This window comes from Pelobates fuscus, chromosome 8, assembly GCF_036172605.1.
Source record: "Pelobates fuscus isolate aPelFus1 chromosome 8, aPelFus1.pri, whole genome shotgun sequence".
Lineage (NCBI taxonomy): Eukaryota > Metazoa > Chordata > Amphibia > Anura > Pelobatidae > Pelobates > Pelobates fuscus.
In genome coordinates this window covers 125,150,936-125,295,114 of record NC_086324.1, presented here as the reverse complement: position 1 = coordinate 125,295,114, position 144,179 = coordinate 125,150,936, and positions in this window count along the sequence as shown.

The following is a 144,179-nucleotide window of genomic DNA, read 5'->3' as shown; positions in this document are numbered from 1 at the left end:
TCCTAATTGCGGGTGCCTCAGACGACACCCCTCCGTCCACTAAGGGCGATCTGAAAATTCTTCTAGCCGATATACACAAACTGCTGGAGGCGGACTCAGCAAAGCTTAAAACCGAACTCAAAGAGGTTAGAGAGAAGGTGGGAGCGGTAGAAGATGGGGTAACGGAGGCACACAACAAGATACACGCGGTGCAGGACACGGTCCTCCAGCTGCAACATAACCAAAGAATCCTGATGGGACGGCTCGCAGTCATGGAGGACCGACACCGCCGACTAAACATAAAAATCAGGGGAATCCCGACCACAGTGTCCGCGGAGGAATTGCCCCACTATACAAGACGCCTCCTCGCAACTTTATTGCCCCCAGCAGCAGCCCGCAAACTGACCCCGGACGGGGTATATCGCCTCCCCTCGATGACCCACACGAAACCTAACCTGATCCGAGATGTCATCCTGAGATGCCGCACCGTCCAGGAAAAGATTCAGATCATGCAAGCCGTGAGAGACAAAACGCCACTCACCTTTGAGGATTCCGCACTGCTGTTCTTTCAGGATCTGTCCAGGGCCACACTGCTATGGAGAAAATCCTGCAGCCCCGTCACTACCCAACTACGAGCAGCTGGCCTAACATACAGGTGGGGAGCAGACAACTGTATCCAAGTTATGTGAGCTGGGACCACGCACGTCCTACAAGCCATGGAAGAAGCTACATCGTTCCTTCGAAAACTGGGACTGCCTGATAAGACAACAACTCCTGGCCTACCTACAAGCACCTGGGACCCGACCGCAGTGACACCCTTTGTGCCGCGTTCCAGAGCCACACCGCCACCAGACCCGTAGGTTACTGTGCTGAGCACTGACACCTGGCCATGTTGACGGGACACAGATACCCACACCGTATAGACACTGTTGGAACTCTTGATAAACACTCCCTGGACTAGTTCGAGCTACCATCACTATAAATGATACTTATTTTTTTAACTCATGTTTTTTATATTTTTTAGGCTTATATACCTCTACTGCTAAAATAACACCCTCCCCTTCCCCCCACACACAGGGGCACCTACATTACATGCCCATGGAGGAGGAACAGGAGGAACACACACAAACACAAACCCCAAGGGATGACGACTGAACAACCACCCTCACAAGGGTTTTACCTGGGCCCGTACACCATATGGCGTCAACACTTTCCCCCCCCTACCCCCCACCGTACTAGCCCGCATTAGTAACGTCAGGTTAGCCCAAACACAATAACTACACTAAACCTCAACCTAAACCCGGCTTTAGAGAAAAACAACAGAGTTAACCGTCAAATACTATATAGCACGTAGTACCCTAGGTTTATAAGTGTACCCTTATAAACACTCAAGAAACAATTGTGACAAGAAAAAAGAAAAACCAAAGGTACGAAATAATGTGAATCACCAAAGTGATAATATGTAAATAAATATAATACCAACTGTAAATATGTAGAAATATAAGAGCTCAGAATGGTATCTGCAAAAAATATGAACAATACATAGGGTAATATTGTAAAGGACCTCTAAGAGATATGGGTGGTGGAAAACTCACAAAAGTTAGATGACTTCAGGCATATCTCCCTCTGTAATTAGGGAACTGGACAGTATAGGAAACCTCCAGCGATGGCTCTCAGTATAAGTGGATGACAAAATCTTCTAATGCACTCCAAACAGAGAAAAGACAATGGATAGTGCAGATTGTATTAAAAATAACAATTGTATTGCATATATTGCACTTACAGTGCAGCAGAGTAAAAACAGCATGTCTCCACACTGGGTGGTATTCAAAAGCAGCAACTGGACCGATCAGGATACAGAATCAGGAACAGTAGTAGCAGCACCAAACAAAATACAAATAAAAGTTCGGTATAAAAACAAAATAAACAGATCCAACGCGTTTCGTCCTTCTCTGGACTTCCTCAGGAATGTGTAGTGGTGATGGGGATGGGAGTCCTCTTAAATATCCGTCTGGTAATGCTTCAAATGATCGCCGGTGTTGGCGTGCGTTCCACTGTGGAACGCATGTTACTTCCGCATGACGTCACTTCCGGTTTGACGAGTATAACGAAAAAACAATTTCCATTGAAAATGACAACTAGAATAGCAGTAGTAATGATCATATCGAAACATGGAACCAGTTAAGTTCCTATTAATTTACCAAAAAGCCTCATATACAAGAATGAACAAAATAGATTATTGGACATTGAGCATAATTAGATGCTATATGGTTATGTAAAAAAGCATATTGCATAATACTATCTATCCTTAGTTTGGGGCTCATCCAGTAATAATTATACTGGAGGAAAAATAAAAGTTTGAAAAATAAAATTAAAATATTAATATGAAGATGTGGAAAGATATTTTATTTGAAGATATAATATTTAAAGATATACAGCGATCAATATTTAAAGGTATATGCACTAGATATTTAAAGATGTGCATAATCAGCTGCAAATCCTCATCATATAGAATGGCTGATAGAAATTTAGAAATATAGAAATTTCAATATGAAAAAGTTAATATTTAAAGATATATACAAATGTTATAGATCACCCAAAAATGCTCAAAGTCTTACAAATTTGAATCACATATTGTATGGCCTCTTCCAATAGATAAGGAATATCTCTGTAATGAGAAACCACAGTTAATCGTCAAATATAGACAATATATAGATAGAACGGTGGTAAGGAACATGGGTAATAGGAATAAAAAAAGAATAAAGAATAGAAGAATAGAAGAAAGAGGTTCCAAGACACTAAGAATATTTTTATCAAATTAATCCTGCTAGATCTATTTCTTGGTTTAAACCAAATTTTAAAGTTTTTAGATTGAAGATCCATTGAGCCTCCTTAGTATTTAATAAAGTTTCAATATTGCCTCCCCTCCAATGTTTTTCTACTTTATCTATCCCAATAACTATCAATGTGAAACTGAGGACAATGGACACAATGTCTAGATACACTATGTTCTAATTTTTTATTCCTAATATTTTTAAAGTGTTCCAATAACCTTACATGTAGCTTTCTTATCGTTCGACTGATATATTGAGCTCCACAGCCACATTGTAGTAAATAGACTACATGGGTGGTGGAGCATTGAATAACTTTATTGATCTGATAGGTTTGTTGAGTATAAGTTCCCAAAAATGTGTCTGTGCTCTTTTTTTGAAAGAAACATGTAGAGCATTTCCCACATTTGAAAAAGCCTTTTAGTATTTGGTTAGAAAAAATTTGTGTAGATTGGGAGGAGATACTTTTATTGATGGGAAGGATGCTAGGAGCTAGTTTGTTTTTTAGATTATCTGCTTTTTTGTAAATTATAGTCGGATTATTTGGTAGAATATTATTAAGAAAAATATCTTTCTTTAAAATGTGCCAATGACGATTAATAATATTTTTAATCTCACGGGCCTGAGAATGGTATCTAGTAATAAAAGCAAAATTAAATTTATTTGAATCATCTGTCTTTTTGTTTTTATTTTTGTTTGATGAAAGTAGTTGATTGCGATCACTGTTAATTAGAGAAGATTCTGCGTCTTCAATCGTTTTCAAATCATATCCCTTTTCTATGCACCTTTGTTTGATAATTTTGGATTGAGTTTTAAAAGTTTCTATATCTGAACAATTGCGTCTTAATCGTGTTAATTGCCCCTTTGGGACATTTTATAACCACATGGGGTGATGCAGACTAGTGTGGTCTATAGCAGTATTACAGTCAGTGTTTTTAAAGTAAGTTTTTGTCTGTAGAATTTTATTTTCTATATAAATTGTTAAATCTAGAAAATCAATCTGTGTGGAGTGACAAGTAGAAGTGAAAATAAGATTATAGTCATTATTGTTGATATATGAAATGAAGCTGTCTAGACTGGCTTGATCACCGTCCCATATAATAAGGACGTCATCTATGTAGCGTCGCCACAGAACGAGGTTCCCCCCCAGCGTCTGGCCCAAAGAAATACATCTGGATTCCCAATGGGAGACATATAAATTGGCGAAGCTGGGGGCGAACCTCGTCCCCATGGCGACACCACATAGCTGTAAGAAATACTGGTCATTAAACCAGAACATTTTTTTGGTAAGAACGAAGAGCATGCATTTGATTAAAAAATCAATCTGTTTTTTGGCAATAGAAGAATGTTGAAGTAAACATTCCTCTACCGCCAATAGGCCTTTTTGGTGAGGGATACTGGTGTAAAGGGAAGACACATCTACTGAGGCTAAGATGTAACTAGATTTCCATGTTATAGATTGTAGATGATTTAATAAATGTTTGGTGTCCTTGATGTATGAAGGAATTTTGGATACATATGGTTGTAGAAAAAAGTCTATATAGGCCGAGAGATTACAGGAAAGTGAATCAATACCACTTATAATGGGACGACCTGGAGGATGTGAAATAGACTTATGTATCTTGGGTAAGAAGTAGAAACATGCAATTTTGCAATGGGGATTGTATAAGAAATTGTATTACTCCTTAGTAATTATATCATTTTCTAATCCAGATTTTAAAAGGATGTCAAGTTCCTTAAGAAATAGTAAAGTTGGATCTTTATCCAAACATTTATAAATAACCTCATCATTTAGAATTTTATAAGCTTCTTCCATGTAATATGATTTAGACAAAACAACAACCCCACCCCCTTTGTCTGCTTCTTTTATAACCAACTCATGATTTTTTTGTAATAATTGTAATGCCTGTTTTTCGGCCCTGGTAAGATTGCATGACAAATATTTATGTTTTTTATGAGTTTTTTCTATTAGTTTATCAAAATCCTCCTGAACGGATTCATTAAACACTTCTAAATATTTACTGCGATCTGACCATGGATAGAAGTTTGATTTTAATTTCAAATTAGAATGTTGTATAGACTCATTAGAATCAGTCAAAATATCTGAGTCTCGTTCCAAATGTGAATGGTTAGTATTATTTATTTTTAAAGAATTTTCATATTTGATTCTTTCAAAAAATCTCTTTCTCGTTAATTTTTTCAGAAAAATTTGATTATCCAGAAACAACTGGAACGGATTGGGTTTATTAGAAGGGGCGAATTTCAGGCCTTTTTTTTAACAATGATAATTGGCTATTATTTAAAGGGATGCCGGACAAGTTAAAAATTCCTTCAGTATTATTGATATTTAGTGTTGTCTGTGGAGTGGGACTTGATATGATGTTTCCCCCTGGTCTTCCACCTCTATGTGTGGTCGTTTCTTTATGGGTGATCTTAGACTCGTGAAACGGTTTTGTGTAGGGATAGTGTACATTGGCCGTTGTTCTTTTTGGTCTGGCTCCCTGTCTAAAAAATCTTCCTGTTGTTTATGTGTATAACCATAATTTCGTGAGGAAGGTTTTCGTGAAAAAGATTTTTGCCCATATGGGGAACTTTTTTGATGGTGATCATAAGAGGTGATACGTTTTCTATATGGTGTTTTAGAAAAATGAGTATTAGTGTCTTTATATTGTCTTGTGTAAAAAGACTTTCTTATAGGGGAGTGTTTAGAGTAACTCTTAATATGTTTATCTGATTTTGACCAATCTCTCTGACAACCTGTTCGGTAGTCTTCCTGGTCTCTTCTATATTTGGAAGATTTAGTGTTTGAAACTTGTTCATCTAATGCTTTTATATTGTCCCTTAGTTGTTTATATTTTTCTTCTAAAGCCCTTTTATCTTCCTGGTTGTTTTCTATTTCAACTTCAATAGCATTTATATCTTCTTCGATTTTTTTAAGGGATCTTCTTTGAAAATCTATTAAGCTTCTCATATATTTAAAGGAACATTCATCGCTAGCTGAGTTCCATTCATCTAATAATATTTGGTCTCCTGTTCCAAAAGCAGGGACTTTAAGAATTCTGAGACCTCTGGGTACAATTTTAGCAATTAAATATTGTTCAAGTGATGTGATTTCCCACCATTTCTTAGTTTCTTTTTCTAATAATCGTTCTAATCTAGTGAACAAAAAATTAATGTTTTGATTTTCAGTGCTTCTATTGTTAAACAGAGTACCGTATATACTCGAGTATAAGCCGACCCGAATATAAGCCGAGGCCCCTAATTTTACCCCAAAAAACTGGGAAAACTTATTGACTCGAGTATAAGACTAGGGTGGGAAATGCAGCAGCTGCTGGTAAATTTCTAAATAAAATTAGATCCTTAAAAAATTATATTAATTGAATATTTATTTAGTGTGTGTATATAATGAATGCAGTGTGTGTGTATGAGAATGCTGTGTGTATGAGTGCAGTGTGTGTGTATGAGAATGGTGTGTATGAGTGCAGTGTGTGTATGAGTGCAGTGTGTGTGTATGAATGCTGTGTGTATGAGTGCAGTGTGTGTGTATGAGAATGCTGTGTGTATGAATGCAGTGTGTGTGTGTATGAGTGCAGTGTGTGTATGAATGCAGTGTGTGTATGAATGCAGTGTGTGTGTATGAATGCTGTGTGTATGAGTGCAGTGTGTGTGTATGAATGCAGTGTGTGTGTATGAGTGCAGTGTGTTTGTATGAGTGCAGTGTGTGTATGAATGCAGTGTGTGTATGAATGCAGTGTGTGTGTATGAATGCTGTGTGTATGAGTGTAGTGTGTGTGTATGAATGCAGTGTGTGTGTATGAATGCTGTGTGTATGAGTGCAGTGTGTGTGTATGAATGCAGTGTGTGTGTGTATGAGTGCAGTGTGTGTATGAATGCAGTGTGTGTATGAATGCAGTGTGTGTGTATGAATGCTGTGTGTATGAGTGCAGTGTGTGTATGAGAATGCTGTGTGTATGAGTGCTGTGTGTGTGTATGAATGCAGTGTGTGTGTATGAATGCAGTGTGTGTGTATGAATGCAGTGTGTGTGCATGAATGCAGTGTGTGTGCATGAATGCAGTGTGTGTGCATGAATGCAGTGTGTGTGCATGAATGCAGTGTGTGTGTGTATGAATGCAGTGTGTGTGTGTATGAATGCAGTGTGTGTGTGTGTGTGTGTGTGTGTGTAATGCAAAGTGTGATGCAGAGCCTTGGTGGGGGGTGGGCATTTTTATTTTTTAATTATTTTAATATTATTTTTGCTTCATTACATTTTTTTATTATTATTTTTTTTATTTTATTATTATTTTTTATTTTATTATTATTTTTATTTTATTATTTTTTTATTTTTATTTTTTTTATTATTATTAATATATATACATTTTTTTCGTCCCCCCTCCCTGCTTGCTAGCTGGCCAGGGAGGGGGGCTCTCCTTCCCTGGTGGTCCAGTGGATGGGCACTGTGTAGGAGGGGGCTGTGGGGGCTGTGGGGGCTGCAGAGAGATGTTACTTACCTTTCCTGCAGCTCCTGTCAGCTCTCTCCTCCTCCGCCGGTCCGTTCAGCACCTCGGTCAGCTCCCAGTGTAAATCTCGCGAGAGCCGTGGCTCTCGCGAGATTTACACTGTGAGCTGACAGAAGAGCTGAACGGACCGGCGGAGAAGGAGAGAGCTGACAGGAGCTGCAGGAAAGGTAAGTAACATCTCTCTGCAGCCCCCACAGCCCCTGTCTGTATTATGGCAATGCAAATTGCCATAATACAGACAATTGACTCGAGTATAAGCCGAGTTGGGGTTTTTCAGCACAAAAAATGTGCTGAAAAACTCGGCTTATACTCGAGTATATACGGTATTTAATCTAATTTTTCTATCTTTTCTAAATTCTAGATATATGTTATTAGAAGTCATAGTGTTATAAATGCAATGTGCTAGAAAAAACAGTTAACAAATAAGGGAAAATTACAAAGAGAAAAACAACAGAGTTAACCGTCAAATACTATATAGCACGTAGTACCCTAGGTTTATAAGTGTACCCTTATAAACACTCAAGAAACAATTGTGACAAGAAAAAAGAAAAACCAAAGGTACGAAATAATGTGAATCACCAAAGTGATAATATGTAAATAAATATAATACCAACTGTAAATATGTAGAAATGTAAGAGCTCAGAATGGTATCTGCAAAAAATATGAACAATACATAGGGTAATATTGTAAAGGACCTCTAAGAGATATGGGTGGTGGAAAACTCACAAAAGTTAGATGACTTCAGGCATATCTCCCTCTGTAATTAGGGAACTGGACAGTATAGGAAACCTCCAGCGATGGCTCTCAGTATAAGTGGATGACAAAATCTTCGAATGCACTCCAAACAGAGAAAAGACAATGGATAGTGCAGATTGTATTAAAAACCCGGCTTTAACCTGTCGAAAAGTACCCAGCGGCTACTAAGCTTCAGAAACATCATTAATATAGCATGTTACAAACAGTTTCTCCCATGTTGCAATTATTGTCAGCCTATATGCTAGGTCTCTAATATACCTGTTTCCATCTCATTGTCTGACATAACATGTTCCTACTTGTTTGCTACCTTTTCAACAAAAAAAAAAGTGCAGTTTTTCCTATATGCCACAATGCTATACCGTGTGAAGTGCTTGTATTCTATACTATGTAATGGCATAATAATAAGTATGCTTGTCAATGTAAATAACAGTCAGCATAATTATCATGTTATCAACTATTAAGAGTACAATTCAAATTGTATTGAGCAAACCTCCTAATGATAACAGTATTTTTTTAAACATAAAAAACTTATAATGCACTGTTCCAAATTATTAGGCACAGTAAGTTTCAAAACACTTTATAGGTTGTAAAGAACTGAAAATTGTCATTTGTTGTGTTTGCAGCAAATTTACTGAAATCAAAAGCTATTTCAATCAAACTTAAAACAACATTTTAACTTTTTAAACATTTTAACAGGTCACGTTACATTTTAACATAGGACCCTTTATTTGATAGCAGCTTCACAAGTCTCGCATCCATTGAACTTGTGAGTTTTTGGACAGTTTCTGCTTAAATTTGTTTGCAAGATGTCAGAATAGCCTCCCAGAGCTGCTGTTTGGATGTAAACTGCCTCCCACCCTCATAGATCATTTGCTTGAACATGTTCTCAATAGGATTAAGGTCAGGGGAGAATGGAGGCAACACCATGACCTTCTCTCCTTTTATCCCCTTAGCAGCCATTGATGCAGAGGTATTCTTTGCAGCATGAGATGGTGCATTGTCATGCATGAAGATGATTTTATTACGGAAAGCATAGTTCTTCCTTCTGTACCAGGGAAGAAAGTGGTTAGTCAGAAACTCCACATACTTTGCAGAGAGCATCTTTACACCTTCGGGGACCCTGAAGGGGCCAACCAGCTCTCTTCCCATGATTCCGGCCCAAAACATGACTCCACCACCGGCTTGCTGACGTCGCAGCCTTGTTGGAACAGGGTGGCCGTCCACCAACCATCCACTACTTCATCCATCTGGACCATCCAGGGTTGCACGGCACTCATCAGTGAACAGGACTGTTTGAAAATTAGTCTTCATGTATTTTTCTGCCCAATGCAGCCGTTTCTGCTTGTGAGCATTGGTTAGTGGTGGCCGAATAGAAGGTTTATGCACAGTTGCAAGACTCTGGAGGACTCTACACCTTGATGTCCATGGAACTCCAGAGGCACCAGTAGCTTCAAATATCTGTTTGCTGCTATGTAATGGTATTTTAGCAGCTGCTCTCTTGATCCGATGCATGGATCTGCCAGAAATCTTCCTCAATGTGCCTTTATCTGCACGAACCCGTCTGTGCTCTGAATCAGCCACAAATCTGCGATGATCACGCTTAAGTTTTCGTGAAATATCTAATGTTTTCATACCTCGTCCAAGGCATTGAACTATTTCACTCTTTTTTCCCCATATTGCATGAAAATGGTGCTCTGCTTAACAATGTGGAATACCCTCCTTTAGTAGTTTTTCCTTAAATTGGGCTCACCTGGCAATTTAATTATCACAGGTGTCCGAGATTGTTTTCAGTGATCAAAAGAGTCCTGAGACACAATGCCATCCATGAGTTAAAATGAAAAACAAAATATTTAATCTTTGTGACACAAATAGAATTTGCATAATAATTTGGAACAGGGTATAAAATAAGAGAGATGACCCCTCCAAAAATGTCTCACTAACAGAGATTCTTTTACGTTTATTGAAATATCTAAATTATGTTCTCTGACTCAATCTCTTAATTCTCTATTTGTTTTACCAACATAGTGTATCTGACATTTTAGGCATATGAGATTAATTATATATTTGTTCTAAAATTAATTAACTGTTCAATATGATATCATATCAGTTTTTTTTTTGTTTTGTTGTTTTTTTTTTTTTACTGTACAGCATAACATAGTACCTTTCAAGACAAAGGGCAACTCTTACAATTGCGTCTGCATTTATACGTACTGCTGACTTGTAGCCAAGATTATTTTTTTTGTTTTGTAATAAAATTGATTTGACTAGGAGCAACAAAAGAACATAAAGTGAGCACTCCACAGACTGTAAACTTGTGCTCAAGCAGGAAAGGCCCGTATAGAAAACCTTCTACATGTGCCAAAAGTAATTCTAACAATAAAAAAAAAATCCTATCCAAATTTAAACAAGACACTATAGGCATTTAAAATATAAATCAATTTTCTTGTGCAAGTATAAAGTAGATATTCTAACCATATATAAAAATATCTCTCTCTGTGTCAATACATATATTTTATATATCTATATATATATAAAAAACACTGGATGTTGACAAAGTGCCTTTCAGCACAATATGTGTTGATCATTGTGGGGGAGTTTGCTGTGAGCTATACCCCACTATATGGCGCTGATGATTATATGAAGTCTACTATAAAAGAACTAATTTTGCATTTTCAAACATGCAACTGTGGATTTGTGATTCTGGTTGCCATCTTTAATTGCTTTTTTTTTCTTTCTTTAATTGCTTTTTATTTAAACATAGACCATCTTTCATACTACTGGGAGGTGGGGGCTACCAACCATTACATCAAAAATGATGTGCTGGCAAGTACTTTTGAAACATTTGACTCTAGGTTGACTTTAAATTAAGGTACTCAGTCACAAATATAGAATATACAAATACTCTCTTAAACACAATAATGTATAAAGATAAAAACTACTTAACTTAAATAGACAGCTTCCCAAGATCACTTCCCTGATGGTGACCTCTTACAAATGATATGATACAAAATATTAGGGATACAGCTGGATATCTATGGCAAAAGATACAAAAAGAAATTGAAAAGCAGTGCCCCTGCCACACTAATGCACTCACAGACTCCAAATGGTAAAAGCGCCTTGTATATAAATCTGGACTCTCCAGGAACCACAGGTCCCTCCAGGGTATACAAAATCAGGAATTAGATGGGTAGGTATAAACAAAATGTATTTCATGAAAATAAATAAAAATAGTAAAACTCCCAGTCCTATGCGTTTCGTTTCCAGAAATAGAAACTTCCTCAGGGACTGATAATTACAATAAAAACAAATTCATGACAATACAGTAAAAATACAGCCTACCCTTTCCTCTAAAGTTCTCCCTTAAATAGGGCTTGTCCTGATTGTCTCCTGGTGTTCAGCGATTAAAACAATCTTCTCAGTTGTGTCCTGTTAGAGGCTTGCGGTTCAAAATACGATCCAGCATAACACTTCCATGTTGCGTTCCAGAATGCGTTTCAGTGGTACTTCCATGCGTCTCACGATCTTCTTAACTTTATTGTTCAAACAAATGCACATTGGATAATGTCAATGTGCGGCGCTTGTATCTACATGGTAACAAAATTAGCTAAGTGTTTCACATGTAATACCAATTTGTGTTAAAAAAATTTCTATAAGAAAAAAAAAAGGGACTATTAGCATTCTTCTCAATATACATCTCAAAATAATGGACAAATTATAATCTATATTAGACATGTGCAATTCGTTTCGGTCCGAATATGAATTTGGACGAATTTCGGGAAATTCGGACATTCAAGTACTTCCGAATGTCCGAAGTGCTGAAGTGCCGAAGTTGCTGAAGTTCCGAAGTGCCAAAGTGCCGAAGTGCCGAAGTTCCGATGCACAGTATTGCCTAAGTACTAATATACTTACCCAGTGAAAGAAGAAGAATGTTACATTGTATACAATTTTAAATAAAAAGTATACAAACATAGCCAGGATTCAGCTGTAAGCATTTGCAACACTTACAACAATCAAGTAACATACATTCATATAAAATGTAAGTTACTTAGCCAGTCAATGTAATGACAGGAATGAATAAGTAGATAACTCCCTAATTCCCACGGTATTAGGGAGCTATCTACTAAAAGGCTGAAAGACCTAAATTGGTCTTTCAGCCAAATTTACTAATACTAAGTAAAGATTACTTAAGTAAAGATTACTTAGTATTAGTAAATTATGCCCCTACTCGTTATACCGCGAGTAGGGGCATGTCTATTAAACAGTGAGCAGCCACATAAAAAAAAATGGTCCCCCGTCCCGAGCCCCCACCGGCGACGCGCGAGTGTGGGCTTTTAAACTTAAGGGGGTCCTATTGCCCCCTCCGCCCTCACCCCTGAGCGGCGGGTGGGGGCCGTAATGTAAAATAATGGGGGGGGATCTAATGTCCTCCACCCTGGCACCCACCCCTGAGTGGTGGGTGGGTGCCCTACAGTAAAATAAGGTGGGACCTAACGTCCTCCCTCCTGGCCCCCACCCCTGAGCAGTGGGTGGGGGCCCTAAATACTAATAAGGGGGGACCTAATGTCCTCCCCCCTGGCCCCCACCCCTGAGCGGTGGGTGGGGGCCCTAAATACTAATAAGGGGGGACGCGCAAGTGGGGGCTTTTAAACTAAAGGGGGTCCTATTGCCCCCTCCGCCCCCAGCCCTGAGAGGCGGGTGGGGGCCCTATATCAGAATAAGGGGGGGACCTAATGTCCTCCCCTCTGGCCCCCACACCTGAGCGGTGGGTGGGGGCCCTAAATAATAATAAGGGGGGACCTAATGTCCTCCCCTCTGGCCCCCACACCTGAGCGGTGGGTGGGCGCCCTAAATACTAATTAGCCCCCTGCCTACCCACCTCAAATAGGGGACCCTATTTTTAGTTTTTTTTAACAGTGAGCAGCCACACCCTGCTCACTGTTTACTAGACATGCCCCTACTTGCGGTATAGCGAGTAGGGGCAAAATTTACTAATACTAAGTCATTTTTACTTAGTATTAGTAAATTTGGCTGAAAGACCAATTTAGGTCTTTCAGCCTTTTGGTAGATAACTCCCTAATACCGTGGGAATTAGGGAGTTATCTACTAAGCGGCTGCAAAAGAAGTCCCGAAGTCCCGAAATTCTGAAATGTCAAAGTTCCAAAGTTCCGAAGTACTGAAGTGCCAAAGTTCCGAAGTTGCCGAAGTTCCAAAGTATTGAAGTGCCGAATTGCTGAAGTTCCAAATTGCGAAAGTCCTGAATTTCGGAATGCCGAACCGAACCGAAAATTTTCCCCATGCACATGCCTAGTCTATATAAATCAAACAACGTCACAATAATACAAGACTTCATGAATGACAAGGGATCACGTTTTCCCCAAAGATCATAAAAAACATACCAAATCTATATCCACATTAAGGCCCTGAGGTTCCAATGTTTTTAATTTATGAATCCGAAAGGTTTCTCTTTGTGATAATAATTTTAATCTGTACCCCCCTCTCCAATGTGGATAGACTCTTTCAATACCTATACAAGAAAAACGCTTAATATCAAAATTTTGGCATCTGTTACAGTGTAAAGGGATTGAGTGGTTCTTCCTAATATTATTGGCATGCTCCAAAAACCTAATCTTCAGGGCTCTCTTGGTGCGTCCCACATATTGTCTGCCGCATGGACACTGCAGTAAGTAAACCACCTAGGCAGCCCACATGTGTTTTAATGGGAAACACTTCTTCTGTAGCTGTACTTTTGAAGAAATTGGTAGGTTTCAAACACATTGTGGTGCACGCTTTGCAAATACCACACCCCCTAAAGCCTGCATTACTCGCAAGATTGGATCTTGTAGGAGTATAGACCAATATTTGGCTAAACCCCTCTTAACTTTCCAATGGTCTTTATTATATTTTGTTACAAAGGCTCCTTGGAATTGAGTGCTTGCAGACTGGTCCCATTTGTCCATAAGTTGAGTATTCCTATTTTTCTCCCTAGCTAATCGTATCTCCTTATCGATAGAGTTCTTATTATAGCCTTTTTGTAGTAGTTTTTTCCTCACATGTTCTGCCTGTCTCTCATAATCCTGAATGTTGGTGGTGGCAAATCTTGCGATGAACATAACTGTTACCTTCTGTTTGTTTGAAGAAACACTTTGATTTTATCATTTTACCCTCATTAAATAAAGTCACATCCAAAAAATGTATAGTTTTTTGTTCCATTCTGGGGTAAACTTTAAATTAAATGGGTTCTGATTAATCAAAGGATTGAGATTAACCACTCCAGATGATCAACACATCATCTATAAAACGCCGCCATAGGACAAGCTCGCCCTCCAGTCATGATCCGACCACACGAAGAGGTCCTCCCACCTCCTCATGTAAATGTTGGCATAACAGGGGGCGAACTTGGTTCCCATGGCGGTGCCTGTGGTCTGCAAATAAAAATAGCCGTCAAAAAAGAAATAGTTTTGCTCCAATATGAACTTGACCGAAAATATAATAAAATCCTTTTACCTGGTTCCATGTTTTATCCCTATTTAGAAAAAAAATAATAGCCTTTAAACGCAATGTGTGGCTGATTACAGTATATAGGGATGTGACATCCAAAGTCGCCCAACTATATTGCTCCTCGCACTCTATATTCTCTAGTTCTTGTAGAGTGGATTGTGTATCCTTTGGATGTGATTTAGCCGCCTGTGCATACGGTTGTAGAAATGCATATACAAATGCTGATAAATTGTCAGTAATAGAATTTATCCCACTAATGATGGGACGTCCTGGTGGGGAGCAAAGACATTTATGTAATTTGGGCAAATAATAAAATATAGGTATCACTGGGTGTTTCTGATATAAAAATTCAAAATTGGGTTGCGTGATGATATTATTGTCTAAAGCATTCATGAGGAGTTGTTACAATAATACGTTGAAGTTGTTGGTAGGATCGATTTGTAACATGTTGTATGTATTAGTGTCACCTAAAATCTTTTGTGACTCCAGCAAATAGTTTTCCTTTAGCAGAACTACTATCCCCCCTCCCTTATCTGCCTCTCTGATATCTTGCCGTTCCATCAGATTTTTTAAGCAAAGCTCTTCCTCTTTGGTCACATTTGGATAGCCAAATTTATGTCTCCCAATTTTTCTAGTTCCTCCTTAGTTAGTTTTTCAAATATGTCCAAAAAAGGACCTTTGTCATATGCTGGGTAGAATTTTGATTTACATTTAAATTTATCATATTTCCGTTGATTTAAATTTTCCATGGAGGAATCTCCTCCCTGGATTTTTTGGAAATGTCTTTTGGTGGATAAAGATCTGATATTTTTTTAAATATGTATTTTCAATTCTCACAGACAGGCATAATGTTTCAGACATCACTCTGTATTTCTCCAGCTACTCTTAGCAATAGACACTGTTTTAAACACAGCTTTTTAAAACCAAAGCATGGGTAATGATTAATATGGACTAGTGGTCAATAACCAGTCAAGGACTGTACAGTTTCGAGCTTTTTGGCATTGTACATTGTAGCTTTATATAATACTGTCTACCAAGTTTAAATAAACTAGTCATGTGGCATTATAAAATAATTAAAGAGTGCCAAGGTAAAGGACCTACACATCAATAGTCAGAGAATACCACTAGCTGTAAAACAATAATACAATCTGTGAGCTTTGAAGTTGCTGTTTAGCTGGGTCTTGTGTATTGTGATATGTACACGCTGGGTCTTTTCACATCTGTTTTTTTTACACAACAATTGCGTTAACCTATTTACAGTCTGTTGCCAAAGTTAGTCTTCCCCTCTCTTTTCTGTCTTTTCTGACCTCAGTCCCTATCGGACTTATCTAGTCTGTTTCCTTTGTACCATGTATCCCTCACACACACACACACAAAAAAAAAAGTAGTATAGCCGGGTGTAAAACCAATATAAATACATGCATTATGCATACATTTGGAAAGAGCCTTCTTAGAAACCTCCAAAATTGAACTTATATGTAAATAAAAACATTCAAAAAATAAAAGTCAAAACTATAGGGCATATATATGGACTAAAAAGACCGGTATAAAATCTAAGAAGCACCCACTCATGTATTAATAAGCTAAAGCAATTTCAAGTATGTGTGGGAAGTAAAATTCTACCTAGGGATACACTGCAGTTCTCCAAATGCCTCTAATGTATAGCAGGATATCATCCCAGGGGTTTATATAATTAAAGGGAGAACGAACAGTGCAGATTGTAAAACACAATGTTTAAATTAAAGAGTCCACACCAACTGCTACCAAACTGCAGGAAAACGTCACCAGAAATAGAAGCAACTTCCGCAGCAACAGATATGAATAATATGCGTTTATTAATAAAAAACAAAAAGATATCAAGACACTGACACATTTCACCTGTGCACCGGCTGTATATATCCCTCCCTCTATATATCACTTCTATATTTATTCAACTAACTTTTCGGCCCTCAACAACTACTAACAACCACTAACTTTTTCTTTCTGTTGCCTTTCTTCCATCTAATTTGTCTAGTCTTTTTTTCTCACTTTTCTCTTTCCTTTCTTTCACTCCTTTCCCCTCTATTCTCCCCCATCTTTTCACCATCCCCAGTGATCTCTTGCCTCCTTTTCTACTTTTCAAATCAGCACATCTTTTAGCACCAAATAACTTGCACATTACACAATATTATATTACATTACAATACACTTGGGTATTTCTGCACATAACCTTCACAGATTCTGGCAGAACATGATCATCAAATCACCACACATTTTTACACTTTATATAGGTATAAGGGGAGCAGTGATAAACAGATCCAGGTTTCAGAAGAATAGATTTCTTTCTCCTTGCAGCTCAGCACAGAAGAGATATTGCAGGACTTTGTTGGCCTAGTAAATACTGTCTAGTTATCCAATGGGACAATAAGCACTTAAGAATATCAATATAAACTATGCACTGCACAGAAAGCACTAATGATATACAGTTCGCTTCACACACAGCTCGGATTTAAGATTAATTTATATTTTAAAATTCAATTTTATGAATCTCCGTCTTATATTTGACTGCTTCTATTTTCCTGGTTATATTTCATCCAAGAATGGAAAGTATCAGTACAGTATATGGTACCATTGTATAGCAAGTTTAAATATGAATTGTATACAACATTTCCAGCTATGAATTCCAGAACCCGTGCCAATGTTATTTCTGTGAAATAGAATGAGCGTTGAACTTTTAAACTTAACATCTGCAGGATTTCTGATTATTTATGAAGAATCATTTATAAGAGTTCTGAAGGCTTCTCTTTTTCAAGAGCCATAGAGGAGAAGGAGAAAATATTAGACCCACTTAGTAATGTGCCTTGTGATAAATGTACACTTTTTATGTTGCATCATCCTCTTTGTCTCGGAGTAGCTTTGTACAGCTAGTGTGAATATTGCACTTCCATGCTAAATCTCTATAGTCTTTGATGGCTATTTATGTAAATCTAAAGTGGAAAATACTTCTTTGGAAACGAGAGCTAAAGCAAACTTCATAACTTTTATAAGCATAAGGATTATTCTTCAGGAAATACACCTATCAGATTTCAAAAAGTATTTCCTGGAGCTTATGTGCTAAAATGTGAAGATACTTCAGCTCTCATAAACACATTCCTTAATTTAAAGTGAGTGGACCCAACATGCAGTTCACAGACATCTGCAGGACCTCAGGTTTAGCCCAGGGGTTGACAACTGATAGAGAGTTGCATAGGATCAAGGACCAATGGGGAGAGATCAAATCTGATTTGAAAGATCTGCTGTGCTCAGTGAAGCATCTTTGAGCATTCTGTATTGGTACAAAAAGTTGTCAGTGCTTCATTGTAGTGATGGTTCTGTATCATGGACTTTTTTTCTTACTTCAGAGCTAATTATATCAATCAGTTTTTTGCTGGAAACAGCAAATATGAATCTCTATGTCCATCTTGTTCACACTTGGAATAATATATGTCCTCCCTTGTCCAAAAACAAAGCAATACAAAGTAGGTTTAAAATATCTTTTAGATATCTTAAATACCAAGGAAGAGAGAATAAGAGTGTCAGCGTAAGATTTAGGGTTGCAGGAGTAGAAAACCTGGAGGAAATGGTAAGATACATCACAGAGAAAGAGGCCTACGCAAAGTAAAAAGGAACTATGGAAATAAGCCTGAGGAAGGACAAGAGAAAAAGATGGAGGTAAGGAGAAGACAAAGTGAGAGATTAAATCAAGGCTCAGGGGTAAAGTAAAGGGCTGTGGGTTAAAAACAAAATAAGCTCCACCTAAAAAATTGGCCATTGAGAATTTCTACTCAGTGGCCAACTAAAGGCTAGTGGTGAAACATAGAATGTGACAGCAGATAACATTCATTCGACCCATCTAGTCTGACCAATCTCTAGGATAGCCTTATGCCTATCCCATGCATGCATAAATTGTTTCGGTGAGAACTTGTATTGGAAGTCTAGTTCCCATTGTTGGGCTGGTTTAGATGTCGGGAAAGGTATGTGGTCAGATAGCAGTTTATAACACATGGAGATTGGCTTACAAGATGGTGGAGCTTTACCATTTATGCACATTTGTTCCCATACCCTCAAACCCGGCGTTACAGCCCCATGTGGCACATTCGAAGTGTAATGCTGTGTGAGAAATGATTTAAGTTGCACGTAGGAGTAGTGTTCGGTTTCAGGAAGGGCATATTTGGCCACTACAGTTGGGAAGTCCATAAGAGTTGTTTGTCGGAAGAGGTGATATAAGTGAATTGCACCGTGGTCATACCATGGCTTGGCGTTAAAAGTCAGTATACAATATGGCAAAGCCAAAATTGGAGTAGCTAGTGACAGGCCTGTGGTACTGCAGAGTTTATGCCTAAATCTGTCCCATGTTTGTAGGAATAGTCAAACAGTGGAGGGCATGGAACACACTTCTGGTCTGTGCTGTTTGGGAGTCCATAGGATATTGGGCAATGTATGTAGCTTCAAGAACCCTGACTCCGGCGTTACCCACTGAGGGGTAGTTTGGCTTAGAAGATGGGCAGTTGTATCTGCCAGCACAGTAGCCTGGTAGTATGTTTGGACATTTGGTACTGCAAGACCCCCGGACCACACAGGCACCTGAATCAGCCTCCTCGCTACGCTAGGCTTTCCACCAGCCCAAACAAATCTTGCCAGGTCGGAGTGTATTGATTTAAAATAGGGGGGCAGTGTTATAGGGAGAGTGCAAAAGAGGTACTTCAGTTTGGGTAGTATCATCATTTTAAAGGAGAGTATGTGATCCATCCAGGAGAGGAACAGCGGTGCCCACCTCTGTAGCTGTGCTTTTCAACTATTCCACGTTTTAATGTAATTAGCAGAGTTCAAATCTGCTGTTTTTTTGTGACAGGTAAACCTAAGTATTTGATATTCTCATTCCTCCATTTGAAATGGTAGTCTCTGTGGAGGGAGGTCATAAGCTTATAATGGAGCACCACACCAAGAGCCTGTGTTTGTCTAGGATTAAGGGAGTAGTAGGACACTAGCCCATAGTTGTCTATTAGGCGCATTAGAGATGCCAATGATAGTTGTGGCTCGGTAAGGTACAGGGGGATATCATCTGCAAATGTACTAACTGTGAGTTCTGTTCCCAGTACTGGTACCCCATGTATTTCAGTGTGGTCTCTAATAAAACACAGTAATGGTTCTAAGGCAAGCACATAGAGAAGTTTTTATATGTGTATAGTTTTTGGGGCTCTCACCATTTTAGCAACATTTAGAAGTGAGGTCCCCTTTTTATAGAAACATCTCAATTTGATCTGCTCCATGCTGCTTCACTATATTTTCATACTGTAGCAGCTACACTTGGGATGTTTATTTGACACTATATGTGGTTATTATTATAGGTGGTTTGATACAACTTTATCTGTATATTAATATATGTTTTACTAGCTTTTGAGTGAAATCCTGTCTCTGGTCATTTGTGCCTTAGGCTGTATACCTATTCTTGAGCTTATCTACATTAAGTTTACTGTAATATTTTTAAACCATCGTATTTGTTTATTTTATAATTATTTAGTTTTGTCTTTTGTTAGTTCACACACAGAAAAAAATAATAATATTGAGCAACCTATTTACTGATTTTCCATGCATGTCTCTTTATGTGCTCAAGTGAAATGCAGTATATCAGGAGAACAGGTCGTAAGATAAAAAGATTCTTGGATTCTTGGAACATCTCAATAATATCAAAAGCACTCTGTCCTCTTGTATTGTAATACATGTCCTTAATATACTGACCATTTTTCCTGTATTGGTATATAAAAGGTAATATTGGTTAAGGGGGTGGGTGATCTTATGTTGAGGAGAAAGAAGGAATATTGGATCCACAAACTGTAGACAATGCAGGTACAACATGCCTTGTTTTTTGTAATGTTTATGCTTTGTGGTAGTTACTTTTTAACAGAATTTTATTGTAATTGTATAATAATCATATTATTTAAATTATTTGTAATTTAAGACAGTTATTTATTATATTTTTTTCATTTTATTTTTATTCACTATTTTTTTAAAAACTATATTTGGTCCTTTATACTAATGTTTAATTAATATACATACCTTATCCCTAGGTTTTATTGCCCCTGACTTTTGTTTTCTGTTTTCATTGTGATTTTGTATTTTCAGGCTTCACTTTCTATGTATACAATGACGAAAGCATCCTACAAAGGAGATTCCGGGATGGTGGAACACAATAGGTATTGGCACTGGAAATTTAAAACTAGAATGAGGCATGGCACAGTGATCTAGAATTCAAGGTGGAGAGCATGTAGCGAAAATCAAAAGCGAGGAGTGGCACTGGTTCATGATTGGAGGAAACACTGGAGCAAAAGAAGATTGAGTAATGACTCCATACTGACTCAAATGTTGCATTTAAAAGGACGTGGGTCAGAGGTACTGCATTTGTATTGTATTTTAATAGTGTTACATGGCACAATGATTTTCTTGCCAACGTGCCAAAATCCATGAAGAAGTCTGAGCATTTCAGACGAAAAGTATTGTTTTACTTTTTATATTGATTCCTGTTACTCTGGCTTGTCTTTGCCTATTTACAACTTCAAGGATATCAGGGTTTGTAGATAATAGAAGATTACTCCAGCTATAGTGACATGCCAGACTAGATGTGTAGGGGAGCTTTGTTCTTGTCAGGGTGGAAGGGGTGAGTGAGTGGTCAATTGCCCACTGACTTCTTCCTTTTATTTAAAATTAATTCCTTTTTATTTATCCTAATATTACATCTGCTCCCAAACTTTCATTAATGCAAGATAGCAAAAGGAAAAAGAATACAATCATAATAAAAGCAAATTCTCTCATTTTCTATTTTTTTTTTAAATCCAGATATATAATAATTTAATGCTGTCAATTCAGAACTGGCATTGTAGGGGGAGGAGAGCCAGCTCATCAAGTTAGCATGCAGTCATCCACTGCAGCTCCAGCTGAGCCTTTACAAAATGTTAAATCTCGCCTATTAGTCCCCAGTGGCTGAGTGACAGGCAACAGAGGGTTGTAGTCAATGGAGTATATTCGAAGCTTGGGCTTGTCACCAGTGGGGTACCTCAGGGATCTGTACTTGGACCCATTCTCTTTAATATTTTTATTAGTGATATTGCAGAAGGTCTTGATGGTAAGGTGTGTCTTTTTGCGGATGATACTAAGATATGTAACAGGGTTGATGTTCCAGGAGGGATAAGCCAAATGGAAAATGATTTAGGTAAACTAGAAAAATGGTCAGAGTTGTGGCAACTGACATTTAATGTGGATAAGTGCAAGATAATGCATCTTGGACGTAAAAACCCAAGGGTAGAGTACAAAATATTTGATAGAGTCCTAACCTCAACATCTGAGGAAAGGGATTTAGGGGTGATTATTTCTGATGACTTAAAGGTAGGCAGACAATGTAATAGAGCAGCAGGAAATGCTAGCAGAATGCTTGGTTGTATAGGGAGAGGTATTAGCAGTAGAAAGAGGGAAGTGCTCATGCCATTGTACAGAACACTGGTGAGACCTCACTTGGAGTACTGTACACAGTACTGGAGACCCTATCTTCAGAAGGATATTGATACCTTAGAGAGAGTTCAAAGAAGGGCTACTAAACTGGTTCATGGATTGCAGGATAAAACTTACCAGGAAAGGTTAAAGGATCTTAACATGTATAGCTTGGAGGAAAGACGAGACAGGGGGGATATGATAGAAACATTTAAATACATAAAGGGAATCAACACAGTAAAGGAGGAGACTATATTTAAAAGAAGAAAAACTACCACAACAAGAGGACATAGTCTTAAATTAGAGGGACAAATGTTTAAAAATAATATCAGGAAGTATTACTTTACTGAGAGGGTAGTGGATGCATGGAATAGCCTTCCAGCTGAAGTGGTAGAGGTTAACACAGTAAAGGAGTTTAAGCATGCGTGGGATAGGCATAAGGCTATCCTAACTATAAGATAAGGCCAGGGACTAATGAAAGTATTTAGAAAACTGGGCAGACTAGATGGGCCGAATGGTTCTTATCTGCCGTCACATTCTATGTTTCTATGTTTCTATGTTTCAATAAGCTTGATTGCCAACTGGAAGTTGCTCCCTGATCTTTTTCTTCTTTTACCATACATCATTAACCATATATGAGAGATTTTGGTTTGAGTTGTTCAAGCTGCCTTTATATTGCAGAACAAGTGCTAGAAACCTACCTACCTCTGTTTGTGTATTCATTTGGCCTTTGTCAATAATGATGCCTAAACATCCGCAACTTGCATTGTTTGGTCTACATGAATTGGTGTGGCATATGACACAGGCCTCTGGGTGTTTTAATAGAGTGCAATGGGGAGCCTACAGACTCCCATATGAAAAAAAAATTACCTATCTTATAAGGTTTTAGGTGGAGCAATGTTTTCAGCTGCCAAAACCTTATTTTGGAGATGTGATGTCACAATGGTTCTGGTTAGTGCAATTATTTTTTTCTGAGGGAACTATTGGCCTAATATCCTCTTCCTTTCTGTCAATAGCCTTAAACTGCCTATATAAGGAGTCTACTTTAGTACGGTGGATTCCTAGTCGATGTGTTTTTACATAACTGCAAGTGGAAGAGTGACCAACGGGCTTGTCTGAAAGGGAGCCTTTTGGTGTCAATTATATTGCATAGAATATTGTGAACCGTTTTGTTCATAATGAGAACAGCAGAACCTTCCAATAAGTGATGCCATTCCTTTAAGGCCAAAATGATGGGCAATAGTTCCCTGTTCCCAATATCATAATTCCTTTTGTCTGGATTTAAATGATGCGAGAAGAACCCACAAGGATGCAAAGGAGCACCAGGCGATGCTCTTGGAGAGAATACTGCCCCAATACTGGTTTCTGAGGCATTCACCTCCATGATAAAGGGTCCAGAATGATCAGGATGTACCAAAATAGGAGAAGACATAAACCTTGAGAACATCAAATGCTTACCAAGATTCTGCAGACCAAACAGTTTGGTTAGCGTTATTGGTTATGACTGTTATGGTCACTATGTTCTAAAAATAAAAAAATCTAATTAAACATCTATCATAGTTGACTTACCCCAACAAAGCATTGAATGGAGTTCAAGCCTAGGAACAAAGGCCAGTCAAGAATGGCATTTAGTTTGTTAGGGTGCATTTAAAACCCCTCTGCAGAAATGATGTACTCCAAAAAAATGCACTTGCTTTTGATCAAACACTTCTACAGTATGACGGTACACCCATTGTTCAGAAGTGTCTGATGTGTTTGCGGTGTACCTGAATGTATAGCAGTATATCAGTATATCAAGACAGACAATAGCAAAGGATTGTAAATAGTCCCTTGATGCATCATTAATCAGGCCTTGGAAGACAGCAGCGGTATTAACCTGAAGTGCACTCACTCATGTCCACTTCAGTTGTGGATAGCTGTCTTTCACTCATCTCTCCCCTTAATACAAACCAGATTGTGTGCCCCAATTACATCTAATTTAGATTCAAAGATATTGAAACCCTTTTATAAAGCTCTGTTATAAGTGGAATGGCGCATACACATTCTAAATGGCAATCTTGTTCAGCAATCTTGTTCCCTATTGTCGATACTGGGCATAGACCACACTCATTTTTGTATACAAGAAAGAATCCTGCTCATGCAGGAGAGGAGGAACACCTTATAAACCCTTATTTTAGTGATTACCAGCATCTGATTTTATTTTTGGGACAAATGATATACTCTTCCTTTGCCTAGTAACATAGTACATCTCAGGGGTTCAGTATAGTTAGGAAAATTAAAAATAGAATCTGTCTATCTTTCAAGACAGACAGGAAGACAGATTGATAGGTGATATATAGAAAATGAAACAGCCTACATTATTGCTATTATTCTTTAAATACCAACACCTGCACATAGACATATTGTTTACTTGGAGATACCAGCACAATAAAATGCATTGTTTTCATTGTTAAAAAAAAAATAATAATAAAGAAAATTATTTAATACATAACTTTTAAATTAAAAAAATATATAGTTTTGTATCCATTAGCATTGATAGCGACACTTTTATATGCAATGAAAAACAGAGAAGGAACTTAGACAGACACTAAAGCATTCCAAATGTCACCTTGTTCTTTTAGTGAACTGATTTAGAACGCAAGTAGGAAAGTAAAAATATGTTGAGGGAAAAAAATGAGGAATTATACTGAAATAATGGGAGTAAATGTTTTCTGTGCGTCATTCATCTGTAACCGAAATACAATAATTTGTGTCGCACATTAAATGCTAGTTCCTAAGTGGCAAATATGCATTTCATGCAAAATTCTAATAAATATAAAAAGAGAAAACTGTTACCAGGAGACAAACATGTGATTTTGAAAAACCAACATTAAACAAGAGGAAATGACACTTTGCCAGCTTTAATCTTAGAATTTAATATGTATAAGGTAACAGGCTCCACTGCCAAAAAGGCCTAAAAACAGATTAAACATTTTTATGACAATCAATGATTTGTTTTGTAAAATGGTCAGGGGTTAGACTTACTTTTTTCCAAAGAATTACATAGGAATGTTATATATGGTGACTCTAACTTTAAGCTCATAGGTTCCACTTAACGAGGTACACACACACACACATTGCCAGAATAAAAGATGAATTGATATTTATATAATTCCAAACTGACAAACTGTGTTGTTGTGATTTTAATATTCCCACACATTATACATCTGAATTTTTACACATCTTCACAAACCCATAGTCTACATTGGCAACAGTGAACAGACCATAGAATGGCAAGCAAGCTGTGTCACCATATAAGAACACCAGTCATAGGCTAGATCAAGCATACCAGGATGTCGTCTATTTAGAGGGGTGAAGTGAGCAATAGACAGCCACAATGTGTTGCCCTAAAAAAGGTTTTGTTATGAGCACCACCAGTCCCAGGCAGGTATGCGTCTTGTTTCAGTGGGTGGAAGTGTGAAAAATCACTATATGTCTGCACTAGAATTAAAATAATGATAAAAAATAAATCTTAAAAATGCCACACCTATAAAATTGCTACCACCTCGGTAAACCAATGTGGTGGCCTCATCTGAGAGGTTGAAGGCGGTACTGATTGACAACAAGCTGTCAGATTTGGGCTCCAAGGAATGGGCCCACAGGTGCAGGGCATGCTGTTTGATAAGGCATTCATAGGAGTATAAACTCCTCACGTCTCAGTCACTTGTGACGTAGGAAGTTTATACACCATCATCTCGCACCTTTTTGGCTGTGAGGTGGTGGAACACTTTCTTAGAAAACATAGTTATCCAGAGGTACAAATTAATTTTATTCTAGAGGGCATAAAGTTTATTCTTAATAACAACTATTTCTGGTTCGAGGGCTCCTACTTTTTACAGATGGTCGGTAATGCGATGGGGACAATGTTCGCGCCTAGTTACGCCAACCTTTCCATGTCCCACTAGGAGGAATCTTTCCTCTCAGGGAAAAATGGCTGAGGCACAAACCTGGTCCACTATCACAGATATATTGACAATATATTTTTTATCTGGAAGGGAGATAGTGATTCCCTTGAACATTTTTTATCTTTTTTAAATAACAACCATAAAAATATTGTTTTAACTAGTGAATATAGCAAAGTAAGGATCCATTTTTTTAGATCTGGAAATCTATGTTCAGAACTTTATTATTAAAACAAAAACCTTTTTTTTAAAAAATGTCACACTACCAGTTGTCATTATGGACCCTGGTTGAAAAATGTATACAAGGGACAGTTTATGGGAATTTTAAAGAATTGTGGTGATAATAAGGAATTCATTATACAATCCAAATTTTTAAAAGAAGATTTTTTAGGAAAGAAACTGTGATTCGAATGGATTGAATCAACAATTAAAGGAGCTTCAGTCATTAGAAAGGGATCACATTTTAAAATAAACATTTAACAAAAAAGGACAACAAAAATAACATTAATCATAGAGGTACCCCCATCAGTTTAGATTTTAATAGTCATTCATACCAAATTCAACATATATTTTCTTTAAAAATGTGGTATGATTTTTTTTTTTTATTCTTTATTTTGTTCGTGCAGATATGAAACATGTGACTTGCACTGCCACAATAGCCGGTGCAGATCGATTGTCATTTACATCTGTTTACATGGCATCAAAGACATTGCACTTTTTTTTTTGTGAGAGAAAAATCAAACAGGTTTACATTGTGTACTTCCTAACCACCTAGAGGAAACAGTTGCTTTGCTCACCGAATAATAGCGTGGTTTAGGAAAAGGTAGGGATAAAGGTCACATTAAAACATCGCTTTATAAAACATCGCTTTGCAAAATTGAGTCGAGGATAAACGGCTTAATAGTGGGTATAGTATCATCGTTTGCCAATGAACAAGTTCTGCTGGCTATTTGAACACATTGCTTTCTACATTAACACGTTTGGCGTGCTGTGGACCTGCACAGGTTAATGAGGTTAGACTAAACAGACATAAACAAAATCTAAATTAAGCATTTGTGGTACACGTAATGGTTCAAGGCATGATACTAGACAATGTAAGTATTGCTGTGATATAACATTTGCCATGGAGGCAGGCTAATGCATTAAGATTTAACATGGCAAGCTGGCGAGAGAGTGGCTGAACAGACTTGTGGCATAGAGAGGTTCTGCGCACATTTTTAGGTTAAGTTGAGTATTGTAGCTAGGTCACATGCATATTCAACTTATCCAAAATGTATGCAAAGGGTTTTCATCGCTTATTATCTAGATCTATTGGTAATGTTGCTTAATGTGGTTGAACAACAGGCTTACAAATAATCTAAACACGCTGGATATTTATGAGTGATAGGGGTTGTGTAGAGTTAGAGTCCCGAATGAGTGTGGTAGAGTACAAAAGTGTAAATAGTGTGTGTGTGGCATATTAGCACATACTGTACATTAACCGCCTATGTGAGCAGTTTGTGTCACATCTTTGGTCTGGAGAGTCTGTGGTGCCCTCCGAGGCGGTATTAGCTTTAGTCCGGGATCATCCGATTCCACACTTGGTCCTCAGATGCGGATCCTGTATGGAGCTTGTTTGCGGTGCCGTCCCTGGAGTATGTGAGCAGGGTAGGTGAAGTCGCGGGTGGTCTTGGTGCTTTCCACTTTGTGTTCGCCTTGTTTTTCCCCCTCCCTGGGCGTTGGTGCGCCGCTTTTGCTGTGCACGTCTGTGGGGAGCTTGTCGTGCCCTCAGGGATTGTTGGGGTCTCCGTGTCTGGACCAGTTTTCCCGCCTTTGGGGGGCCTCGTATGCCCTCCGGCAGGGCTCGTGTGACGGGCCCCGACACATATGTGTCAATTGGTGCTCGTTTTAACCTAGGGGGCTCCCCTTGGTGATGTCTGTCCCCAGGGGCTGCGCTTTCCCGCTGTACCTGCTTGTTATGTTCTGCTTTGCTTTCGAGCTTTTGCCAGAATCTCTGGAACAGGTCGTCCAGGCGCTTTTCTATCGGTTCGTGCCGCTCTTCAATCTCCCTCTCGCGGTCTGCTGAAAAATGTGGTATGTTTTTAAAGCAGATGATGACCTTAAGAATATAATTGGTGAGAAACCAAATAGTGCAAATAGAGGGGCAAATATTTTAAAACATAATCTAGTTAGGAGCCAAAAATCTAATAACGCTTTTAATAAAAAAAAAATCAGGCTTTTTCCCTTGTAAACTTTGTTCAGGATGGCAGAATACCAGTCATAAAAAAGAGATCGTTTTATCTTTTAAATCTATTGTTTCAGGGCAATTGTTTCATATTAAATTTGTTTTAACGTGTCATTCATCTGACATTATAAAACTCCCCTGGTGCCCGTGTGAACTGCAACATATAGGAATGACCACTAGAAGTCTAAAAGCCCATATTGCAGAACACATGGGTAATATCCAGAGGGGATATAAAAAACATTTTTCAAAATTTCACAATAAGGATACATTTTACTTAATTTTATAGCTATGTGTAATTTTTTTTTTTTAAAAAAAACACCCAATTGTAGGGGTGGAGATGATTTTAATAAAAGAACTGTGTAAAATAGAAACTCGGTGGATTTTTTACTTAGATTCTTTTGCTCCCAAAGAATTAAATCTAGATTTTGAGCTAGTCCATTTTCTATAATATGTATTATTGTGTGTATATTTATGTCTTTATAGTTCTATTGAATATATTTTGTATTTGAGGATCGCTCATTTCATCGCTCATTTCTTCAAACGGATGTGTAATTAACTCCTCTGACATACCAAGTGAAGCGGTTGTGGTGCTAGTGTTGGTGGTGGCGGCAGGCGGGTGAGTGGTATCTTGAGAGGTGCCCGAAGCTAAGCTGAAGGAGGATGGTGCGTCAAGGTTCTGAGCGGAAGCTGTAGAAGATTGGGTGTCCTGTGTTAGCAAGTCAACTATGTCCTCAGAACTTTTCAAGTTCAGGGTACGTGGCCTCTGAAAACTGGGCATTATTCTAGGGCAAAAGGGAATCACAGCACCACGACCACGATGGCCCCTGCGGGGTGGCCTGCCTCTGCCTGTCATTTTTTTTTTGGATTAGTGGTACTATGCATGCAAGCTACTGTGAGACACTGTGCAGTGGCAGAGGTTGGCAGAGTACACGCTGTAGGCCTGACACACCCGCTTGAAGACAACTAACTGCTATTCAATCTATAACAGTGAAAAAAGTTTTTGGGTTTTAAATGCACGCTATTGTGACACCAGATATGAGTGGCAAATGTGCACTGGCTGAGGTTGGCAGAGTACACGCTGTAGGCCTGACACACCCGCTTGCAGACAACTAACTGCTATTCAATCTATAACAGTGAAAAAAGTTTTTTGTTTTTAAATGCACGCTATTGTGACACCAGATATGAGTGGCAATGTGCACTGGCAGAGGTTGGCAGAGTACACGCTGTTGGCCTGACACACAGACGCTTGCAGACAACTAACTGCTATTCAATCTATAACAGTGAAAAAAGTTTTTTGTTTTTAAATGCACGCTATTGTGCCACCAGATATGAGTGGCACTGTGCACTGGCAGAGTACACGCTGTTGGCCTGACACACAGACGCTTGCAGACAACTAACTGCTATTCATTCTATAACAGTGAAAAAAGTTTTTTGTTTTTAAATGCACGCTATTGTGACACCAGATATGAGTGGCAATGTGCACTGGCAGAGGTTGGCAGAGTACACGCTGTTGGCCTGACACACAGACGCTTGCAGACAAGTAACTGCTATTCAATCTATAACAGTGAAAAATGTTTTTTTGTTTTTAAATGCACGCTATTGTGCCACCAGATATGAGTGGCACTGTGCACACTGGCAGAGTACACACTGTTGGCCTGACACACAGACGCTTGCAGACAACTAACTGCTAATTAATCTATTACAGTGAAAAAAAATGTTTTGTTTTTAAATGCAAGCTATTGTGACACCAGATATGAGTGGTGGCACTGGGCAAGTGGGCACAGTATCCACTGTGAGCCTGACACACAGACGCTTGAAGACAACTAACTGCTATTCAATCTATTACAGTGAAAAAAAGTTTGTGGGTTTTTAAATGCACGCTATTGTGCCACCAGATATGAGTGGCACTGTGCACACTGGCAGAGTACACGCTGTTGGCCTGACACACAGACGCTTGCAGACAACTAACTGCTAATTAATCTATTACAGTGAAAAAAATTTTTTTGTTTTTAAATTTATTTATTTATTTATTTATAAAATATTTTACCAGGAAAGATACATTGAGATTTCTCTCATTTTCAAGTATGTCCTGGGTCCACAAATCATTGCATTGTTACAGTTATTGTACAATAAAATACAAATACAATATTAATGTACAATATATACAAAATTTAACATAGAACAGGTAGGAAATATATAATCAACCATGACAGGTACATTCTGTTTTGAGGTATGTAGAGAGGGATCTCTTAAAGGACTTTCAGCTTAGGGAAGATTTTAATTTGTGCGGGAGGTCGTTCCACAAATGCGGTGCTCTGTAGGAGAAGGAGGATCGGGCTGCTTTCTTTTTATATTGAGGTAGACTAAGTAAAGTGTTGGTACTGGATCGGAGGTTGTAGGAAGTGGGAACAGCTGGGGAAAGCATTGCGTTCAGGTAGGGTGGGAGTTTCCCAGAAAAACTCTTAAACACAAGGCTGGAAAGATGAAGGGTGCGCCTGGATTCCAGCGACAGCCAGTTTAGTTATTTTAGCATGTCACAATGGTGGGTCCTGTAATTACATTGTAGCACAAATCGACAGAACGAGTTATACAATGTGTTGAGTTTATTAATGTGGGATTGCGATGCAGATGCATATACTACATCCCCATAATCAATGATTGGCATCAGCATTTGCTGTACAATCTTTTCCTTTACTGAAGGGCTTAGGCAGGATTTGTTTCTGTACAGGGCACCTAGTTTTGGATAAAGTTTAGATGCAAGCTTTTCTATGTGCAGGCCAAAAGATAGATTGGGGTCTAACATCATACCCAAGTATTTGAAAGAGTGGACTGCGGTCAGTGTGCCATTTGAAATTGTTTTGATGGATAGGTGGGAATTGTGTAATTTGTGTAATTTAGGTACTGTTCCAAAGATCATTGTAACAGTTTTGTCAGTGTTCAGGAACAGTTTGTTTTTTGCGATCCACTTTTCTACCTCTGTAAACTGGTCTTGGAGCACAGCCTCAAGCTGCGGTAGATTGGAATTGCTCCCATAGATTACTGTGTCATCTGCGTACATGTGTACATTTGAGGATTTGCAGACATTAGGCAGATCATTTATAAATAATGAAAATAGTAGGGGGCCGAGAATGGAACCTTGGGGAACACCACACGTGACTGGGAGAGGGAGGGAGTCACTGTCAGAAATGGACACATATTGTGAGCGTTCTGATACATATGATCGAAACCAGTTTAGCGAATGATCACCAATACCTGAGTTTTTGAGTTTGTGCAGTAGAATGTCGTGGTCTACTGTGTCAAAGGCCTTTGCAAAATCAAGGAAAATAGCTCCAGTTAGGTCTCCTTGTTCCATGCCAGTTTGGATGTCATTGCAAACTTTTAAGAGGGCAGTTGTAGTGGAGTGATTCTGGCGAAAGCCCGATTGATCAGGGGTCAGATAGTTTGATTGTTGGTAATACTCACATAGTTGCGTATGGACACATTTTTCTAAGATTTTTGACAATACTGGGAGCAATGATATAGGGCGATAGTTAGAAACCAACGTAGTGTCACCACTTTTATGGATAGGCACTACTCTTGCAGTCTTCCAAAGTTTGGTTAAGTATCCAGACACCAAGGATTCATTAATTAGAGTTGCGACGGGTTTAGCAATTGCCGGCGCACTGAGCTTCAACAGCATTGCTGGGATTTGGTCAGGTCCGGACTGGTTTTTCATTTTTAGATTATTAAGATGTTTTTCAATGACACTAACAGGTACAGGTCTAAAAATGAACTTGTCTATATTGGGCGTTTGCAAATTTAGTGAGACCTGATCCATATTTGTAGTTTCAGGATGCGTGCCATTTATTAGCTTGGCAATCAGGGCAGTAGAGCATCCGACAAAATAATTGTTAAAGGCATTTGCTACATCTAAGGGAAGTTGCAAGATTTGGTTATCCACTTTGACAGTGGAGGGTTGGGAGTGGATTGGGGGAGTTTGTAGTTTATTTATGACTTTCCAAAAGTTTCTAGGGTTTGAGATGTTAGCACTGGGCAAGTGGGCACAGTATCCACTGTGAGCCTGACACACAGATGCTTGCAGAAAACTAACTGCTATTCAATTTATTACAGTGAAAAAAAGTTTGTGGGTTTTTAAATGCACGCTATTGTGCCACCAGATATGAGTGGCACTGTGCACACTGGCAGAGTACACGCTGTTGGCCTGACACACAGACGCTTGCAGACAACTAACTGCTAATTAATCTATTACAGTGCAAAAAATTTTTTAGTTTTTAAATGCAAGCTATTGTGACACCAGATATGAGTGGTGGCACTGGGCAAGTGGGCACAGTATCCTCTCTGATCCTGACACACAGACGCTTGCAGACAACTAACTGCTATTCAATCTATTACAGTGAAAAAAAGTTTGTGGGTTTTTAAATGCACGCTATTGTGCCACCAGATATGAGTGGCACTGTGCACACTGGCAGAGTACACGCTGTTGGCCTGACACACAGACGCTTGCAGACAACTAACTGCTAATTAATCTATTATAGTGAAGAAAAAAAATGTTTTTAAATGCAAGCTATTGTGACACCAGATATGAGTGGTTGCACTGGACACAGAAGCTGGCAGGCAGGCAGGCAACTGCAATTAAATTACACAAAAAAAAAAAGCAGACTGATGTTCTAGCCCTAAAAAGGGCTTTTTCTGGTGCTGTCCTTACAGCAGAGATCAGATGAGTCCTTCAGGACTGTAGTGGACACTGAGTACACTAGCCTAGCTATACATTTCCCTATCAAATGAGCAGCAGCTACACTTTCCCTCCTCTATCTAAGAATGCAGCTTCAGAATGAATCTAAAATGGATGCTGTACAGGAGGTGGGAGGGTCTGGAAGAAAGGGTCTGCTGCTGATTGGCTGGAATGTGTCTGCTGACTGTGAGGCACAGGGTCAAAGTTTAGTCAATGATGACAAATAGGGGGCGGACCGAACCGCGCATGTGTTCGCCCGCCGTGGCGAACGCGAACACGCTATGTTCGCCGGGAACTATTCGCCGGTGAGCAGTTCGGTACATCACTAGTCATCATGTCAGCCTCTCTGTCATTTTAATATGGAGCAACGTCTGTCTCCAAGTCTCTCCTCTGTTCCTTAACATTTAAAAGTACACCTATTTATACCTTAGGTGTCTTCATTTTAGGGTCACCGTAGTTCATATATGAAAAAGTAACACTTCTTTTACTTTATTCCTTTTAGGACCTCCCTTAACTTGGCAAAAATACAAGGCCATAACTAAAGGGTGTATATGTCATGGAAATTTTCCTGACTTAGTTCAAGATGGCATCTTAAATTCTGAACATCCTTATCTACTAAGGTTACCACAGTATATTGTGTACTGAAAGAGTCATAGGATAGCCTTGAAGCTTGTTTATGCATTATTGTTTTTGTAATTCGTCTGGGACAAAATGGCGTAAAAATAATATGCACTGAGTTTATTGCTTAAAGAAACATCTATGAAAAACAACATGTTCCATTTCTAACACCTTGTCAATTTGCAATATCTCTTAAAGACAAAGTACACAGTTTAAGAAATACAACATTTAATTCTAAAACTTGTAATATTTGCATTTGCCCATAACAATGTAACAGGGTTGATGTTCCAGGAGGGATAAGCCAAATGGCAAATGATTTAGATAAACTAGAAAAATGGTCAGAGTTGTGGCAATACTTGAAGTATTGTATGCAGTAGTGGAGACCATATGTCCAAAAGGATATTGATACTTTGGAGAGAGTTCATAGAAGGGCTACTAAACTGGTTCATGGATTACAGGATAAAACTTACCAGGAAAGGTTAAAGGATCTTAACACGTATAGCTTGGAGGAAAGACAAAAAAGTCAATAAGATTAGTTTGGCATAATCTCCCTGAGCTTCCACTTGGGGTGTATTATCTATTTTTATTTGACAAATTATTGCAACGCTAACAGTTGCAGAAATACTGAAGTTTATATGCTCCCCCTCCCCCCACTGCTCTCCCGGCTTTCAACATATTACTTATGGTACAGCTGACACATGATAGATAGATCATACATGATCAGTATTGCCAGTATACATATGGACTATATGAGATGTTCTCATCTTATACCTCTATCAAATAAATAATCAATTTTACATTCAAAGTTACTTTTTTTTTTTTAAATACTTAGAAGTAAATAAACTTGGTGATAATAAATTGAGAGAAGACAGATCATTATGTATGGAGAATTTACATCCTACATGTTCATTCTCACTTCACTACCCTACACAACCCAACTCTTGACAGATTTGCTTGCCAGAGAGCCTACTACTCCAAGCAAGTGTGACATTAGTCTAATGTGCACTAAATCTATGATCTAGCCATCATTGTCACGGTGAGTAAAATTCCTGAAAAAATATAACATCACAAAAAAAATAAAAAAATCTTTGTATAAAAATTGAGCAGCTGGATAATTAAATTGCTTTATAAATGAATTGCAAGTATAATCCAAACAATTTTTGCACCGAACACATAAAATGTGTACTTTTTATTACAGACTTTATGAAGTTTTATTGACAAACCACTAATCGCTATGGCTGGCAATAATGTTAGATAGTATCAGCTATCAGCTAGGTAATTCCTGGCTATACACCTCCTTTAGAGAATAAAATACCAGATTCGAATTTATGTCTATGCTCGATGATAAATTTTACCAGCTGCCACGATCCCACCAAAATTAAAACCTGCTTCACTTGTTTTCTAGAGTCGGTCACGGTTTCTGCTATTGTTGTGCCCCCCTCTGCATTCCTGTTTTCTGGCCATAAAACTTTTCTATTTCAAATTTAACACTATTATTTATTTATTTATTATTGCCATTTATATAGCGCCAACAGATTCCGTAGCGCTTTACAATATTAACACTAGATTCGATTCCATTAAAAGGTGTCACCACCACATGTCAGTCCTGAAACAATTTTGTCACTGAGCGTTATAATGACACTGGTGCCCTGCGTCATCCTAAAATGCTGGTTTTCATAGCATCTTTAGAAAGTTAATATGCAAGCACATTCTGACACAGGAAAATATCACAGACCATTGAGGAGTCTCGTGCACTATTTAAACTCCATTCACCATTGCTGTGATCCCCTGTCATTTTTTTTTGTGCCCACAAGTTTTTTTTATATTTGCTTATTCATGCTTGGTATGTCCTGTTGGAAAAAAATAGATAAAACCACTCCTAAAGAAATACAAAACACATAATAGTAGTAGATTAAACTACTGAATATGGAAATGTAATCTTGCACTCATATATAAAAATCAGATATAGCCTTTTAGGTGATGAATGCACCAATCTTTCGTTTACATATTCTTAATTCCACCAGAAAGGTGACATTCGTAGGACCCAGGTAAAAAACACGGCATTGCATAACAGTTTGCCCTCCCTCTCCCCCCCCTCCATTTTTTTTTTAATTCTTTATTTGTATTACACATAATCAGGACGTCAGATGAAACATAAAAAGAAATAAGTGAGAGTCTCTCAGGACTCAAAATACATTTGTTTAACCCCTTAAGGACCAAACTTCTGGAATATAAGGGAATCATGACATGTCACACATGTCATGTGTCCTTAAGGGGTTAAACAAATAAATAAAATAAGTGTTTTTATATATACACAATATATATTTTAAAAATCAGTGAGTCTCGAGGGATTTCAATTTCAGGTAGCATTTAGAAAAGTTTACATGTCAAAACCTTCATCAGTAAACTTGGTCTCAAACATGAGTAATCTGTGTCACCAAGCGTATCTGCCTCCCAGATCTCATGGACCCACTCTGGATCGATTAGAGATATATTCATTCCGTGGTTCCCAAACTATGAAAAAGATAGGTATTGTGTGTCTCACTTTAGCTGTGAGCTCAGTTTGCCCTTTTAACAGGGAATAGTGCCAGGGTACAACAGCAGGCTGTAGTGGATGTGATTCCTGGAGTTGCCCTTGACCATAAAATTCCGGGTGCCAGTTTTAGCTTTTTTTTATTTTTTATCTGGAATGGACTTCTAGTTATTACGTTACGATCAACATATTTACATTGTGATTTCTCATTAATATTTAGAACGTTACACACACACATGTCCTATGTGTATCATATGTTATTTTGTTTGGATGGTCCCCTAATAGAACCTTATTTGTAATTCTTAATTTATAATCTGCAACCTGCACATCATTCTCATTCGCTATAAATTTCTTGTGATAAGGATATTTATTTGGAAAGGGTAAACTAAACATGTTGCTTGCATAGTAGGAAGGGATATGTGGTGAAGAAGCATTTCTTGTATAATTTACAATGTGTGAGTCTAGATCACTGCATATACATTCACTGACTAAAGGAAACCAAAGCTGGATTCTTGAAAGCTAGGTGTAGGGTGGCGCATGATAAATGTGTGTAAATCTTTCCACCATATGTTTGTTAAATAAAAAAAGTTTTTTTTTCTAGGTACTCCAAACTAATATAACTTACAAAAGCCTAAGTTCACATTGGCATTTGTTCCTAATAATTGTGTGGATTTGATTTACTAACACCTGCATTATTAAACACATAAATACGGACTGTGCTTTAACATCATTATGATGTTATGGGATGTCCTACTGTTTTGGCGGGAGCACGGTTAAATCCCAGCTAAACCCAGGAAGATTCTGGTATCAATAACTGGACTTCTCCCTCATATTTAGTGGCCCCAGACTAACACATGAGCTGTATGCAGAACGCTACATATAGCCCTATAAATATGTTTAAAAGCACTGACTTAGCAAAATATGTTAGGTAAGTTAGGCTAGCCTAGAAAAGGACCATTATTCCAACTCCTAGGTCCTTTAAATTATATTTACAAGTTGAGCTAATGGGACACTATGGGCATCCACACCACTTAATCTCATTGAATTGGTCTGGATGCACTATCCCTGATCCCTTAACCCGGCAGAGAGTGTTAAGATTGTTGTAGACAGCCTCTAGAGGTGCTTCCTGCATTTTCACAGAGTTTGACTCCATTAAACGATGCTGGATGTCCTCACGATTAGCATGAGGACATTCAGTGTCAAGCAAAACCCTATATGAAATCACTGAGTCAATGCTTTCCTATGAGGAAGTCCTAATGAACGTGTGGTGCTCACCATTCATGCGCATTAGGTTCCTCCCCTTGGCTTACATCAGCGGAGGAGAAGTGTGACCCAGTGCTGAGGGATATCAGTACTGGAATCAGGTAAGTGAAAGAGTTTTTTTTTAACCGTTTCATGGATAGGGGGACCAGTGGAGGTGTCCTCGGGGGCAGAGGGACACTATAGTGTTCAGAATATATTTTTGTATTCCTTACACCAATTGCTCCTTCAATGTAAACTGATTTATTCTAGTACTGCAGCAATAGTACTAGTCATAGAGATACTGTATAGTTAAATGTCATTGCTCTTTGTTTTGGTGATACTTCTTGCCAGTGGCTGCTCAATGTTGTAAAAAAAGACCCCCCCAACATTCTAATAAAGTGCCCCTCAGTGGGTAAAAATAATCCATTGGGCCACCCACTCGTGCACTCGGACCTAGTTTCCCCCTCCAGCCCCCACCCATGAGCGGCGGGTGGGGTCCCTCACATACAATGGGGGGACCTACTGCCTTCCTCCTAGTCCCCACCCATTAGCGGAAGGTGGGGGCCCTAAGATATAAAAGGGGGGACCTACTGCCTCCCCTAGCACCCATCCATGAGCAACGTGTGGGGGACCTTTTGACAATAGGGAGGACCTATTGTCGCACCCCCTGCCCCCGCCCATGAGCGGTAGGTGGGGGCCCTAGTGACAATGGGGGGGACCGATATATATATATATATATATATATGTTGTTTTTTGCGGGGGAAGGGGGACAGCATTTCATACTTGGATCCAGGCAGCACAATGTCTTGGGCCAGCCCTGGGCAGGACCTGGCATAGTCTTATGTACTGTTAAGTAGGCTGTTGGTAATGCCTAGCCACAGCCGTGGTATGTTTAGAGTGAGTAGCACAATATTTTTTTTTAGCTCTGGAGACAGGACCACATGATATTTTTAACCGGCAGCAGTACTGTCATTTGGTTACAGGCTCCTTTTAACGATAGTAGATCTCCTTGCTTCAGTTATTATTATTATGATGTTATTATTTATATAGCGCCATCAAATTCCACAGCGCTTTACAATGGGTGGACGAACAGACATGTAGTTGTAACCAGACAAGTTGGACACACAGGAACAGAGGGGTTGGGGCCTGCTCAATGAGCTTACATGCTAGAGGGAGTGGGGTAAAGTGACACAGAAAGGTAAGGATAGTATTAGACTAGTGACAGTTGCAAAAGAGGAATCAGTCGGGAGCTAGTAACAGTTTAATTGATACGCTTTTATGAAGAAGTGGATTTTTAATGATTTTTGAAGGAGTTTAGACTTGGTCAGCATCTATGGAGGAGGGAAGTGAGTTCCACAGGAACGGTGCAGCCCTCGAGAAGTCGTGAAGGCGAGCATCAGAGGTGGGAGTACGGACAGAAGATAGACGTAAGTCTTCAGCAGATCGTAAGGGTCTAGACGGCACATACTTGTGTATTAGGGAGGATAGATAGGTGGGAGCAGCATTATGTAGAGATTTGAAAGCAAGAACCAGAATTTTAAATTGAGCCCTATATCTTACAGGAAGCCAATGTAGGGGCTGACACAAGGGTGAGGCGTGGGAGGTGCGGGCGGACAGGAAGATGAGCCTCACCGCCACATTCATTATGGACTGTAACAGCGCAAGTTGGGAGCACGTAAAACCACTGAGAAGCGGATTACAGTAGTCAAGGCTAGAAAGGACAGTGGAATGGACCAGAACAACTAGGCAGCGAGCCTGTGTGGTGGAGCTGATGGTAGCACCGTTGACTTGGAAGGAGACAGACACAGGAGTAACAACACTTGAGGGAGGAAAGATCAGAATTTCCGTTTTGGTCAAGTTTAGTTTAAAGAAGTGGGCAGCCATCCAGTTAGAAATAGCAGAGAGGCAGTCAGAGACACTAGTCAAGAGGGACGGGGAGAGATCAGGAGAGGACAGGTAGATTTGCGTGTCATCTGCATAAAAATGATATTGGAAGCCAAAGGAGCTAATGAGTTTACCAAGGGAGGCAGTATAGATTGAGAACAGTAGGGGAGCAAAAACTGAACCTTGGGGGACACCAACAGAGAGGAGTTGGGGAGAAGAAGCAGAGCCAGAGAAAGAAACACTGAAAGAGCCCTTAGAGAGGTAGGAGGAGCACCAGGAGAGAGCAATATCTTGTAGACCGAAATTGCAGAGGATGAGAATAGCATTACATAGCATTACACTATTATTACAGTTTAGATAGCATTACACCATTATTGCTGCTGGTAAAAAGTAGGCTACAATGGTTTTATGTAGCTAAGGTATATCTCTTGCTCCATTTCTTTAACTGCTTGCTATCTCTATTTGGCCTATCTACCTTCCACTTTACAGATTTTTCATTTGATAGTATTTAGGAGACATGCTCTTGTGGTTTCTACCAAACATCTATATGTTGTTTTGATGAGAAATATTAACCTACTTTGATATTATAGATATAGAATAACTGAGCTCACCTTTTAACAGTACAACTATGTATTCCTCATTTCCCTTTTGTATCTATAAGCAGTTCCATGTGTAGATTTATACTTGGAAAACCTTCATTGTAGCGATTAGTGTTTAATCTTTGTATATAGTTCTTTAAATTTCTTCAGCTGCTTCGTTGGGCATTTACAGTGTAAACTTATCCTATATTCATACCTCGAGTGGTCTAGTAATATACCGGTATAGCTCTAGAATTATTGATACATTACTGTAAATCAGGCTTTTACAACTCACAGATAGGGATTTTTTTGAAACATTGACTCTTTTTTTTGTTTTGTTTCGTTCTAATAGTAGGAGGTTTAATCCCTGAACAGTACTTATGTTGTTCTGGCAATAGGCCTTTGACTTTAGATCAGTGATCCTTTTCTTCATCTCTTTGGATAATCCCACAGAAGGGTATCAAATTAGGTACATATCTACTATATAGGAAAACCACTGAAAGATTTTGCAAGCGATCACCGATTTCCATTCGTCCAAATAGAAAACCCCAAAACAAAAATAATGGACAAATTTCATCCAAAACAAATTACCTAATGTGAGGCATTTAACAATCAAGACTGATGCATTTTAGTTATTTTTCTTAATATGCACTTGATGTGCAAAAATAATTATAAGAAAAACTGTGAAAAAAGATATAATGTTTTTTTTAAATATTTAACATGTTACTCATACTTAATGGTGTGTTAGATATATCATGTTGGATATAAAAAGAAAGCCTTTTCTGTCCCTTAAAAAAACAATAAATATATGTAGTGGTGCAATATAATCAATATAAAGCAGTAACACGTTTCACCATAGAGGCTTTTTCAAAGCCGGTTGGAGGCTCTATGCACTGTGAATATATTTATTTCTTTTAATTATATCTTTACCTCATAAAATAATATCTTAGATTTAGTTTTATAATCTGTTTATTACATATATTCCTTGGAGCACTCACTAATGGATTAGGAGAACACACCAAGCGCATCATAGTAGAGCTAACTTAAAGGACCACTTCACACTTTAGTAGATATACCCCCAATGAATACATGAATGCATATTTTTATGTATGTATTCTTTGGGAGTATATTCTAAAAGAACTTACAAAAGCTGCAGTTCTTATGCCTTTTTTCCTGGAATACAAGTACTCCCCATCCACCTCACAGCTCTGTGGTTCCAATGAAGTCTGGTCCGATAGACAAGTTCTTGTCCACCCATGCTGATTAGGCAAGCCATGTTGCCTCTGTGGTGGACGACCACCACTAAGTACCATGCCCACTGAATATTCATATGTTTTGCCCTTGTATTTTGTGTTCCCAATGCTTATTCCCATGATGTTCCCTTGCATTCTGTGTTTACCCATGTAATTGTGATGTATTAGTGTGTTTTACCTGCTCCCCGTATGGAAGAGCTCATACGAACGGGGTCCGTTCATCTCCCGAACAAGGTCCGTTCGTCTTCCGAACAGGGGGCCACACCGATACCTCATTTAGAAGGTTAGTATAGAACTTTAACACCTCATAACGAGGTGTGAAAACCACAGACCGCAAGGGAAACAAGTGGTGCGTGCTTCCTCTGGATGGCCGCCGGTTCGTATAACCGAAGGCCAACCAGGGGCATTCGTATCCCGACGTATGCTGACCTTTTTATTAGGTCCCAGTGTCGGGGATAACCCTACCAGCTTCTAACGGAGCTATAATTCAACCCGCCCAGGAGCTACGAAGCTAGGCTCGTAGTTGCCCAAGAGAGCGCTCTCTCTGATGCTACCTGAGTGTCCACCACCTCTACAACATAACCTGGATACTAGCTAGACACCTGGGCATCTTGGTCTTATATGCTACCTCATTTGGGAGGGAAGAGGGGGGCATCAAGGGCTTGGCTTGCAAAAATGGAAAGATGCAAGAAACATATCAAGATATCACACTACACACGCAAGGCTTCAGGTGATGGTCAAATTCAGGTACCTGGACCAGACCTGCACCGAAGTACATGTTTGATGTGGTACTAGCTATGCAACTACCGTAGTACGCTCTGACTATCTCCCTGGAGGAAATACCTGCTTTGGAAATTCAATAATAATCTGCAGTTTACTCCCCTAACCTTTCTTTTGCATACTACATGTTTCATTATGTGATACTGTCATGGTTTTAATTTTTGTTGTTTATTATTTTATTTCTTAATAAGTTATATTCAAAGTCTCCGGTTCAAAGTCTTTGCAATTGTATTTATAGTTCGCCCTACTTTAAACTAGGCCACCACACTTACAATCGTATTTTATGTCTGAAATATTGCAAATGTTTCTTAAGTCAGAATTCACCAGGTACATGTTGTTTCATGTGTCATTAGGTATGCACCAACCAAGGTACGGTTTATTTGTCTAACCCCTTAGGGGAATTATCTGCATGAGGTATCCACCAATAATCTGTGTTCTACCCCACTAGCCATTATTTCTCATACTGCATAATTTTCATTAAGTTTTATTGTCATTGTTTTTATTTTCATTGTTATGTCCTATGCTTCCAGTATAGTCGGATTGTACCGTATGCCTGTTACAATCATAGTCACTGCCCAGTCTGCAATGGTAATTAGGACTTGCTCTACTTTAACTAGGCAACCACACTTACAATCCTAATTTATATATGTGATAATTGCTTATTAGAGATGTCGCAAACATAAAATTTTCCGTTCGCAAGCAGCGAACGCGAATTTCCGCAAGTGTTCGCGAACGGGCGAACCGGGCGAATCGCCATAGACTTCAATAGGCAGGCGAATTTTAAAACCCACAGGGACTCTTTCTGGCCACAATAGTGATGCAAAAGTTGTTTCAAGGGGACTAACACCTGGACTGTGGCATGCCGGAGGGGGATCCATGGCAAAACTCCCATGGAAAATTACATAGTTGATGCAGAGTCTGGTTTTAATCCATAAAGGGCATAAATCACCTAACATTCCTAAATTGTTTGGAATAACGTGCTTTAAAACATCAGGTATGATGTTGTATCGATCAGGTAGTGTAAGGGTTACGCCCGCTTCACAGTGACAGACCAAACTCCCCGTTTAACGCACCGCAAACACCGCAAACTGTTGTCAGAGGCAGACACACAAAATAAATGCCACACTGCTGAGCTCTGCAATGACGGCATTCTGCTGGTGGCAACAGCATGCGTTGATTGGCGTGCTGTCTGGCTGACCCTGGGTGCCGATGCATGCTGTCTGACTGTGCCACTAGCTCCTTGCGACGACCTCCCCCTGCTTCAAACTCGTCTCCTCCTCCTCTCTGTCTCCCCATCTGAACTTTCCCCCTGTTCTTCTTCTCTTCTAGCGGGCACCCACGTGACATTCACGGACGCATCGTCATCATCAACTGCTTCACTTGTATCTGACAACTCAGCAAAGGAAGCAGCAGCGTGTACAACATCATCATCATCACACCGTACGTCCATGTGTGTAATGCTGCCTGACTGAGACATATCCCTGTTATCTACATCCTCTGGCAATAATGCTTGCGCATCACTCATTTCTACCAACTGATGTGTAAATAACTCCTCTGACATATCAAGTGAAGCGGCTGTGGTGCTAGTGTTAGTGGTGGCGGCAGGCGGGCGAGTGGTAACTTGAGAGGTGCCCGAAGCTAAGCTGGTCAACTATGTCCTCAGAACTTTTCGAGTTCAGGGTACGTGGCCTCTGAACACTGGGCATTATTCTAGGGCCAAAGGGAATCAAAGCACCACGACCACGACGGCCACTGAGGGGTGACCTGCCTCTGCCTGTCATTTTTTTTTCAATTAGTGGTACTATGCGTGCAAGCTACTGTGACAACAAATATGAGTTGCACTGTGCACTGGCAGAAGTTGACAGAGTAGACGCTGTAGGCCTGACACAAACGCTTGCAGACAACTAACTGCTATTCAATCTATTACAGTCAACATTTTTTTTTTTTTTAATGTACACTACTGTTACACCAGATATGAGTTGCACTGGTGTGACACTGTGCCCTGGCATGCCCTGAAATGCACACGTGTGAAGGAAACTGACTGCTATTATTTCACAGTCAAATTTCTAGTTTTTTTTTAAATGTACACTACTGTTACACCAGATATGAGTTGCACTGTGTAACACCAGTGCAACTCATATCTGGTGTAACAGTAGTGTACATTTAAAAAAAAACTAGAAATTTGACTGCTATTATTTCACAGTCAAAAAAGTTTTTTTCTTTTTTTAAATGTACACTACTGTTACACCAGATATGAGTTGCACTGGTGTGACACTGTGCCCTGGCAGGCCTTGAAACGAACACGTGTGAAGGAAACTGACTGCTGTTATTTCACAGTCAAATTTCTAGTTTTATTTTAAATGTACACTACTGTTACACCAGATATGAGTTGCACTGGAGTGACACTGTGCCCTGGCAGGCCCTAAAACGCACACGTGTGAAGGAAACTGACTGCTATTATTTCACAGTCAAAAAAGTCTTTCTTTTTTTTTTAAATGTACACTACTGTTACACCAGATATGAGTTGCACTGGTGTGACACTGTGCCCTGGCAGGCCCTGAAACGCACACGCTTAAAGGAAACTGACTGCTATTATTTCACAGTAAAATTTCTAGTTTTTTTTTTTTAAATGTACACTACTGTTACACCAGATAAGAGTTGCACTGGTGTGACAATGTGCCCTGGCAGGCCCTAAAACGCACACGCGTGAAGGAAACTGACTGCTATTATTTCACAGTCAAAAAAGTTGTATTTTTTTTTTAAATGTACACTACTGTTACACCAGATATGAGTTGCACTGGTGTGACACTGTGCCCTGGCAGGCCTTGAAACGCACACGTGTGAAGGAAACTGGCTGCTGTTATTTCACAGTCAAATTTCTAGTTTTATTTTAAATGTACACTATTGTTACACCAGATATGAGTTGCACTGGTGTGACACTGTGCCCTGGCAGGCCCTAAAACGCACACGCGTGAAGGAAACTGACTGCTATTATTTCACAGTCAAAAAAGTGTTGTTTTTTTTAAATGTACACTACTGTTACACCAGATATGAGTTGCACTGGTGTGACACTGTGCCCTGGCAGGCCCTGAAACGCACACGCTTGAAGGAAACTGACTGCTATTATTTCACAGTCAAATTTCTAGTTTTTTTTTTTTTTAAATGTACACTACTGTTACACCAGATATGAGTTGCACTGGATTAACACTGTGCCCTGGCAGGCCCTAAAACGCACACACGTGAAGGAAACTGACTGCTATTATTTCACAGTCAAAAAAGTTTTTTGTTTTTTTTTAAATGTACACTACTGTTACACCAGATATGAGTTGCACTGGTGTGACACTGTGCCCTGGCAGGCCTTGAAACGAACACGTGTGAAGGAAACTGACTGCTGTTATTTCACAGTCAAATTTCTAGTTTTATTTTAAATGTACACTACTGTTACACCAGATATGAGTTGCACTGGAGTGACACTGTGCCCTGGCAGGCCCTAAAACGCACACACGTGAAGGAAACTGACTGCTATTATTTCACAGTCAAAAAAGTTTTTTGTTTTTTTTTAAATGTACACTACTGTTAAATTTCTAGTTTTTTTTTTTTAAATGTACACTACTGTTACACCAGATAAGAGTTGCACTGGTGTGACACTGTGCCCTGGCAGGCCCTAAAACGCACACGCGTGAAGGAAACTGACTGCTATTATTTCACAGTCAAAAAAGTTTTTTGTTTTTTTTAAATGTACACTACTGTTACACCAGATATGAGTTGCACTGCTCAGATATGTTACACCAGATATGAGTTGCACTGGTGTGACACTGTGCCCTGGCAGGCCTTGAAACGCACACGTGTGAAGGAAACTGGCTGCTGTTATTTCACAGTCAAATTTCTAGTTTTATTTTAAATGTACACTACTGTTACACCAGATATGAGTTGCACTGGTGTGACACTGTGCCCTGGCAGGCCCTAAAACGCACACGCGTGAAGGAAACTGACTGCTATTATTTCACAGTCAAAAAAGTGTTTGTTTCTTTTAAATGTACACTACTGTTACACCAGATATGAGTTGCACTGGTGTGACACTGTGCCCTGGCAGGCCCTGAAACGCGCACGCTAGAAGGAAACTGACTGCTATTATTTCACAGTCAAATTTCTAGTTTTTTTTTTTTTAATGTACACTACTGTTACACCAGATAAGAGTTGCACTGGTATGACCCTGTGCCCTGGCAGTCCCTGAAACGCACACGCGTGAAGGAAACTGACAGCTATTATTTCACAGTCAAAAAAGTTTTTGTTTTTTTTAAATGTACACTACTGTTACACCAGATATGAGTTGCACTGGTGTGACACTGTGCCCTGGCAGGCCTTGAAACGCACACGTGTGAAGGAAACTGGCTGCTGTTATTTCACAGTCAAATTTCTAGTTTTATTTTAAATGTACACTACTGTTACACCAGATATGAGTTGCACTGGTGTGACACTGTGCCCTGGCAGGCCCTAAAACGCACACGCGTGAAGGAAACTGACTGCTATTATTTCACAGTCAAAAAAGTGTTTTTTTTTTTTTTAAAATGTACACTACTGTTACACCAGATATGAGTTGCACTGGTGTGACACTGTGCCCTGGCAGGCCCTGAAACGCACACGCTTGAAGGAAACTGACTGCTATTATTTCACAGTAAAATTTCTAGTTTTTTTTTTTTAAATGTACACTACTGTTACACCAGATAAGACTTGCACTGGTGTGACACTGTGCCCTGGCAGGCCTTGAAACGCACACGTGTGAAGGAAACTGGCTGCTGTTATTTCACAGTCAAATTTCTAGTTTTATTTTAAATGTACACTACTGTTACACCAGATATGAATTGCACTGGTGTGACACTGTGCCCTGGCAGGCCCTAAAACTCACACGCGTGAAGGAAACTGACTGCTATTATTTCACAGTCAAAAAAGTGTTGTTTTTTTTAAATGTACACTACTTTTACACCAGATATGAGTTGCACTGGTGTGACACTGTGCCCTGGCAGGCCCTGAAACGCACACACGTGAAGGAAACTGACTGCTATTATTTCACAGTCAAATTTCTAGTTTTTTTTTTTTTAAATGTACACTACTGTTACACCAGATAAGAGTTGCACTGGTGTGACACTGTGCCCTGGCAGACCCTGAAACGCACACGCATGAAGGAAACTGACTGCTATTATTTCACAGTCAAAAAAGTGTTGTTTTTTTTAAATGTACACTACTGTTACACCAGATATGAGTTGCACTGGTGTGACACTGTGCCCTGGCAGGCCCTGAAATGCACACATGTGAAGAAAACTGACTGCTATTATATTACAGTCAAAAAAGTTTTTTTTGTTTTTTTTTTAAATGCAAGCTATTGTGACACCAGATATGAGTGGTGGCACTGGGCAAGTGGGCACAGTATACGCTGTGAGCCTGACACACACGCTGGCAAGCAGGCAACTGCAATTAGATTACACAGGGGAAAAAAAAGCAGACTGATGTTCTAGCCCTAAAAGGGGCTTTTTGGGGTGCTGTCCTTACAGCAGAGATCAGATGAGTCCTTCAGGACTGTAGTGGACACTGAATACACTAGCCTAGCTATCAATTTCCCTATTAAATCAGCAGCAGCACACTGTCCCTCCTCTCACTAAGAATGCAGCTTCAGAATGAATCTAAAATGGATGCTGTCCAGGAGGTGGGAGGGTCTGGAAGGCAGGGTCTGCTGCTGATTGGCTGGAATGTGTCTGCTGACTGTGAGGTACAGGGTCAAAGTTTCCTCAATGATGACGAATAGGGGGCGGACTGAACATCGCATATGTTCGCCGTCCGTGGCGAACGCGAACAAGCTATGTTCGCCAGGAACTATTCGCCTGCGAATCTACTAATTACTAATTAGTAATTACTAATAAAGTATTTTTTTATTAAAGATTTGAAGCAGCCATTACCAATAATCATATATCAGTTCCATCCCTATATAAATTTTCATACATCATTTACAAACGGTTGGACACCTTGATGAGTCAGGTGCCCTTGATCCTTCCAACCTGTGAGGAAATGATGAAGTGGAAGTTCATCATTGCACATTAATTTACCAACTCTAAGCACCATGGATAGTCCACTGCAATGGCTTTTGTCCCAAGAAAGTTCCTTTAAATAAATGAGAGATTACAAATAGCAAGGAGTTATTGGAAAATCAGCAACTGGTAATTTTACTTTAATCTGAATATAATGTAATATTGAGAGAGAAATAACACCTTCAAGACAGATTTTTCCAATCTATCCTTCTACATACCCTCCATATGTGCCAAATTCTTAAGACTGAAAAACTTGTATAATGATACTAGAACATGGGTAATATCAAAAGAAGGGAGTATTAGAAAGTCTACAAACCTGTTACGGTAAGGGGCCTTGCTCTGCTTCTTCAGGGTCTCTCCTACTCAGACTCAGAAAATTAAACTACAGTGCTTCCAATGATGACACCAGTCAGCTAGGGCCCTATCAATCAGCACAGAATTCATTCAGTCAGCCACAGTTAGTATAGTGAGTCTCTCCAAGCTTCTCAGACTGCTACTCTGCTGCACACTTCCCAGTCTTATTGATAAAGTTCTGGTATGATGATGGACAGTTACAACATATAGGGTAAATCCAGCTAGGGGAAAACAAGAACAAAGAAAATATAGTGCAAAACATTGGTGCCCAGTATAATGAACAGAATGGTGCACTACTACTTTTTTTGGCACTTATCTCCAACAATCCCTGAGGAAGTCCCTGAGAGGGATGAAACGCGTAGGGTTCTAAACTTGAATACATGATGCCAGTTTTTCTTTGCTTAAATAAAAAAATGTATTATACTTTTAATATTCAGTTATCTTATTTTGCCACATTCTATCTTCCACATGATTGAGACCCACAACATCATGATGCAGGAAGTGAGAAGACATACATCTAGAGATTTCTAAAGGCTCAATATCTGATGACAAAGTGTGAGTGACGCATTGGCACCATTCTGTTCATTATACTGGGCACCACAGTGTTGCACTATATTTTTTTTGTTCTTGTTTCCCCTAGCTGGATTTACCCTATATGTTGTATCTGTATGCATTGAAGATTTGAGGAGATCTTCGGGTTGTTCCAATGTTAGAAGGGAAGTTAACTGTGTTTATGCACTTTAACTCACTTAAGCACTTCATTATTCTTAATTAGTGCAATTCTATGTGCACTTTATTCTTGATTGAAGCACTTTAAATTCTGTGATATTGTGAAAGGATATTTTTGTATTACATGATGATGTACAGTGACAGAACTTTAGTGATGAATAAGCAGGCCGGAGCACAGAGCATTGGACACTTTTTCCAGTGAGGCTTCCCAGTGACCCCACCCCCAGTTTTTTTTTCCATAGATGTTTTTTTTATTCAGTGGGGGGGGAGTACACATACCACAGCATTGTATAATAAGTCTGATATGTATTTTATACATATTTATAAATGTGTGTTAATTTAACAGACAAGTGTTAGAAGTAAAGAGAGAGATAGACCATTTACCTCAGTACATGCTTCAGGCATAACTCTCACCTGGAACCAGGACACTACAGACACATATCCATACTCAATGTAAATATCAAGTTGTTGAGGGCATGCACGAACACGCCAATCCAAAAATGCTAAATCTCATCTCTATACCTGTTTATGGTTTTAAACCTCCAGGAACACTTCCATTTGTGTCAGCTTTGGAGAGGGACTTGAGGCCCCACACAGAATCCACAGACTGGCAGGTGATATTATAGCCACCTCCTCCATCTCTATATGCGTAAATCATAAGTAACAAGCCTTCAAAACACTAGTATGGTACCTCACCTATTATATGATACGGTAGGTAGGGCAGAGTCTGATTTGTGTTGAAAACAATGTGGACATCGAGGCACCTGTATAAAATTAAGATGGCACTGCTCTCCAGACTCCCAATTGTGTGGGAAGATAACCCAGATGGTATCTAGACTCCTACAACAAGATGAACTCTTAGATCCTCGGATTTGGTTATTGTCCAAACTTTGGATACACTTAACAGAGCACAAAACAAACTGGTTACTAAGATAGCAAGGCGAGCCATTGCTGAATGGACACAGTGATCCGCAAAGTGAAAGAAGGAATAGAGATGGGCAATCTAATGATGGTGGTTCACAAAACCTCTAAGACTTTTCATAAAATTTGGGACCCATGGCTTAAGGACCCTCAATTAGCTTCTCTAGGTCACTCACAAACAATAACCCAGTTAAATAGAAATAGCAGAGTCTCCCTGCTATATCTATAGACTAGATAAATAAGGGATGCTAAGGACTGAACCCTCACCCCCAAAATTTGACCTACCTAGACTTTTTACTTTTATAGATATTCAACTCCCCCTGGAGTGTTTTCACGCATTTTCACGCATTTTCTTTAATCTTTTTATCACCAATATCTGAAATTCTGATGGTTATATTTAATGTTTTGTGTTTTCATACATATACGTTTTGTGTAAAATTTCACTGGCCATGTGTGTGTCACTACTGATTTGTGTTCTACTATATTTAGACCTTTGACAATTTTTGGGGAAGATGTATGGACACCAATTTCAGTTTTCACATTTACAGTTGACACTGGGCCAGTGTTACATTTAGGACAAAAAAGTAGTCATTAAATACACTTTTCCCCTTTCATGGCATATAGTTAACTCATATCATGACTGTGATTAGTTTTCAAGGTTCAAGGTGATCAGTTAGCACCAACCAGGAAGAATTTCTGGGCTCCCTCAATATTATCACAGCCTATCACATTGTCCAAATGCCGGACAGGCTCTGCAACAATATTTCTGTATGTCTCACATGTTGTAAGAGATCCCACTACCACCAGAACTATGTTTCTGACAACTGACACTATGCCAGTGCAATCAGATGCCTGGGAGGAGGCATTAGCCAGACTGCCTCACTTATGAGGAGTTTGAGATTAGCTGGGTCTTATCACAATCAACCCATAATTTGTCTGGGTTTTAACATACCTGTATGCCTGTTGTCACGAAGTGTATTAGCAATGCAACATACAGGGTGTAGCACCCATTATGTCAAGCAACAGATAAAAAATATTTGGAATGCATTGTCTTTTTATATATAAAATCATTTCAAGATATTGTACAATTAAAATGAAAACTATAAGAATAAAAGATAACAAACAGCTCTATCAGATATATACACCCAATTTGTGAATATTCTATGCTCCCTAAGCAATGTTATAGTATATAACACGGTTAGAAATCTAACAAGGAAATTGCATATAAAAAAAAGATGAAAATATAAACAGTATTTGCACTTTCCTGACTCCAAATTTACAGCTATTTCTGTATATTTGTCATGCTAAATGGTTTCAGAATTTTCATACAATATGTAATATAAAGGAACTCATGTAAACACAAAATCCATTTTTGAAAGTTTAAATTTACTTTTTTAAAGAAAAAATGTAAGCCAATAAACTGGTCATGTGTGAAATAAATTGCCCTCCGTGGCTAATCATTCCATCCTTAACCAATGTTAACTAACCAAGGTTAGTAATAGATTTACATATACTTAACATTAGTGGGTTCCTATGATGTAAATTATGGCATCTTCCCTTCTAAATAAAGCATAAAAAGTCTTACACTCACATGGAATCTAGCACAATTACAGTCCCTGCATGGCAGCTGTTCCCCCAATTGTGACATCAGTCCATTCCAGTCCATTTCTTCATACAGAGAAGCATTGGAGACCAACTGTGCATGTTTGACAATGTTCACACTTTGCCAATTTGATGCTTCTCACAGAGAAGCATTTAATCCAATGCACATAAGTCCTCAAATACAATGCTCATTTGGTTAATCAAAAGAAATCCCAGAAAGGTAACAAAAGAAATGTTCAGATATTTTTTCGTATGGAAGGAGTGGAAAATATATTTCTTAAAAACTGTAGGACTTCAGTAAACCACACTGAAAGTCAGAATTTCAAATGAAGATAACTTGAAACAATGTTGAATCTTCCCGATCCTGAGATTTGTTTTCGTGAGGTTTGTGTTTTTTATCTCACATTAAGTGTCTGTCACGGTTGCCATTACCCTTACACTCATGAAAAAGGATAACCACAAAGTGAGCGTCCAAAAAAACATATTGTTGGGTCTTAAAGTTGTTGGATTAACAAATTACAAGAAGGAATCAAATATGTGTACTAATCTGAGGCACTATCCCTATTATGTTAATAGTCTAAAAAATATATTTTAAATAAACCAAATGCAGCTTTCTCTGGTTCTTCTCATAAACCTTAATCCTATTCTCTGGTTCTTCTCCTAAAAATCATAAATTACAAATTCTAAAAAATAATAAAAGTTGGCGCACTTATCACAATTGTACACAAGGAGTCCAAAAGACTAGTAAAAGGTTTCTTTCCAATCACCACTGTTCGTACGTTCAATCTTTATCAGAATAAACCTCTGGGGAGTTTTAACCCTACCAGTGCTGGAGGTGCGCCAACTCTTTCTTTAAGAATGAATTAAAATCAGTAATAGCTGAGGTCAGGAATACATAAATATGGATACATGAAAAACAAGTTAGGTCAGGACAATAGAAATAAACAGGTGATTATACAAACTGGGTCAGAATATCAGAGGTTAACAGAGTCAAAACAAAGCCCAGGTCAATAACAGGAAATCACAATTGAATCGTTGAAGCACTAAACGTGTCACTAAACAGAAACCACAATAGGGCAATGAGTGAGGGCCTGAACAGGCTTTAAATAGGTTCACATGTATTCTATTTGGTCCATGTCATCCCTGTATCTCCAAACAGCCTATTCAAATACAAAAAAATAAGTCCTACGCTCACTCCCATCACTACTGTGCTGGCAACAATGACTACAGTACAGTACAGTGCTGGGGGACAGGATGGCTAGAAGGTTGGAGGAGATTTTAAACTAATAGTAGGGGGGAGGGTCAAAGCAATCTAGAAAATGGAGATAGGATAGAAATGAGATGAGATTTAGCTCAGAACAAAGGGGGTGGAGATGGGGGGAGGGGAGAGGTATGTAATATTGATAATTTACAAATTACTCATGGTAATATTAAAAGTATGCTTACTAATGCAAGGAGCCTATAGAACAAAATGGGGGAACTAGAGGCAATAGCATACACTAAACAATATGATATAATAGGCATAACAGAAACATGGTGGGATGAGACACATGACTGGGCAGTTAACTTAAATGGGTACACGTTATTTAGGAATGATAGAAAAAACAAGAAGGGTGGTGGGGTATGTTTGTATGTCAACCATGAGTTAAAGTCAAATCTTACGCATGTGGAGTGTGATGAAGAAAATGTGGAAGCTTTATGGGTAGATATCTGCTTGGGGCAAACAAAGGGAACTACGTTATTGGTTGGGATATGTTATAAACCACCAAATGTAAATATTAATGAGGAAGAACTGCTGTTAGAGCAAATTGGTAAAGCTTCAAATCGGGGTAACACGTTAATTATTGGAGATTTTAATTACCCGGACATAAATTGGGATAGAGGGACTAGTACTTCAGGAAGGGGTATCCGGTTTTTGAATGTGTTAAATGACACCTTTAAGTCACAACTAGTACAAGCACCAACTAGAAAGGATGCTTGTCTGGATCTCATTATAACAAACAATGTTGATCTTTCAACCAACATTCAAGTAGGGGGGCATTTGGGAAATAGTGATCACAATATGGTAACTTTTGAAATAAACTCAAAAAAGCAAAAGCACGTGGGGTATAATATAACATATAATTTTTTAAAAAGCCAATTTTAATAAGATTAGGGCAGCTCTACAACATATCGACTGGCATAAACTCCTTAGTGATAAAAACACTGAGGAAAAATAGAAACTATTAAAACAAATATTAGAAAGGTACATTTTACAGTATGTACCATTGGGTAATAAATAGAAAAGAAACAAATTAAAACCAATGTGGCTTAGTAGAGAAGTAAAACAAGAGATTAAAAATAAGAAAAGGGCATTTAAAGCATTTAAATCGGACAAATCAGAGGCATCCTATATAAGATATAAGGAAGCCAACAATACTTGCAAAAAGGCAATTAAAGTGGCTAAACTAGAAAATGAGAAATTGATAGCCAAAGAATGCAAAACCAACCCCAACATTTTTTCAAGTACATCAATTCTAAAAAAACAAAAAATGAAAGTGTAGGTACACTGAAAACAGAGATGGGTCTGTTAGTTAATGAAGACCAGGAAAAGGCAGACATTTTAAATAACTACTTTTCTTCAGTATATATTAATGAGGATCCTATTGCAAGAGATAAGCAAATGATTGCTGCAACAAACTTGCAGATAACTTGTGATTGGATAACTCGAGACAAGGTGCTACAGCTATTAAAGAAAATTAATGTAAATAAAGCTCCAGGGCCTGATGGTATCCACCCACTCAAGGAGCTAAGTGGGGAAATAAGTGAACCTCTGTATTTCATTTTTCAAGATTCTTTTGTTTCAGGTATTGTACCGGAGGATTGTAGAAAGGCAGATGTTGTTCCTATATTTAAAAAGGGTTCAAAATCCTTGCCTGGAAATTATAGACCTGTGAGCTTAACTTCTGTGACTGGGAAATAATTTGAACGGCTATTAAGGGATAATATTCAGGAATTCATTGGGAAGAACTGTGTTATTAGCAATAATCAGCATGGTTTTATGAAACATAGGTCATATCAAACTAACCTAATTGCATTCTATAAAGAAGTAAGTAGAAGTATAGATCAGGGTGTTGCAGTGGATGTGATCTACTTGGATTTTGCCAAGGCATTTGATACGGTTCCTCACAATAGGTTAGTCTTCAAACTAATAGAAATTGATCTAGATGAATATTCTTGTTATTGGGTAGAACATTGGCTTAAGGATAGAGTACAACAAGTTGTCATTAATGGTACATTTTCAAGCTGGACAAAAGTGGTAAGTGGTGTCTCTCAGGGTTCTGTTTTGGGACCGCTTCTATTTAACATATTTATAAATGATTTTGAAATGGGCATTAAAAGCCATGTATCAGTGTTTGCAGATGACACAAAACTTTGTAAAGTAATACAATATGAGCAGGATATTGCCTTGCTGCAGAGGGATTTGGATAGATTGGGCGACTGGGCACTAAAATGGCAGATGAAATTTAACGTAGAGAAATGCAAAGTTATGCACTTCAGGGTTAAGAATGCACAAGCAATTTACACCCTAAATGGTAGTGAACTAGGGATAACAACACACGAGAAGGATTTGGGAATTGTTATAGACAACAAATTAGGCAGCAATATGCAATGTCAATCTGCCGTTGCTAAGGCCAGTAAGGTTTTGTCATGTATAAATAGGGGCATAAATTCTCAAGATGAAAATATAATTTTGCCTCTTTATAAATCGCTGATAAGACCACACCTTGAATATGCTGTGTAATTTTGGGCACCTGTTCTAAAGAAAGATATCATGGCACTAGAAAACAAGCTACAAAATTGATAAAAGGAATGGAGCATTTTAGTTATGAAGAAAGGTTAAAACGTTTAAATCTCTTTAGTTTGGAAAAACGGCGCCTTAGAGGGGATATGATAACATTATACAAATATATTCGGGGCCAGTACAAACTATTATCTGGAAATCTATTTATAAACAGGGCTATACATCGGACACAAGGTCACACATTTAGGCTGGAAGAAAGGAGATGTCATCTAAGGCAAAGAAAAGGTTTTTTTTACAGTAAGAGCAATAAGTAGAGATGTCCCGAACGGTTCGCTGGCGAATAGTTCCTGGCGAACATAGCTTGTTCGCGTTCGCCACGGATGGCGAACATATGTGATGTTCGGTCCGCCCCTATTCGTCATCATTGAGTTAACTTTGACCCTGTACCTCACAGTCAGCAGACATATTCTAGCCAATCAGCAGCAGACCCTCCCTCCCAGACCCTCCCACCTCCTGGACAGCATCCATTTTAGATTCATTTGGAAGCTGCATTCCTTTTTTTTAGACAGAAGTGTGTTATATTTGAGCATGCTAGGCTGAACGTGTGTATATCATGGCTAGTTGCACTGAGGGTATGAGTATATAGCAGTACATTGTTGTGAAAAATGGCTGTCATGTTTAGGGTGTAGCTTGCACGTTATCAATTGTGTATTTATATCAGCAGCTCCACCACTAGTTATAAATCAAGTGTGAGTCACCCCATGAGATGAGACTAGTGAATAACATAATACATGAACGGTTAAGGTAAAGGCATGTAAGGAACTACAACAATAAACTCTTTAGGAGGTGAAATAATGACATGTTTAAACGCTTGCTACTTTACGATTAGATAATGTGCAGAGAGCAGTTCATGTGATCAAAGGCATGGTGTGGAGGATCGGCTATAGTGGGACATGCTTGGCAGGCTGCTGTTTACTGCTTGTGTTCATCCGATCCCTTCTGGGCGCCAGGTGCAGACCCTGGGAGTCCCTGATACCTGGAACAACAAAGGCAAGTCTCTGGCTGAGTGCCGGGTTCGCGGCTTGAGGTGGTGGAAGCTTGTTTTGTCAGGTGGTCAGATCTGTCCCGGTGGTGCTTCACGTCCGGTGCGGGATTGTGGTGGCTTAAGGTGGAGGCGAGTGCTTGATGTGGGGCAGGCTCTGCATTTCTGTTTGTGCCTCCGGTCCCGTCTTCGACGCCTTTTGCGTTGGTGGATTTTAATGGGGACTGCTTCGCTTAGCTGTGGTGAAGCTTGTTGGGGCTTCCTGCTTGTTATTTGCTTCCAAAATTGATTAAGGGTTAATAAGTATATAGGGGTGTATATAAAAAATACCCCTCTCTGTCTCATTACAGATAGTTTTGCCAGAAGCTCAAGGAAGCAGGCTGAAGGGTCAGTGTAGGACCCGCTTTAGGGGGGTCTGCCTTGACGTTGGCAGGCGGGCATTCCCTCCAATGGCCATTGGAGCAACTAAATGACCTCCATTTGTCTAAATATACATAGGGATTAAGGAGAGAGCACAGGTAACTTTTTCTTTTCTTTGGTATTTACTATATATTGGGGCTGATGTGTACTGTATTCCTTGCTGCCGACCCAGTAGTGATGGAGTGAGCGCAGGACTTATTTTTTTGTATTTGTATTCTCTTTGTATCACACAGCCTTGTTACAATGCTGCCGCCCATCCCATGTGTTCCCTATTAAGGGTTAATAAGTATATAGGGGTGTATATAAAAAATACCCCTCTCTGTCTCATTAGAGATATTTTTGCCAGAAGCTCAAGGAAGCAGGCTGAAGGGTCAGTGTAGGACCCGCTTTAGGGGGGTCTGCCTTGACGTTGGCATGTGGGTATTCCCTCCAATGGCCATTGGAGCAACTACATGACCTCCATTTGTCTAAATATACATAAGGATTAAGGAGAGAGCGCAGGTAACTTTTTCTTTTCTTTGGTTTTTCCAAACAGCCTAGTTGACATGGTCCCTTTAAGAGTGTGAAATCATCACTTTAAAATTTATTTAAGGATGCACCCTTAGAGTGGGCAGGATCTAATCATCTTTGCAGGGGTCTGAAGAGGCAGAGGGAGCCATTTGCAGGACCAAAGGTAATTTTTACTTATTTCCCTATTCAGGCAGCAACAGACTCTTGTGTGTGAATCAATTAACAGAACAGGAAATACGAATGTCTAATATAAAACAAACTGTGCTATAAAAGTAAACCTTTTTTTGTGAACGTTGTAGTGATATCGAGAGGGAAGTGTTGCTAGAGCTGCCCAAAAAAGTGTTTTAACTCCAAAATTGCAGATAATTGAAGAGTGAGACTGTTGAGACATTATCTATACACAAAAGTATACTTAGAGTATCACTTTAAGATTGTAAAAAATAATTCTACTCTTAATTTGTCAATATGATCAATCCATTTGTAGTAATGCCATGCTGGCATTTTAAAATTTTACTGAGGAATGTTAACCAACTAGGAGTTTAGAGGCATTACAAAATGTGAAAGTAGCCACACGCAGTGTTCACATTGATAGCCAACCAGCTATTAAATATATAGATATACTGTTATTTAACTCCACTTAACTTCCAAACTGCAAAAATAGTGCAGCATGGAAAGGGTGCAATAAACAGAGCAAGCAACAGACTGATCCCAAAATGCACATCATTTATTGTATGGAACATTTTGGAGTATGAAGCAGCATGGACTACCACTTGCATCTGTTACTTGCCTCTGTCTTAGAGAAGAATTAAGTGTTCAGGTAACTATGCTATACATTTGCTAGTGCCTAAACTGGCACTATATCCTTCCTGAATTTAGTTCTATTATCCAGATGTTGACAGAATCCCATTACTCTATCGGTGTATGTACAAATATTCCAATTAGAGTGCGTGAAGGCAGCAGTCAGCAGTCACCTTTACACACAATTAGAATCGACTGATGCAGTGAGCAATAAATGTGCAAAAAAGGAAGGATGTCTATTGTTATGGGCTGTGAACTTTTACACTTTTTTTACATACAGCCTGTTCCTGTTAAATGTTCTTAACAGAATCCTAAATAGGATATTTTGCATAGAGTTTAAAAAAAAATAAAATAACAGTTAAGAGATTAAAACTGAGCTGAGTCCACAAAAGGTAAAGTTACTTCCATCACATTTATTAAATACAAACTGATTCAAGTTTTGTTTGATTATACTATACGTATAGATAGATAGATAGATAGATAGATAGATAGCTATATGATGTGTCAGCTGTCTTTAACAAAATGACCCCCCCCCCCCCTTTCTACAGACTCACAGCTCTCTGTGTCGCTGCTCTCTCATGGATTCACTCTTATCTTTTAACAGGTCCTTTTCTGTGTAATTTCTTCTACTCTTCTCCATTTATACTTTGTCACTGGGTAAACTTAGCAGCAGTCATGGTTTCAAAGATTACCTTTATGCTGATGGAATTACATTTAGATCTAGATTTTCTCCCTTGTCCTTTCTCGTGTCAGGCACTGTTTATTTGGCGTGTCTTCTTGGATGGCCTCTCGCATCTACAGACCACTATTTCCAAGACTGATCTGTATTTGCTGCACCTTTAGGGGCTCCCTATTCACAGCAGAATTAAATTAATAGTCCCACACTCATCTATAAACACTGTGCCCCTCCCCTAAAAAACAACCTGTCCTCACTTATCGACAAATATACTCCATCCTGCCGCCCAACATATATGACCTGCTCATTGCTTATTCTATTGTCACCTCTTCCCATGCTGGACTGGAGGACTTCTCTTGTAAAGAACCAACCTGGATGCACTTCCCCACACTGTTTTCTCTAGTCTGCCTTCCTAAAAAAAAATGTTGTTAATTTACCACGCAACCCAGTAACTTATGCATTATTTAAGGAAAAGGAAATATTCGTTTTTTTTGTTTTGTTTTTTAAAACAATTATTAAAGTAAAAATTGTAAAGCCCCTCCCTATCCTACTCTTAATCCCCCTACAAACAGTAAACCCCCACATACAATACACTCCCATCCACACAGAGTAAACCTCTCCATACACACACAGTGCACCCCTCACACACTTCATCCCACACATAAACATTTCACCTGCATACATACTTCTTCCCACATACATTCACCAACCCACACATACACACACACATACTTTCACCCCATTACACACTTCCATATAATATCTGTTTATTTACCATTAGATGACATGGGAGTGCAATTCCATTAGACAGATATATAAACATGGGGGATCTTCAATTTCAGCAATGTTGCTATTTCTTATCTTTATTTGCAACACTTGCCCTAGCTTTGACTTGTTTGAACTGGATTATTATTTCATCATGTCTGGATTATTATGTTGTTTGTTAAATCTTTAATAAAAAAAAATAAAAAAAAATAGAAGAAAACAGAGTATCTAATGAAAATAAGGTAAACACAAGTTAAATTCATATGTTATTCAATAACGAAAATTACTGAGAATGGACAGTCCCCCTTTAAGAAAAATACACTAAACAATTTAAAAGAACTTGATTACAAATTGGATGATTACAACTAAAGAAATGTTTCCAAATTAATTCAGTCCTATTCTAGGCTCTCTGTGTCCTAAAATATTAGTTATGGACAAGCATACATAATTTTGGGTTGTGCCTGATATGTATCTGTGCAAGCAGTATCTGGCAACAAATCCAAATTATATCTAGAATAATATCCCAATGTTTGTACAGTGTTTGTACAGTACAAATCAAGTCCTCTCTTATTCCCTTTACATGCTATTAGTAACTTCATTAATCCTTTTAATTTTCTCTTCCAGTATCTCCAAATTCACCCTGCTATCTCTTGACTCAACTCCCCCATTTGAACCTTTAGAGTGTAAGCTTACAGGCAATCTAGCAAAGTACTCTGTATAAAAGAGCTTCAGTTGCTAGATCTCAGCTCACAGGCAAGGTTCTCTTTACATTTTGTATTCTTCTGTTTATATTGTACTGTCTTTTTCCCCAATTGTACAATGCATCAGAATACGTTGGCACTTTATAAACAATGATAAAATCCTTCAATATTCTGGCTTTCTAAAAAAAGCCATTTTTAAATATAAAAATATCTGTATAATCTGATACAACCTCTTTGGGCATAGAATTCCACATCTTTTTTAATTGCACCTCTATATTGTTCGTACTGTAAAGATCCCTTTGATTTGATGTAAGTGAAAACACCTTTCTTCAAGTCTCATTGGGTAACTTTGTCTATTGCATATCCCTGGTAATGAATAGGTTGCCAGATGGTTTGTGTTAGCCCTGGATAAAATTGTACAATGCTATCGGAGACACCATTTTTCTAAAGAAAATAAAACATTTTTTATTATTTGTGTACCTTGCCTTTGCACTTTTTCTAGTTGTGTAATGTCCTTCTTTAAACTGGTTCCAAAACTTAACCACATATAGTCTTGCCATTAAAAATAAAGAACCAACATGGCAACACTTTACTAGCTTTTGAAATAGCAGATAAACACTGCAAGCTGTTGCCTAGTTTATTACCTATAATTGCTCCTACCTGGTAGTGAATTAATGTTATCCATACCCCAACTCCAATTATTATATAAGTTATTTGTGGGTTCCTTGTTCCAAAATGCACAATTTTGTATTTAGCTTTATTGAATCTCATCTGCCACTTGCCTCCCACTGCCCCAATTTATACAATTCACATTTTTATTTAGTTTTGTGTTATCTGTAAAAAAATTGACATATGACTTTAAATACTCACTTTAAAATCATTTATAAACAGATTATAGAAAAGTGGACCTAAAACTGAACCATGATCTCAAACTTACCAATTACTCCCTGCACTCTATCTTTAAGCCAGTTTTCTATCCAAGAAAAATATTTTTCATCTAAACAAACAGGTTTAATTTGGTACCATAACCTTTTATGGAAAACCATATCAAATGTCTTCAATCACATCTATTGCAACACTCTGATCTTTATCTAATATTGATCATAATTCTAATCACTTCTTCAAAGAATGCAATTAAGTTAATTTGACATGACCTGTCTTTCATAAAAGCATGCTGATTCCTATTAATAGTGTTGTTCAAAATGAATTCATGAATATTATCTGTTAGCACCCTTTGACTAATTTCCCAACCACCGTTGTTAACCTTGCAAATCTGTATTTTTCAGGTTGAGATTCTGAACTCTTTTTTTTAAATATAGGCAACACATGTGCCTTTCTCCAGTACAATGGGATGATTCCTGAGTGAAATAAAGCCTGGAAGATTGAAAACATTTTTGCACTAAACTCCCTAAGTACTCATCGGTAAACACCATCTGGCACTGGGGTTTTGTTTACATTAACTTTATTTAATAGATGTATGTGTTAACCAATCACTTGTTTTCTGTAAAGCTTTTCTAACAGGGGTATGTAAATCTACAGCCATATGATCCTCTGTACTATTTACCAAAAACAAAAAAGTATTTAGAATTTCTGCCTTATCCTGATTTTTAACATGTTCATCTCAGATTTCAAAAGACCAACACTTTCATTCTTAACCCTTTTAGCATCAATGTGTTTCAAATTATTTTGTGTTAGCTTTTCATTTTTCAGTTTAGCTCATCTATTAAGATGCTTTTGACCCATGATTTAAATTTGAAAAATGTCCTTCTTATTGTTTAATACTTGATTAACCCTCTTACTAAGTCAAGTGATTTTAATATGCTCCTATACTATTTGTTTCCAAATGGTATGTATTAAGAAGTACATTTAGAAATTGTTGAAAGACCTCACATTTATCTTCTGTGCTTTTGTAAGTGAATAATCCCTGCTAGTAATTTAGTTGCAAAGATGGCTTAGTCCTATTGAAATTAGTTTTTCTAAAATTTACATTTTTGAAAAGCCCATATAAATTTGTTTTTTTTTAGTTGACCTCAAACAATGCTATACTATGTTCACTAGTCCCCAATGGATCCCTATTCTAATTGGTGCTTCTACCACCTGAGACATGAAAGTGTCTTTAACAGGTTCAAAAACGTGTTTCCCCTAACTGTACTACTAGTCCCTATAGCATGGTTAACATCTGGATAAATCAAATCTCCAGAGATTAACAAAAAAAAAATAAGATGTGGAAATGTTTAAGAGATTACACTGGGCTGCTACCCTAAATCATGGGAAGAATAATATAGAAGACATTTTAAAATAAAATAATCACGCACTCGGTATTGACTGTGCATATCTGGGTCTTCAGTGCTGGTTCCATGGTTCCATTAATTGCTAGTACAGCTTTAATGATTGAATGTAAAACATAGCTTTAAATTACGGACCAAATAAGTGTGAGCACACAAAGCTCATAAACAAAAGAGAGTCCATACACCTATAAGAAGGGGGCAAGGGGGAGGGAATATAAAAAAAACTGGACACATTTCACATCTGGGAACAGACGCGTTTTCAATAAAGTTTTCCTGACCTTGGCTAGTGTTCTGACTGTATCTCTCTTTTTTTATATATATTCTAAGGTCTGGTAATAACTGTTCCTGTTGTATGGCTTGCCATTTCCTGCGTGTTTGGGTATATATATCGTTTGACACATTATAATTAGCCACGAGCAGAGGTCACCCTGTTTCAATAGGAAATTTTGTCTACAGCAGTGGAAAGGGCACTTCACAGTTTTTTTGCCAAAAATTTTATTTTATCAGATTTTTTTTTTTTTTAAGTTCTGGATAATTCTTTGGAAAAAAAGAATACTACAGGGTACAATAGATAGTGTGGGTGGTAAGAGCCTGTTAGTCTAAGGAAATATTTGATTGACATTTTGGATTCAAGCAGGAATTTATCCCTGTTTGTGGCACTGTTAAAAATGGTTTAAAATGTTTATTGGGTGTTTTGGTTTTTTTTGCCTTCTTTTACCAGAAAACCACAGAAACAGATGTGTGGATGATTGAACTTGATTGACTTGAGCTTTTTTCAAACCAAATGTTCTGTATGGATAATTTGCATTCACTTGAATAGAATGTCTAAAAGGAATACATTTTTTAACATATCTCTGCTTAGACAATAGGGGCCACTGTTTCTATGCAACGTATACTCATGCTCTGCCCAGATTACGTGCTATAACCACAAATATAATATTTTGCAAGTAAGTAACACTTTTCTTTTGGCACTAGCAAGGCATATAACACCTGTTTTATAGTTTGGATTCTGGAAAAAATAAAATATTATTGTGATTCATGCAAAAATTCCCTGGTTTTCCTACATACTGCTTTAACTCAATGGATGAATCATCAACTCATCTTAATTAATTGACAATATAAATCTAATATCAGAAAAAGTACATTTAATACCAGCACTGAGTGCAAAGGGAAATGTCATGGTTTATTATTTACTGGATTATTTACTAAAGTGAGAATTCAAGGAAAATGTAAGGTCAAAATATCAGAATTGGGAAACTTCTCGAAATTAACTATGTTTTCATTTCAGCTAATTATGACTTTGAATATGAAATAAACTTGGAATTTACTTGGATTTCTCACTTTAGTATGAAACCCTTACAGAATTGTATTGTTTGTTTCCTAAGATATACCACTTTATTATCATTATTGGGAGATGGCTCCTGATGCACATAACTGTCACTAATCTGAGGCAAACCTCAACATTTATGAACTTTGCCTTGAGATTAAAGGAACACTATAGCGTTAGGAATACAAATATGTATTCCTAACGCTATAGAGCACTAGTCACCGTTTAGGTGACTAGGGCCCCGTTCCGTGGCGAATAAATGGTTAATTAACCGTTTATTTGCCTTAATCAAGTGCCAGGCTCCCTCAACACTGGTGACCTTTTCCTCCTCCATCGACGTCAGCTTCGGAGTGGAGCCGAATGCGCATGCACGGCCAGAGGCGCACGTGCGTTCAAACCTGCCCACAGAAAAGCATTACTCAATGTTTTCCTATGGCGATCTTTTTTGACACTGGACTCCGTGAGGATGTCCAGCATCAAATAAGTGCGGTTTATTCCGTGTAAATCACAGAAGCGGCATCTAGTGGCTGTCAGGGAGACAGTCACTAGAGGCTGGATTAACCCTGCAGTGTAAACATAGCACATGATGTCACATGGTGGGCAGAGCATATGGGGGGGGGAGTTGACGGCACATTTTTGTTTGCCTAGGGCGGCAAAAATCCTTGCACCAGCCCTGGTTGTATGTCCTCTATGTTGTGGTACACACAACCGGAAGCTTTACATACAGCACAATTATTACAACAACGGTAATAACCTTGAAAACAGAAGATGAAAGTACCACATGTTTCAAAAGTATTCTCTTCACTTTCCAGGTTAATGGGGGGAAAGGGTAGGGAATACACATATTTATATAAGGAGGCATTTTATATAGGGAACACTGGCACAATAAAGAGCTGGGTAACTGAAAAAAATAAGTCCTTGTTAACCCCTTCAGGGCCTGGACATTCTGAGTGATTATTCTTTTCCAGACAAGTGCTTGCTCTGGATTTAGCACATATCCTGCCTTTACAAGCTACACAAACAAACAAAAAGCGGTTTGTATATTACTAGAACACAAAAGAACTAAGCTACAGTTTGCACAAGGCAGAAACCGTACCATGTCTGATGCAGATGGGCCTGCCTGAAGCAGCATCATGGAAACTAGGGGACTACTTTGTCTTATGGAGGTTTCCTACGCTTGACCAGCTTTGACAAGCGGAGGAGCAAAGTGTGCTTCATTTCCGGTGATCAAAGCAATTTTCCCACAATTCTCATCTTTGATCCGTGATCTCGCGATGCTTCCTGTCAGTATTCGCGAACGTCTTGTCACTTAGACAGAACGCCAGCAAAACTACCAAATTTCATCCTAACAGAATGAGAACATTTTCTCCATTCGTGTTAGGATGCAATTCGGGACTTTGTTAGGATCGGAATTTCATTTGAATTAATGAAACTCCGATCCTATTTGTGCCGTGGCGGCATCTTGCAGCCGCTTAGTAGATAACTCCCTAATTCCCACGGTATCAGGGAGCTATGTATGAAAAGGCTGAAAGACTTAAATTGGTCTTTAAGCTAAATTTACTAATACGAAGTAAAGATGACTTAGTGTTAGTAAATTCTGCCCCTACTCACTCTACCACAAGTAGGGGCATGTCTAGTAAACAGTGAGCAGCCAGTGGGGGCTATTAAACTGAATGGGGGACCTATTGCCCCCCCCCTCGAGCAGCGGGTGGGAGCCCAAAATAACAATAAAGGGGGGGTGACCTATCATCCCTCCCCGGCCTCCACCCATGAGCGGTGGGGTGGGGGCCCTAAATGAAAATGGGGGCACCTATTGCCCTCCTCCCCGGCCCCAACCCATGAGTGTGGGTGGGGGCCCTAAATTATAATAAGGGGGGACCTATTGTCCTCCCCCTGGCCCCCACCCCTGAGTGGCGGGTGGGGGCCCTAAATGAAAATGTGGGGGGGACCTATTGTCCTCCCCCCAGCCCCCACCCCTGTGCAGTGGGTGGGGGCCCTAAATAACAATAAGGGGGAAGCCTATTGTCCTCCCCCGTGGCCGCCACCCCTGAGCGGCAGGTTGGGGCCCTTTATAACAATAAGATTGGGACCTATTGTCCTCCTACTCACCCCCACAGCAGAGCGGCAGCTGGAGACCCTAAATAAAAATGGGGGGGGCACCTATTGTCCTCCCTCCGGCCCCCACCCCTAATCAGTGGGCCCCAAATTACAATAAAGGGGGGGAAACCTATTGTCCTTCCCCCGGCCCCCACCTCTGAGCAGCAGTTGGAGGTCCTAAATGAAAATGGGAGGGGACCTATTGTCCTCCCCCCTCGGCCCCCACCCATGAATGGTGGGTGGGGGCCCTAAATGAAAATGTTAACTCCCCCCCCCACCCCCAGGTGACTAGGAGTCCCCAAGCCCCCTAGTCAGCCCGCACCCAAAAAAAATAAAATAAACCCTTACCTACCCCCATCACCCTTAAAATAGTGAGGGGGAACAAGAGAACTAAATACCTGTAAAAACTAAATAAAACTTACCATTTGATGTCTTCTTTTTTCTAAAATCTTATTTTTTCAGCCCCGAAAAGGGCCAAATAAAAGTCCATAATACCCGTCGCATTTTGAAAATAAAAGATCCGAGTGCAAAAAAAATAAAATAAGACGAAAAAACAAAACAACCCGATGCTAAAAAATAATCCATCTTCACCCATGGAGGGCACGGCGCAGAATGAGCTCCGCAGGGCGGGAAAAGGCTTATGAAGCCTTCCAACGCCCTGCAATTAGGCTCAGAGCACTCTGATTGGTTGGTTTATTTCCAACCAATCAGCGTGCTCTGGCAGGTAAATGAAGAGACTGACAGGTAAGTCTCTAAATTTACCTGTCACAGCACTCTGATTGGTTGGCTTGAAATCCAACCAATCAGAGTGCTCTGTGTCATTTTTACACAGCGTGGGAAAGTTATTTGGAATTTTTCCATGCTGTGTAATTTTACTCATAACAACACTCTGATTGGTTAATAAGCCGCAGAACGAAAAGAATCAGAGTTTCATTAATTCTAATGAAATTCCGATCCAAACAAAGTCCCAAAATTGCGTCCTAACATGAATGGAGAAACTGTTCTCATTCTGTTAGGACGAAAGTCGGTAGTTTCACCACCGTTCTGTCTAAGTGATAGGACGTTCAGGAATGCTGGCAGGAAGCATCGTAAGATCACGGATCAAAGATGAGAATTGTGGGAAAATTGCTTTGATCACCGGAAACGAAGCACACTTTGCTCCTCCGCTGGTCAAAGCTGGTCAAGCGTAGGAAACCTCCATAAGACAAAGTAATCCCTACTTTGTCTTATGTGTTAAAGAAAACTAGAGCAGACAGGAAGAAATGAAGAAAAGATCCTGACAGAGGGAGAGAAGAGGAATTGATTAAAGAAAGGTAAGTTCTGCATGACAGTGCCGCTTTAAGTTATTAACAGGAACAAATTGTACCAATCATTTCTTAAACCATCAAAAATAACAACGTTTAAGGTATCTGGCAATTTATAGTTCGTACAATTGCATATGACATATAAATTGGCAAGAAAGACCAGCACCAAAAAGGTAAATGCCAATCCCCAGTGTAAGTATTGTCTTGATTGCATGAATCTACACATGTTTTTAATAAATCCAAGCCAAGTGTATAAAAGTTACACATTTTATATTAAATAAAATAAAAAAGACAACTTGATACCAGTGCCATCGGTGAAGGTTTTACATCTATTCTTTCGATTCTTCTGCATCTATAAAACACATTGCCAATTGGTGCTTTTTAAGTAAGACATAAGCTTGGACAGTAGCCCAAATCATCCTTGTTAAAGGTTAAACGTTCTTAGAATCTTGGCAGATCAACACATCTCCAAACTGCATACACTGTAATGCACTTTGCTATAGACATTGTATGCCTATTAACATATTTTATATGAACTTTAAAAAAAAACACATACAAAGGGATAGTCCATAAATTAAAAAGAGACAAAAAAAAAAGTTTATTAGCACAATTAGATGTCTGCTGCTGTAGTTTTCTTTATTATTGACCTATTTTCTTTTTGGGCAAGGAAACACACGCTCTGCTCTAAACCGTTTGCTTGTTCCAAGAAAGGCTTAAAATAAAATGTGTTGTTTGTAACCAAAGCATTTTAGTGATCTGGAAATGAGAACTTACACTTTAGAACTGAAGTGAAAGCATGATGAGTTGTAAGAGAATCTTGCTTGTCTCTGTGATGTTCCATTGGGGATATAGTCGTCGTCCAAGTTAGTTGAAACACAAAACCACAAATACAAGGTAGATTAAGTATTCTCACAATTGAAAAAAAATACTGTTATTAGTAACAACCTGTGATTTAAAATGTAAAATAACAACTTTTCACAAAAGAAAGGGTGACATATCATCAGGAAAAGTACAAAAAAAATTACTGTTATGCATCAACTGCAAATCACAACTGAGGGGTTCTCTTTGAGCATAGTTTCTACAACTATCCCAGAATTCCCAGCTTGACATGCAAATGAGTAAAGACAGACACTGTGTTTCAGACTTCAAGTTGTATTTCTACAATGGACAAAGACCTTTTTTGAAAAAACAAACAAAATATTGTAAGAAGGACATCTCAAAGTTCAACATCAGATATGCAGATGATATGAGTCCTTTTTTTGCATTTGCACTGTTCTATCCTGTTTGACCTTACAACAATATTTTTGGTATCTAACATATTAGAAGTGCTAAACATAACACAACACAAACTATAGCAGCAAACGTCTTTCTCCTACCAAAAGTGATATTTCACAAAAATATACAATTGACGTAAAGATAATTTATCAATAATAAAGACAATTATTCACGTCACCTCTATTATAATCCATTTATCAATATGATTTGAAGTATTTTTCCCTGTTACCTCGTGCACTTTGAATAGAGAAAAAAAGTCCTCTCCCTCCATCTCCCACTAGTTTTAGAAGGAGGAACTTCAATATGTGTTGTAAATTATTTCCACAGATACAGAATGCTTTCTTTGCTCGTGAAAAAAATAAGTTCAAAAGTACATTAACAAAGCAGTTATTGAATAGCACTCATTGTCTAGGTTATGGTGTTTACATGTTGATAGTTGTATGACCTTTCACATAAGTTTGTTATTTTTATTTTGGTTTTTTTTTTAGTGCGTCTAGTAAAACATCCAGTATTAAGGAACTGATTGTCATGATCGCTACATTACATGTTAAATTCGTTCACTAAATATTTTATTTTTATTGTACAGCAAAAGGAAAAGCCCACAGTTATATGTACAATGGATTGACATATTAGCTAATGCTGACATTGAACCTGTCTACGTAAGCTCCAAATCTACAGTGCCTTATAACTTACCACCTTTTATGTTTACATATTTTGTAGTGTCAAATATTTTTTACACAATAGTTGAAACACCTTTGGTGACACCCCCTTCTCCTCCTCCCCCCAGCCCCCTTTTCTCCAATCTTGTACTTGGAAGAATTTCGCATAAGCTGCAACTACAGTTTTGAGTCTTTTGTTTTGGTTAATTGTCTACTAACTTTGCATATCTGGATTCTGTAATCATTGACATTTTTTCTTGGTGTGATTTGTCAAGCTTAGATTAGATAGGCACTATCAGTTAACCACCAATTTTCAATCGTTTCCACAGGTTCTCAGATTTTGGCCCGATCGCTGATTGGCCCATCCTAAGACATCCAGTTTCATTGTGCTTTTGTCTATGTCTCTAGATACACTACCTTACTGAGATGTTAACCTCTACTCCAGCCTTGATCCAAGCCAGGATAATGCTAACACTTCTATGTTCCAAGTGTCCTTAAGGTGGTTAGCAGTGAAGTTCAATATTGGTCTTGTGAACACTTTTCTACATGTTTTAAATGTCTCACACATGTCTATTGGTAAACTCCACAAGAGATCTGATATGCGTGTGTTTTTTTTTAGCAGTTACCTTGTTCTGTCTATGCTTTCTTGAAACCCAGCTTTGTACAGTGTGGGTATGTCCCATACATTGTATCTTTCAGCTGTGGACTTTTGGATGCTTTTCTGACTAATGCATTTTTGTGACTAATGCAATTGTGTCACATTCTTTTTTTTTTTTTTTTTTTATGTATTAACATTGCTCAGAAACCCAACCCTAATGTTTTATTGTTATAATGTCTCCATTTATTCTGGACTTTTTTTTATAGTTCCTTGGTCATCATGATACTATTTTTTAAGGTGTGTCCTCTAACTAACTCCAGGGACTTCAAGAAGCAAGTGTATTTATTCTGAAATAAGAAGATTGTTGATTGCACAAAGCAAAGCTAGACGCCATTCAACTATTTATCACGAATATCAACTGGGCACTGTTCCCAACTGCTGCCAAGCAACATTAGGTCTGATTTTTTTTTTCCCACTTTCATTTTCAGTTTTTCTAAGAATGCCAGCTACATGCGTCTATCATAAAATTTGCATTTTTACCATTTTATTTTAGTGTGTAAATATATTGGTTTCCATAGCAACAGCGGACATATAACATCACACACTATTCTGTGGGTACCTAGAAGCACATGGAAGCAGGATGGAGCTCTACAGTCACCTGTATTCTGTGGGGTAGTCATTTTTTCTAAAGGGGAGGTGGTTTTAAGCAGTTTTTGTCTATTTATTTGGTGAGTTGACTTTGTGTTGTAATCACACTTGCACTGAAATAAGGTCGAACCTCAAAACGTTTGCTGTTCTTTTGTATGTCCTTCAAATAATTCACTTCTGTAGTACGTTGTGCACAGAGCATATCCTAGTAGTGCTGCACTCATTTTTGTCCTGTATTTTGAATTCTGTATTGTACCCCTGATCAAACAACAGGGATTGGCAGAGACAGCAAGGGTAGTGTTTTTTATCTCTTCCCTTCCTCTCCGAAGCCTCAAATACATTAACTCCCTTTCCACTCCTCTCCCATTGTTGTCTCAGAGAGCATTCATGTGTTATGAGCTAGTTAAATGGTTCAATCAAGGACTTTTCTACCATGGATAAATTGGGGGATTGGGCAAGCAAGTGGTAGATGAGAATCAATACAGATAAATGCAAAATCATCCATTTTGGAATAAGGAATCCACAAGTCACTTATACATTAAGTGCGGTTGAGTTATGAATAAGATCAGATGAAAAGGACTTGAACAATCATAGATAACAAACTAGGCAAGCTAATAAGGTGCTGTAATGTATAAAAATGGGTATTTAATTCACTTGATCGAACTATAATTTTGCCTCTTTATAAATAAATGGTAAGACCTTGAATATGCATTGCAAATTTGGCCACCCGTTTTTAAGAAGGATCTTGCAGAACTAGAAAAAGTTCAGATGGGAGCAACAAAATTGATAAGGGGTATGGAAAACCTTAGTTATAAAAAAGGGATACAAAAACTGGATTTTTTTTTTTTTTTTTTTTTTTTTAAAGGTGCCTCATAGGCTATAGGAAAGCACTATGCAAATATATACAGGGTCAGTCACATTGCCTGATAACCTATGTATCAAAGAAAGGTGTTTTTGCTTACATTAGAGTAGGGCCGTCTTTAACCCCTTAAGGACTGAGCCAGTTGTACAAGTTGTGATCAAAACAAAACGTAAACAAAACCTGGCATCTGCGCCATAAGTAATTCGCCTCTTTCATATTATGTGCACCCACACTTATTATATATCATTTTGTTCAGGAAAAACGGGACCTTCATGTTACATCAAATATTTATAAACTAAACATAATTTAATATGAATAAAATGTAAAAGAAATGTGAAACATTACTTTTTTTTATTTCATTAGTACTGCATGGCATTTAACTGTGAATGTCATAATAATGTTAGCTGTTACTGCAATAAAATGCACATATTTGTATTCAGCGAAGTCTCATGAGTAAAACAGTACCCCCCCAAGTACAGGTTTTATAGTGTTTTGGAAAGTTACAGGATCAAATGTAGCACATTCAATTTTTTAGTTTATACACATTGAAATTTGCCAGACTGGTTATGTTGCCTTTGAGACCGTATGGTAGCCCAAGAATGAAAATTACATACATATATGTATTTATAACATCATTCTAAATGTATTTTGATTTAAATATATATGTATATTACTATAAAAAATACTGTTAGAGTGAAGGTATACAGGTATATAATTTTTTGTAATTTTATTTTTTTAATTTTATTATTTTCATTTTTTTAATTTTCAATTTTATTATTGATTATTTTTATTTTATATATAATACAATTATATATATATATATATATAGAGAGAGAGAGAGAGAGGGGGAGAGATTTAACGTCATTGTAAGCATACTTTAATATTTATATATATATATATATATATATATGTATATATATATATATATATATATATATATATATATATATATATATATTAATATTAAAATACACTTAGAATAATAGTTGTGTGTGTATGTGCATATAAAAGTACTTAGATTATATATATATATATATATATATATATATATATATATATATATAGTAACAAGGGCTTGCACTCCTGGTTAAATTCTTTATGCCCGGTGCAGGTCTGGCAAAATCATGTAGATACAGTAGAAAGGGCCACACTCCAAGGTCTTTGTGATAGTTTTCAAATACAATTTAACTTTTATTTAATCCATATAAAAGTCAGCATTTCAGCCCCCACATGGAGCTTTCATCAGGACAAGAAATCAGATTAAATAAAAGTTACATTTTATTTGAAAACTATCACAAAGACCTTGGAGTGCGGTCCTTTCTACTGCATCTCTCTCTTTCTCTCTCTCTCTCTCCCTCTATATATATATAATTAAAGTATTTAGATCATATACATGTATATATATATATATATGTATATGATCTAAATACTTTCATTTACTATATTGAAATATATATATATATATATGTATATGATCTAAATACTTTAATTTACTATATTGAACTTTTTTTTTACTTTTACTTACTTTTAAAACTTTTTTTTCAGGCAGCAGGGGGACAGCCTCAGAGCTCAGACAGTCCCCCTGCTGGTCCTGCATGAGCCGACTATTCCGCCCATGTGATCACAAGAACCGCGATCACATGGCCCTGGAGGGCTGGATCGTGCAGAAGGGGGCTGCCTGAGCTCCCAAGCTGTCCCCTGCTGCCTGTAAAAAAGTTTTGTATTTTGTCTTTTCTTTAACCCAGATTACTATATAACTAATTAACATCCAAGTGCATTGATGATGCTAAAATGTGACAGGCAGGTGTGTTTCTCTAGTGCAGGACTTAAAATATCAAGTCCTAAACTACTTTTCAGGCTTTAATAGTTACTATTGCAAGCCTGGAGAGATCATGACACACTTATCAGGGTTGAATTTCTAGTTACCTAGGCAGAATTTTATCTGGCCCATGGCTAGTGGTGGAAATGTTGAGCCCTGTTAAGAGAACACACAACTCTGCACATGTGATTCTGTGTTCTTGATTTCTCCATAATGCTCTCCATAATGTTCTCCATATTATATTGTAATTAAAGTGATTATTTGTCCTTTCATTAGTTTAATTGATTAGCCCCTTAAGGACGGAGGCAATTGTGAAACAAAATCAAAATAAAATCAAAACAAAATCAAAATAAATGCAAGAATTTGAGCCTCTTTCATATTAAGTGCACCCACATTTATAATATACCATGTTGATTCATGAAACATAATTTAATACAAATAAAATCTAAAAAAACTGTGTGTGAGAAATTGAGATTTGTTATTTTCCAAGTTCTCCATGGTATTTTAACTGTAAATGTCATAATACTGTTATCTTTTACTGCAAAAAATGTATACATATTTGTGTTCAGCAATGTCTAACGAGTACAACAGTACCCTCCATGTACATGTTTTATGGGGTTTTGAAAAGTTACAGAGTCAAATATAGCACTTTCCCCTTTTCAGTTTTACACACCGGAATTTGCCAGATTTGTTTGCTGGGCCTATATTGCCTTTGAGACCGTATTGAAGCCGTATAGTCACAAACTCTGGCCAAAGTTAACGTTTAATATTTGTATTTTGCATTTTTTACCAAACAAAAAAATGCCTTTTCACTGATGATATCATCAGGATTATACATTTAAAAAAACTCATATTTGTGTTCAGTGATTTCTCACGAGTACAACACTACCCCATGTCGGATTTTATGATGTTTGGGAAAATTACTGGGTCAATACAGGGCTTATAAGTCAAAAGATGGTATTTCTAGCGTTCATTCAAAGCCTATGTGGCAGCTTAACACTTTGAAAGAGCCTGTGTGAAGGTGAAACGCGTTAGTGTTTTATTGGTGTTTTCTACTATACTTTTGGCTTTATTATTTTGGTTATAAATAAAACACATTTTTATCAAATTTGGACCTTCCTATTTTTATTTCTGAAGATTTTTACCTGGAGGATTTATACTTTAGTTTAGTAGGTGGGGAAGATAGCACCTAAGATATATAGGATTGAGCATAACTTTACTGTGCTCTCCGTTTAGGAGTATACCTCCTATTATTATTATTATTTCTATTTTGTTTTTTTAGCTACACAGAGAGCCTTATCTTCTGGTTCATTTTCATTTTATACGCTGGTGAACTCTCACTGTGATAAAACGGCACAAAAAGAGACCACTTCTGTGAACACTGACAACCACACTCTGCTGACCGACCTAAGAATACCTTTCCACATAAGACTGAGACCAAGATCAGCATATCTACAAACGGGGATTGTACCGTCCAAGTGCATACATCTGGAGCTGGCTTCAAGCTCCAAAAGATTATAAGTCTATTTCTTGTATTTATAATCATCAACATCAAAAATACTACATCATATTTCATTTTATCTGTTTGCTTTTTTTTTGCATATCGTTCCATCTTTATCGAGTTGAGAACACTTGTGAAGGTGCTGCTTCCCTGCATTCCTTTTCTCTAGCAATACAGGGCTTACCTTTTTCAGTTTGCCAGATGGGTTTTCTAAACCTATGTTGCCTTTAAGACCATATGAAAGCCCAGGAATTAGAATTACCCCATCATCACATACCATTTGCAAAAGTAAACAACCCATGGTACTTAAAATGGGGTATGTCCAGCCTTTTTAGTAGCCACTTAGTAACAAAACCTGGCCAAACTTAGCGTTTATATATTATTTTGTTTTGCATTTTCACACAAAAATTGCATTTTCACTTATGATATTCTCATTATACATTTTACTATTTTAAAACATTCATATTTGTGCTCAGGAAAATCTCACAAGTACAACAGCACCCCCCATATCCAGGCTTTATGGTGTTTTGGAATGTTACAGGGTCAATATACGGCTTGCAAATTAAATTCTCTGGACTTTCTGCCTGTCAAGCAGATTCCTTAAATTGTAATTAGATAGACTCAGGTTTAACAGTTGTAGAATATAGTCGGGTGCCAGTCCCAGAGGCACACATTTGTATACAGAAGAATAGAAGATGGAGCTGCACTCACGGTCTTCAAGTAAAATATTTATTTATTTGAATCAAATTTCAGGATGATCAACCTTTCATTCCCTTGCTGGGACTTTCTTCAGGATCAGGATAACATAAACATAAACATAAAAACAAACATATAAATGACGATTACAATGAAGATTTAACTTACCACAGGTGTTGAGTGTGAGATCCGGCGTCCGTGTTTGCTTTGTGAGCAAGCATGTGCATAACTCCGCCTCTACAAAATGACGCGGTACGTATGTTGTGACATCATACTTTACCGTTGTCATGATGACGCGTCTTTGCTAACACCACTGTGATGCCATATGAGTGTACTATATTTTTATAAAGTGCTACCACTTTATAAAGCGCATTACTCAACAAAGTGCATATAGTATAAAGGTATGTCAGACTTTCATATAAACATAACATTATTTAAATTTTTTTACAAATCTAAACATATTATATATCCTCATAAAACAACTAAACTGTCACTTGTATTGTGCAATAGTGTTGTCTACATCTATCACAGCAATACATCTATATATTTTTAATAGTGAATATAACTTTTGGAAGAGGTGTGGATTATGCTGAAACACTGCAGTTTTATCAAGAGGAGGTGAATGTAATATTGTGGGACCAGACTAGCCTTGATTTGTCAAACAACTATACACATAAAGATGTATATTTCCAATTATTGAACCTACACAGAAAAGCTATTGATCTTGACGTGCATGGTCTTTTTCTGTCTTATTATAAAGCAACAAATTCCTTGTGGGTTTAGAATTTTAAATATACCTACAATAGGCAGGGTGGAACCGACAGTTTGCAGAGACTGGACTTCTGTATTGAACAAGGCATAATTAGACCTAATGCTTATAATGCTTATAATCATCAAAGGCATTAAGACTGACCTGATTGAAACACGCCAGAAAATATTAACCATTGAAACAGAACATGCGCTACTTCTCGCTACACCAGAAGGACATAAATTACAACTTAATCTAAAAGAAGAGCTATCTAGATATAAAAATGAATTAGTAAAGTTTAAAAAACAGAAGTTTGAAAGAGTGCGTCAAGACTATCAGGAACATATGGTTTATAAGTGGCTATAAGGAAACAACAAACAGAAACCACGTCATCCGCGCAAATGTATACAACGCCCTAAAGTACCTACAGTAGACAAAAACTCAGGTGAGTAACATCTGAGAGACACCAGTTGAGTCCCCAATTATTTTAGGAACAGCAAGTGGAGGTACAGTGACTAGGAGTCATCAAAAAAGAGACATACAATGAGAGAACATAAGGGTCAAAATTCAAGGAAATCGGAACAAACCACCACTACAGAAATACCACCTGTCTTTAATTTATCACACCAAGAGGCAGTAGAAGTTAAATAAAGGACTTTTTTTTGTTCCAACATCAACAACCAATTTGTTTCAGTGGAATATTGAAATGTATAAATTTGGCAGAACCATGCATTTGATCCCCCATCAGAAAGGTCAAGGACTGAAACACATTTTGGTCTCCAAGCTTTAGGTCAGTATACCTTGCATGTGTTATATGAGTTTTTGGTATAAGCTCTTTATCTCTTAAGCACTTTATTACCATGCATGCAGTTTTGCACATTTGATTGCATTTCTTTGTACTTTTGTTTTGCACACTTGCACTTTTTTATTAAGCATATATTAAAAGAAATAAAAACTATTTTTTATTAAAATAATTGATGTGCTTGGGAATTTTTGGTATTGAGTAACAGGATCAGTTTGCTGATTTTTTATTTTATTTTATTTTTTTATTTTATTATTTTGCAGTGCATGAAAATGATACAGGCAAGCTTGAGGTGCCCCAAAAGCATTCCTCAGGCTATTCCTCCGCTTTACATGCAGGACATATGTATATCAAGCACAATTTTTAATATAGACATGCTTAGTTAATCATACTTTAAGCTGTAAGAAGTTAAAGTAGCTAGTTCAGAATCGTTTTGTATGATGATGTGACATATCTAGGAGTACTTTAATGTTGCTTGCCAAAAGACCTAGGCTGTGGACAGTACAGGTCATGCATATATATATATATATATATCAGTAGCTATACAGATAAATCAGTACTCCTAGGCTTCACGTGGCTTAGAGGGCAGGCCTTGAGCACTCAGTGCAATACAAAAATCACCATTTAGCAGTAGATGCCTAGTTTTAGCAAGGCATGGGCACAGTTATACATCAATATGACAAAAGGTGTAGCGCTACATACAAATATCAGATAAGTTTTTCTTTATCTACAGTTATACATTAAGTTGCTTGGAAGTTATCGTTACATAACAGGCTGACTAGGCATTAAATCTGAGTGACATTCTGTCATTCGTGGTTTACTATGAGTGTAACAGACACAATATCACTAATCTCAAGGTCTATTCATGCTGATGCGATATCATTAACTGTGTGATTCTTCAGTGATAATAAACATCTAGCGCTCTATGCTTCACTAATGGAAGGCTAATATAAACAAGCGTAAGTAAGGTATGCAATGGTTGGCAAAAAACATTTGTCAGCACATGAAATCAAACTGGTAAGCAGCGGTCACCGGCACTTGAATCTGGACCCATGGTGTAGCGTATGCGGGTCATAAGAGAGTTTGAGGTGAGTCGCAATTTACCCTATTCCCTCTTTGGGAAATGCGGTTGAGGCTCTCCGGCTGGTTCAGAGGAGGTGCTGACGCTCGGCCGGTGGTGGGGGTGTCCCTCCTGCCCCAAGCTGATGTGTAGGCCTGCGTCTTCTGGCCTGAGACTCGGTGGCATACGTTGCCCGAGTGTCTCCCCCTCGTGAGGGTGGCGGGAGGTCTGTAGGTTGATTGCCGCTTGTGTTTCCGCCTATGTGGCCGACGCCTTCGGGTCAGGGCCCTCTTGGCCTTCAGCCCGGGTGGGCTGGGGTGGGTGAGTGTCAGCTTTTGGTCCGGTGCTGCGCCCGAGGGAGTCCCCCTCTCGCCTGGCCGCCCATAGCTCCTCTCTCTTGGGTTAATGGGATCCTGCCGCTTTGTCTTGGTGCACTGTGCGTGCTGCTGGAGCTTCTCCCAGAAGTTGTTGAATAGTGCATCCAGACGCTGCATGAGGTCTGTGCCGCAGTCGGAGCTCTACTCAGTTGCTTCAAGCTGAGTCCGCTGTTGCCATGAGTGCTCCGCCGCTATTTTCGATGGGCCACGTGTCGCCGGCCCAGGTGCCCACACGCTGTGTATAGGCTCGGTCTGGGCTCGCGGCGAGGACCGGGATATCCCCCACCGGTCCCGGGTGGGCAGATAATTGAGGGTCGAGGTGGTCGTGGAGCAGGTAGGAGGAAAGGAGAGCGTCCGTCTCCCCTCTGCCAGCCATCCTGTAGGCCTCGGTCACCGCAGCTTGGGGTCTCGGGTGGTTAGCTAGTCGATTTGGGTGTCCAGAGTTGCACCCCAAGGATCCCAATTCAGTTATGCCCTCTTAGAGTGGTTCTGTGCCAGTATTATGGGGTATATTCCCCAAAATCAGGCAAATAATGCAGGAGCTGGGTTTTGGCACGTCCACTCTGCTTGGCAGCTAGGCTCCGCCCCCCAGTTTGCTGATTTTAACAAGGTTAATTTATAAAAGTGCACATTTCTGATGAAATCTACACTTTTTGTGAAACAAAAAGAAAAGGATACACTTCAAATATAAGGCACTTCAGCAAAGTGCTTTAGGGGTCTGGAGTGTCCCTTTAAAGTGTTGGCAATGGTGTTGCGAACCTGCCCTTGCCATGAGCTCATGGAGGAGTCTGCTTGCTAGCCTCCTGCCTCAGGACTATGAACCCTGCTAAAAGGCTATTTAAAAACATCGGTTCTGCAGACCACCTCTGATCTTATTGACCCTTGTTAACCTCTCTTGACACTTCAATTAGTGTGGGTTCTAATTGTGCGACTGGGTGGTATACATGAACGCGTGGGAACTGTGTGGCGGCCATCTTATTCGTGAGAATGCAGGCAGTGGTGTTTGAACGTCGATCGCATGCAGGAACGCAGTTTCCATTACCAGTCCTGCAGGACCTGCCCTGCTACCTGCACACAGGGGCCATCACACGCTGTGTTCCCTCTCCGGCTCTAACTCTCGCGAGACCAGCTCCGCACAGGCAAGTCTCGCGAGAGTTAGAGCTGGAGAGGGAACACAGCGTGTGATGGCCCCTGTGTGCAGTGGCTGGCTCCCTCCACCGGACCACCAGGCGATCTCCCCCCTCCATGACAAGGTAAGAAGCAGGGAGGGGGGAATAAAAATAAAATAAAATAAAAACACATAAAGTTTAAAAAAAAATGCTTCTCCCACCCATCATCCAGCACACACACACACACACACATCATGCAGCACACACACACACACATCATCCAGGACACACACACACACACATAATCCAGCACACACACACACATCATCCAGCACACACACACACATCATCCAGCACACACACACACACACATCATCCAGCACACACACACATCATCCAGCACACACACACACACACACACACATCATCCAGCACACACACATAATCCAACACACACACACATCATCCAGTACACACATCATCCAGCACAAACACACACACACACACATCATCCAGCGCACACACACATCATCCAGCACACACACACACACATCATCCAGCACACACACATAATCCAACACACACACACACATCATCCAGGACACACATCATCCAGCACACACACACACATCATCCAGCGCACGCACACACATCATCCAGCACACACATCATCCAGCACACACACACACATCATCCAGCGAACGCACACACATCATCCAGCACACACACACACTTCACCCAGCACACTTTGCTCCAGTCTCTGACTGTACTGTTCATCGCTGTGCACAGCAGTTATAAACCCTGAGATCTCACTGTGTATACAACATGTTCAGGCAGATGTTTGTTTGATTTTAATTATTAATGATCCAACCGCCGTCTAAGATGTTGAATCATGATGCCCTTGAAAAGTTTGAACATGAAATATGGAAATATGATGCCATGATTCTTAGTTTCTCAGCATTCAAATTGTTCCTTTAATCAGCCTTTTCACAAAGGTAAGTAAACTAATAAAGCAAATTCAGTGCATGTTCTCTATTTCAGTAAGTGTGAACTAGATTTTTGCAAATCAAGTAGCCAGAGAAACATGTTGCTTAAGATGCATTAAGTTAATTTTGCAGCTAATAAATTGTGTCCATATGAATATTTTCATGTTAATGGAGCCGTTGTACTTTAAATGTTCCACAATCCCAATGGCATATGGGTGATTCATGCATTCCGAGCAGAAAAAAATAATATTGGCATATTAATTGAGAGGCTGAGGTCACCTTCATATGCAAATATCTGCTTAAATCCAGTACATTTGGTGGAAAAGAGCATCCGTACTTGTTCTGTACTGTTGTAACAAGAAGCCAATATTAGTCTGACAAGCTGGTTCACACCTCTGCAACAAACTTCCAGTGGTCTGAAAGTGCCTATTGCAAGCACTTCTGCACAGTGAAGGCATACAGCACTAAAGGGGATAATTAGATTTGTGTGCATGGCATTGCCTGTGTTTCATTTCTTTTGCATTCTGAGCTTGGTGGGCAAGACAGGGTATAAAAATGAGTGCAATATTTTAACTCTAAATAAGACAGCATATAGCATATTTTGAAACTATACACTGATCAGCCATAACTCCTGCGTATGTTGTGTAGGTCCCCCTAATGCTTCCAAAACAGGTTTGATATGTCAAGGCATGGACTCCACAAGACCTCGGAATATGTCCTTTTGTATCTGGCACCAAGATTTTAGCAGCAGGTTATTTAAGTCCTGCAAGTTGCAAGTTGCAAGTTAGGGCCTCCATTGATCGTTGTTTTTATTAATTCTTAATTTAATGACAAGCATAGAAAAACAACACATCCATTATTACATCAAATCAAAGAGTCCTTCCCATCAATAGCACGTGAGCCGCCGAAATCGCCCAACAGACAATGTTAATGGGCCGATAAGAAAAGTGTAGACAAGAAATTTATGACAGCAGGAATAGCAGCCGTAAAGGGATCAAAATCCTGTTCCACTCACCGATCGGCCAAAGAATTCCAGACGGATAAATAACTCTGTCTCATGCCCATGAAAGGCTACCGAAATGCCAGGAAACACAGAAAGAGTCATCGCCACCAGTTGAAGATGCTTGTCTCGAAGCAACAGATGTGGGTTCCCTCGAGGATCCGTGAGCAGAGTCAGGTACATTGGCAGCCTCAGAGGGATGCAGCAAGAGAGGTCCAGGAGATCTGAGAACCAAGTTTGACCCTGCTAAAGTGGGCGACCAACGTTACTGAGATCCACTGAGACCAGATATGGTGGATGATCCGCGTGATCATCACGAAGGGGCTAAAAGTGTAAGCTTCTTGGGGAGGACAGATCTTGGAACCAAGGTTGACCCTGCAAAAGTGGGCGACCAACATCACTGAGATCCACTGAGACCAGATGTGGTGGATGACCCGCGTGATCATCACAAAGGGGTTAAAAGCGTAGGCTTCATGGGGAGGACAGATTTGGAGAAAGGCATCCACTGCCAAGCAGTGTGGATCTGGCAGCCAGCTGTAATAATCTGGAACCTGATGATTTTTGCTTTAGGCAAACAACGTGAAGGGGCCCCTTTCTGATGACAGGGCCGCAAACGCTCAGGGAATATCGCTTGTATGGAGGACAATAGGAGGCCCATTATGCTCACCAGATTGCGGAGAGGTACCCGAGAGAGGTCTCTTTGCAAACAGACGATACTTTGGAAGTGGGAAGCTTTAGCATGCAGGACTTGGAGTCCACCTTAAACCCCAGAAACTTAACCGACTGCGAAGGAATCAGTGCAGACTTGGAGCAATTCACAATAAAACAGTTAAAAACATCATGGCGACCCAGTGGGAAAGAGAGGGGATGCCTGTGAGACAGGCACCAAAGGTAGTGACATTCTCAAGTACACTCTAGGGGAGGTACAGACAGCCAGGTTAGCACAGTAAATAAAGGGTATATAAAACCCCACTGGGAATACAGTAAATAGAGAAAGATAAGTATATGGAAAAGTAAAGATGGAAAAGTATAACAATTCCCTAACAAAACAATCAAGGAAGAGAACTAGTACTCAGACCTGACTTGTTGTGGAGCAGCAAAGAAAGAGGAGGTGCTTAGGTGTACTATACGATCTATACACATTACTTATTTTTGATTGGTTCTCTTTGTTAATATTTTTCTTTGAGTAAAGAGAGTTATGCAAAATATGAAGCCTCCTGTCATGTTGTAAAATTCTTCTGATCAGTGTGATTACGGGCGATTTTCAGTTTGTTGCAAAGTGAATTTCCAAGTTTAGTTCATACTGATAATGTGACAGTGTAAATTCTGCATTATTAAGTTGACTAAAGGCTTGTATACCGGGATGGACCTTAGTTGCAGGGCACAGGAGACTGGGCATCTCTTGGGGTGTGTTTGTGTTTGCGTGCACCATTACTCCAATCTGTTACACTGCATCTTTCAAGTTACACTAGTTTATGAAACCACAAGTCAGATTAGTAAATCTTGTTGATCTTTTAACAGAAATGCATGCAATAGTCATTTCATCCCTAAGGCTCCATTGGTTGCACGCTAATAAATTGACCTGTTGGGTTTGCAGCATAGGAAATGTTGGTAATCACTAATGAAAGCGAAAGCCATTTTAGCAATTATTGATTGCTAAAAGATTACAACAAGCATGGTAACAAGCCCTAGATGTATAACACTTGCTTTTCATTCCCTAGCACTTAAGTTTACACAATTATACATTTTATTGAACATCTGTCATTTATTTCTCCTGTTTCTTATTTAGTCCAAGCGTTTTGCCTGTGTGCTGAAGACTTATTAATTGTATTAATGCTTTCAGTTATTCTTGATTCTGTCAACAATTTTGTTATGGTTTGCTTCTTTATTAAATTACAGCCTTTTTCTAAAGAAATAAACTAATTGAAAAATCTAAAAACTAGAGCTCAAGTAGTTTGTTGTTTATTCGGTCCCCACTCAGATTTTATATAGGTATTAGCTTACTTGTGCCATTACCAGTGGTAATTTATAGGGGAGCACATAAGATATTACAGTCAAAACTTGAGGGGGGTTACTTATAGTTTACATACCACTGAAACAAGTTTATAAACATATTCAGATCTACAATATTCAGATCTACAAATCAGAGTAAAAATGGCACTATGGGGCTTATTCAAAGAGCCAAACGTTGCCAGACAATGGCAAAATCTCTGCTGTTGCAACAGAAGCAAACGTCGATGGCAGGAGAATCTACATCAATGAAGCTTATTCTGCTGCTGTTGGGATTTACTTTTGTGAACATGTTTTGCCACTGCACCAGTACAAACCAATTAAAGTGGTTCATTATGCACTATAAGAACTGGGTTCTTATTGTGCACAAAGTGCTGTTGATACACGTTTGTTCCCCTCTGTCCCTCCTTTGCTACGCCTCTGCATCCACAAACAAACAAAACTCTAATAAATACACATGCGCACACACTGCCCAACACATAAAACTGCTTAATACATACAGACACACACAAAGTCCTAATACATATATATGCACTTCCTGCGCATTTCCCATATGAATTTGTTCCGATTTGCTGGGTTGTTATCTGGTTTGACTCAGACTGGATTTAACTGTGATGTTGCTGTGCAGTTGGACTGATTCGTCGGTTTCTGTTTCTTGTTTGTTTTATTGTGTTCGCATCTTCAAAGAAAGAGGAGAAATTAAGGGAGGTGACTGACTATTATATTGGGTCTTGGTCTGGGAGTGGCTTGTATTACTTTGTATACCATGTTTTTCTTACTGTTTTTTTGTATTCTTTGCTGCTATTGGTTATAGCAAAGCCAAGTAATTATACAGTAAGCATACACACATTCAGACACAGGCAATCTCACTGACACAAGCTCATTAATATGCAGGCTCACAGACAGGCAGACAATCTTATTGATACACATAAGCTCACTGTTATAAAAACATAAGCTCACTGACATACACAGACAAGCTTAATGGTACATACACACAAACGTACTACAGAAAACCTCACACACACACACAAGCTTTCTACAGACAAGTTCACTTGAATACACACATAAGCTTACTACAGACAAACTCCTTGGTATCCAAACAGAATACTACAGACAAGCTTACTGTCACACACACATGTTCACTACAGACAAGCTCACTGACACACATATGCTGACTACAGACAAGCTCACTGTCATTCACATGCTCATTAAAACAAGCTCACCGACACAAACATGCTCACTACAGACATGCTCACTGACACTCACACAGGCTCACTGCAGACAAGCTCACTGACATATATACAAGCTCACTGCAGACTAGCTCACTGTCACACACATGGCCACTATAGACAAGCTCACTGACACCCACATGCTCACTACAGACAAGCTCACTGTCACACACATGCTCACTAAACACAAGCTCACGATCAACCAATCAGACCAAGGGTCAGACTGAATCCAGATCGGGAGAAAAAAACATATCATCCCAGGATGTACAATGCCAGCAGAAGGACTTAATTGTAGTGAATATCTAATACTACGTTGGGAGAAAGCAAACTTAAGGTACTATTAAAAGGACTTTCATTTTGTCCTACTGCCAGTTTTAATTCATTTGATTTATTCTTAAGCGTGAAACGTTTTTTGAGATCTGTTAACTTGAAAGTCTTTTTCTACAATAGACAAAATAAGGTGAATGAGGATAATCTGGCTCAGACTTCAGGCACCTTGATGGCAAAGATTTTCATTTGTGGAAACGGAGTTCCTTTTGTCCACCTATGACACCCAAGGTCGAGGTCTTTTCCAAACTTATCCATAGAGACATAGAGAATTTGAGTTCCTCTGTTCATGGCCGTCACAGCCCCAACCTTACGAGAAACGAACATCAAGCTTTACAATCTTTGAATAATAATCGTGATCTTATTGTTAAATATGCTGACAAAGGTGGGGCTGTGGTGGTCATTAATAGGGCTGATTACATCAAGGAGGTTGAACGCCAGCTAGGAGATGTAAATACTTACGAGATTTGTCCTAGAGATCCTGCACCTTTACTTATTAAGAAAATTAACGCTATTATTGAAGAAGCCGTATCTAAAGGTATTATAGATCAGTTTTTTAAGACTGACTTTTCAAGGAGCACCCATTATGCCTACATTTTATATACTACCAAAGATGCACAAGAGACTGGTGGATCCTCTGGGTAGACCGATAGTGGCTAGCAGAGATTCCGCACTGCAGTCACTTTCTGTCTTCCTGGACAGAGTACTACAGCCTTTTGTTAGTAATTCCAGGTCTTATATACTTGACAGCAGTGATGTTCTACGCAAACTTCCTACTCTGAGGATAGACACCATGTGTATATTATTTACCTTGGACATAGTGAGTCTTTATACCTCTATTCTGAATGAGGCAGGTTTAAACACTATCAGAGATGTCCTCGACAAGAGTCATTACACCAATGCCCAAAATTGAATTCTTCATGTCTATTTTGGATTTATTGCTAAAAATATTTTTTTGTTTGGAGATAATTACTACAGGCAACTTAGAGGCACAACCATGGTCTCTAATATGGCTCCATCATATGCCAATTTGTTCATGGATGGTTTAGAAACTGGACACCTGTATGCGCATGACTTGTTCATCGCGCACATGCACATCAGGTGGAGATTTGTCAATTACGTGTTTGGTATATGGTGTGGCACTAGTGAAGAATTAGATACTTTTTTTAAGGACATGAATGCCATTTGTGAGGGTATTCAATTCACTATGGAATGCAGTGACACCACTATTAATTTCCTGGACCTAAAGATTACACAAAGTGGGGTTCGTTTTTTGATAGATTTATACACCAAGCCCACAGACAGGAATAGTCTCTTGGAATTTAATAGGTTCAATCCTAAATGGACTATCCATTCACTACCCAGCAGTCAATTTATTAAAGTAGCCAGGAATGTTTTGGATCTTGTTACACGATCACAGTGTCCCAATGAGATAAGTGACACATTTTTGTGTTGTGGCTATCCAGCTGCACTTCTTAACCTTGAGAAGTAAAGAGTACTTGAAATGGAGAGAGACTCACTATTGTTGCCCAAAAAGAGAACATCTAATAATTGCACTGGGATACCTTTTGTCTCTACATTTAATGTACAAAGTACATTACAGTAGCATACAGTAGCATACTTTATCCGCAAACACTGCGGGATGAGGAGATCCCTTCCGGATATTCCAGAGTTTCAAGCTACTACTTTGTTTTAGTACAAAAGTCCACAAAATATTAGAAACATGTTGGTACAAGCTGATATAGGCTCCCTGAAAGCAAAAACACAACGTTTTTTGTCCACACCAGTTTGTGGTACTTTTCTGTGCCACAACTGTAGTTCCTGTAACTTCATTATCAAAGGTGATAAATTTTTTCACCCCCTGAATGGTCGTTCCTATAACATAAAGGCTTTTTTTCTCAAGTGTCCATGTGGCCTTCTCTATGTGGGAGAGACCACAACAAAGGTTCGTGAGAGACTTAATCAGCCCCAACCACCTCCCTCCTTAATTTCTTCGGACTAACACAGGATGTCACAGTCTGAGGGGAAAATCATTTAAAGAGCATTAACTTAATGAAAAGGGCTATGGTATATCGGTGGGACAGCAGTCCGACCCTTAATACATGCACATACAGTTCATACTTTATATTTAAAATTGTATTACACTATTGTTTTTTATTTTCATTTTTTTAGCTGCATCCTGAATAAAAATCTAATTTGCATACAGTTTTTGATAATCAATATTTTTGAGTGCGGTATCATTCTTTACATTTAGCTAGTCACATATCAGATTGATCCCACCCACAAGGGCAGTCCATATCTGAAGTGCCACCAATCAACACAAGAGATACAGTGTTGGTGAGTTGGAGCTAGGCAGATCAAACAAGAGGTCCACATCTGGATTACACTTTTGAATTAGGGAGACCCTAGTCATATGCAAGTTAGACATACCGTATATACTCGAGTATAAGCCGAGTTTTTCAGCAGATTTTTAGTGCTGAAAAACCCCAACTCGACTTATACTCGAGTCAATTGTCTGTATTATGGCAATTTACATTGCCATAATACAGACTGGGAGCTGTGGGGGCTGCAGAGCATTTACTTACCTCTCCTGCAGCTCCTGTCAGCTCCCTCCTCCTCCGTGCCGGTCCGTTCAGCACCTCTGTCAGCTCCCAGTGTAAGTCTCGCGAGAGCCGCGGGGTCATAGTGCCCACACAGTGCCCATCCACTGGACCACCAGGGAGTGAGAGCCCCCCTCCCTGCCACGAATCAAGCAGGGAGGGGGGACGAAAAAATTAATAAAAATATAAATAATAATATTTTTAAATAAAAAATGATAATTAAATAAAATTAAAAAATAATAATAAAAAATAATAATAAAAAATAATAATAAAAAATTATTAAAATAATTTAAAATAATAATAATAAAATTTCCCACCCCCACCAAGGCTCTGCAATACACACACACACACACACACACACTGCACTCATACACACACACACTGCACTCATACACACACTGCACTCATACACACACACACTGCACTCATACACACACACACTGCATTCATACACACACTGCACTCATACACACACACACTGCACTCATACACACACACACTGCATTCATACACACACTGCACTCATACACACACTGCATTCATATACACACACTGCACTCATTTACACACACACTGCATTCATACACACTGCATTCATACACACACTGCACTCATACACGCACGCTGCACTCATACACACACTGCACTTATACACACACGCTGCACTCATACACACACGCTGCATTCATACACACACTGCACTCATACACACACTGCATTCATACACACACTGCATTCATACACACACACTGCATTCATTGTATACACACACTGTAAATAAATATTCAATGAATATAATTTTTTTAGGATCTAATTGTATTTAGAAATTTACCAGTAGCTGCTGCATTTCCCACCCTAGTCTTATACTCGAGTCAATACGTTTTCCCAGTTTTTGGGGGTAAAATTAGGGGCCTCGGCTTATATTCGGGTCGGCTTATACTCGAGTATATACGGTAAATTAAATTTTTGGTAAAAAGTAATATTAACATGAAGACCATTCAAAAACCTTAATACATATTTTAGTGAAGTAGTTAATGTTTCATTTTAATTTGTTTTGTATCATCCTTTTGGAATATCCAGGCCATGTTCAGCTTAAGCTGCTTTAATGACCATATATATTATCTTCCATGGTTTGTCGATGTTTAGAAGAATCAATTTTTCCTCCATCTCTGCAATATTTAATGTGCCACCAGCAGCCACACAACCCGAAAACATAATACATCCACCCTAATAATTAACGTTTGGTAATATGTTTTTCTTTTTTACTTTTTATTTTTTTTTTGCTCCAAATATACGTATAAGGAGCTAAAATGTTACTTCTTTAAACTGTATCACTAGGCTGCAACATTTTTCTGGCTTATCTATGTGTTGCATACTTCAGACATTTAGTGTTGTGATAAGTCTCAGATAAGGTTTCCTTCTGCTGATTATTCCTTACACATCATGTTTGTGCAAGCATTGCCGCACAGCACACCAGTGCACAGTTGTATGAAAATTCCTTTAGTGCAAAAACACCTTACCCTTCCTACAGGTCCTTTGCAGCGATATGGGGGTTTCGTTCTGGTTTCCGATTAGTTTACAAGCAATTGTATTGGAGATTGGGCTTGCAGATCTTGACCGTTCGTCTTATTAATTTTTCCATTTCTTTAGTTTCTGATCCTCAGTCAGCTGCATAGAAGAGCCCATAGTAGCTGAGCATAATCAGAACATCCTGAAAAGTAACAAGAGTCAGAAAATTAAGCTCTGTAACTGTCACCACTACTTACGGACGTACCAAGAGCAATTTGTACACAGTGCGAATCCTGTTTTTGTCCCCCGAACTTTAAGATGTCGAAAATACCCACACGTTTTTAAAAACATAATTAAAAAAAAAAAACACAACTTAACTAGTACTAAATAATAAAAAGGTATGCTAATATAAAGCAGGAATATAATGCATTTAATTAATTAATTCTAAGTAAGTCTTTTTTTCTTTTTTTTTATATTAAGTGCTGCAGGCTGTGATTTAAACCAGATAAGACGGTTTAAATCACAGCCTGCAGCACTTAATATATAGAGAGTAGAGAGAGGGGGGCTACTGGGGTTTAGTAGCCCCCCTCTCTCTACTAAACTCAAGCCCCCCTCTACTAAACCCCAGTCCCGATCTCTACTAGACTCCGGCACCCTCTACTAAACTTTGGCCCCCCAGCTACTAAACTCTAGCCCCCCTCTCTACTAAACTCCATCTCCACTCTCTGCTAAACTCCAGCCCCCCCTCCTCTACTAAACTCCAGCCAGTGGCAGGACTACCACCGACTGCACCTGGCCCTGAGCACGAGGGGGGCGCAGCACCCAGCCAGAAGTTCCACCATTGATCTATGTTCCCACTTGCCTGATGGGCCCTCCAGACGAGTGGCAGTGCACAGAGGTGGGTGGTCTGTCAGGGTCCCTACCTCCATCTTTCTTTGAAGTATTGAATCCTAGATGGAAGTTCCCACTTGCAGCCAAAGGGGGCACTGTGCTGAGAGGAATTGATAACATTACACTTCCTCTTAGGCAGGGTGACCAGATCCACCATGTTTACAGTGAAACATATACGTTTTTCATATTTAGGAAAATGCATGAAAAGGGTTTCACCGCAGTGTGCAGTGGCGGGCTGGGCCGGGGGGCAGGGAGGTAATTGCCCCCCAGGCTGCCCTAAATAATTAGAAAAATGGCCACTGCAGGGCTGATAGCCTGTCACAGGGAGCCCAGCAGGTGGCCAGCTGGCCACTTACGGTGCCCCAGTAGCAAGGCAGAGTAGGCACTCTGCAGCAATATACCGGCCGGTGTTCACCAAGGAAGGAGGCATGCGGCGGCGAGGGAGCTCTGCTGATGATCTTCCTGCTCCCTCGTGCGCCCTCTCTGGTGATGCCGAGAGCTGGAATATGACGTCATTCCGGCCCCGCATCACTAAACTGTGCGAGGGAGCAGAGAGGAGCAGGAATATCATGGAAATCACTGGACCCAGAGGACCCAGAGGACTCCTAAAGGTAGGAGCAACAAGAAATAAAATAAATTTGTGAGTGTGTGTCTGAAAGTAAGTGTGTGTGTGTCTGGAAGTGTGTGTGTGTCTGGAAGTGTGTGTGCGTCTGGAAGTGTGTGTGTGTGTGTGTCTGGAAGTGTGTGTGTGTGGAAGTGTGTGTGTGTGTGTGTGTGTGTGTGTGGAAGTGTGTGTGTGTTTGTGTGTGTGTGTCTGGAAGTGTGTGTGTGTGTCAGGAACTGTGTGTGTGTGGAAGTGTGTGTGTGTGTGTGTGTGTGTGTCTGGAAGTGTGTGTGTGTCTGGAAGTGTTTGTGTGTGTCTGTCAGGGCCGTCTTTCCGCATGGGGCCCTACCGCGCTGCCCAGCATGCCCAGCCGACAGGGGAGATCCTTTGATCTCCCCTGCCGGCCAACAGAGAGGTGGCCTTGTTTTCTGGCCTTGTGCCGGTGAGGGAGATCTCAATTCAATCGGGGAGAGAGGAAGCTACCTAGGACCCAGGGCTGCAGGAGAGGCTGACCTGTAAGGCAGATCGTTCCTCCCGCAAGCAGGCTGTGTGGAGCGTTGCAGCGCATTACCATTGCAATGCTCCACACAGCATTCTGCGCGCAGGAGGACAGGAGACAGCCTGCAGCCAGACAAGCTGCAGGCTGTACAGAATTCACAACTGGACCACCAGGGCTGGCTGTGTCCCAGCCTCTTTCCCCAAAGGTAAGAAGAAGGGTGGGGGGGACATATAGATTTTATTTAACGTATAGTAGTATTAAAAAAACAAAAAACATTTGCTACCCGCACCCCTCAAACACACACACAGCACCCAACACACATATAGCACTCCACACACACACAGCACCCCACTCACAAAGCACTCCACACACACACGCAGCACCCCACTCACATAGCACTCCACACACACACACAGAACCCCACACTCACATAGCATTCCACACACACACAGCACCCCACACACACCGCACCTGTACACACAAACACATACACTGCACCCCTCACTGCAGTGTGTGTATTCAGCAGTCTGTGTGTGTGTTCAGCCGTCTGTGTATGTATTCAGCCATCTGTGTATGTATTCAGCCGTCTGTGTGTATGTTTGTATTCAGAGGACTGTGTATGTATTCAGCACTCTCTATGTGTACTCAGCAGTCTGTGTGTGTGTGTGTGTCTATTCGTCAGTCTGTATGCTTGTATTCATCAGTCGTCGTGTGTATGCATTCAGCAGTCGGTGTGTGACTGCATTCAGCAGTCTGTGTGTATGTATTGAATGTATGCATTGCATTTGTTGGAGGTACTTCTAAATATAATCTTCATTGTATCTATAATTTAAATTTTTGTTCCTGTAAGTTGTGTAGGCAGGGCCCCAGTGCACTGCTTTGCCCGGGGGCCCATAATGTTGTTAAAATGGCACTGGTGTCTGTCAGTGTGTGTGTGTGTGTGTCAGCAAGTGTGTCTGTCAAGTAAGTGTCTGTCAGTGAATGTGTGTGTGTGTCTGCCTGTCAGTGTGTGTGTGTATGTGTCTGCCTGTCAGTGAGCGTTTGTCAGGGTTTGTGTGTGTATGTTATTGAGAGTGAGTGCCAGTGTGTCTGTCAGCAGGGTCAGCCTTTGAGGTATGCAAGCTGTGGGGTCATGTTTGGACACCAGCATATTTAATTTATACGATTCCCTGGTAGTCCATTGGTGCGCACCAGCAGTAGGTGCAGTCAGATCATAGCCCTTGTGGTTCCGGTGCTCAGTTAGTGAGTCAGAGCACAGGCTCAGAGATTCTCAACCTTTGCTCTGACAACATTGAAAGTCAGAGCCGCGAAGGAGTAGGTATGGCAAAGAGCTACTAATTAGCATAATATCAATATCCGTTATAAAACCAGGAAAAGGTGGCTATTGATGGTGAGCTGATTCAGGGGTGCAATGGACCACTTGACTGGATTTGCCCCCCAGGCCTGAGGCTGTGTGCCCTCCCCTGGCAGTGTGTATAATGCATATTCTGCATTATTGCCTACTGCCTAATTGCTGAATTGCAGGATTCTTTATTGCATAATTGCTTAATCTAATACACCTTCTTCTGAATTCTGTATTTTACAAGGCTATCCTTTTCATGTGCTGCCCATCAATATGCATATATGATATGTGTCACAGAAAGTACGGTGGATCTGGTCATCCTGCTCCTGGGTCACAGACAGCAGCGCAGGGGCGAGACAGGGAGAGGAGATGACGTGTGGGGGGGAATTAGGCATCCAGGCAGCTGCTGGTAAGTGTGAGTCAGTGTGTGTGTGTGGAAGGATGTGATCAGTCTGTGTGTGTGGGGGGGGGGAGTCAGTCCGTGTGTGTGTATGGGTCAGTCTGTGTGTGTGGGGGGGGCAGTTTGAGAAATTGTGGGGGGTGGGGGGTGTGTGTGTGTGTGTATGTATGTGTAGGGGTCAGTCTGTGTGTGGGGGAGGAAGTCTGTGTGTGTATGGGTCAGCTTGTGTGTGTGGAGGGGTCAGTTTGTGTGTGTGAGGAGGTCTGTGTGGGGGGAGGTCAATCTTTGTACATGCTTAAGCTCCAAGAGAGAGACTTTCCCTGTACCTGATTGGTAGGCAATCTTCTGAACCACCATAGATCTGATTGTGCCACCCCCTCCCTACAAGGTAAGAACAGGGAAAGGGGAATATTGTTTTTTTTAAAACAATTATTAAAGTAAAAACGGTAAAGCCCTTCCCTATCCCACTCTCTACACCACCCTGCACACAGTACACCCTCACAGACTGTAACGGATCCTTGTATCCCTGTAGGAGAGATCCGTGCAGCTTCTCCCAAAATCCCAGTTGTCATAGAGCAAAGTAGTGATTATAGCTCTCAATCCCCCAAACATGAGCCAAGACTTCATGAAGGGGTAAAACAAACTGTTTAATGGATGCCACAGGCTGACAATTCCCCATGCAAGGGGTACACCCCCTGGACCTTGTGGGGCACAGGGTGACAAAGCTGTTACACCAATCAACATGTTTTTACAGGTGAAAACTCCCTCTTCTGTGCTTGGGGAGATAATTGAATCAAGAGCTGAGCTTATCTAACTCAATTATCTCCCAGCACAAAAAGTACACTATTTTACTGGTACCCCGAAAGTACCCCATAACAACATGGCAACCCCACAAAAGTGATATCCCCTGATAACCCCGATCTGGGTGACAAACATATAAAAAATCACCCAGATCGGTTCAGGGGTTCGGAATTTTCATGGAAGTCAAAGTTTAGCCAGCTACACATGAGGCGCCTGAACAAAAGAGTTCCAGAGTTTTTAGCTGTGTAGCCAGTCTAGTTCTAGTCTACACATGTTCTAAACTGCCTAATAGGATTATCCCTAAAACAAGTCGTTGAGGAGCCAACTCGCAAGGAGGCCATATTAGATTTAATGTTAACAAATGGAGATTTAGTATCAGATATTACTGTAGGTAAAAGTTTAGGATCCAGGGATCACCAGTCAGTGTGGTTTAATATAAGAACAGTGACTGAGTCACAACACACACAAAAAAAGTTTTAGACTGTAGAAAAATACTTTTCTAGAATTAGAATATGTATAAAGGAGTCATTATTAGACTGGAGCAGTTTACATGGAGTTCAAGAGAAATAGGATTATTTAAAAGTTGCATTACTGAAGGCTACAGAAAATTGCATTAGGCCTTTTAGTAAAAGCAAAAAATTAAAGAAACCACTATGGTACTCTACAGAAGTGGCTAAAATTGTAAAAAAAATTAAAAGTTAGCATTTAGCAATTATAACAAAGCAGAGAGAGGGAGATAGAAAGATCTATAAGATTAGGCAGAAAGAGGTGCAGCAAGTTATAAAGCTTCAAAATCACACACAGAAGAGAAAATAGCACAGTCAGTAAAAAAAGGGGATAACACATTTTTTAGATACATAAATGAGAAAAGGAAAGTAAAACAAAGATTATTAAACTAAAAACAAACGAAGGAAGGTATGTAGAAGAGGATAAAGGTATATCTGACTGCTTCAATTAATATTTTTGTTCAGTGTTTACAGAAATGGACCTTAATTAGCAAAAAATACTAATTAATTTGTTACATGTGAGTTTACAGAGGAAGAGGTTCTATTTCAGCTGTCTAAAGTAAAGACAAAGTTTATGGGGCCTGATGGAATACACCCAAAGTTATGAAAAAAGCTTAGTGGTGTACTAGCAAAACTTAACTTAGAAAAAAATAATAAAGAAAAAAAAAACATCTACCAGCAAGTGTGTCTTGATTTGGAAAGTTATTGAAGTTAGTGCCAAGGTTAAAACTTCATGTTTTTCTTTTTCTTTATTATTTTTTTCTAAGTTAACAATTGGGGTTATCCCCCATTTTCTCTGCTACTACCATAATTGTGTCTTCTCTGTTTCTTATAGGCTCTACTTTCTCTAAGTAACCAGTACTAGCAAAACCGTTAACTGATTTTTTTAACCAATCATTGTTAACAGGAAAAGTCCCAGAAGATTGGAGATTAGTGAATGCTGTGCCAATTCACAAGAAAGGTGGTACGGAGGAGTTGGGCAACTCAAGCCTCATGTTCAATCTATTGCCAAATCCTGTCATTTCCATCTCAAAAACATTGCGCGCATCCGCCCCTACTTAACGCCAGATGCGACTAAGGTGTTGGTCCATTCCACTGTCCTTTCTCGCCTTGACTACTGTAATCCGCTTCTCAGTGGTCTAACGTGCTCCCAACTTGCGCCGTTACAGTCCATAATGAATGCGGCAGCAAGGCTCATCTTCCTGTCGGTCCGCACCTCCCATGCCTCACCCTTCTGTCAGTCCCCACATTGGCTTCCTATAAAATATAGAGCTCAATTTAAAATTCTGGTTCTTGCTTTCAAATCTCTACATAATGCTGCTCCCACTTATCTATCCTCCCTTATACACAAGTATGTCCCGTCTAGGCCCTTACGATCTGCTGAAGACTTACATCTATAAAATATAGAGCATATCAATTAAACTGTTAATAGCTCCTGACTGATTCCTCTTCTGCAACTGTCACTAGACTAATACTATCCTTACCTTTTTCTGTCATGTTACCCCACTCCTCTGTTCCTGTGTGTCCAACATGTCTTTTTACAACTACATGTCTGTTCATCCACCCATTGTAAAGCGCTGCGGAATTTGATGGCGCTATATCAATATCATAATAACAATAACTAGAAAAGCTACAAATTCTGGGGAAATTGTGTGAAGTGTTCTTGCCTCCACCAGTAGTCTACAACTGGAGTGGACGGAGTAACTTATTATTTATTTATATAGCACATTTAATTGCAACGTTGTTGCTCAAAGTGCTTCACAGTTACATTAAACCATACATTTATAAAAACATTAGCAGGTGTACAAAAGTCTCTGTCTATGACATCACGTGCTGCTCCAGCCTGGCAAAGGTCAGAGTATTTTGGCGGTTGCCATCTTAAAATTGTCATATTTTAAAAACTGTACATCCTACAGCGAAGAGCTTTATATTGTGAGAATCACAAGACCCAGACCTACATTTTGATGCATAGTATGTCTCTGAGATATTAACAATGAAGGCACAGTCGCAGTTTAGAAATTACCCTTCAAATGTGAGCTTTGCAGAGTGGAGTTTCAATGAATGTCAATGGACTGCGTGAGTTGCAAACAAATGGTCATATTGTGAAAACTATCAGGACTATGGCTTAGCTGTGGACATTTTTAGTGGCAGCAGGGACAGCTGAACGTTTTGATATAATATTTGTGTAGGTGGGCCTGAAAATGAGGGAGTGGTGGCAGTTTAGAAATCATGTCCTGATTTTTCAGCTTTTGTCAGCTCCCACTCTAGTTTTGAACGTTTTGCCATTCATTCCTATGGGACCAATATCGCCACAAGAACGACGATATTCCGTGAACCATTCGGCGAAACGTTCCACAAAGTAAAAGCAATCCAATCGGGAACAATCCGCACGTTTTGGTAAATTTCTGTCTATGTAGTGTAAAAACTGTGGGAGGAGTTAGGGTGGCAAATTTGGCTATAATAAGAATAACTAGAAAAGCTACAATTTCTGGGGAAATTGTGTGAAGTGTTCTTGCCTCCACCAGTAGTCTGCAACTGGAGTGGGCGGAGTAACTGTTATCATTTATATAGCACATTTAATTGCAACGTTGTTGCACAGTTACATTAAAACATACATTTATAAAAACATTAGCAGGTGTAGAAAAGGCTTTGTCTATGACATCACTTGCTGCTGCAGCCTTGCACAGGTCAGAGTATTTTTGCGGTTGCCATCTTCAAACGGTCGTATTTTAAAAACTATAAATCCTACAGTGAAGAGCTTTATATTGTGAGAATCACAAGACCCAGACCTACATTTTGATGTATAGTATGTCTCTGAGATATTAACAAGGAAGGCACAGTCGCAGTTTAGAAATTGCCCTTCAAATGTGAGCTTTGCAGAGTGGCGTTTCAATGAATGTCAATGGACTGCGTGAGTTGCAAACAAATGGTCATATTGCGAAAACAATCAGGACTATGGCTTAGCCGTGGACATTTTTAGTGGCAGCAGGGATAGCTGAACGTTTTGATATAAGATTTGTGTAGGTGGGCTTGAAAATGAGGGAGTAGTGGCAGTTTAGAAATCATGTCCTGATTTTTCAGCTTTTGCCAGCTCCCACTCTAGCTTTGCCATTCATTCCTATGGGACAAATTTCGCCACAAGAACGACGATATTCCGAGAACCATTCAGCGAAATGTTCCACAAAGTAATAGCAACGCGATAGGGAATAATCTGCACGTTTTGGTAAATTTTTGTCTATGTAGTGTAAAAACTGTGGGAGGAGTTAGGGTGGCAAATTTGGCTATAATAAGAATAATAATAATAACTAGAAAAGCTACAATTTCTGGGGAAATTGTGAAGTGTTCTTGCCTCCACCAGTAGTCTACAACTGGAGTGGGCGGAGTAACTGTTATTATTTATTTATATAGCACATTTAATTGCAACGTTGTTGCCCAAAGTGCTTCACAGTTACATTAAAACATACAGTTATAGAAACCATTAGCAGGTGCAAATGGCCCTGTCTATGACATCACTTGCTGCTGCAGCCTTGCACAGGTCAGAGTATTTTTGCGGTTGCCATCTTCAAACGGTCGTATTTTAAAAACTATAAATCCTACAGTGAAGAGCTTTATATTGTGAGAATCACAAGACCTAGACCTACATTTTGATGTATAGTATGTCTCTGAGATATTAACAATGAAGGCACAGTCGCAGTTTAGAAATTGCCCTTCAAATGTGAGCTTTGCAGAGTGGAGTTTCAATGAATGTCAATGGACTGCGTGAGTTGCAAACAAATGGTCATATTGTGAAAACTATAAGGAATACGACTTAGCTGTGGACATTTTTAGTGGCAGCAGGGATAGCTGAACGTTTTGATATAAGATTTGTGTAGGTGGGCCTGAAAATGAGGGAGTGGTGGCAGTTTAGAAATCATGTCCTGATTTTTCAGCTTTTGCCAGCTCCCACTCTAGCTTTGCCATTCATTCCTATGGGACAAATTTCGCCACAAGAACGACGATATTCCGTGAACCATTCGGCGAAACGTTCCACAAAGTAATAGCAATCCGATCGGGAACAATCTGCACGTTTTGGTAAATTTTTGTCTATGTAGTGTAAAAACTGTGGGAGGAGTTAGGGTGGCAAATTTGGCTATAATAAGAATAAGAATAACTAGAAAAGCTACAATTTCTGGGGAAATTGTGAAGTGTTCTTGCCTCCACCAGTAGTATACAACTGGAGTGGGCGGAGTAACTGTTATTATTTATTTATATAGCACATTTAATTGCAACGTTGTTGCACAGTTACATTAAAACATACAGTTATAAAAACATTAGCAGGTGCAAATGGCCCTGTCTATGACATCACTTGCTGCTGCAGCCTTGCACAGGTCAGAGTATTTTTGCGGTTGCCATCTTCAAACGGTCGTATTTTAAAAACTATAAATCCTACAGTGAAGAGCTTTATATTGTGAGAATCACAAGACCCAGACCTACATTTTGATGTATAGTATGTCTCTGAGATATTAACAAGGAAGGCACAGTCGCAGTTTAGAAATTGCCCTTCAAATGTGAGCTTTGCAAAGTGGCGTTTCAATGAATGTCAATGGACCGGGTTAGTTGCAAACAAATGCTCATATTGTGAAAACTATTCGGACTATGGCTTTGCCGTGGACATTTTTAGTGACACCAGGGATAGCTGAACGTTTTGATATAAGATTTGTGTAGGTGGGCTTGAAAATGAGGGAGTGGTGGCAGTTTAGAAATCATGTCCTGATTTTTCAGCTTTTGCCAGCTCCCACTCTAGCTTTGCCATTCATTCCTATGGGACAAATTTCGCCACAAGAACGACGATATTCCGTGAACCATTCGGCGAAACGTTCCACAAAGTAATAGCAATCCGATCGGGAACAATCTGCACGTTTTGGTATATTTTTGTCTATGTAGTGTAAAAACTGTGGGAGGAGTTAGGGTGGCAAATTTGGCTATAATAATAATAATAATAATATATATGTGAGATAACAGTAAGTGGTCTTGCTATGCAAGAACACTTAATAACTAGAAAAGCTACAATTTCTGGGGAAATTGTGTGAAGTGTTCTTGCCTCCACCAGTAGTCTACAACTGGAGTGGGCTCAGTAACTGTTATTATTTATTTATATAGCACATTTAATTGCAACGTTGTGGCCCAAAGTGCTTCACAGTTACATTAAAACTTACATTTATAAAAACATTAGCAGTTGTACAAAAGGCCCTGTCTATGACATCACTTGCTGCTGCAGCCTTGCACAGGTCAGAGTATTTTTGCGGTTGCCATCTTCAAACGGTCGTATTTTAAAAACTATAAATTCATACAGTGAAGAGCTTTATATTGTGAGAATCACAAGACCCAGACCTACATTTTGATGTATAGTATGTCTCTGAGATATTAACAATGAAGGCACAGTCGCAGTTTAGAAATTGCCCTTCAAATGTGAGCTTTGCAGAGTGGAGTTTCAATGAATGTCAATGCACTGCGTGAGTTGCAAACAAATGGTCATATTGCGAAAACTATCATGACTACGGCTTAGCTGTGGACATTTTTAGTGGCAGCAGGGATAGCTGAACGTATTTATATAAGATTTGTGTAGGTGGGCCTGAAAATGAGGGAGTGGTGGCAGTTTAGAAATCATGTCCTGATTTTTCAGCTTTTGCCAGCTCCCACTCTAGCTTTGCTATTCATTCCTATGGGACAAATTTCGCCACAAGAACGACGATATTCCGAGAACCATTCAGCGAAATGTTCCACAAAGTAATAGCAACGCGATCGGGAACAATCTGCACGTTTTGGTATATTTTTGTCTATGTAGTGTAAAAACTGTGGGAGGAGTTAGGGTGGCAAATTTGGCTATAATAAGAATAATAATAACTAGAAAAGCTACAATTTCTGGGGAAATTGTGAAGTGTTCTTGCCTCCACCAGTAGTATACAACTGGAGTGGGCGGAGTAACTGTTATTTATTTATATAGCACATTTAATTGCAACGTTGTTGCACAGTTACATTAAAACATACAGTTATAAAAACATTAGCAGGTGCAAATGGCCCTGTCTATGACATCACTTGCTGCTGCAGCCTTGCACAGGTCAGAGTATTTTTGCGGTTGCCATCTTCCAACGGTCGTATTTTAAAAACTATAAATCCTACAGTGAAGAGCTTTATATTGTGAGAATCACAAGACCCAGACCTACATTTTGATGTATAGTATGTCTCTGAGATATTAACAAGGAAGGCACAGTCGCAGTTTAGAAATTGCCCGTCAAATGTGAGCTTTGCAGAGTGGCGTTTCAATGAATGTCAATGGACTGCGTGAGTTGCAAACAAATGGTCATATTGCGAAAACAATCAGGACTATGGCTTAGCCGTGGACATTTTTAGTGGCAGCAGGGATAGCTGAACGTTTTGATATAAGATTTGTGTAGGTGGGCTTGAAAATGAGGGAGTAGTGGCAGTTTAGAAATCATGTCCTGATTTTTCAGCTTTTGCCAGCTCCCACTCTAGCTTTGCCATTCATTCCTATGGGACAAATTTCGCCACAAGAACGACGATATTCCGAGAACCATTCAGCGAAATGTTCCACAAAGTAATAGCAACGCGATCGGGAACAATCTGCACGTTTTGGTAAATTTTTGTCTATGTAGTGTAAAAACTGTGGGAGGAGTTAGGGTGGCAAATTTGGCTATAATAAGAATAATAATAACTAGAAAAGCTACAATTTCTGGGGAAATTGTGAAGTGTTCTTGCCTCCACCAGTAGTATACAACTGGAGTGGGCGGAGTAACTGTTATTATTTATTTATATAGCACATTTAATTGCAACGTTGTTGCACAGTTACATTAAAACATACAGTTATAAAAACATTAGCAGGTGCAAATGGCCCTGTCTATGACATCACTTGCTGCTGCAGCCTTGCACAGGTCAGAGTATTTTTGCGGTTGCCATCTTCAAACGGTCGTATTTTAAAAACTATAAATCCTACAGTGAAGAGCTTTATATTGTGAGAATCACAAGACCCAGACCTACATTTTGATGTATAGTATGTCTCTGAGATATTAACAAGGAAGGCACAGTCGCAGTTTAGAAATTGCCCTTCAAATGTGAGCTTTGCAGAGTGGCGTTTCAATGAATGTCAATGGACTGCGTGAGTTGCAAACAAATGGTCATATTGCGAAAACAATCAGGACTATGGCTTAGCCGTGGACATTTTTAGTGGCAGCAGGGATAGCTGAACGTTTTGATATAAGATTTGTGTAGGTGGGCTTGAAAATGAGGGAGTAGTGGCAGTTTAGAAATCATGTCCTGATTTTTCAGCTTTTGCCAGCTCCCACTCTAGCTTTGCCATTCATTCCTATGGGACAAATTTCGCCACAAGAATGACGATATTCCGAGAACCATTCAGCGAAACGTTCCACAAAGTAATAGCAACGCGATCGGGAACAATCTGCACGTTTTGGTAAATTTTTGTCTATGTAGTGTAAAAACTGTGGGAGGAGTTAGGGTGGCAAATTTGGCTATAATAAGAATAATAAGAATAACTAGAAAAGCTACAATTTCTGGGGAAATTGTGTGAAGTGTTCTTGCCTCCACCAGTAGTCTACAACTGGAGTGGGCGCAGTAACTGTTATCATTTATATAGCACATTTAATTGCATCTTTGTTGCACAGTTACATTAAACCATACATTTATAAAAACTCTAGCAGGTGTACAAAAGGCTTTGTCTATGACATCACTTGCTGCTGCAGCCTTGCACAGGTCAGAGTATTTTGGCGGTTGCCATCTTCAAACGGTCGTATTTTAAAAACTATAAATCCTACAGTGAAGAGCTTTATATTGTGAGAATCACAAGACCCAGACCTACATTTTGATGCATAGTATGTCTCTGAGATATTAACAATGAAGGCACAGTCGCAGTTTAGAAATTGCCCTTCAAATGTGAGCTTTGCAGAGTGGAGTTTCAATGAATGTCAATGGAAGGCGTGAGTTGCAAACAAATGGTCATATTGTGAAAACTATCAGGACTATGGCTTAGCCGTGGACATTACTAGTGGCAGCAGGGATAGCTGAACGTTGTGATATAAGATTTGTGTAGGTGGGCCTGAAAATGAGGGAGTGGGGGCAGTTTAGAAATCATGTCCTGATTTTTCAGCTTTTGCCAGCTCCCACTCTAGCTTTGCCATTCATTCCTATGGGTCAAATTTCGCCACAAGAACGACGATATTCCGTGAACCATTCGGCGAAACGTTCCACAAAGTAATAGCAATCCGATCGGGAACAATCTGCACGTTTTGGTATATTTTTGTCTATGTAGTGTAAAAACTGTGGGAGGAGTTAGGGTGGCAAATTTGGCTATAATAAGAATAATAATAATAATAATATATATGTGAGATAACATTAAGTGGTCTTGCTATGCAAGAACACTTAATAATAATAATATATATGTGAGATAACATTAAGTGGTCTTGCTATGCAAGAACACTTAATAATATATATGTGAGATAACATTAAGTGGTCTTGCTATGCAAGAACACTTAATAATAATAATATATATGTGAGATAACATTAAGTGGTCTTGCTATGCAAGAACACTTAATAATAATATATATGTGAGATAACATTAAGTGGTCTTGCTATGCAAGAACACTTAATAATAATAATATATATGTGAGATAACATTAAGTGGTCTTGCTATGCAAGAACACTTAACTAGAAAAGCTACAATTTCTGGGGAAATTGTGTGAAGTGTTCTTGCCTCCACCAGTAGTCTACAACTGGAGTGGGCGGAGTAACTGTTATTATTTATTTATATAGCACATTTAATTGCAACGTTGTTGCCCAAAGTGCTTCACAGTTACATTAAAACATACAGTTATAAAAACATTAGCGGGTGTACAAAAGGTCCGGTCTATGACATCACTTGCTGCTGCAGCCTGGCACAGGTCAGAGTAGTTTGGCGGTTGCCATCTTCAAACGGTCGTCTTTTAAAAGCTATACATCCTACAGTGAAGAGCTTTATATTGTGAGAATAACAAGACCCAGACCTACATTGTGATGCATAGTATGTCCCTGAAGTATTAAAAATGAAGGCACAGTCGCAGTTTAGAAATTGCCCTTCAAGTTTGAGCTGGCTAGAGTGGAGTTTCAATGAATGTCAATGGACCGGGTTAGTTGCAAACAAATGCTCATATTGTGAAAACTATTCGGACTATGGCTTTGCCGTGGACATTTTTAGTGACACCAGGGATAGCTGAACGTTTTGATATAAGATTTGTGTAGGTGGGCTTGAAAATGAGGGAGTGGTGGCAGTTTAGAAATCATGTCCTGATTTTTCAGCTTTTGCCAGCTCCCACTCTAGCTTTGCCATTCATTCCTATGGGACAAATTTCGCCACAAGAACGACGATATTCCGTGAACCATTCGGCGAAACGTTCCACAAAGTAATAGCAATCCGATCGGGAACAATCTGCACGTTTTGGTATATTTTTGTCTATGTAGTGTAAAAACTGTGGGAGGAGTTAGGGTGGCAAATTTGGCTATAATAATAATAATAATAATATATATGTGAGATAACAGTAAGTGGTCTTGCTATGCAAGAACACTTAATAACTAGAAAAGCTACAATTTCTGGGGAAATTGTGTGAAGTGTTCTTGCCTCCACCAGTAGTCTACAACTGGAGTGGGCTGAGTAACTGTTATTATTTATTTATATAGCACATTTAATTGCAACGTTGTTGCCCAAAGTGCTTCACAGTTACATTAAAACTTACATTTATAAAAACATTAGCAGTTGTACAAAAGGCCCTGTCTATGATATCACTTGCTGCTGCAGCCTTGCACAGGTCAGAGTATTTTTGCGGTTGCCATCTTCAAACGGTCGTATTTTAAAAACTATAAATTCATACAGTGAAGAGCTTTATATTGTGAGAATCACAAGCACCAGACCTACATTTTGATGTATAGTATGTCTCTGAGATATTAACAATGAAGGCACAGTCGCAGTTTAGAAATTGCCCTTCAAATGTGAGCTATGCAGAGTGGAGTTTCAATGAATGTCAATGGACCGGGTTAGTTGCAAACAAATGCTCATATTGTGAAAACTATTCGGACTATGGCTTTGCCGTGGACATTTTTAGTGACACCAGGGATAGCTGAACGTTTTGATATAAGATTTGTGTAGGTGGGCTTGAAAATGAGGGAGTGGTGGCAGTTTAGAAATCATGTCCTGATTTTTCAGCTTTTGCCAGCTCCCACTCTAGCTTTGCTATTCATTCCTATGGGACAAATTTCGCCACAAGAACGACGATATTCCGAGAACCATTCAGCGAAATGTTCCACAAAGTAATAGCAACGCGATCGGGAACAATCTGCACGTTTTGGTATATTTTTGTCTATGTAGTGTAAAAACTGTGGGAGGAGTTAGGGTGGCAAATTTGGCTATAATAAGAATAATAATAATAATAATAATAATATATATGTGAGATAACATTAAGTGGTCTTGCTATGCAAGAACACTTAATAATAATATATATGTGAGATAACATTAAGTGGTCTTGCTATGCAAGAACACTTAATAATAATAATATATATGTGAGATAACATTAAGTGGTCTTGCTATGCAAGAACACTTAACTAGAAAAGCTACAATTTCTGGGGAAATTGTGTGAAGTGTTCTTGCCTCCACCAGTAGTCTACAACTGGAGTGGGCGGAGTAACTGTTATTATTTATTTATATAGCACATTTAATTGCAACGTTGTTGCCCAAAGTGCTTCACAGTTACATTAAAACATACAGTTATAAAAACATTAGCGGGTGTACAAAAGGCCCGGTCTATGACATCACTTGCTGCTGCAGCCTGGCACAGGTCAGAGTAGTTTGGCGGTTGCCATCTTCAAACGGTGGTCTTTTAAAAGCTATACATCCTACAGTGAAGAGCTTTATATTGTGAGAATAACAAGACCCAGACCTACATTGTGATGCATAGTATGTCCCTGAAGTATTAAAAATGAAGGCACAGTCGCAGTTTAGAAATTGCCCTTCAAGTTTGAGCTGGCTAGAGTGGAGTTTCAATGAATGTCAATGGACCGGGTTAGTTGCAAACAAATGCTCATATTGTGAAAACTATTCGGACTATGGCTTTGCCGTGGACATTTTTAGTGACACCAGGGATAGCTGAACGTTTTGATATAAGATTTGTGTAGGTGGGCTTGAAAATGAGGGAGTGGTGGCAGTTTAGAAATCATGTCCTGATTTTTCAGCTTTTGCCAGCTCCCACTCTAGCTTTGCCATTCATTCCTATGGGACAAATTTCGCCACAAGAACGACGATATTCCGTGAACCATTCGGCGAAACGTTCCACAAAGTAATAGCAATCCGATCGGGAACAATCTGCACGTTTTGGTATATTTTTGTCTATGTAGTGTAAAAACTGTGGGAGGAGTTAGGGTGGCAAATTTGGCTATAATAATAATAATAATAATATATATGTGAGATAACAGTAAGTGGTCTTGCTATGCAAGAACACTTAATAACTAGAAAAGCTACAATTTCTGGGGAAATTGTGTGAAGTGTTCTTGCCTCCACCAGTAGTCTACAACTGGAGTGGGCTGAGTAACTGTTATTATTTATTTATATAGCACATTTAATTGCAACGTTGTTGCCCAAAGTGCTTCACAGTTACATTAAAACTTACATTTAAAAAAACATTAGCAGTTGTACAAAAGGCCCTGTCTATGACATCACTTGCTGCTGCAGCCTTGCACAGGTCAGAGTATTTTTGCGGTTGCCATCTTCAAACGGTCGTATTTTAAAAACTATAAATTCATACAGTGAAGAGCTTTATATTGTGAGAATCACAAGACCCAGACCTACATTTTGATGTATAGTATGTCTCTGAGATATTAACAATGAAGGCACAGTCGCAGTTTAGAAATTGCCCTTCAAATGTGAGCTTTGCAGAGTGGAGTTTCAATGAATGTCAATGGAAGGCGTGAGTTGCAAACAAATGCTCATATTGTGAAAACTATTCGGACTATGGCTTAGCTGTGGACATTTTTAGTGGCAGCAGGGATAGCTGAACGTATTTATATAAGATTTGTGTAGGTGGGCCTGAAAATGAGGGAGTGGTGGCAGTTTAGAAATCATGTCCTGATTTTTCAGCTTTTGCCAGCTCCCACTCTAACTTTGCTATTCATTCCTATGGGACAAATTTCGCCACAAGAACGACGATATTCCGTCAACCATTCGGCGAAACGTTCCACAAAGTAATAGCAATCCGATCGGATACAATCTGCACGTTTTGGTATATTTTTGTCTATGTAGTGTAAAAACTGTGGGAGGAGTTAGGGTGGCAAATTTGGCTATAATAATAATAATAATAATAATAACTAGAAAAGCTACAATTTCTGGGGAAATTGTGTGAAGTGTTCTTGCCTCCACCAGTAGTCTACAACTGGAGTGGGAGGAGTAACTGTTATTATTTATTTATATAGCACATTTAATTGCAATGTTGTTGCCCAAAGTGCTTCACAGCTACATTAAACCATACATTTATAAAAACATTAGCAGGTGTACAAAAGGCATCACTACGACATCACTTTCTGCTGCAGCCTGGCACAGGTCAGAGTATTTTGGCGGTTGCCATCTTCAAATGGTCGTATTTTAAAAACTATAAATCCTACAGCGAAGAGCTTTATATTGTGAGAATCACAAGACCCAGACCTACATTTTGATGCATAGTATGTCTCTGCAATATTAACAATGAAGGCACAGTCGCAGTTTAGAAATTGCCCTTCAAATGTGAGCTTTACAGAGTGGAGTTTCAATGAATGTCAATGGACGGCGTGAGTTGCAAACAAATGGTCATATTGTGAAAACTATCAGGACTATGGCTTAGCTGTGGACATTTTTAGTGGCAGCAGGGATAGCTGAACGTTTTGATATAAGATTTGTGTAGGTGGGCCTGAAAATGAGGGAGTGGTGGCAGTTTAGAAATCATGTCCTGATTTTTCAGCTTTTGCCAGCTCCCACTCTAGCTTTGCCATTCATTCCTGTGGGACAAATTTCGCCACAAGAACGACGATATTCCGTGAACCATTCAGCGAAATGTTCCACAAAGTAATAGCAATCCGATCGGGAACAATCTGCACGTTTTGGTAAATTTTTGTCTATGTAGTGTAAAAACTGTGGGAGGAGTTAGGGTGGCAAATTTGGCTATAATAATAATAATAGCTAGAAAAGCTACAATTTCTGGGGAAATTGTGAAGTGTTCTTGCCTCCACCAGTAGTCTACAACTGGAGTGGGCGGAGTAACTGTTATTATTTATTTATATAGCACATTTAATTGCAACGTTGTTGCCCAAAGTGCTTAACAGTTACATTAAAACATACAGTTATAGAAACCATTAGCAGGTGCAAAAGGCCCTGTCTATGACATCACTTGCTGCTGCAGCCTTGCACAGGTCAGAGTATTTTTGCGGTTCCCATCTTCAAACGGTCGTATTTTAAAAACTATAAATCCTACAGTGAAGAGCTTTATATTGTGAGAATCACAAGACCCAGACCTACATTTTGATGTATAGTATGTCTCTGAGATATTAACAATGAAGGCACAGTCGCAGTTTAGAAATTGCCCTTCAAATGTGAGCTTTGCAGAGTGGAGTTTCAATGAATGTCAATGGACTGCGTGAGTTGCAAACAAGTGGTCATATTGTGAAAACTATAAGGAATACGACTTAGCTGTGGATATTTTTAGTGGCAGCAGGGATAGCTGAACGTTTTGATATAAGATTTGTGTAGGTGGGCCTGAAAATGAGGGAGTGGTGGCAGTTTAGAAACCATGTCCTGATTTTTCAGCTTTTGCCAGCTCCCACTCTAGCTTTGCCATTCATTCCTATGGGCCAAATTTTGCCACAAGAACGACGATATTCCGTGAACCATTCGGCGAAATGTTCTACAAAGTAATAGCAATCCGATCGGGAACAATCTGCACGTTTTGGTAAATTTTCGGCTATGTAGTGTAAAAACTGTGGGAGGAGTTAGGGTGGCAAATTTGGCTATAATAAGAATAAGAATAATAATAATAACTAGAAAAGCTACAATTTCTGGGGAAATTGTGTGAAGTGTTCTTTCCTCCATCAGTAGTCTACAACTAGAGTGGGCGGAGTAACTGTTAGTATTTATTTATATAGCACATTTAATTGCAATGTTGTTGCCCAAAGTGCTTCACAGTTACATTAAAACATACAGTTATAAAAAATTAGCAGGTGTAAAAGGCTTTGTCTATGACATCACTTGCTGCTGCAGACTTGCACAGGTCAGAGTATTTTGGCGGTTGCCATCTTCAAACGGTCGTATTTTAAAAACTATAATTCCTACAGTGAAGAGCTTTATATTGTGAGAATCACAAGACCCAGACCTACATTTTGATGTATAGTATGTCTCTGAGATATTAACAATGAAGGCACAGTCGTAGTTTAGAAATTGCCCTTCAAATGTGAGCTTTGCAGAGTGGAGTTTCAATGAATGTCAATGGAAGGCGTGAGTTGCAAACAAATGGTCATATTGTGAAAACTATCAGGACTATGGCTTAGCCGTGGACATTTCTAGTGGCAGCAGGGATAGCTGAACGTTTTGATATAAGATTTGTGTAGGTGGGCCTGAAAATGAGGGAGTGGTGGCAGTTTAGAAATCATGTCCTGATTTTTCAGCTTTTGCCAGCTCCCACTCTAGCTTTGCCATTCATTCCTATGGGACAAATTTCGCCACAAGAACGACGATATTCCGTGAACCATTCGGCGAAACGTTCCACAAAGTAATAGCAATCCGATCGGGAACAATCTGCACGTTTTGGTATATTTTTGTCTATGTAGTGTAAAAACTGTGGGAGGAGTTAGGGTGGCAAATTTGGCTATAATAAGAATAATAATAACTAGAAAAGCTACAATTTCTGGGGAAATTGTGAAGTGTTCTTGCCTCCACCAGTAGTCTACAACTGGAGTGGGCGGAGTAACTGTTATTATTTATTTATATAGCACATTTAATTGCAACGTTGTTGCCCAAAGTGCTTCACAGTTACATTAAAACATACAGTTATAGAAACCATTAGCAGGTGCATGTCTATGACATCACTTGCTGCTGCAGCCTTGCACAGGTCAGAGTATTTTTGCGGTTGCCATCTTCAAACGGTCGTATTTTAAAAACTATAAATCCTACAGTGAAGAGATTTATATTGTGAGAATCACAAGACCCAGACCTACATTTTGATGTATAGTATGTCTCTGAGATATTAACAATGAAGGCACAGTCGCAGTTTAGAAATTGCCCTTCAAATGTGAGCTTTGCAGAGTGGAGTTTCAATGAATGTCAATGGACTGCGTGAGTTGCAAACAAATGGTCATCTTGCGAAAACTATCATGACTACGGCTTAGCTGTGGACATTTTTAGTGGCAGCAGGGATAGCTGAACGTATTTATATAAGATTTGTGTAGATTTGTGTAGGTGGGCCTTTTTGTGTAGGTGGCAAATTTGGCTATAATAAGAATAATAATAATAATAATATATATGTGAGATAACATTAAGTGGTCTTGCTATGCAAGAACACTTAATAATATATATGTGAGATAACATTAAGTGGTCTTGCTATGCAAGAACACTTAATAATAATATGTATGTGAGATAACAGTAAGTGGTCTTGCTATGCAAGAACACTTAATAACTAGAAAAGCTACAATTTCTGGGGAAATTGTGTGAAGTGTTCTTGCCTCCACCAGTAGTCTACAACTGGAGTGGGCTGAGTAACTGTTATTATTTATTTATATAGCACATTTAATTGCAACGTTGTTGCCCAAAGTGCTTCACAGTTACATTAAAACTTACATTTATGTATGACGCATGTGTTTCCCTGGGTTTGCATCTTGGAGTTTGCACTCCCTTCCGCAGGGAACGGGATACACAGTATACTCATGGGACATACAGAGTGTATAGCTGTCACTAGCGACCATATTATGCCTTTCCACCCCTCGCCATCCGGCATTTAAGATGCACGTACTAATAATGGCTAGGCATGAAACGCGGTGTTTACGTTCCCAAAAGAATTAACCTTGTTTTAGCAGCGCTTTCCCGCTGACGTACATTTTTTTTTTTTTGTGTTTTTCATCTTTTTTTAAGAGATCTCACATGATCGTCCCGTTTAAAACAAGGCATGCATGACCGACCCAGTAGGCCTCCATTAATGACTATATGGGTCACATTATTCTAATACCCTTAGGAAGCTCCAAAAATATATCTAGTCGTCCCCCTTAGGCTTACTATGATATTACGATATGTTGGGACAAAGGTCGGGAGGAGCCCCACAATCCTCCCTAAGTCGTCTAGGGTTATGTGTTTCCCTACCCCTAGGATGGCTGTTTATGTGAACCTTGGCCAAGGTTCCTTTTGTATATACCTATGTTACTGTTATTGTTTTTATCTACCCTTTATGTTCCCTTGTACCTCTCCCCCTGATGATCCCGTTCCCCTCTCACATCTACTCATGGAACTCAAGGATATCAATCCACAAAAATGCCCAGTAGGTTCGATGCTTCCTGCCACACAGGTGCTAGTACGGCACACTAGAGAGCCCTTTCAGACACGAGCCCAGGCTCGAGACAATATACGCCCAGAAGTACAAAACCTAAGCATTGTACTTAACACTGCAATGCATACGCAGTTATCCCACTAAATTGGTTTAATGACACCTCACACACTACAAATCCTTTCTCTAAACGTTAAGGGCCTCAATAGTCCCTACAAACGTAGGCAGTTACTGAAAGATATGCATAAAGCGGAAGCCGCTATTGTATGTGTGCAGGAGACCCATTTTGCGACACACAACCCTCCTCAGATTCGTTCTTTAAAGTACCCAGTTGCATACCACGCATACTCCCCAAATAAATCTAGAGGTGTTGCAATTTTCTTTCACAAAGATTGGGTTTTTACGGTAGTGACGCGATATGTCGATTCGGATGGTAGGTTACTCATACTAGTGGGTGATCTAAATGGCATACAAATGACAATAGTGTCACTCTATGCACCTAATGAAGCTCAATTCTCTTTTCTCAACAAATCGATCAAAAAAATTAATTCCATTAAAAAAGGTCATGTAATAATTTGCGGAGATTGTAATTGCACTCTTACACCATCTTTGGACATCAAGCGAGCTAGTAATAAATATCCCAGCAAACTCTCCATTCACAATGGCAAAATGTTTTCCAAGCTCCTTCATGAACAAGACCTTTATGACACATGGAGGAACTTATTCCCTAAAGCACAAGACTATACCTACTTCTCACATGTCCACATGACTTACTCGCGCATTGACCTTTGCTTGGTTGACAAAAAAACTCTTCCTCACCTCAAAGACCAATCTATTGGTCTCCGGACTTGGTCCGATCATGCCCCTATTATAATCACGCTTACTGTACCCTATCCCACAACTGGGAGGGGCAAATGGCGTTTGAATGAGTCTCTTCTTGAGAATTCTTCTAACATTCAACATATATCTACGGAGATCGACAATTATTTTAATACCAATATGACGGACGACACTACTGTAGAAACTCAATGGTTAGCACATAAAGCAGTGCTTAGGGGCCAATTTATTAAATTAGGTTCAATAGCGAAACAAAATTTTACCTCTAAAGAATCCTCACTTCAGGCTACACTCAAAACATTAGAAGACTCAAACAAACACTCCCCGTCCAAATCACTCTCCCGACAGATCACCAAGATACAAAATGACATCCATATGATCCATATGCAAAAATACACTCTCCAAGCACGCAATACCCGACAGAGATACTACATTTCGGGAAACAAGGCTGGCAAGTTATTGGCAGCTCAGCTCAGGACAAAATATTTACAAACCAAAATTCCATATATATATTCCAAGGACAATGTCAAAATTTTCAATCCGACTAACATAGTGGATGAATTAGCCCACTTTTATGAAGGACTGTATAACCTCCGCGACAATGTAAACACGACCAATCCAACTCATTCTGACATAGACCAATATCTTTCTCAAATTTCGCTTCCCCAAATTTCGGCTCATAATAACAACCTTTTAGACGCTCCCTTCACAGAACAAGAAGTAGCCTCTACAATCAACTCCCTGCCCAAACATAAAGCGCCTGGGCCTGATGGCCTATCTAACTACTACTATATAAAAATGGCTCCACGTCTAATCCCACATCTCACAAAACTGTTTAATAAGATTAAAATAACTGGTAAATTCCCTCGAGAAATGCTAGAAGCGTATATTATAACATTGCCAAAACCAAATAAAGCACCAACACTTTGTGGAAACCTAAGGCCGATATCACTACTCAATGCCGATGTCAAAGTATACGCCAAATTACTTGCTAATAGACTCCGTCCCCTGTTGGCTGAACTGGTCTCGGAAGAACAGGCGGGTTTCGTTCCCGGCAAACAAGTTGGGGATAACACCAGATATTGTATGGATATGATTGATTGGGCTAAAGCGAACGACAAATCGGGCGTCATGGTGGCGTTAGACGCGGAAAAGGCCTTTGATCGCCTGAACTGGGAATATATGTCTGGTACCCTATCGGCCTTTGGTTTCACAAAAACCTTTATAACTAGCATCTTAGCCCTATACTCCGCCCCCTCAGCTAAAGTGTTCAACTCGGGTTTCACTTCTAGGAGCTTCAGCATCACTAATGGAACAAGGCAAGGGTGCCCCTTATCACCCTTGATCTTTATTTTATGTTTAGAGCCCCTAGTTAGGACGATAAAACTGGACACACAATTACCTGGTCTAATTACTCCGGCGGGAGAAAAAAAGATAGCTCTCTTTGCCGATGACATTATCCTCTTTTTAGCCGATCCTTCCAGATCCATTCCTCACCTCATACACACATTAACTACGTATGGAGAGGTCTCCTATTACAGGAATAATATAAGTAAAACCCAGATTCTCCCCATACGGCTCAATAAGAAACTAATACAGGACTTGGAAAAGACATACCCATTTGCATGGCAAATGAAAGCAATCTCTTATCTAGGGATCAAACTGACGCTTTCAAAACCCCAAACCATTAAAGCCAATCATATAGCAGTCTTATCCAAACTTTCTCGGCAGATGGAGACATGGGACAAACTCTTTACATCTTGGTTTGGCCGTATCAGCACAATTAAGATGATGATTTTGCCGCACATACTCTATCTGTTCAGAACACTACCTATTGAAGTACCGATATCTCTCCTCAACCGTTTTCAGAGAATCATTAACGCCCATATTTGGAAAAAAAAACCTCCAAGAGTTTCCTTTTGCACCTTATGGCAACCATTCAAAAGAGGGGGTCTCAGTGTTCCCAATATCCTCTTCTATTATAGGGCCACCCTACTGTCGCAGAGCTTGAATCTCCTGGCAGGACCACACAAACCGGTCTGGGTTGACCTAGAATCAGCCTGTGGAGGTACGCAATCTCTGTCAGGAACCCTTTGGGCGTCCCTCACCTTAACCTTGCCTTCCACTCTCCCAACTTCCCGGTTCCTAACGAAATCATGGGCGTCCTGGAGCAAGGTTTTGTGGTCTAGGCCGGAAGCGTTATATCTCGCTCCTGTATCAGCCCTCTCCACCATATCTCCTAATCTCCAAACATCCCATTGGGCGTCCATGGGAGTAACTCATGTCCACAAACTATTCAATAGGGATGGCATAATTCCGTTTCCTATATTGCAGAAAGAATACGATTTGCCCCCTAGGGATGTGTTCTTGTACCTACGCATCAAACACATTCTACTCACTCAGGAAGTTAAGTACATGGACCCGTTATCTTTTAGTTATCTAGGCACGCAATGGTATTCTGCGAAGCTAATTAGTCCCTCATGTAAATCTCTATCCTTCTGTTATTCGAAACTGATGGACTATCAGGGACCCTCCAAGTTACCGTATATGTTGAAATGGGAAAATTCGTTAGGGATAACCCCGTCTCTGGAGGATTGGGAAGTTTCCCTCAGGTATACTAAAAAGTCTTCAAAATGTGTCACGCTATGGGAAGCTTACTTTAAGATGATAGCAAGATGGTATTTAGTACCTAGCAGAATTCACAAAATATACCCAGCTTCCCCCCCTATGTGTTGGAGATGTAAGGCAGAAGTGGGCTCCTTGGAGCATATATTCTGGTACTGTCCTAACCTAACAAATGTTTGGCAACATATCCAGAAATGTATCCAGGAGCTTTGTAAGACTACATTACCGATACGCCCGGAAATCTATCTTCTCCACATCATCCCAAATCTACGTGAGTTACCATCCAGAGATGCATTACTAAATATCCTGGTAGCAGCAAAATTAAGTATAGCTTCTCATTGGAAAAGCACTACAATCCCCTCATTAATAGAGGTTCTGCGCAGAGTGGACTTGACATACCACCATGAATTCGAATGGGCGAAAGGTGGAAACACAAAGGTTTTCCTGACCCGGTGGCAGAACTGGACTTCACTCATGGAATCCTACTCTGCAACGGGGTAGGAATTAGTCACTGTTCACTATTCTTTACTCAATGTTCATAATTTAACGCATACATCCTACAAATCCCGCAAGCCATAAAGTGGCATTGTATAACACCATCACACCCGGAGAGTATCTAGCTCAGTAGACCTGAACTAACCTGAGTTCCTATGTCGAAAGTAGTCTTCCTACTTGTTCAGATGATCATCAAGTCCCCAACCCACCTTTCCCCCCCCTTCTCCTTTTATGTTATATTGTGTTATAAATCTAATTGCTTGGTACATATGTATGCATGTTTACATTTTGTTACGTATCTTTCTCTTTACGGTGACTTTGTGGTCAATGTAAAACCACACACTACAAGGCACTGGGAAGGTGTGGAATGGCATGATTCAGCATCCAAATTGTGAGCACACAAAAGCTGCTCCTTAACATCTCTACACTCTCCATACAATCCTGACAATGAGCGAAAACAAAGGTCATAGCAGACGTGGATATACAAAACGGCAAATGGAAATTCAGGAGTACTATATCATGAACTCCCCACTAGGTCTACCGCTAAACCTACCTCGAATAGCATAACGCTCCAAACACATAGTTGAGCGTCAATGTTGTAGTAAAAAATGGATGCACCATCATGCACATATAAAGACAACAGTGGCAGTAGCAGTAATGACCGTCCGCTGGGCATGCCGCTTTACACCCTATCCACCACTACACACGATAGTACATCATGCGATCACCGCCCGGTGCCTTGTACAAGTCAGCAACTGTCAGGTTACTGTAATTTCTGTGGGTTCTACACCTATGCAGCAGAGTTAAAGTCATCACCGGAATATATATTGTAAGACTGCGCCAATCATAATCTTCTCCAATATCTTACTACTTTATGTGCACGGTTGCACGGCATTGTACAAGAAGGTTGTAACGTAACGATCAACACTTGACATGAATGTAACAGGAAAGTTTTCTATGTGATGTAATATGTATGTACGCTGTATGATTTGTATGATTTATATGTTTGATACTCACCTAAATTTCAATAAAAATCTATATATTGAAAAAAAAAAAAAAACTTACATTTATAAAAACATTAGCAGTTGTACAAAAGGCCCTGTCTATGACATCACTTGCTGCTGCAGCCTTGCACAGGTCAGAGTATTTTTGCGGTTGCCATCTTCAAACGGTCGTATTTTAAAAACTATAAATTCATACAGTGAAGAGCTTTATATTGTGAGAATCACAAGACCCAGACCTACATTTTGATGTATAGTATGTCTCTGAGATATTAACAATGAAGGCACAGTCGCAGTTTAGAAATTGCCCTTCAAATGTGAGCTTTGCAGAGTGGAGTTTCAATGAATGTCAATGGACCGGGTTAGTTGCAAACAAATGCTCATATTGTGAAAACTATTCGGACTATGGCTTAGCTGTGGACATTTTTAGTGGCAGCAGGGATAGCTGAACGTATTTATATAAGATTTGTGTAGGTGGGCCTGAAAATGAGGGAGTGGTGGCAGTTTAGAAATCATGTCCTGATTTTTCAGCTTTTGCCAGCTCCCACTCTAGCTTTGCCATTCATTCCTATGGGACAAATTTCGCCACAAGAACGACGATATTCCGTGAACCATTCGGTGAAACGTTCCACAAAGTAATAGCAATCCGATCGGGAACAATCTGCACGTTTTGGTATATTTTTGTCTATGTAGTGTAAAAACTGTGGGAGGAGTTAGGGTGGCAAATTTGGCTATAATAATAATAATAATAATAATATATATGTGAGATAACAGTAAGTGGTCTTGCTATGCAAGAACACTTAATAACTAGAAAAGCTACAATTTCTGGGGAAATTGTGTGAAGTGTTCTTGCCTCCACCAGTAGTCTACAACTGGAGTGGGCTGAGTAACTGTTATTATTTATTTATATAGCACATTTAATTGCAATGTTGTTGCCCAAAGTGCTTCACAGCTACATTAAACCATACATTTATATAAACATTAGCAGGTGTACAAAAGGCATCACTACGACATCACTTTCTGCTGCAGCCTGGCACAGGTCAGAGTATTTTGGCGGTTGCCATCTTCAAATGGTCGTATTTTAAAAACTATAAATCCTACAGCGAAGAGCTTTATATTGTGAGAATCACAAGACCCAGACCTACATTTTGATGCATAGTATGTCTCTGCAATATTAACAATGAAGGCACAGTCGCAGTTTAGAAATTGCCCTTCAAATGTGAGCTTTACAGAGTGGAGTTTCAATGAATGTCAATGGACGGCGTGAGTTGCAAACAAATGGTCATATTGTGAAAACTATCAGGACTATGGCTTAGCTGTGGACATTTTTAGTGGCAGCAGGGATAGCTGAACGTTTTGATATTAGATTTGTGTAGGTGGGCCTGAAAATGAGGGAGTGGTGGCAGTTTAGAAATCATGTCCTGATTTTTCAGCTTTTGCCAGCTCCCACTCTAGCTTTGCCATTCATTCCTGTGGGACAAATTTCGCCACAAGAACGACGATATTCCGTGAACCATTCAGCGAAATGTTCCAAAAAGTAATAGCAATCCGATCGGGAACAATCTGCACGTTTTGGTAAATTTTTGTCTATGTAGTGTAAAAACTGTGGGAGGAGTTAGGGTGGCAAATTTGGCTATAATAATAATAATAACTAGAAAAGCTACAATTTCTGGGGAAATTGTGAAGTGTTCTTGCCTCCACCAGTAGTCTACAACTGGAGTGGGCGGAGTAACTGTTATTATTTATTTATATAGCACATTTAATTGCAACGTTGTTGCCCAAAGTGCTTCACAGTTACATTAAAACATACAGTTATAGAAACCATTAGCAGGTGCAAAAGGCCCTGTCTATGACATCACTTGCTGCTGCAGCCTTGCACAGGTCAGAGTATTTTTGCGGTTGCCATCTTCAAACGGTCGTATTTTAAAAACTATAAATTCATACAGTGAAGAGCTTTATATTGTGAGAATCACAAGACCCAGACCTACATTTTGATGTATAGTATGTCTCTGAGATATTAACAATGAAGGCACAGTCGCAGTTTAGAAATTGCCCTTCAAATGTGAGCTTTGCAGAGTGGAGTTTCAATGAATGTCAATGGACCGGGTTAGTTGCAAACAAATGCTCATATTGTGAAAACTATTCGGACTATGGCTTAGCTGTGGACATTTTTAGTGGCAGCAGGGATAGCTGAACGTATTTATATAAGATTTGTGTAGGTGGGCCTGAAAATGAGGGAGTGGTGGCAGTTTAGAAATCATGTCCTGATTTTTCAGCTTTTGCCAGCTCCCACTCTAGCTTTGCCATTCATTCCTATGGGACAAATTTCGCCACAAGAACGACGATATTCCGTGAACCATTCGGTGAAACGTTCCACAAAGTAATAGCAATCCGATCGGGAACAATCTGCACGTTTTGGTATATTTTTGTCTATGTAGTGTAAAAACTGTGGGAGGAGTTAGGGTGGCAAATTTGGCTATAATAATAATAATAATAATAATATATATGTGAGATAACAGTAAGTGGTCTTGCTATGCAAGAACACTTAATAACTAGAAAAGCTACAATTTCTGGGGAAATTGTGTGAAGTGTTCTTGCCTCCACCAATAGTCTACAACTGGAGTGGGCTGAGTAACTGTTATTATTTATTTATATAGCACATTTAATTGCAACGTTGTTGCCCAAAGTGCTTCACAGTTATATTAAAACTTACATTTATAAAAACATTAGCAGTTGTACAAAAGGCCCTGTCTATGACATCACTTGCTGCTGCAGCCTTGCACAGGTCAGAGTATTTTTGCGGTTGCCATCTTCAAACGGTCGTATTTTAAAAACTATAAATTCATACAGTGAAGAGCTTTATATTGTGAGAATCACAAGACCCAGACCTACATTTTGATGTATAGTATGTCTCTGAGATATTAACAATGAAGGCACAGTCGCAGTTTAGAAATTGCCCTTCAAATGTGAGCTTTGCAGAGTGGAGTTTCAATGAATGTCAATGGACCGGGTTAGTTGCAAACAAATGCTCATATTGTGAAAACTATTCGGACTATGGCTTAGCTGTGGACATTTTTAGTGGCAGCAGGGATAGCTGAACGTATTTATATAAGATTTGTGTAGGTGGACCTAAAAATGAGGGAGTGGTGGCAGTTTAGAAATCATGTCCTGATTTTTCAGCTTTTGCCAGCTCCCACTCTAGCTTTGCTATTCATTCCTATGGGACAAATTTCGCCACAAGAACGACGATATTCCGTGAACCATTCGGCGAAACGTTCCACAAAGTAATAGCAATCCGATCGGATACAATCTGCACGTTTTGGTATATTTTTGTCTATGTAGTGTAAAAACTGTGGGAGGAGTTAGGGTGGCAAATTTGGCTATAATAATAATAATAATAATAATAATAACTAGAAAAGCTACAATTTCTGGGGAAATTGTGAAGTGTTCTTGCCTCCACCAGTAGTCTACAACTAGAGTGGGCGGAGTAACTGTTATTATTTATTTATATAGCACATTTAATTGCAATGTTGTTGCCCAAAGTGCTTCACAGTTACATTAAAACATCCAGTTATAAAAACATTAGCAGGTGTAAAAGGCTTTGTCTATGACATCACTTGCTGCTGCAGCCTTGCACAGGTCAGAGTATTTTTGCGGTTGCCATCTTCAAACGGTCATATTGTTAAAACTATAAATCCTACAGTGAAGAGCTTTATATTGTGAGAATCACAAGACCCAGACCTACATTTTGATGTATAGTATGTCTCTGAGATATTAACAATGAAGGCACAGTCGCAGTTTAGAAATTGCCCTTCAAATGTGAGCTTTGCAGAGTGGAGTTTCAATGAATGTCAATGGAAGGCGTGAGTTGCAAACAAATGGTCATATTGTGAAAACTATCAGGACTATGGCTTAGCCGTGGACATTTCTAGTGGCAGCAGGGATAGCTGAACGTTTTGATATAAGATTTGTGTAGGTGGGCCTGAAAATGAGGGAGTGGTGGCAGTTTAGAAATCATGTCCTGATTTTTCAGCTTTTGCCAGCTCCCACTCTAGCTTTGCCATTCATTCCTATGGGACAAATTTCTCCACAAGAACGACGATATTCCGTGAACCATTCGGCGAAACGTTCCACAAAGTAATAGCAATCCGATCGGGAACAATCTGCACGTTTTGGTATATTTTTGTCTATGTAGTGTAAAAACTGTGGGAGGAGTTAGGGTGGCAAATTTGGCTATAATAAGAATAATAAGAATAATAATAATAATATATATGTGAGATAACATTAAGTGGTCTTGCTATGCAAGAACACTTAACTAGAAAAGCTACAATTTCTGGGGAAATTGTGTGAAGTGTTCTTGCCTCCACCAGTAGTCTACAACTGGAGTGGGAGGAGTAACTGTTATTATTTATTTATATAGCACATTTAATTGCAATGTTGTTGCCCAAAGTGCTTCACAGCTACATTAAACCATACATTTATATAAACATTAGCAGGTGTACAAAAGGCATCACTACGACATCACTTTCTGCTGCAGCCTGGCACAGGTCAGAGTATTTTGGCGGTTGCCATCTTCAAATGGTCGTATTTTAAAAACTATAAATCCTACAGCGAAGAGCTTTATATTGTGAGAATCACAAGACCCAGACCTACATTTTGATGCATAGTATGTCTCTGCAATATTAACAATGAAGGCACAGTCGCAGTTTAGAAATTGCCCTTCAAATGTGAGCTTTACAGAGTGGAGTTTCAATGAATGTCAATGGACGGCGTGAGTTGCAAACAAATGGTCATATTGTGAAAACTATCAGGACTATGGCTTAGCTGTGGACATTTTTAGTGGCAGCAGGGATAGCTGAACGTTTTGATATAAGATTTGTGTAGGTGGGCCTGAAAATGAGGGAGTGGTGGCAGTTTAGAAATCATGTCCTGATTTTTCAGCTTTTGCCAGCTCCCACTCTAGCTTTGCCATTCATTCCTGTGGGACAAATTTCGCCACAAGAACGACGATATTCCGTGAACCATTCAGCGAAATGTTCCACAAAGTAATAGCAATCCGATCGGGAACAATCTGCACGTTTTGGTAAATTTTTGTCTATGTAGTGTAAAAACTGTGGGAGGAGTTAGGGTGGCAAATTTGGCTATAATAATAATAATAACTAGAAAAGCTACAATTTCTGGGGAAATTGTGAAGTGTTCTTGCCTCCACCAGTAGTCTACAACTGGAGTGGGCGGAGTAACTGTTATTATTTATTTATATAGCACATTTAATTGCAACGTTGTTGCCCAAAGTGCTTCACAGTTACATTAAAACATACAGTTATAGAAACCATTAGCAGGTGCAAAAGGCCCTGTCTATGACATCACTTGCTGCTGCAGCCTTGCACAGGTCAGAGTATTTTTGCGGTTGCCATCTTCAAACGGTCGTATTTTAAAAACTATAAATTCATACAGTGAAGAGCTTTATATTGTGAGAATCACAAGACCCAGACCTACATTTTGATGTATAGTATGTCTCTGAGATATTAACAATGAAGGCACAGTCGCAGTTTAGAAATTGCCCTTCAAATGTGAGCTTTGCAGAGTGGAGTTTCAATGAATGTCAATGGACCGGGTTAGTTGCAAACAAATGCTCATATTGTGAAAACTATTCGGACTATGGCTTAGCTGTGGACATTTTTAGTGGCAGCAGGGATAGCTGAACGTATTTATATAAGATTTGTGTAGGTGGGCCTAAAAATGAGGGAGTGGTGGCAGTTTAGAAATCATGTCCTGATTTTTCAGCTTTTGCCAGCTCCCACTCTAGCTTTGCTATTCATTCCTATGGGACAAATTTCGCCACAAGAACGACGATATTCCGTGAACCATTCGGCGAAACGTTCCACAAAGTAATAGCAATCCGATCGGATACAATCTGCACGTTTTGGTATATTTTTGTCTATGTAGTGTAAAAACTGTGGGAGGAGTTAGGGTGGCAAATTTGGCTATAATAATAATAATAATAATAATAATAACTAGAAAAGCTACAATTTCTGGGGAAATTGTGAAGTGTTCTTACCTCCACCAGTAGTCTACAACTAGAGTGGGCGGAGTAACTGTTATTATTTATTTATATAGCACATTTAATTGCAATGTTGTTGCCCAAAGTGCTTCACAGTTACATTAAAACATCCAGTTATAAAAACATTAGCAGGTGTAAAAGGCTTTGTCTATGACATCACTTGCTGCTGCAGCCTTGCACAGGTCAGAGTATTTTTGCGGTTGCCATCTTCAAACGGTCATATTGTTAAAACTATAAATCCTACAGTGAAGAGCTTTATATTGTGAGAATCACAAGACCCAGACCTACATTTTGATGTATAGTATGTCTCTGAGATATTAACAATGAAGGCACAGTCGCAGTTTAGAAATTGCCCTTCAAATGTGAGCTTTGCAGAGTGGAGTTTCAATGAATGTCAATGGAAGGCGTGAGTTGCAAACAAATGGTCATATTGTGAAAACTATCAGGACTATGGCTTAGCCGTGGACATTTCTAGTGGCAGCAGGGATAGCTGAACGTTTTGATATAAGATTTGTGTAGGTGGGCCTGAAAATGAGGGAGTGGTGGCAGTTTAGAAATCATGTCCTGATTTTTCAGCTTTTGCCAGCTCACACTCTAGCTTTGCCATTCATTCCTATGGGACAAATTTCGCCACAAGAACGACGATATTCCGTGAACCATTCGGCGAAACGTTCCACAAAGTAATAGCAATCCGATCGGGAACAATCTGCACGTTTTGGTATATTTTTGTCTATGTAGTGTAAAAACTGTGGGAGGAGTTAGGGTGGCAAATTTGGCTATAATAAGAATAATAAGAACTAGAAAAGCTACAATTTCTGGGGAAATTGTGTGAAGTGTTCTTGCCTCCACCAGTAGTCTACAACTGGAGTGGGCTGAGTAACTGTTATTATTTATTTATATAGCACATTTAATTGCAACGTTGTTGCCCAAAGTGCTTCACAGTTACATTAAAACTTACATTTATAAAAACATTAGCAGTTGTACAAAAGGCCCTGTCTATGACATCACTTGCTGCTGCAGCCTTGCACAGGTCAGAGTATTTTTGCGGTTGCCATCTTCAAACGGTCGTATTTTAAAAACTATAAATTCATACAGTGAAGAGCTTTATATTGTGAGAATCACAAGACCCAGACCTACATTTTGATGTATAGTATGTCTCTGAGATATTAACAATGAAGGCACAGTCGCAGTTTAGAAATTGCCCTTCAAATGTGAGCTTTGCAGAGTGGAGTTTCAATGAATGTCAATGGACCGGGTTAGTTGCAAACAAATGCTCATATTGTGAAAACTATTCGGACTATGGCTTAGCTGTGGACATTTTTAGTGGCAGCAGGGATAGCTGAACGTATTTATATAAGATTTGTGTAGGTGGGCCTAAAAATGAGGGAGTGGTGGCAGTTTAGAAATCATGTCCTGATTTTTCAGCTTTTGCCAGCTCCCACTCTAGCTTTGCTATTCATTCCTATGGGACAAATTTCGCCACAAGAACGACGATATTCCGTGAACCATTCGGCGAAACGTTCCACAAAGTAATAGCAATCCGATCGGATACAATCTGCACGTTTTGGTATATTTTTGTCTATGTAGTGTAAAAACTGTGGGAGGAGTTAGGGTGGCAAATTTGGCTATAATAATAATAATAATAATAACTAGAAAAGCTACAATTTCTGGGGAAATTGTGTGAAGTGTTCTTGCCTCCATCAGTAGTCTACAACTAGAGTGGGCGGAGTAACTGTTAGTATTTATTTATATAGCACATTTAATTGCAATGTTGTTGCCCAAAGTGCTTCACAGTTACATTAAAACATACAGTTATAAAAAATTAGCAGGTGTAAAAGGCTTTGTCTATGACATCACTTGCTGCTGCAGCCTTGCACAGGTCAGAGTATTTTGGCGGTTGCCATCTTCAAACGGTCGTATTTTAAAAACTATAATTCCTACAGTGAAGAGCTTTATATTGTGAGAATCACAAGACCCAGACCTACATTTTGATGTATAGTATGTCTCTGAGATATTAACAATGAAGGCACAGTCGCAGTTTAGAAATTGCCCTTCAAATGTGAGCTTTGCAGAGTGGAGTTTCAATGAATGTCAATGGAAGGCGTGAGTTGCAAACAAATGGTTATATTGTGAAAACTATCAGGATTATGGCTTAGCTGTGGACATTTCTAGTGGCAGCAGGGATAGCTGAACGTTTTGATATAAGATTTGTGTAGGTGGGCCTGAAAATGAGGGAGTGGTGGCAGTTTAGAAATCATGTCCTGATTTTTCAGCTTTTGCCAGCTCCCACTCTAGCTTTGCCATTCATTCCTATGGGACAAATTTCGCCACAAGAACGACGATATTCCGTGAACCATTCGGCGAAACGTTCCACAAAGTAATAGCAATCCGATCGGGAACAATCTGCATGTTTTGGTATATTTTTGTCTATGTAGTGTAAAAACTGTGGGAGGAGTTAGGGTGGCAAATTTGGCTATAATAAGAATAATAAGAATAATAATAATAATATATATGTGAGATAACATTAAGTGGTCTTGCTTTGCAAGAACACTTAATAATAACTAGAAAAGCTACAATTTCTGGGGAAATTGTGAAGTGTTCTTGCCTCCACCAGTAGTCTACAACTAGAGTGGGCGGAGTAACTGTTATTATTTATTTATATAGCACATTTAATTGCAATGTTGTTGCCCAAAGTGCTTCACAGTTACATTAAAACATCCAGTTATAAAAACATTAGCAGGTGTAAAAGGCTTTGTCTATGACATCACTTGCTGCTGCAGCCTTGCACAGGTCAGAGTATTTTTGCGGTTGCCATCTTCAAACGGTCATATTGTTAAAACTATAAATCCTACAGTGAAGAGCTTTATATTGTGAGAATCACAAGACCCAGACCTACATTTTGATGTATAGTATGTCTCTGAGATATTAACAATGAAGGCACAGTCGCAGTTTAGAAATTGCCCTTCAAATGTGAGCTTTGCAGAGTGGAGTTTCAATGAATGTCAATGGAAGGCGTGAGTTGCAAACAAATGGTCATATTGTGAAAACTATCAGGACTATGGCTTAGCCGTGGACATTTCTAGTGGCAGCAGGGATAGCTGAACGTTTTGATATAAGATTTGTGTAGGTGGGCCTGAAAATGAGGGAGTGGTGGCAGTTTAGAAATCATGTCCTGATTTTTCAGCTTTTGCCAGCTCCCACTCTAGCTTTGCCATTCATTCCTATGGGACAAATTTCGCCACAAGAACGACGATATTCCGTGAACCATTCGGCGAAACGTTCCACAAAGTAATAGCAATCCGATCGGGAACAATCTGCACGTTTTGGTATATTTTTGTCTATGTAGTGTAAAAACTGTGGGAGGAGTTAGGGTGGCAAATTTGGCTATAATAAGAATAATAAGAATAATAATAATAATATATATGTGAGATAACATTAAGTGGTCTTGCTATGCAAGAACACTTAATAATAATAATAATATATATGTGAGATAACATTAAGTGGTCTTGCTATGCAAGAACACTTAATAATATCTAGAAAAGCTACAATTTCTGGGGAAATTGTGAAGTGTTCTTGCCTCCACCAGTAGTCTACAACTAGAGTGGGCGGAGTAACTGTTATTATTTATTTATATAGCACATTTAATTGCAATGTTGTTGCCCAAAGTGCTTCACAGTTACATTAAAACATCCAGTTATAAAAACATTAGCAGGTGTAAAAGGCTTTGTCTATGACATCACTTGCTGCTGCAGCCTTGCACAGGTCAGAGTATTTTTGCGGTTGCCATCTTCAAACGGTCATATTGTTAAAACTATAAATCCTACAGTGAAGAGCTTTATATTGTGAGAATCACAAGACCCAGACCTACATTTTGATGTATAGTATGTCTCTGAGATATTAACAATGAAGGCACAGTCGCAGTTTAGAAATTGCCCTTCAAATGTGAGCTTTGCAGAGTGGAGTTTCAATGAATGTCAATGGAAGGCGTGAGTTGCAAACAAATGGTCATATTGTGAAAACTATCAGGACTATGGCTTAGCCGTGGACATTTCTAGTGGCAGCAGGGATAGCTGAACGTTTTGATATAAGATTTGTGTAGGTGGGCCTGAAAATGAGGGAGTGGTGGCAGTTTAGAAATCATGTCCTGATTTTTCAGCTTTTGCCAGCTCCCACTCTAGCTTTGCCATTCATTCCTATGGGACAAATTTCGCCACAAGAACGACGATATTCCGTGAACCATTCGGCGAAACGTTCCACAAAGTAATAGCAATCCGATCGGGAACAATCTGCACGTTTTGGTATATTTTTGTCTATGTAGTGTAAAAACTGTGGGAGGAGTTAGGGTGGCAAATTTGGCTATAATAAGAATAATAAGAACTAGAAAAGCTACAATTTCTGGGGAAATTGTGTGAAGTGTTCTTGCCTCCACCAGTAGTCTACAACTGGAGTGGGCGGAGTAACTGTTAGTATTTATTTATATAGCACATTTAATTGCAATGTTGCCCAAAGTGCTTCACAGTTACTTTAAAACATACAGTTATAAAAAATTAGCAGGTGTAAAAGGCTTTGTCTATGACATCACTTGCTGCTGCAGCCTTGCACAGGTCAGAGTATTTTGGCGGTTGCCATCTTCAAACGGTCGTATTTTAAAAACTATAAATCCTACAGTGAAGAGCTTTATATTGTGAGAATCACAAGACCCAGACCTACATTTTGATGTATAGTATGTCTCTGAGATATTAACAAGGAAGGCACAGTCGCAGTTTAGAAATTGCCCTTCAAATGTGAGCTTTGCAGAGTGGAGTTTCAATGAATGTCAATGGACGGCGTGAGTTGCAAACAAATGGTCATATTGTGAAAACTATCAGGACTATGGCTTAGCCGTGGACATTTCTAGTGGCAGCAGGGATAGCTGAACGTTTTGATATAAGATTTGTGTAGGTGGGCCTGAAAATGAGGGAGTGGTGGCAGTTTAGAAATCATGTCCTGATTTTTCAGCTTTTGCCAGCTCCCACTCTAGCTTTGCCATTCATTCCTATGGGACAAATTTCGCCACAAGAACGACGATATTCCGTGAACCATTCGGCGAAACGTTCCACAAAGTAATAGCAATCCGATCGGGAACAATCTGCACGTTTTGGTATATTTTTGTCTATGTAGTGTAAAAACTGTGGGAGGAGTTAGGGTGGCAAATTTGGCTATAATAAGAATAATAAGAACTAGAAAAGCTACAATTTCTGGGGAAATTGTGAAGTGTTCTTGCCTCCACCAGTAGTCTACAACTGGAGTGGGCGGAGTAACTGTTATTATTTATTTATATAGCACATTTAATTGCAACGTTGTTGCCCAAAGTGCTTCACAGTTACATTAAAACATACAGTTATAGAAACCATTAGCAGGTGCATGTCTATGACATCACTTGCTGCTGCAGCCTTGCACAGGTCAGAGTATTTTTGCGGTTGCCATCTTCAAACGGTCGTATTTTAAAAACTATAAATCCTACAGTGAAGAGATTTATATTGTGAGAATCACAAGACCCAGACCTACATTTTGATGTATAGTATGTCTCTGAGATATTAACAATGAAGGCACAGTCGCAGTTTAGAAATTGCCCTTCAAATGTGAGCTTTGCAGAGTGGAGTTTCAATGAATGTCAATGGACTGCGTGAGTTGCAAACAAATGGTCATATTGTGAAAACTATAAGGAATACGACTTAGCTGTGGACATTTTTAGTGGCAGCAGGGATAGCTGAACGTTTTGATATAAGATTTGTGTAGGTGGGCCTGAAAATGAGGGAGTGGTGGCAGTTTAGAAATCATGTCCTGATTTTTCAGCTTTTGCCAGCTCCCACTCTAGCTTTGCCATTCATTCCTGTGGGACAAATTTTGCCACAAGAACGACGATATTCCGTGAACCATTCGGCGAAATGTTCTACAAAGTAATAGCAATCCGATCGGGAACAATCTGCACGTTTTGGTAAATTTTCGGCTATGTAGTGTAAAAACTGTGGGAGGAGTTAGGGTGGCAAATTTGGCTATAATAAGAATAATAATAATAATAATATATATGTGAGATAACATTAAGTGGTCTTGCTATGCAAGAACACTTAATAATAATAATAATATATATGTGAGATAACATTAAGTGGTCTTGCTATGCAAGAACACTTAATAATAATAATAATATATATGTGAGATAACATTAAGTGGTCTTGCTATGCAAGAACACTTAACTAGAAAAGCTACAATTTCTGGGGAAATTGTGTGAAGTGTTCTTGCCTCCACCAGTAGTCTACAACTGGAGTGGGAGGAGTAACTGTTATTATTTATTTATATAGCACATTTAATTGCAATGTTGTTGCCCAAAGTGCTTCACAGCTACATTAAACCATACATTTATATAAACATTAGCAGGTGTACAAAAGGCATCACTACGACATCACTTTCTGCTGCAGCCTGGCACAGGTCAGAGTATTTTGGCGGTTGCCATCTTCAAATGGTCGTATTTTAAAAACTATAAATCCTACAGCGAAGAGCTTTATATTGTGAGAATCACACGACCCAGACCTACATTTTGATGCATAGTATGTCTCTGCAATATTAACAATGAAGGCACAGTCGCAGTTTAGAAATTGCCCTTCAAATGTGAGCTTTACAGAGTGGAGTTTCAATGAATGTCAATGGACGGCGTGAGTTGCAAACAAATGGTCATATTGTGAAAACTATCAGGACTATGGCTTAGCTGTGGACATTTTTAGTGGCAGCAGGGATAGCTGAACGTTTTGATATAAGATTTGTGTAGGTGGGCCTGAAAATGAGGGAGTGGTGGCAGTTTAGAAATCATGTCCTGATTTTTCAGCTTTTGCCAGCTCCCACTCTAGCTTTGCCATTCATTCCTGTGGGACAAATTTCGCCACAAGAACGACGATATTCCGTGAACCATTCAGCGAAATGTTCCACAAAGTAATAGCAATCCGATCGGGAACAATCTGCACGTTTTGGTAAATTTTTGTCTATGTAGTGTAAAAACTGTGGGAGGAGTTAGGGTGGCAAATTTGGCTATAATAATAATAATAACTAGAAAAGCTACAATTTCTGGGGAAATTGTGAAGTGTTCTTGCCTCCACCAGTAGTCTACAACTGGAGTGGGCGGAGTAACTGTTATTATTTATTTATATAGCACATTTAATTGCAACGTTGTTGCCCAAAGTGCTTCACAGTTACATTAAAACATACAGTTATAGAAACCATTAGCAGGTGCAAAAGGCCCTGTCTATGACATCACTTGCTGCTGCAGCCTTGCACAGGTCAGAGTATTTTTGCGGTTGCCATCTTCAAACGGTCGTATTTTAAAAACTATAAATTCATACAGTGAAGAGCTTTATATTGTGAGAATCACAAGACCCAGACCTACATTTTGATGTATAGTATGTCTCTGAGATATTAACAATGAAGGCACAGTCGCAGTTTAGAAATTGCCCTTCAAATGTGAGCTTTGCAGAGTGGAGTTTCAATGAATGTCAATGGACCGGGTTAGTTGCAAACAAATGCTCATATTGTGAAAACTATTCGGACTATGGCTTAGCTGTGGACATTTTTAGTGGCAGCAGGGATAGCTGAACGTATTTATATAAGATTTGTGTAGGTGGGCCTGAAAATGAGGGAGTGGTGGCAGTTTAGAAATCATGTCCTGATTTTTCAGCTTTTGCCAGCTCCCACTCTAGCTTTGCCATTCATTCCTATGGGACAAATTTCGCCACAAGAACGACGATATTCTGTGAACCATTCGGTGAAACGTTCCACAAAGTAATAGCAATCCGATCGGGAACAATCTGCACGTTTTGGTATATTTTTGTCTATGTAGTGTAAAAACTGTGGGAGGAGTTAGGGTGGCAAATTTGGCTATAATAATAATAATAATAATATATATGTGAGATAACAGTAAGTGGTCTTGCTATGCAAGAACACTTAATAACTAGAAAAGCTACAATTTCTGGGGAAATTGTGTGAAGTGTTCTTGCCTCCACCAGTAGTCTACAACTGGAGTGGGCTGAGTAACTGTTATTATTTATTTATATAGCACATTTAATTGCAACGTTGTTGCCCAAAGTGCTTCACAGTTACATTAAAACTTACATTTATAAAAACATTAGCAGTTGTACAAAAGGCCCTGTCTATGACATCACTTGCTGCTGCAGCCTTGCACAGGTCAGAGTATTTTTGCGGTTGCCATCTTCAAACGGTCGTATTTTAAAAACTATAAATTCATACAGTGAAGAGCTTTATATTGTGAGAATCACAAGACCCAGACCTACATTTTGATGTATAGTATGTCTCTGAGATATTAACAATGAAGGCACAGTCGCAGTTTAGAAATTGCCCTTCAAATGTGAGCTTTGCAGAGTGGAGTTTCAATGAATGTCAATGGACCGGGTTAGTTGCAAACAAATGCTCATATTGTGAAAACTATTCGGACTATGGCTTAGCTGTGGACATTTTTAGTGGCAGCAGGGATAGCTGAACGTATTTATATAAGATTTGTGTAGGTGGGCCTAAAAATGAGGGAGTGGTGGCAGTTTAGAAATCATGTCCTGATTTTTCAGCTTTTGCCAGCTCCCACTCTAGCTTTGCTATTCATTCCTATGGGACAAATTTCGCCACAAGAACGACGATATTCCGTGAACCATTCGGCGAAACGTTCCACAAAGTAATAGCAATCCGATCGGATACAATCTGCACGTTTTGGTATATTTTTGTCTATGTAGTGTAAAAACTGTGGGAGGAGTTAGGGTGGCAAATTTGGCTATAATAATAATAATAATAATAACTAGAAAAGCTACAATTTCTGGGGAAATTGTGTGAAGTGTTCTTGCCTCCACCAGTAGTCTACAACTGGAGTGGGCTGAGTAACTGTTATTATTTATTTATATAGCACATTTAATTGCAACGTTGTTGCCCAAAGTGCTTCACAGTTACATTAAAACTTACATTTATAAAAACATTAGCAGTTGTACAAAAGGCCCTGTCTATGACATCACTTGCTGCTGCAGCCTTGCACAGGTCAGAGTATTTTTGCGGTTGCCATCTTCAAACGGTCGTATTTTAAAAACTATAAATTCATACAGTGAAGAGCTTTATATTGTGAGAATCACAAGACCCAGACCTACATTTTGATGTATAGTATGTCTCTGAGATATTAACAATGAAGGCACAGTCGCAGTTTAGAAATTGCCCTTCAAATGTGAGCTTTGCAGAGTGGAGTTTCAATGAATGTCAATGGACCGGGTTAGTTGCAAACAAATGCTCATATTGTGAAAACTATTCGGACTATGGCTTAGCTGTGGACATTTTTAGTGGCAGCAGGGATAGCTGAACGTATTTATATAAGATTTGTGTAGGTGGGCCTAAAAATGAGGGAGTGGTGGCAGTTTAGAAATCATGTCCTGATTTTTCAGCTTTTGCCAGCTCCCACTCTAGCTTTGCTATTCATTCCTATGGGACAAATTTCGCCACAAGAACGACGATATTCCGTGAACCATTCGGCGAAACGTTCCACAAAGTAATAGCAATCCGATCGGATACAATCTGCACGTTTTGGTATATTTTTGTCTATGTAGTGTAAAAACTGTGGGAGGAGTTAGGGTGGCAAATTTGGCTATAATAATAATAATAATAATAATAATAACTAGAAAAGCTACAATTTCTGGGGAAATTGTGAAGTGTTCTTGCCTCCACCAGTAGTCTACAACTAGAGTGGGCGGAGTAACTGTTATTATTTATTTATATAGCACATTTAATTGCAATGTTGTTGCCCAAATTGCTTCACAGTTACATTAAAACATCCAGTTATAAAAACATTAGCAGGTGTAAAAGGCTTTGTCTATGACATCACTTGCTGCTGCAGCCTTGCACAGGTCAGAGTATTTTTGCGGTTGCCATCTTCAAACGGTCATATTGTTAAAACTATAAATCCTACAGTGAAGAGCTTTATATTGTGAGAATCACAAGACCCAGACCTACATTTTGATGTATAGTATGTCTCTGAGATATTAACAATGAAGGCACAGTCGCAGTTTAGAAATTGCCCTTCAAATGTGAGCTTTGCAGAGTGGAGTTTCAATGAATGTCAATGGAAGGCGTGAGTTGCAAACAAATGGTCATATTGTGAAAACTATCAGGACTATGGCTTAGCCGTGGACATTTCTAGTGGCAGCAGGGATAGCTGAACGTTTTGATATAAGATTTGTGTAGGTGGGCCTGAAAATGAGGGAGTGGTGGCAGTTTAGAAATCATGTCCTGATTTTTCAGCTTTTGCCAGCTCCCACTCTAGCTTTGCCATTCATTCCTATGGGACAAATTTCGCCACAAGAACGACGATATTCCGTGAACCATTCGGCGAAACGTTCCACAAAGTAATAGCAATCCGATCGGGAACAATCTGCACGTTTTGGTATATTTTTGTCTATGTAGTGTAAAAACTGTGGGAGGAGTTAGGGTGGCAAATTTGGCTATAATAAGAATAATAAGAATAATAATAATAATATATATGTGAGATAACATTAAGTGGTCTTGCTATGCAAGAACACTTAACTAGAAAAGCTACAATTTCTGGGGAAATTGTGTGAAGTGTTCTTGCCTCCACCAGTAGTCTACAACTGGAGTGGGAGGAGTAACTGTTATTATTTATTTATATAGCACATTTAATTGCAATGTTGTTGCCCAAAGTGCTTCACAGCTACATTAAACCATACATTTATATAAACATTAGCAGGTGTACAAAAGGCATCACTACGACATCACTTTCTGCTGCAGCCTGGCACAGGTCAGAGTATTTTGGCGGTTGCCATCTTCAAATGGTCGTATTTTAAAAACTATAAATCCTACAGCGAAGAGCTTTATATTGTGAGAATCACAAGACCCAGACCTACATTTTGATGCATAGTATGTCTCTGCAATATTAACAATGAAGGCACAGTCGCAGTTTAGAAATTGCCCTTCAAATGTGAGCTTTACAGAGTGGAGTTTCAATGAATGTCAATGGACGGCGTGAGTTGCAAACAAATGGTCATATTGTGAAAACTATCAGGACTATGGCTTAGCTGTGGACATTTTTAGTGGCAGCAGGGATAGCTGAACGTTTTGATATAAGATTTGTGTAGGTGGGCCTGAAAATGAGGGAGTGGTGGCAGTTTAGAAATCATGTCCTGATTTTTCAGCTTTTGCCAGCTCCCACTCTAGCTTTGCCATTCATTCCTGTGGGACAAATTTCGCCACAAGAACGACGATATTCCGTGAACCATTCAGCGAAATGTTCCACAAAGTAATAGCAATCCGATCGGGAACAATCTGCACGTTTTGGTAAATTTTTGTCTATGTAGTGTAAAAACTGTGGGAGGAGTTAGGGTGGCAAATTTGGCTATAATAATAATAATAACTAGAAAAGCTAAAATTTCTGGGGAAATTGTGAAGTGTTCTTGCCTCCACCAGTAGTCTACAACTGGAGTGGGCGGAGTAACTGTTATTATTTATTTATATAGCACATTTAATTGCAACGTTGTTGCCCAAAGTGCTTCACAGTTACATTAAAACATACAGTTATAGAAACCATTAGCAGGTGCAAAAGGCCCTGTCTATGACATCACTTGCTGCTGCAGCCTTGCACAGGTCAGAGTATCTTTGCGGTTCCCATCTTCAAACGGTCGTATTTTAAAAACTATAAATCCTACAGTGAAGAGCTTTATATTGTGAGAATCACAAGACCCAGACCTACATTTTGATGTATAGTATGTCTCTGAGATATTAACAATGAAGGCACAGTCGCAGTTTAGAAATTGCCCTTCAAATGTGAGCTTTGCAGAGTGGAGTTTCAATGAATGTCAATGGACTGCGTGAGTTGCAAACAAGTGGTCATATTGTGAAAACTATAAGGAATACGACTTAGCTGTGGATATTTTTAGTGGCAGCAGGGATAGCTGAACGTTTTGATATAAGATTTGTGTAGGTGGGCCTGAAAATGAGGGAGTGGTGGCAGTTTAGAAACCATGTCCTGATTTTTCAGCTTTTGCCAGCTCCCACTCTAGCTTTGCCATTCATTCCTATGGGCCAAATTTTGCCACAAGAACGACGATATTCCGTGAACCATTCGGCGAAATGTTCTACAAAGTAATAGCAATCCGATCGGGAACAATCTGCACGTTTTGGTAAATTTTCGGCTATGTAGTGTAAAAACTGTGGGAGGAGTTAGGGTGGCAAATTTGGCTATAATAAGAATAAGAATAATAATAATAACTAGAAAAGCTACAATTTCTGGGGAAATTGTGTGAAGTGTTCTTGCCTCCATCAGTAGTCTACAACTAGAGTGGGCGGAGTAACTGTTAGTATTTATTTATATAGCACATTTAATTGCAATGTTGTTGCCCAAAGTGCTTCACAGTTACATTAAAACATACAGTTATAAAAAATTAGCAGGTGTAAAAGGCTTTGTCTATGACATCACTTGCTGCTGCAGCCTTGCACAGGTCAGAGTATTTTGGCGGTTGCCATCTTCAAACGGTCGTATTTTAAACAAATGCAGAAAGAAAAGTCCTGCGCTCAACTCCCATCACTACTGGGCGGCTGCAATGACTACAGTACACATCAGCCCCAATACATAGTAAAAACCAAAGAAAAACATGTTACTTGCGCTCTATCAAATGTGAGCTTTGCAGAGTGGAGTTTCAATGAATGTCAATGGAAGGCGTGAGTTGCAAACAAATGGTCATATTGTGAAAACTATCAGGACTATGGCTTAGCCGTGGACATTTCTAGTGGCAGCAGGGATAGCTGAACGTTTTGATATAAGATTTGTGTAGGTGGGCCTGAAAATGAGGGAGTGGTGGCAGTTTAGAAATCATGTCCTGATTTTTCAGCTTTTGCCAGCTCCCACTCTAGCTTTGCCATTCATTCCTATGGGACAAATTTCGCCACAAGAACGACGATATTCCGTGAACCATTCGGCGAAACGTTCCACAAAGTAATAGCAATCCGATCGGGAACAATCTGCACGTTTTGGTATATTTTTGTCTATGTAGTGTAAAAACTGTGGGAGGAGTTAGGGTGGCAAATTTGGCTATAATAAGAATAATAATAACTAGAAAAGCTACAATTTCTGGGGAAATTGTGTGAAGTGTTCTTGCCTCCACCAGTAGTCTACAACTGGAGTGGGCAGAGTAACTGTTATCATTTATATAGCACATTTAATTGCATCTTTGTTGCACAGTTACATTAAACCATACATTTATAAAAACTCTAGCAGGTGTACAAAAGGCTTTGTCTATGACATCACTTGCTGCTGCAGCCTTGCACAGGTCAGAGTATTTTGGCGGTTGCCATCTTCAAACGGTCGTATTTTAAAAACTATTAATCCTACAGTGAAGAGCTTTATATTGTGAGAATCACAAGACCCAGACCTACATTTTGATATATAGTATGTCTCTGAGATATTAACAATGAAGGCACAGTCGCAGTTTAGAAATTGCCCTTCAAATGTGAGCTTTGCAGAGTGGAGTTTCAATGAATGTCAATGGAAGGCGTGAGTTGCAAACAAATGGTCATATTGTGAAAACTATCAGGACTATGGCTTAGCCGTGGACATTTCTAGTGGCAGCAGGGATAGCTGAACGTTTTGATATAAGATTTGTGTAGGTGGGCCTGAAAATGAGGGAGTGGTGGCAGTTTAGAAATCATGTCCTGATTTTTCAGCTTTTGACAGCTCCCACTCTAGCTTTGCCATTCATTCCTATGGGACAAATTTCGCCAGAAGAACGACGATATTCCGTGAACCATTCGGCGAAACGTTCCACAAAGTAATAGCAATCCGATCGGGAACAATCTGCACGTTTTGGTATATTTTTGTCTATGTAGTGTAAAAACTGTGGGAGGAGTTAGGGTGGCAAATTTGGCTATAATAAGAATAATAAGAATAATAATAATAATATATATGTGAGATAACATTAAGTGGTCTTGCTATGCAAGAACACTTAATAATATATATGTGAGATAACATTAAGTGGTCTTGCTATGCAAGAACACTTAATAATAATATATATGTGAGATAACAGTAAGTGGTCTTGCTATGCAAGAACACTTAATAACTAGAAAAGCTAAAATTTCTGGGGAAATTGTGAAGTGTTCTTGCCTCCACCAGTAGTCTACAACTGGAGTGGGCGGAGTAACTGTTATTATTTATTTATATAGCACATTTAATTGCAATGTTGTTGCCCAAAGTGCTTCACAGTTACATTAAAACATCCAGTTATAAATACATTAGCAGGTGTAAAAGGCTTTGTCTATGACATCACTTGCTGCTGCAGCCTTGCACAGGTCAGAGTATTTTTGCGGTTGCTATCTTCAAACGGTCATATTTTTAAAACTATAAATCCTACAGCGAAGAGCTTTATATTGTGAGAATCACAAGACCCAGACCTACATTTTGATGCATAGTATGTCTCTGCAATATTAACAATGAAGGCACAGTCGCAGTTTAGAAATTGCCCTTCAAATGTGAGCTTTACAGAGTGGAGTTTCAATGAATGTCAATGGACGGCGTGAGTTGCAAACAAATGGTCATATTGTGAAAACTATCAGGACTATGGCTTAGCTGTGGACATTTTTAGTGGCAGCAGGGATAGCTGAACGTTTTGATATAAGATTTGTGTAGGTGGGCCTGAAAATGAGGGAGTGGTGGCAGTTTAGAAATCATGTCCTGATTTTTCAGCTTTTGCCAGCTCCCACTCTAGCTTTGCCATTCATTCCTGTGGGACAAATTTCGCCACAAGAACGACGATATTCCGTGAACCATTCAGCGAAATGTTCCACAAAGTAATAGCAATCCGATCGGGAACAATCTGCACGTTTTGGTAAATTTTTGTCTATGTAGTGTAAAAACTGTGGGAGGAGTTAGGGTGCTAAATTTGGCTATAATAAGAATAATTAGAACTAGAAAAGCTACAATTTCTGGGGAAATTGTGTGAAGTGTTCTTGCCTCCACCAGTAGTCTACAACTGAAGTGGGCGGAGTAACTGTTATCATTTATTTAGCACATTTAATTGCAACTTTGTTGCACAGTTACATTAAACCATACATTTAAAAAAACACTAGCAGGTGTACAAAAGGCTTTGTCTATGACATCACTTGCTGCTGCAGCCTGGCACAGGTCAGAGTATTTTGGCGGTTGCCATCTTCAAACGGTCATATTTTAAAAACTATAAATCCTACAGTGAAGAGCTTTATATTGTGAGAATCACAAGACCCAGACCTACATTTTGATGCATAGTATGTCTCTGAGATATTAACAATGAAGGCACAGTCGCAGTTTAGAAATTACCCTTCAAATGTGAGCTTTGCAGAGTCGAGTTTCAATGAATGTCAATGGACTGCGTGAGTTGCAAACAAATGTTCATATTGTGAAAACTATCAGGACTATGGCTTAGCTGTGGACATTTTTAGTGGCAGCAGGGACAGCTGAACGTTTTGATATAATATTTGTGTAGGTGGGCCTGAAAATTAGGGAGTGGTGGCAGTTTAGAAATCATGTCCTGATTTTTCAGCTTTTGCCAGCTCTCACTCTAGCTTTGCCATTCATTCCTATGGGACAAATTTCGCTACAAGAACGACGATGTTCCGAGAACCATTCGGCGAAACGTTCCACAAAGTAATAGCAATCCGATCGGGAACAATCTGCAACAATCTATGTGAGATAACATTAAGTGGTCTTGCTATGCAAGAACACTTAATAATATATATGTGAGATAACAGTAAGTGGTCTTGCTATGCAAGAACACTTAATAATAATAATATATATGTGAGATAACATTAAGTGGTCTTGCTATGCAAGAACACTTAATAATAAATAAGCCTTACTTCAGCAGTGGGGAAAGTAATGGAAACAATGTTAAAGGATGGGATTGTTGAACATCTAAAATCCCATGGATTTCAAGATCAGAGGCAACATCGGTTTAGTTAAGATAATGCCAAACTAATCTTGTTGATTTTTTTGATTAGGTAACTAAAATAATAGATCAGTAAGGTGCAGTAGACATTACTTACCTAGATTTCAGTAAGGATTTTGAGACTGTTGCACATAGAATGCTTATCAATAAACTGCAATCTTTGAGTTTGGATTCTAATAATGTTGAATGAGTTGGGCAGTGGCTGAGCAACAGGCAACAGAGGGAGTTTATCAATGGAGTATATTCGAAACATGGGCTTGTCACAAGTGGGTTACCTCAGGGATCTGTGCTTTGACCCATTCTCTTTTTTTTTATTAGTTAAATTGCAGAAGGTCTTGATGGTAAGGTATGCATTTTTGCAGATGATACTAAGATATGTAACAGGGTCATTGTTCCAGGAGGAATAAACCAAATAGCAAATTATTTAGGTAAACTAGAAAAATGGTCAGAGCTGCGACAACTGGCATTTAATGTAGATAAGTGCAAATTATTGCATCTTGGGTGCAAAAACCCAAGGGCAGAGTACAGAATATTTGATACAGTCCTAACCTCAACATCTGAGGAAAGAGGTTTAGGAGAAATTATTTCAGATGACTCAAAGGAAGGCAGACAATGTAATAGAGCAGCAGGAAATGCTATTGTGCAGAGCATTGGTGAGACAGTACTGGAAACTGTACCTTCAGAAGGATATTGATACTTTGGAAAGAGTTCAGAGAAGGGCTACAAAATTGGTTCATGGATTGCAGGATAAAACTTACCAGGAAAGGGTAAAATATCTTAACATGTATAGCTTGGAGGAAAGACTAGACAAAACATTTAAATACATAAAGGTAATCAACACAGTAAAGGAGGAGACTATATTTAAAAGAAGGAAAAGGGGGGGGATGGCCTAGCCACTGAATGAGCCAGACGCAGGTTGAGAGAGATCCTCAATCTTGCTAAACTTATATGCCTCAAATAGGGTGATATTCCTCTCAATCAGAGCCCATATCGGCACCCATTGAACCGAGAACACAGGGACCACTCTTGGAGAGAAAACCCGACATTTGTAAGCACCATACAGGCGCTAAAGCTTCCTGCGGCCTACTTCCTGATTTTGGGCGGGAGACGCGGCTGATCTCCTGCCTATCAAGCAAGCAGAAGTGGTTGGGTTCCTTCTTTCCACCCCTCTGGACCGGTGGGGGTTAACCCGGTTTCTGCAGAGCTGAACACCAGGGCCAATCGAGCCACAGACGCCTACCCAGAGGCACTAAAGACAGTGGTGTGTGGCGGCTTACAAAATGGCGGATGCATGTAACCCAGCACCACGAGACAAAGTACTTCATGAAGCTGATCAGTCCCACAGTAGCGTGGGCAAACTGGAGGAGATATTCAATCGATTCTGGGCTACCCTGGAGGAACGGACGAGGCTGGAGACAGCTAGGTGCGTCCCACTGACAGGGGAATGGAAGCTGCGTGGGGTGAGGCCTGCGGAGCACTACATAGGTGACTCGACACGCAAGATAGCAGTTAACTCTGCACTACGCCTACCTGGGCCTGGAGCCACCGGGGTCCAACCCCCAGGCACCAGCCACGCCGGCGGAGAAGACGGGAATCACCACGGAAAGTCGACAGGATCTTCCGCATTTCCACGGATGGGAAGAGGCTGGACTCAATTAAATACAGAGTTTGCAGCACAGAGGTGCTGGCTCTGCGATCTACCTGGGGCCAAGGAGGTTCCCTACCAAAATCCTCTCACATCACCCACGCATGGGCTCACCCTGGACTGCACATGCCTGAAGGAGAGGAGCCCAGCTGGGGGATCGGCTGAACAGCACTCACGCAGACCTTGTTGAGAATGCTGCAGATATAAACCCCCCCAGCACAGCCTTCACCTATGTAGCATAGCTCACGGTCCATTCTGTTATGTGCAGGATGTTACATATCTCACTGCCTCACTTGCATCACCAAATTGGGTCCTTTAAGCCTTAAACAGATTACATGTGGCAACCTGGGCAAGCCAGGAAATCTTGCACCCATAAAGTTAAGTTGCTGTGGTTTGATACCCATACTTACCTGCAATACACCCACTAAGTACATATTAATGCCTACTATTATATTGTGACCTAAATAGCTTTCCTGGTACTTTCAGCATCTATTTACTGTCTAGAGCTTTTTACTATGTTACAAGACTGCATTACAAGCCCGATCTTGATATGTTTCTTTAGTATCTTTACTAGCCTGTCACTCTAACTAAAAAATGTGTGCATGTTCTCTCCAACTGCCTTATCACCTGTAAGATATGTTTTTTGTTATTCTTGTCATGGCTGTTGTGGCATGACTAGACTGCTTGTATACACTGCACAACAAAAATAAAGAATATAAAAGAAGGAAAACTACCACAACTAGAGGACAAAGTCTTAAATTAGAGGGTCAAAGGTTTAAAAGTAATATCAGGAACTATAACTATACTGATAGGGTAGTAGATTTATGGAATAGCCTTCCAGCTGAAGTTAACACAGTGAATGAGTTTAAGCATGCGTGAGACTAATGAAAGTATTTAGAAAATTGGACAGATAGATGAGACGAATGGTTCTTATATGCCGCCACATTCTCTGAATACAGGGACTGGTCTCGATGGCACAGCCAGTAGCTTCCACTGCAAAACAGAAGATGACAGGACCACAACGGTTTGGTGCCCAACTCACCAAGACCCAGTAGAGCATTTGAAGTGCATACCACAGGAATGCAGGAGGGATAGCTAGTCTTGTACGGGGGGGGGGGGGGGGGGGGGTGAGTGTATCTATGTCTGTGCGTCTGTATCTTTGTATGTTTCTGTGCATGTGTGTTAGTGTTTGTAGATCTGTATATCTGGTAGTATGTATGTTTAAACATTGTTTTTAAATGTATTAGTTAATTACTTTTTGATCACATGACTATAGCATAATGTGACCGTTAAATTTGAAATTATGCTCCCAATAAATACTGTGCATGTCCAGATTTTGTAACACTTTTAAAAGGCCTCTATGGTGAAAAGCATTAGTGTTTGTACTGATTATATTGCTTCTATATTACATTTTATACTACATTTTTAATTTTTCGCTAATAATTTCTTAGCATTTTACTCCAGGACCTATCCTGATTGTTCCTTTGAAGCCTGAAAACATATCCCTTAGGTAGAGGATATACCATCTGAACACTGTGGACTGAGAAAAATCTTTTGCTCCACAGTTCTTAGTACCTCTTTTATTCTTTTATTATCGTTTATCTACAACAGTGAGCACTATTTTTTTGTCTTGTTTTTACTTATATATTACGCCACGAGAGGCTCTACAAGGAAATAAGATCCTTAAGAATAAATGTGAATTATTCCACTGTTTATTTTATTTTACCTCTACTTCATAATATACTGCACTAGATTTTGTTATATTATCTGTTTCTTCCACATATCAGTTTTAGCACTTACAACTGGATCAAAAAAGCATACCAGATATCCTTAGGTGGGGATTGTACCGCCCAAGTGCATGAAAGTAGAGCTAACATAAGCTCTATACACTGTAAGTGCATTGCTTTTTTCTTTTATTAATCTGCAACAGAAATACTACACTATATATTTTTTGTACTATTCCTCTTGTTTTACATATTTATCCACATCTGAGAATTCCCTAATGGCACTACACTTTCCCTGCATTTCACTACACATAAACACGCCTATATTCTAGCATCAACAATGTGCACAAACACAGCCCTGCATGCAAACACGAACACTATATATAAAACACCCCTATATTTAAAAAAAAAAAAAAAGCATTAGCAGTATCCACAAACACCTCCATGCATTCAAACACCAACACAATACACAAATAAAACCCCTGCATTCAAAGATAAACATTATACACAATTACACAAACATTCACACACATACTCCATACAAATACATAACTGGCATTGTACACACTGCACAGCAATTCAGGTTTTACTTCTCACCACTCTCGCTCTAAAGGATGGTTGAAAAATCTTTTTTTGCACCAGGGCCCTCTCTTTATTCCACCACTGCAAAAAATGCAGTGCAAATGTAACTGTATTTTTCCAGTGATCTCCTCCCTGATATAGGCTTTTCCTAAAAAACTGCATTGGAACCCTTTCTCAGCTTAATGGTTAAAAGAATTCTGAAGTGAAATTGGTTGCTTGCTTGTGTTTGTTTGGGAAATTGTATCAAAAGTCAGTCAGAGCATTAAGTGAAAGTTCAAAGACAACAGTCTCTGATGACTGATAAGACATAGTTATAACCACAGGGACTAAAACAGTATCAGATTTCACACCTGACAACCCCTTCCTACTGCACAAGGCAGCAACACATTATTAAAGGGGAACCAATGGTTAAAAAAAAACATGATATTTTCTGTTATTATAATTTTGAAATATTTAAATGGAATCAACCATAGAAAAACACTATTTGAAAGCGAGCATATTGTTTTGCTGCTGAATGAGAAAATCAATTTCCCTATGCACGTCAGAGTGATTATCAATGTGACTTAAAAAGAATGCATTCCTAGTATTCAAGGCAACATGATCAAAGTTTTTATGGCATGTAACAACATAAGTTCAACATTATTTTGTATGGATACATTTGCATAGACATACTTTCAGTATATATGAAGCAGAACGATAAAACAAGCAACCGTTCATAATGATTCCAGTAATGAGTCAAACCAACTAAAGAATGTTGAAAACAAGCTCAACCTAGGATGGATAGAGCTTCAGAACTTGCTCTGAGAGCTAAAGCCCATGTGTGCATTAATGATGCATTGTAGATGCCTCCTACGATCAGTTGACTGGCAGTTAGAGATGTGCACACCCGAAAAATTTGTTTCACTCCTTTCCAATGAGTTATTTTCTAATTTTGGTACGGCTGAAATTCAGAAATTATTGATTTGGAACAATACAAAATTTCGAACAATTTTTTATTTTTATTTTAATTTTATTTTTACAAAATGTGCATATCATTATGCAAATTATCCCAAAGGATACCAAATTGTAGTCCAGTTTAGCAGATTGCTCCCTAATTTGGCTACCTTAACTATAGTAATCCCACATAGCTGAAAGAGCTGAATTAAGACAATCCTTTGTTATCCCTATGAAAAAAATAGATCCAAAATGATTAATTTCAATTTGTTCCAAATTCAATAGTTTTCAGCTCGTTTTGGTTTGTAATTAATTTGAAAATTCTGAAGTTTCAGAGTTGTCGGAACAAAACGAATTGCACATTATCTGCAAAACCGCATTGCTAGAGTACTGCTACATAAAATGATAATATGTAGGCTAATAATTAGTGATGTCCCGAACGGTTCGCTGGCGAATAGTTCCTGGCGAACATCGCATGTTCGTGTTCGCCACGGACGGCGATCATATGCAATGTTCGGTCCGCCCCCTATTCGTCTTCATTGAGTAAACTTTGACCCTGTACCTCACAGTCAGCAGACACATTCCAGCCAATCAGCAGCAGACCCTCCCTCCCAGACCCTCCCACCTCCTAGACAGCATACCATTTAGATTAATACTGAAGCTGCATTCATTTTTTTATATTTTTTTTTATTTTTTTTTGTGTTTATTATACATTATCCCCCATAGCCAGTAACCTGTGTTTATTATACATTATCCCCCCATAGCCAGTAACCTGTGTTTATTATACATTATCCCCCCATAGCCAGTAACCTGTGTTTATTATACATTATCCCCCATGGCTAGTAACCTGTGTTTATTATACATTATTCACCATAGCTAGTAACCTGTGTTTATTATACATTATCCTCCCCATAGCCAGTAACCTGTGTTTATTATACATTATCCCCCACAACCAGTAACCTGTGTTTATTATACATTATCCCCCCATAGCAAGTAACCTGTGTTTATTATACATTATCCTCCCCATAGCAGGTAACCTGTGTTTATTATATATTATCCCCCCATAGCCAGTAGCCTGTGTTTATTATACATTATCCTCCCATAGCCAGTAACCTGTGTTTATTATACATTATCCCCCCATAGCCAGTAACCTGTGTTTATTATACATTATCCCCCCATAGCCAGTAACCTGTGTTTATTATACATTATCCTCCCATAGCCAGTAACCTGTGTTTATTATACATTATCCCCCCCATAGCCAGTAACCTGTGTTTATTTTACATTCTCCTCCCATCGCCAGTAACCTGTGTTTATATACATTATCCCTCCCATAGCAAGTAACCTGTGTTTATTATACATTATCCCCCCATAGCCAGTAACCTGTGCTTATTATACATTATCTCCCCCATAGCCAGTAACCTGTGTTTATTATACATTATCCTCCCATAGCCAGTAACCTGTTTTTATTATACATTATCCCCCCGATAGCCAGTAACTAGTGTTGTCGCGAACCCGGAATTTTGGGTTCGCGAACGGCGAACGCGAACTTCCGCAAATGTTCGCGAACCGGCGAACCGCGCGAAC